Raw genomic sequence first — 142,339 nt, forward strand, 5'->3', positions numbered from 1 at the left:
TGATCAGTATATTTTCAGTATTTGTAATATAACGTAATGTGTATGTCTTGTCACATGTATATCTCTACTTTACTACGAAAACATTCTCCTCAAAAGTTAATTTGTCTTCGTTGTGTTGTTTGCGAATTTTGGAACTGAGTTTTGGCCATTGGACTGAAGTGCAGGAAGAACATCAATTTAATGGTGATGAGAAATGCGTCATTAAATAAATTGTTTATGTGCATAGAAGGCGACCACCACCATAAAACGAACACATCTTTTTCTACCTAACAAAGCCATGTCTGGCATGTCATGGTTTAATAATACTGCAATATTCGCGTACCGCTAAGTGGGCCTATGAATGAATTGTTTGGAGAGAAAGGAAGCTAATTTATGCATGTCCAATTGCATTTACTGCCCACTAAAACTCCGTTTTCGTTTGTATGCGGTTTTGCCACACCGAAAGCACATCGATCGATTCGCATGCTCGGCATTTGTTTAGCAACCAAACCTGATTTTCCGATGAGCTTCAAAGAAACAAAGAATTAGCATTAAAGTTTTCAAGACGGCTTCTGCGCATCGGCTCTGCTCATAACATTGGGGGACTCCATGATTTAGAAATTGCACAAATTTCGCATGTTTTGAATTTCTTTGAACATAAACTGTGTCTCTTATTCATTTTACACTAAAATAGTAATAAATATTCTGATGGATATTTTAAAGAGATATAACGATGAAACATTAAACACAACGTTTGTTTACCTTACCGACTGTAGTCTACCTTTTAGTTAAATGCCTTTACCGAACTCGATTCCCCTACTCTCTGTTACCATCAAACCGTGCAAGTCTAGAGAATCAATATTCCTCCATCGCGGCTAGCCCAACACTTGTTTATTGTATAACGATCATTTCAACTTTAATTATTTGTGGTATATATATATATCCTTTTATTCTCGATTACCAACCTTATAAGCCTTGGTGCTTGATCTTCCCTTAATAACCTCGCTTCAATATTGATCAGACTGAATATCAACGTGTATCAGGTTTAATACACATAATATACAGCCTGTCTCAAAAAATACGGCGTCACTTTAAACATGTCGTATTAGTCCAACGATTTAATTTTTATATAGCAGGAAAGAACAACAGAGTGTCTCAAAAAAAACTATTGAAATCACTCATTGTTAAAATTTGAATGACGTGTTAACGAATTTTAGCCCGTGGGGATTTAATGCAACTTATAAAATGCTAAATGCTTTGTGTTGCTAGAGAAAGGGGACATGTCGAAGGTCATGGTGATTGAGATGCACGTTTAAATACTGTTATCCACATTTTTAAATTGTAAATATTGTTAATAAATATCATTTTTGCTAATTTTACTTTGCAAATTTTACTGCATCATATGCGTGCATAAAAATGCTTATGGCAAACATTTACACACCTGTGGGTCCCAACAGAGTGCTTAGCCTTAGGCATTCAAACTCTAACAATTACATTATTATGCGTGATTTCAAAGGTTTTCGTTTTTTTTGAGACACCCTGTATTTTGCTTTCCAACATAATTTTTATGCCGTAATGATTAAAACACCTACGTAATCGTGTGGTATACAGTTGGTAAATTACTGAATAAATAATTAAGCCTCTGCATGTTGTTATTGCATGGCGCGAAAGAACGAAATGGCATAGAATGGTTATGTTAATAAATAATATTTGGCTTATTCAGAAATCTACCAATCCTGGGTACAAATATGCTTCGTGTTGCCTGCCTTGAAGGCTTTGAAGCTTAATTGTGGTTGTATATACATAGTCACACAGTATTGCCCTACGTTATAACAGCAGCGTAGCCAGCCTGTCGATTTGACCAGCTATGCTAATATTTAATGTTCACTGACTGTGAAAACAATAGATTTCATTAATAATTATAATAGCTCGAAATTTACATAACGGGACAAAATCGTCAGGCTGGCTGCGCCCTTGGTATAAAAGCATAAATATATGAATATACACTCCCCCCCTCCAATTAACGGTCAAGCTACGGCCCTGGGATGGGAGCCAAGCATGTTGGATGAACACATGCCATATGCCGATGGTTCCATAGCATGCGCTGTTGAGATAAATCTCTGAAACGTTTTAAATTGTTCAACCTTTTGAATATCTGTGCGGTATAGCTTGCCTGCAGTAACCAAACCTGAGAGTTTTACTATTGTATTTTTTCAGTATAAAAAAAGTTATTGTACATGCAGATAGCCCACAGATTCCGGCTAATAGTTATTTTTAATTCAATTTAGTTCATTAAATAGCTGTCTCATAACACTCTACCCTCTTTATGTCAGAGTCTGGTTTACTAATGACACCATTTTCCTTTTCCATCAATGATGTCATGGAAACCTCCATTCTATCTTTCAAACCTTGGTTCCCAGTCTCGGGGAGGAGAAGAGTAAAAAATCCGTTCATCAAACACAGAACAGATAAAATAGTATAAGGCACAAAAGGAGATGTATGTATTCCCTGGAAACAAAAATAAAATAAATCAAGTCGAATCTGCTTCAGTGAACCCAAATACAACTGTTTTTACATTCAATATATTGTTATGCATGGATACAATCTCTTGCTGATGTACAACGATTGGAAGTCAGTGGCGTATAGCCATCCTGACAATTTAGTCATGCTATGCTAATATTTTGGTGTTTATTGACTGTGAAAACGATGAAATTCTATAGAATTTAATAAGTCCATAGCATGTCCAAATTGTCGGCCTGGCTACGCCACAGTTGGATGTCAAGCACTTCCAATCGAAGCTCACAAAAACTATATACTGTAGCTTCAGGGAAATGTGCGTGGGCTTTTTTATCATCAGTCTAGATATCGATATATCACCATGCAGTCTGCTCTGGCTGCACAAACATACCAGCGTGGAAAATAACACTTACAAGAAAGAAAATTTGTGGAGCAGCCATTCCTCCTAATCTTGTCCAAAATGTATTCATCCCCAATCCTACATTTCTGTTAAATTGACACCAAGAAATGGATGCGTAAGCTTTTTTCATAACTTTTATGGTCTCAACATAGTTTCCACAAACGTAATCCTGAGGAAGATTGGACAAGGACGATAGGGATCGATCATGCATGCATGCATATAGAGTGGGTTGGGCTGAAGAAAAGTGAAAGACGGGGTAATGAAAAATTAACAATATAAATCTTTATGATCAAAATCTAAAATCAAACATCAACTGTACAATCTATTAAGTTAAAATGCATCAAGTCTATAGCATTAGGTGAGTCCACAGTTTCCAATTATATTATAATATACATGTCATAAAAGTGTTAACCATCGATGTGATGGATTTTCGGATCTAACTACACACAAATGCATGCAACGATATGTATTGTATTAGACTTGTTTCAGACGTCAAACTTTTCACGTGCCGAACCTTATGTTAATGAGCTAAAGCCTTCATTTTTTTATTTTACTCTATATAACACTCATGCATGTTCATATAATAAAACTTATTACCTTACTACAGTTGGATAGATTTCGGATGCGTATATATAACCAATAGCTATACTGGATGCGATCGAAGCTTTCCCAATTATCGCCATAGCTGTTCCAACAAACTTAACGGAACCTGTTACTGAAGATGATATTGAATATTATAAATAAAACTTGTTTATATGAACTGTTAAGGGTGTTTCGCTCACACGGGTTTTGAAAAGCTTCCCATGATCAATCGTTATTTTTAATTTAAACCGTAATGTTCTAAAAATAAAGGTTTGATACATTTTTGGAAGCCTTTGACCGCCGAGACTCCCAGTTGGCGCCAGCTTGTCTAGTCATATTGGATTTTGGAATCATTTGCTAATTAGCTGAACACCATTTTAGCTAGATATGGCTAATTTTAGAAAAGGTTTAGAAAAGTAAAAAGCAAGAAGCGTCAAATTGGTTATGAGTTATTACCAGAATCGCGATACGCAGGAACCATGCATTTACAGTTGATTTCATAAAACTTTGGCCGCTCGCGAACTATGGGCGCTTTCCATGAAGCGGCCAAAATGGTCAGACCGGTCGTATTTTGAATTGAAATAGAGGATTTCGTTAAAAATATAGCGGGGAAACAGCATTTTTCCGGCTAATCAGATGTAAATAACATTAAATCTGAATGCAGATTTCTTAAGACACTCTGAAATACCAGCAATTTATTTGTCTGTACTGACAGAACCGGTCTGATCAGTAGTAGTGCATTGGCTTCAGTTGATTTGTTGATTGTTGCTCATATACATTACAATAAGACAACAGACTATAAAACATTCATCAGAATGAATTGGATCGTGTGAACAGACCTTAGCCCCGTTTACACTACACTCAATTTATTGGCACGGCACGGATAAAATTGGTTCCCTTACCCGTGTTCCTTACCCTTACCCTTATCAGTGTTCAGGCTACCAAAACAAAGGCCGACCACAAATAAAATGGCCACGGATACCCATTTTAGCCGTGCATGCCGTGCCAATAAATTGAGTATCGTGCAAACGGGGCTCTTAACACCGCCTTTAAGGAATGATAATATTCTGCTAGCAATAGGAAAAGTGAACTTACCAGATTCCAGAGACATGATGGAACATACAGCGTTTGCCACGGCGCTGACAAAGAAGAGTATAGTCATTGGACGACGACGACCATACCTAGAAAATACTAACAAGTGAATGACTTGACGCTTGTGCTCTTGTGTACTGCTTAATTCTGCACGATTTGCAAATTGCAATGTAAAACTGACGTTTCAGGATTATAGGACTTAAGCAAATAGCAAAGGTTAATCAGAATAAATTGATCAACTGGTCGCGGTGCAAATGCGAATTCCCTGACAGCTACAAAATCGTCAACAAAGGATCAACAACACTAGTCCAGGACCAGGGATTATTCTAAATTGGAGTTGCTACCACTTTTTGAAATTGTAAGAACATTTGTGGAGATATGGGTATAACTGTAGATATACAGTTATTACTAATTTCCTTCTCTAGAAATTTTTTTACAATTTCAAAAAGTGGTAGCAACTCCAGCTTTGAATAATCAATGAGGTAGTCTATAAAATTGTTGCCTTGTTAGTGCTTAGTAGTTCGTTACACTTGCGTCATTGTCAAATTCTGTCATGTGCACACGAGCGTCGTTTTTGGTGAGCGTTTTCAAATTCGTTTTTGTCTATTTTATCGCTTAGACGCCTGGTCCACACGATCCAAGGAAAATATGCTTAATATGTTAAATTAGCTTCAACTTCCATTGTAAATTGACGGTGTTTGAAACGTTTCGGAATGAAAACAAGTGTGACAACGCTCGTCAACGTGTGCACATAGCCTTACACACAGCCTTACACGATGAATAATCTATATGCGGATTAAGCGTTGTTTTATCGCGCATGGCTGTGCAGGTAAAGTATTTTTAGTTTGCGCTTGGTCACAAAAGCTATAACCAATGGTTGGTTACACTACGGCAGTCTTGTCTTCAATATCTTCCCATGTCGAGGTTACCTGGGTATAATCCAGAGCAAATTGCTTCCGATAATCGCATCCAAGATGGTGCTTAATGCAAAATTCAAATATTTGTCACCAAATAGGAAGGATATATGAAAAGCCAGACCATAATATCCGGCCGAAAACGTAAACCTAAATAAAAAGTATATTCATGACGCATTTATAACTGACCACACAGCACTATTAAAGGCGCTGTTTACTGTTTATATTGCCTGGGGTACCAGGGCACCCAGGAAATTCGCTACGTTCCGCTACGATGTGATTAAAGTGGAAACAGGCTTAAAATCTTTCGAAAGTATAGCTTGCCAGGCATCCAGACATGAGACATGAATCAATATAAACATCTAATAATAATTAACAATTTGATCTTTAATTAAAAATGTAGATCTACATTTGGCTGAATATTATGCAAAATTTAGATTGCCTAAAAATTATTATTATTATTTATTGAGGGCTTGCACAGTGTTATCCAATCTCGTTCCCCGAGCCCGCGATTCCTCTGGCGAGAAAACGAAGGCTCTGGGATAATCCAAACCAAAAGCCAGAAATCCTGGCTTGCGATTTGTAACGGTTTTTTGTATTTCAAAATTAAAACGGCGTGAACAACCAATCAGAATCATTTCTGGTTTGGATTATCCCAGAGCCTTCGTTTTCTCGCCAGAGGAATCGCGGGCTCGGGGAACGAGATTGAGTGTTATCAACCACTTCACTTACCACGCCAAAGAAAGTATTAAAGATATCTTCCGTAATTTCGGAGATTTAAAGACATCGATGACATTTCCCTTGGGCTTGTGTTGCACACATTTTTCGTTCAAATCATCACTCTTTATCTCTTCAAACAATTTACGAGGAAACGGTAGTTTGTTAAACGTTGCAGTTCGTTTGATGATAGCCTCGACTTTACCTAACTTCTTGTGCACAATATTCCATCGCAAAGACTCGGGGATATGCCTAAACACAACGATTTAAATCTCGTAGAGAACAAAAATTCAACAGCAGAGGCATTTGTCTAACCGCTTTAAAGAATAGGAAGAATTTCGTTTTAATATTTTTTTTAGGCCATTAAGCCAATCAGAATGTCAAGGCTAGATTTAATTAATACCTCTCATACCATATGGTAAATAATCTACCATTTAACCGGTAGTACTCACTACTCAATATTTAAGTATTCCAATTGAGTTATCGAAGTGTATAAACTCTTCATGCATGTATTTCTCGTGCATGGTGGCCAAAAATTACAATAAAGTTGCGCATGCGCATATGGATTACTCATTGCAACAAACTATACATTAATTAAACATTCATTTGGCTCCAAACAGAGTAGAACGTTCATAAATAAATATGATCAGTTACAAAATACCCTAACCTGTACCGCGCATGAACGCACAACTTGGTAATACGTGACGTAATTTTTTCTAGGTCTAGGGCCGGCTGAAAGCCGGATAGCGCTATCCACCGGATAGTGGTTTTTTCAATAGCTTTAAAATCGCCCGTTGTTGGGTACAACTTTGATTAAATCTTTGTATTCCTAAATTGAGGATCCTTTTCAACAATTGTTGGTTCCATTTATTGCTCTTCAAGCATTTTTAGAACGGTTGAAAAAATCACTATCCGATGGATAGCGCTATCCGGCTTTTATACAACCGGCCCTGGCTTCTGACGAGTTGTTGGACCTTGAAAAGGCAGTCCCAAAAAAGTGCTTGTTTTTGTTTTTCATCTGAATATTTAAAAGGTCTCTGAAGGTCTTCGTGAAAAGTAATCATATTCCTCAATAAAAGTAGCCAAAATTCACCATGAAGTCGAGAAAAACGTTTTTGTTTAGTTAAAAAGGTAGACAATGCTTAATTTGAATTATTTCTTGTATTCAAATCAGTCATTGCTGGATAATAATTCTATATGTAGAATCCACAAATATAATACTAACTTTTAATCCTAAACCTGACCCAAACCCTCACCCAAATACTTATAATAAAGGATTAAAATCAAATCAATCACGGATTATATTCTGGACATGAAATTATTACCCATTGTTGGCTGCTGCACACATGTGGAAAAAACTATCACATCAGCCACATTGCCGGAAACAGCTGAAACAAGGCTCATGAGACGACAGAAACATTTTTTTAAGTTGTAGGTAGAAACCCTCACCATATTGCCACGAGGTGCAGAAAGGGTAGCAATGATGTGGTTAGTTGGACATAACTCCAATCTTTTAAAACATATGCAAGAAAATCAAGGAATAACATGCCAATACCACCAGATAGAAGAAATATAATACCACCAGTACTTCGATACTTCATGGACAGTATTTCCAAGGCAAGGATAAAAGACGAGTTCTGTATACCCTATAAAGCAAATGGAACTGAAATACAAGAACATTCAGACAAAGTAATAGAACATGATACCCAGCTCTAATTTGTGGATGAATATGTTTCAGCAAGTGGTTGCATTGCCAACCAATATTTAACCCAAAGCTTGAAGGAAAACACATAAGTTGCTTACCTGCATAAAAAACCCCAAGAAGAACCTAAGCACAATATAGGCTGCATAATATCTCAACAAAAAAATTGCAACACCAACAATGCCAGATAGTAACAATGTCAAAATAACAATACGTTTTCGGCCATATTTATCGGCAAGCATCCCAAAGACTACTCCTCCGATCATCACACCAGCAAAATAGATTGTTGTTGTCAGATCACTTTTATAGGCGTCATCACAAACAAGGTCAAACTGTAATGTATAAATATATATAATGAAGAATTTTGATGATGGTTTTTGCACATGTAATTCAACCGTTATTGTTGGCAAAGTCATTTGACCTGTCAGCGACGAAGTTATTTTCGCCCCGGTGTTGTTTTGTTTTTGTTTTCTTTTATTTATTTATTATTTTTTTATTTTTTGTCGTCGCAAGTGTGTTTTGGTGCGAAATATACTAGTATTTGAATAATGTATGTGACCGTATTTATGAACGTCATAGCTTTGTCTCCCAAGAGTTGTGGTGCACACTGACAGCTTAAAATCTCCGACTAATTTTCCGATGCGCGATTCGATTTCGCTCGCATGATACGGCAATTCCTCCAAAACTGAGGAACTTTGAGTAAATTTGTGAAATTCATGAATAATTAATGAGTCTAACTTGCAATCATTGCGCAGTACGTATTTAGGTCACATGTATACATCTGTAATTCTCCATAAAGGTCTCATGAATTGTTAATTAAGAGGAGATTTTTTAGAATATCGAGTAATGAGCGCTCAAAAATACCGTCATGCCTTGCGCGAGATTGGCGGCGTGGTTGCATGCTTTCGGTGAATTACCAGGGTAATTTTCCAGTTGGGTGCATTACGATTTCAGAATAAACACAAGAAATGAATTGTCCGTAATAAGTTCAGTTTAGCCTGGGATATCTGCAAGCCTGACACCTTATTTTTGGAAGGAAACGACTGCGACTATTTTTGGAGAGAGCTAGAAGAGTGATGTTTGGCTATCGAACTTTTCCAGGTACGGCTAATTTTGCTGCTTTATTTTATATTTAATGCATTTATTGCGGGTAAAGTACCCCTGTGGTGACGATGTTTGACCCTTTTATGCAAATATTTTAAAATCAGATTGTCGTTGCATTTTAATGTCTCTTCAATTGTTCATTATTTCCCGAGAGTAGTTTATTTTGCTTTTTTTCCACGATTCGTTCTATTCCTTGTATATTTTGTGATATTTTTGACGCAATCGTTCGTAAACATCAAGACAAAGTATAGGCAGTCATAGCTGGATATTGTCAGTTTTTATTGACGTAATTTGTATTCCATAAAGCCATATTAAGTCAGATATTAAGTCAAGTTTTATTGACACAAATGTGTGAGACTAGCTCCATTTCTACAAATAGGTTGAAATGGTAAAAAATGTGAAAAAATATGATTTTCCACTTATCCATGTTTGGGACATTTGTATGCTTTTATGTATTAACTGTTGAGCTAGTGATATATAGTGAAATATGCATATTTTGAAGGAAATCGGAGCGGGAGGTCCTCGCAATAATTTTAATATTTTGACCTGAGGTCTGCCATTTTGTTGGCCTTGTATTACAAATAGTATGTCCTTTTATTTTAGTGTAAAGTTGCAAAATTCATTGTTTGCTTTTAAGAAACACAGTATAGTTATGATCTATATATTCTTGGAATACAAATTATTTGGAAAATTCAGGTCATTAAGCGTTTCATAAAAAAATACTGCAATTTCATTATGACACATTGAAATATATTAAAATATATTAACTTTGATACAACCAATCTTAATTAGTATTCATAACTTTGTTACACACATGCCACAATATGCATTAAGCTTAATTTATTCATTTCACAAGCACGTTAAAATACTCGCGGCCGATCTGTATGGGATTTACAATGGCTCGTGCTACGTACGCACTCGCCAGTGTAAATACCCATACAGATCGGCCGCTCGTATTCTTTTTAAAGTACGATGTGCTTCTGAATGTCGCGATCGAACAACATTTAGGTTCGCAAGGCATCTAAATTAAATGAGTATGAACTGTACTGTTTATGTTCAGAAGCTTTATATTAAAAACTGGCACCTGCACGGCACCTGGCGTCTTGTTACATATAAATATATTCAAATGTAAGCTGCTATGCTTTGTTTTGACTGACCCAAAATATAAATCGACAACTGTGAACTCTCATATCCTGAAGTTAAAATTCATCGTTACCTCAGATACTACAGTTTTTTCTCCCTCGGGCAAGTCATATGTCCATTCAGAGCATTCCGCTTTATCGCTGTTATTTCCAATGGATACATAACAAGCGTGAATGTGTTCACTTTTTGTTACGAGATGCCGTACACCAGAGCTGCCGTTGCCATTGATTTTACACCAATGGTCCGTCTTCGCGTTGAAAAACACGGATGCCATGTGATTCGTCATAACAATCCATAAATTTGCACACAGACATAAAAACGACAAGCTTTGGAGTTTGCCAGGTTTGCCTAAATTATCCAGTAGATCGTCAATATTGGACGATTTCATCTTCTTGCGATATTAAATTGTCATAATTATTTAGTATGTCCAGACAGGAAATAGCTTGTGTAATCTGATACAAAATAGACCTAATTTGATACAATGATTTTCCGAAAATTGAAAACATCAGTCACGGTGATCAGTCATCAGACTATGTTATTGTCACGCGACCGGAATCAGATGAGCCGGTTGTTGAACAGGTTATATAACCGATAGAATCCATAAATCCTGATTAACCAGTAACCTTCTACAATTTTAGCTCAGTGGAGGCGCCAGTGCAAGGGCTGTCGGGTAGGGTGGTGATGGGAAGTGAAGACATGCTTGAGTTAGAGCGAATTTTCTATATTGGACGTGAATTTTAAAGACAAAGAAATTTTAAAAAGAAAATACTACAAATTTAAAAATTTACCACAAAGCAATTTCTTCGGTTCCCAGTTTTCCTATTCAGCAAGAAACTCCCCTCGACGAGTAATTTAACCAAAAAGATATTATTTTTCAAAATATATTTTTTCAAAAACTTACAACGCAATATTCATGTTAGACAAACGCAGTGAGAGTCAATTTAGTATTCATCTCCTTCTTCCTCTCCTTCTGCCTCAACGCTGTCAACACCAACTTCTTCATAATCCTTTTCCAAGAGCTTCCGAGAATTCGCCTTCTTCCATGCCTTCACCAACGTACCAGTGGACGAACGCCCGCTTCGCGTACATCAGATCAAATTTGTGGTCGAGACGAGCCCATGCCTCAGCGATAGCGGTGGTGTTGCTCAACATGCAGACGGCGCGCTGGACCTTCGCCAGAAATCTACTAATCCTGGGTACAAGTATATGCTTCGTGTTGCCTGCCTTGAAGCTTAATTGTGGGTGTATACATATTCATATTGTCCCCATGTTATATAAGCATGTTGGAACCACCGTTCCACCCACCCAGAGCTACATAAATCGCTGAAACGTTTCAAATTGTTCAACCTTTTGAATATCTGTGTGGTATAGCTTGCCTGCAGTAACCAAAACCTGATAATTTTATTACCGTATGTTTTTTTGAAAAAATAAGTTATTGTACATGCAGATAGCCCGCAGATTCCCGCCAATAGTTATTTTTAATTCAATTTAGTTCATCAGATAGCTGTCTCATAACACTCTACCCTCTTTATGTCAGAGTCTGGTTTACTAATGACACCATTTTCCTTTTCCATCAATGATGTTTTGGAAACCTCCATTCTATCTTTCAAACCTTGGTTTTCAGTCTCGGGGAGGAGAAGAGTAAAAAATCCGTTCATCAAACACAGAATAGATAAAATAGTATAAGGAACAAAAGGAGATGTATGTTTTCCCTGGAAACAAAAATAAAATAAATCAAGTCGAATCTGCTTCGGTGAACCCAAATACAACTGTTTTTATATTCAGTATTGTTATGCATGGATACAATCTTTTGCTGATGTACGAATAACGATTGGAAGATTGGAAACATACCAGCGGAGGAAAATAACACTTACAAGAAAGAAAATTTGTGGAGCAGCCATTCCTCCTAATCTTGTCCAAAATGTATTCATCCCCAAACCTACATTTCTGTTAAATTGACACCAAGAAATAGATGCGTAAGCTTTTCTCATATAACTTTTATGGTTTCAACATAGTTTCCACAAAGGTAATGCCGAGGAAGATTGGACAAGGACGATAGGGACTGGTCATGCATGCATTATTTACAGGCCTAGTGGGTTGGGCTGACGAAAAGTGAAAGACGGGGTAATGAAAAATTGACAATATTAATCTTTATGATCAAAATCTAAAATCAAACATCAACTGTACAATCTATTAAGTTAATATGCATCAAGTCTATGGCATTAGGGGAGTCCACAGTTTCCAAATATTATATAATACATGTCATAAAAGTGTTAACCATCGATGTGATGGATTTTCGGATCTAACTACACACAAATGCATGCAACTATATGTATTGTATTTTATATAACTTATATTTCCTGACGTGTTATATAACTTATTATTACCTTACTACAGTTGGATAGATTTCGGATGTGTATATATAACCAATAGCTAGACTGGTTCCTATCGAAGCTTTCCCAATTATCGCAAAGGCTGTTCCAACAAACTTAACGGAACCTGTAAATCGTTAATATTATAAATAAAACGTGTTTATATGAACTGTCAAGGCCAAGGGTGTTTCGCTCACACGGCCACGGGTTTTGCCGATTTGAAAATCTGCTCATGCCGACTTAACGCGGGCATCAAAAACAAAACGTAATGAAGAAAGCAGATCAATCGTTATTTTTAATTCAAACCGTGATGTTCTTAGAATAGAGGTTTGATACATTTTTGGAAGCCTTTGACCGCCGAGACTCCCAGTTGGCGCCAGCTTGTCTAGTCATATTGGATTTTGGAATCATTCGCTAATTAGCCATTTCCCAATCGAACTTTGCGAACAATTTGACTAAATCGCTATAAAATGGCGACTTTAAAATACCACTAAAAAAGCAATTACAATAATATTTCTTTGCTGCATTGAAATTGCTTTGAAATTCCGAAGTTCGATTCGAACTTCGTTGCGAATTACTAAACAGAAGTGACAACTTCTCGCCTATTGACAGCTTCCAAACATAACTGGAGCGCCCAAAGTTTTATGAAATCAACTGTAACCTACCTTCGAAGAATCAAGGAATGTTGCATAGTTTAACACCGCCTTTAAGGAATGATAATATTCTGCTAGCAATACGAAAAGTGAACTTACCAGATTCCAGAGACATGATGGAACATACAGCGTTTGCCACGGCGCTGACAAAGAAGAGTATGGTCATTGGACGACGACGACCATACCTAGAAAATACTAACAAGTGAATAACTTGACACTTGTGCTTTTGTGTACTACTTAGTCTTATACTCGGCCTTACACGATGAATAATCTATACGGATTAAGCGTTGCTTTATCGTGCATGGCTGTGCAGGTAAAGTATTTTTAGTTTGCACTTGGTTACAAAAGCTATAAGCAATGGTTGGTGACAGTGGCGTAGCCAGCCTGACGATTTTGTCCCGCTATGTAAATTTCGAGTTATTATAATTACTCATGTCTTTAGAAATCTATTGTTTTCACAGTCAGTGAACACCAAAATATTAGCATAGCGGGACAAATCGGCAGGCTGGCTACGCTACTGGTTGGTGACACTACGGCAATCTTGTCTTCAAAATCTTCCCATGTCGAGTTTACCTGGGTATAATCCAGATCAAATTGCTTCCGATAATCACATCCATAATGCAGCTTAATGCAAAGTTCAAATATTTGTCACCAAATAGGAAGGATATATGAAAAGCCAGACCATAAAATCCGGCCGAAAACGTGAACCTAAATAAAACGTATATTTATGACGCATTTATAACTGACCACACAGCACTATTTGAAACTAAATGCGCTGTTTAGATGACCCAACCCATCCTCGTCCCCAGGGCCTAGCTCCATTGCTCTATGGACCCAACCTCGTACCAAGGGTCTTTCGTACTTTCGTAGGGGTACTTCCCTCGGGCACCAGGGACACCCAGGGATACCCAGGGAATTCGCTACGTCAGTTCGCTACGATATGATTGAAGGTGGAAAACAGGGCATTAGTCTTTCGAAAGTATAGCTTGCCTACCCAGACATTAACAGTGGTGTAGCCACTGACGATTTTGTCCCGCTATGTAAATTTCGAGTTACTATAATAATTCATTTCTTTAGAAATTTATTTGTTTTCACAGTCCATGAACACCAAAATATTAGCATAGCGGGACAAATCGTCAGGCTGGCTACGCTACTGGACATGAATCAACATAAACATCTAATAATAATTATTAATTTGATCTTGAAATATGTGAAGAATGTAGATGCGAAATTTAGATTGCCTTTTCTTAAGAGGAATTGCACAGTGTTATCAACGACTTCACTTACCACGCCAAAAAAAGTATTAAAGATATCTTCCGTAATTTCGGAGATTTAAAGACATCGATGACATTTCCCTTTGGCTTGTGTTGCACACATTCGTTCAAATCATCACTCTTTATCTCTTCGAACAATTTACCAGGAAACGGTAGTTTGTTAAACGCTGCATATCGTTTGATGATAGCCTCGACTTTACCAAACTTCTTGTGCACAATATTCCATCGCAAAGACTCGGGGATATGCCTAAACGATTTAAATTTCGTAGAGAACACAAATTCGACAGCAGAGGCATTTGTCAAACCGCTTTAAAGAATAGGAGGAATTTTGTTTTAATACAATTTTCAGGCCAAGCCAATCCGTGAGAATGCCTAGGCAAGATTCATTAATACCTCTCATACAAAATGGCAAATAAATAAAATAATCTCCCTTTAACCTTTTAACCGGTAGTACTCAATATTTGAGTATTCTAAATCAGTGTACTGCACTACCGAAGTGTATAAATTCTTTGTGCATGTATTTTTCGCGGTGGCCAAACATTTTTCGCCCGTATGGATTATTCGTTGCAACAAACTATACGTTAATTAAACATTCATTTGCTTCCAAAGGGAGTAGAACGTTCATAAATACGACCAGTTACAAAATACCCTAACCTGTAATGCGTATGCACGCAGCACGTGCCACTATACAGGGTGTCTCAAAAAAAACGCAACAACTTAAATATGCAAGACATTAATACAGCTCTAAAGCGCAATAGATAAGCACCTCTGGGAATTGAAAATGGCTCTTAATCCTTCATGTAAAATGCTAAAAGTCATTTTAGCTGAACTATGGTGCAAACCCGAACAATATTGCGTTTTTTTTGAGACACCCTGTATATGATTACACAAAAATATTTCCATTATAAACTGAGTAATTGTTTCCCATCTCCATGGAAATAAATTGACGTTAATTGGTAATACGTGACTATTTTTTTATGGGTCTGGCTTCTGACGAGATGCTTGACCTTAAAAGGGCAGTCACAAAAAAGTGCTTGTTTTTTATCTGAATACTTAATCTGTGAAGGTCTTCATGAAAAGTTATTAAACCGTCAATAAAAGTAGCCAAAATCCACCATGAAGTTGAGGAAAACGTTTTTGTTTTGTTAGAACTTTAGGTAAATAATGCTTAATTTGAATTATTTCTTTTATTCAAATCAGTCATTGTTGGATAATAATTCCATGTGCAGAATCCACAAATATCCCAAACCCTCACCCAAATACTTATACTAACGGATTAGAATCAAACATTATATTTGTGGCTTCTGGACATGAAATTATTGCCCGGCCATTGTTGGCTGCTGCATACATGTGGAAAAAAACGATCACATCAGCCACATTGCCAGAAACAGCTGAAACAAGGCTCATGAGACAAAGAAAAATTTTTTTAAACTGTAGGTAGAAACCCTCACCATATTGCCACAAGCTGCAGAAAGGGTAGCAATGATGTGGTTAGTTGGACATAACTCCAATCTTTTAAAACATATGCAAGGAAATCAAGGAATAACATGCCAACACCACCAGATAGAAGAATGATAACACCACCAGGAGTTCGATACTTCATTGACAGTATTTCCAAGGCAAGAATAAAAGACGAGTTCTGTATACCCTATAATTAAAGCAAATGTAACTGAAACACAAGGATATTCGGACAAAGTAATAGAACATGATACCCTGCTCTAATTTGTGGATGAATATGTTTAAGCAAGTGGACAACTCACATGTTCACATTGCCAACCAATATTTAACCCAAAGCTTGGAGGAAAACACATAAGTTGCTTACCTGCATAAAAAAACCCAAGAAGAACCTCAGCACAATATAGGCTGCATAATATCTCAACAAAAAAATTGCAACACCAACAATGCCAGATAGTAACAATGTCAAAATAAGAACACGTTTTCGGCCATATTTATCGGCAAGCATCCCAAAAACTACTCCTCCGATCATCACACCAGCAAAATAGATTGTTGTTGTCAGATCACTTTTATAGGCGTCATCACAAACAAGGTCAAACTGTAATGTATGAATATTTGAGATGAAGAATTTCGATGATAGTTTTTGCACATGTTATTCAACCGTTGTTTGCAAAGTCATTTGACTTGCTGAGAACACTCGCTGATTATAAACAAGATGTTTAGATAAGTTATATTTCATACAATGCCTTGTTCAAATGGAACCAACATTGGTGATCCAACACCATCCAACAATTTTCAAGTAATGTTTTATCCTGTCTCAATCCCAATTATATCATTTAATGTTGTGGCAACAATTGTGGCAACATTGTTGCATTTTTAAACCAGCCTTATAATTAATAATGAGGACTAGATTGGTCTTGGGCCCCAGGGTGCTGGAAACTCAGGATGGGTGTATATTCATATATTCATGTTTATATACTGTAGGAATAATAGCATGCAAAAGAAGTCAGTCTGGCATGGGATGAATATCTGAATATAAACTCACTCTCCCCCTCAATTAAGCTTCAAACTATGGTCCTGTCATCCTGATAATTATTATCTTTTGTGGACCTTTAACTTAAGTTTGAAATTGCTATATGTGCTAATTTCATCTTTTTGAATGTGTGCTTTACCAAAGTTCTCCCGCCATCACCTAGGCTGGCTGTAAAGCAGTCACTATATAACTTAGGGTAGACAGTAACCCACCATGCAACCCCTAACCCTCATCCATCAACCCTCACCGTTTTCAAAAAATGTTTAGGCCAGGAAGGTACACAGGTAAACAGTGGTGCCATGTACATAAGATGAGCTTGACTGCACAGAAATGCACGTTATATAAATATATTCAAATGCAGGCTGCTATGCTCTGTTTTAATTGACTGTGCATGACCCTAAATCCACAACTGTTATATCCTGAAGTTAAAATTCATCGTTACCTCAGATACTACAGTTTTTTCTCCCTCTGGCAAGTCATAGGTCCATTCAGAGCATTTCGCTTTATCGCTGTTATTTCCAATGGATACATAACAAGCGTGAATGTCTTCACTTTTTGTTACAAGATGCTCACCAAAGCTGCCGTTGCCATTGATTTTACACCAATGGTCCGTCTTCGCGTTGAAAAACACGGATGCCATGTGATTCATCATTACAATCCATATATTTGCACACAGGCATAAAAATGACAAGCTTTGAAGTTTGCCAGGTTTGCCTAAAATATTCAGCAGATCGTCAATATTGGACGATTTCATCTTCTTGCGATATTAAATTGTCATGAGTAGTCAGCCGGTAGGAAATACTAGACGTGACACAGTAGCTTGCGTAATTTGATACAAAATAGACGTAATATGATACAATAATTTAACGAAAATTGAAAACATCAGTCACGGTGATCAGAGATCACACTATGTTATTGTCACGCGATCGGAGTCAGATGACTGAGATTAGCCGGTTGTTGAACCGGTTATATAACCGATATAATCAATAAATCCTGATTAACCAGTAACCTTCTACAATTTTAGCTCAGTGGAGGCGCCAGTACGTGCAAGGGCAGTTGGGTAGGGTGGTGATGGGAAGTGAAGACATGCTTGAGTTAGAGCGAATTTTCTATATTGGACGTGAATTTTAAAAACAAAGAAATTTAAAAAGAAAATACTACGAAATTGAAAATTTACCACGAAAGCAATTTCTCCGATTCCCAGTTTTCCTATTCAGCAAGAAACTCCCCTCGACGAGTAATTTAACCAAAAAGATATTATTTTTCAAAATATATTTTTTCAAAAACTTACAACGCAATATTCATGTTAGACAAACGCAGTGAGAGTCAATTTAGTATTCATCTCCTTCTTCCTCTCCTTCTGCCTCAACGCTGTCAACACCAACTTCTTCATAATCCTTTTCCAAAGCGGCCAAATCTTCACGAGCTTCCGAGAATTCGCCTTCTTCCATGCCTTCACCAACGTACCAGTGGACGAACGCCCGCTTGGCGTACATCAGATCAAATTTGTGGTCGAGACGAGCCCATGCCTCAGCGATAGCGGTGGTGTTGCTCAACATGCAGACCGCGCGCTGGACCTTCGCCAGATCACCACCAGGTACAACAGTCGGCGGTTGGTAGTTGATGCCGACTTTGAAACCAGTTGGGCACCAGTCAACAAACTGGATGGTACGTTTGGTCTTGATGGTTGCAATTGCCGCGTTGACGTCTTTAGGCACCACATCGCCACGATAAAGCAGGCAACAGGCCATGTACTTTCCATGCCGAGGATCGCACTTCACCATCTGGTTAGCTGGTTCAAAGCAGGCGTTGGTGATCTCTGCGACACTTAACTGCTCGTGGTAGGCTTTCTCGGCAGAGATGACGGGTGCATAGGTAGCCAATGGGAAGTGGATACGGGGATATGGCACCAAGTTGGTTTGGAACTCGGTGAGATCGACATTCAAAGCACCGTCGAAACGAAGCGAAGCTGTTATGGATGACACAATCTGGCCGATCAAACGGTTAAGGTTGGTGTAGGTTGGTCGCTCGATGTCCAGGTTGCGACGGCAGATGTCATAGATGGCCTCGTTATCAACCATGAAACAACAGTCGGAGTGCTCCAATGTTGTGTGGGTGGTCAGGATGGAGTTGTATGGCTCCACGACAGCAGTCGAAATTTGAGGAGCAGGGTAAATGGCAAACTCCAACTTGGACTTCTTACCGTAATCGACAGAGAGACGCTCCATCAACAGGGAGGCGAACCCAGATCCTGTCCCACCACCGAAAGAGTGGAAGATTAGAAATCCTTGCAGGCCAGTGCACTGGTCAGCCAGTTTTCGGATACGGTCAAGGACCAGGTCGACAATCTCTTTGCCAATGGTGTAGTGGCCACGAGCATAGTTATTTGCAGCATCTTCTTTGCCGGTAATCAGTTGCTCAGGATGGAACAGTTGTCTGTATGTTCCAGTTCTGACCTCATCTGTACAAAAATTAAGGTACTTGTCAATTTTACGCCCTGCTACATTTATTTTGGTGTTAATTTCTCATCATCAACTTACAAAATATTCTATAAAAGCTATTATCTGAATATGCTTGTATTTTTATATGCTTTTTTCTTCGTGTCCGGTGTAACAACAAGATAAATGGGACCTCGAAGAAGCATAAAACTAAAAGCATTTAAAATGATGCAAATCTTACCGACAACAGTTGGCTCCAAGTCTAAAAAAACCGCCCGGGGAACGTGCTTTCCAGCTCCAGTCTCGCTGAAGAAGGTGTTGAAGGAGTCATCTCCACCGCCAATAGTCTTGTCGCTTGGCATTTGTCCATCGGGCTGTATGCCATGCTCCAAGCAGTACAACTCCCAGCAAGCGTTGCCAATTTGCACACCAGCTTGGCCGACATGAACAGAAATACACTCACGCTAGATATTTCAAAGAAACATTGTTACTAAAAACATTGTAAATTTTAAAAAAGGACTTCTTAAATATCATCCAATCTGGTCCAATGCGTTTAAAACCACCTTATACCAGCCTCACGACAATTTCCAGTTTTAAAAAAATTGGCTGGTAGTTTCGGATGTTATTCACCCTCCAAATAACTCGTGAAATTTGGACGAAATGTCTTTAAAAACGTCGCAAAAACATAGCAAAAGTCTTCCACTTACCATTCTTAACTACAAATCTTCTAAAATAGTGAGAAAAGTTCTAAAACTTTTAAATAAAACACAAAACGAGCAGCTACAAAGTAACGGCAACTTCTCGGTTTGCAAAGTGAAGTCAGTTGTTTGGGCGGGAAGTAGTTATTTGTCAGGAAATATGGCGTATTGTTATTCATCGCCATGGAAACTCCAATCAGATTTGAGAAAACTCCTCACGTGAGCACCACAAAGTAACGGTCGGGTGTCGTGATATGAAAACTAGATATTAATATTTAAAATTTGTAGACATGTACATCGCGTATATTATGTAAAAATATACATATTTATTTTTAATATATGTGGTGTTTAACAAGTTGTGAAATAAAATTAGCAATTTACCATGCAAAATTACAAGAATTTTATTAAAAATGCCACCCGTTTTTGTTATTTTTTTGCCTTTGCTCGCATCATCATTCCTGGGCCTGCAGCCGGCGTCCAGCGGATATCCCCCAAAAACAAATATGGCCAAATTTTTGATAAGTTGTCACTAAATTGTTTATTCGATCAAGTTAAAACTTCAAGATAAAATAACGATCAATCGATGAGGATATAAAAATGGATAGAGATTTTGATGTAATTGGAAAATATAAGGCTATAGGGAGTAAATTGAAGAGGTAATATGCTCATTTATTCTGATTGCTATACAGAAATAAATATATAAAAAGTGCAATTTTTAGGCTTTCAGCCTTTCACTGTATCTGTATGTATTCATTGTACTGTATGACATGTATTATTGTATTAAATTTCAATAAAAAAGGGACCATTTTTTGCTTTACAGACGATTTCTACGAAAACCAAATGTTGCAGAGGCCAGTCAACAGTTTGGTAAGAAAAATATTTTAACACACCCAACTCATGATGAATTAAGCAAATGTCAATCTAAGGAACCCAAACTTGTTCAATTAATTAACAATAGGCAGATTTAGACTGAAGATGGGAATGCTAAAGACGGTGTTGGAATAGTGAATAAATGGTATGACGTGTCTATAAACCAGACTGCAGAGTTGGGCAGCACCGCACCTGAGATATTTTTCAACAAATATTTTCACGCACCTAAGCAAATTTTGCACATGATATTTGGCAGTGATTGTGTGCCCAATTTTGAGCTAAAATCACTTGGGCCGCACTTGGGTGCGCACCTCAGCCTATTTCATGCACCCGCACTTGGGTTTGTCATTATTTTGCACCCGAGATCTCGTCGAAAACTGCCATACTCTGCAGTCTGGTCTATAAATGGGTGCATCACACCATCTTTTTACTATTCTCATGTTATCTTTGACAAATTCCACTCCTCAATCTATTAAAATCTGACTAATACTATCAATGAAAGTACATATTTGCTGATTTAAAGTTGCACTTACACTTTCAACAAATTTTCTCGCTATAACTGACCTATTTAAATGATTTATTCATTATTGAACATCTTGTAGAGTATCTTTCAAAAACTTTACAACAACAAGAATGCTTACAATATGCTGGATTCTGTTGCCTGGCCAAAGCAAGGTATGATAGCAAAATCATATTATGTAAAGAACACGTTTCCCATCCTATATATTATAAATATATGCATCTTGTCAATTGTTTGTGAATGCAGGTAAACCTAGCAGATGGTCTAATATTGACTGAGCTAGTTTTTACCAAATACAATATTTGTGAATTTGTTAGATGTGAAAACACACTTGCAAATCCAACTGGAGAGGTGGAAGCTCTGACCCAAGCAGGTGATGATTACATTTGATCATTAATTTCCTGGTTTCCATTGAATTGGTACAGTTTCTAATCAGGCTATAGTTTAATTATTAGCTTTATGTTTCAAATAATATTTCAACATTTAAATTGTCTGTTTTTGACAACCCTTTTGACAGACAATATGTTATTCCCATGATTTTGTTGTGTTGTATGACCAGTGAATAATTAAAATAATGTACGAAAACGTTTCTTCCTAATAGCGAGGCTATTTCTACATGCTGAACAAGAATCTATTCTTCTCAAATGTCCAATGTTTGAAGAGCATTTGACCGAAGCAATTCATTGCTTTAATCAGGCTATCAAGGTAATTTGGTCAAAGAAAGTTTCATTAAATAATAGGAAACTTCACTGTTAGAGCTAATGAAGAGGGAAAGCACTGCAGTGTATGAAGCATGGGCACTCCATGCCAACAATTTTTCAAAAACACAGCACTTTTATTAACGTTCAAATTACTTTTACCGTTTATGCGTATAGCTTCACTGTGTCCAAAGCAACCTTAATCTTGCTGCCTGTTTATGTCTGGAATTAGGAAATTCACTTAGTGTAAGTATACGGAAGTGTCTTAATGCTTGACAATTGAGACACAGTTACAGTGTACGTCAGTGGTGCTTCCTATATACATAAGCTTTGGCACAAGTAAATTTTTATGTGAGCTTAGGCTGTGATGTAATCAGGTTAATTCAATGTCACATTAACATGCCCTAGACTATGGCCATAATTTCCTTTTAGGAAATGAAACGTTACTCGGAGGCAGTTGGGTATTTTCAACAAGCATCTGAGCTACAACATAAGGTATTATACTGGTAATTTTACAAGTCCATCCATCCAGCAAGCAAATTAACGAACTGGGCTCAGTTTCACACAGAGTCCGATACAGTATGCTCTTATTACTGTCGCTGTTTATCACATGTATATTTTTTGTATAAAAATAGACACCATTGATTGCTTTGAACTCAATGGGGCTAGCAGTCAAATGCAAGTTAAATATGGGTTAGTAAATATTTCATGGTAAAAGAACCATTTCAAATAATCTTTTTTCCACAAGAAATTCCAAATATCAACAAGTTGTTGATTGCAGTTGAATGAGTTGATCACCAAACCGAGATCACAAACATGTCAACACGTTGTTTTGAAAACATCTGTTTTAAAAGGAGAACCTCAAATCTGCATTAGGACTGCATGCCACTGATAATCTAATATGTGAACAAATTCCTCCAGGTGATTATGACGGAGCTTTGGCATTACTGACAGAGATGGTTTATTTGATTCATGAGCGAGGTGATTACTAATGTGGTGATTGTTCTTTATGTGTTTGTGTGTGTGGGGGGGGGTCAATTCTTTTTTGTGGGGGGGAGAAGAGTGGTGTGAAGGATCACCATTTTCTTTCTTCTGTTCTTGATTGACAACTGACAAGGGGCTAAGGTAAAAGAATCCTTTTTCTCTGAAAAGAAATCCCTTAATTGGTATTTTTCTATTATTTTATTGCTTTACAAACCCACAGTTTTCTAAAATGCTATTCATGATTGTAATTGCTCACATAGGCAGAAATCTCCCCAGTGACAGTGCCTTGGGAAGTGATGAAGTGCATGGTAAGTTAAATGTAGTACCGCATGCAAGATATCCTTGGACATTTAAGTGTTTGTCAAGTTTTGTATAATTCATAGATACAGTTCAAAAATAACCAGAGAGCAGCTTAGCAAAGTATTAACTCCTCATAAAATGTGGTATAACAGTTGCCAAAATAGACAAAGAAACTTCTCATAGTTTCGACTTTGGAGTTGGTAGCTGTTGCAGTAACATTGTCATAGGGCAGTTAGTTAACTTATTCCCTGAAAAGGGCTTTTTCTGATAATATACTCCCCCCTCCCTGTTACTACAGCCAAAAAACGGAGTTGACAAGTATCCGTGATTTTTGTTTAGCTGGGTACGTCGATATTTTGGCCGAATGTGACGTTACTATTGTCTTGATTCTTCTTCTTTTACAGGTAAAACCTTACCACTGATATATATATATATATATATATATATATATATATATATTTATATATATATATATATATATATATATATATATATATATTATATTATATATATATATTATTATATATTATATTATATATATATATATATATTTTATATATTATATATATATATATATATATATATATATATATGTATGTAATGATATGCTGAATGGCGCACGCATATTAATCATTAATAAAGCGAGTCGTTTTTGAAACCAAAACGGTGAATTTTTGTGTTCATTTGACAAATTAATTAAGTATTCGTTACTTTTTACAGCCGACACCGCAGAAAATTCGTCCCGAACATGCGCAGATGCTGGAGAAATACGCGTGGGAATCTAACGGGACCAGCTCATCGGGTACGATCGACGCTTTCCAGCCAGTGTGAAACCTAGGTAGCCCTAGGCTTGTTCGTGTCCAGTTTTATACTGCAGTCCGTGACTCATACTAATTGACTCATAGTCATGCATGCTAATTGTAGTGTACTTTGATTAAAATATACACGTCCTCCACAAATCGCAATATGCGACTGGTCACGATTTTATATGGACTGCTAAAAAGTAAAAAGGCTCAGGACTTGTGCTTCATCTTACCAACATAGTTGTCAATTTGATAAAAACTGTTATGTGGGGTTCAGCACGACATTGTTAAGTCCTTCTTCGATCGACCAGAAACAATCATATCATCATCCGAACTAACTTTAGATTTAATGGCCATGTATCTTTTCTTCAATTTAGTCGATTATTTGAGTGAAGATCTTTTCCTCTTGTTGCAATCTGTCGTGGTAAGTACGAGTTCCTAAAGACTTCAAGTCTCCCTATCAAATGAACACCTTGGGCTTGGCAAAAAATTTTGGTAACCACGTGTGCCAAATATATTGACTCTTGTTTTTCAAACAGATGTCATGCCAGGCTAAAGACGGAACAGCGTTACAAGAACTTGAAAAAGATCTTTGGTAAGATTTCGTCTGGTTTCCATATTTTTACAAGCTCATCATCTGCTTGAATAGTTTTTATACTTTCGAGACTAGCCGAGTTCTCTTGCAGCAGGCCAACTGCTTTTTTATTGAATAGATCTACCATGTTATAATATGGCATTTTCTGCAACAAACAACATGTTTCAATATGCAAAAGTAAGTTTTCTGCTTAAATTTTTACAGGCCGTTTCTCAACGGAATTCAAAAAGAGTTGCTCTATAAATTGGTTGTGCAAATGACGAGTTGACATCAGCGAAGAGAATAACTCAATCTTCTTTGCTAAATCACGTGTCTACCATACGTTTATCAATTGGACTTCAAGATGTATCTTTGTAACCAGGTCCTTCTTCCCGCGAAGACCTAGACTGGAATGTCAATAATGTGAAACTGTCCCTTCCCCGAACCTGCGGGAAGGGAGAGAAATGCGATTGAATGCTTTTAAAATATGACAGTGATATCAATGAATTTGATATATATGAACTGAGTAAATGTCATGGGTTTTTTAATGGATTATATAGAGGTCAGTGATTCATTTAACTAATCTGATCACAGCACTGTATGGCGGCAATTTTTTTCAAGATTTGTCTGCTAATAACAATGCATGATCCAGGTTTTTAATTTGTATTTATATCGAAGAGTGGCTAGAAAAGACCCGGAACTTCCAACACTATTAATTGTATTTGTAATAATTTGTTGCACAAACAAGAGGAATGGGAAAGCATCCTCCTTGCTGAACGTTGTCAATGTTTATGTTTTTGCCATGAAAAGCCCAGTTCTGAAAACCTGTAGTGATTTTCTAGCCTTGTAGACGTGTAGTGAACGTATAGTAAGATAGATGTGTGTCTAAAAAATCCAAGATGGCGGACATTTCATTCTTTCGGACCAAAAAGCGGAAATGAGCGAAATAAAACCTTTAAAGGTGGTCATTTTTGAAACAACTTCAAAAGTATTTCAAGAACGCTTTTTAATTTTCCGAGCACTCTTGTAGAACTTAGAAGTGGGACAGATTTCAAACGATGGTTTTAGTTGATTAGTTGGGAACGAGGCTACATTTGGGAGGCAAGTCCAGGCTTTCCATACGGTCATTCGAAGCTTTCGAAGCTCTAAATATGTAAAAACACATTTTAAACGATGTTTTTTATTTATCAAAATTACAGGGCTCTGTTTTTGATCAAGCTCTCTTAAAACATTAGTCTAAAACATTTGCAGAGCGTCTTGAACAGAAAGCCCTCGCAACAAAGCCAATTTGTCCTGGTGAATTTTAAACCTAAAACAGTAAGCGGATGCCTAAATACATCTTTGCAGAAGTTACTATGCAGAAATTTTATGAAGTCCAATTTTATACATTTGTTAAATCATACTAGAAAAAACATAACAATCCATCAATGCAGGATCATTTACAAATTGTCAAATATCCTGTGTGAAAGAATCAAATTCGGTAAACAAATACTATTGTTCAAAATGTCTTCCATCACATTCCCAAGCCTTCTAAGTATTCAGCGATAACTGCAACTCCTTTATTTGTGTTTCCCTGTTGACAGCCCTCAATGGTATGGCCAATCACAATGGCGGTTTTGCTGGCTTGCATCGTAATAGCGCCATGATCTTTCTTCTTTCCAAAAACTATTTTGTCATCCTCTTGTCTTAAAAATTGGTATTTTACACCTTCCGCATGGATGCCACCCGCCTGGAATGCAGTGAAATCCTTGCTCTTAAGGCATTTTGCAATGTTGGGGCCTTCATTTCCTGTAAGCTAATAATGAAGAAACAAAATAGATATTTTTAAGGCATGTGATCAAAGGTGTGATAACACCAACACTAGGACAGACAATTACCAGCATTTGAAGGTTACATTAAAGACCATTGAAGATTTGTGCCTTGTTTGATAATTTAAATTGCTTTCCAAGTAGGCAAATTGGCTCATGGCCAATAAACAGGCCAACACTCGTTTTAAAAAAAGTTCTATTAATTAGGGAAATTACACACCTTATCCGCAAGTACGTGTTATTAATAAATAATGCCTCCCCAATTAAGTCAATGTTATTAATACAGGCCAGGATTAGTGTGAAATTTTGTACACTTTCAAGCAACTTGATATTCACATGCACAAACTATTAAAAGTTATTGTTTGGTAAATACACAGTACCAAAATATCTTTGCTGCTGCAGTGACTTTGTATCGATATTTAATTCTGCGACAAGCACTTCCTCGAGTTCCCCCCGTTGTTTCTCGAAGAGATTGGTGCTTTGTTTTTACATTAAAGACCATAGAAGATTTGTGCCTTTTTTGATTATTTAAATTACTAACAGTAATTTGATAATAGATACTTTGGAATGCACAATTTATGTAGATATACATGCATACGTCATTCCAACCAATGCATTTTTCATTAATTTTCTTTCTTGGGAGAGTTCAAATACTTGTTTATATTTTAAATAATTAAATCACTTCATTAAAATATCAGGAACGGAATGTTTAACACTGAACAGAATGTTTAGCCAGAGTTGTTCGGAAAAATAAGAAAAATACTACATTTTCAAAATTTTAAATAAAGTAGACTACCCATTCGTATGAGCAGAACTGTTGCATAAAAGCGACTACAACTATCTAACAATTTTGCTAACTACATATAGTTTATTACAAACCTTTAAAGCACTTGCGTGTCCTGCAGTAGTCCATGCTGCTCCTCCATCCAAGCCAATAATACATGCCCTATCTGCATGTGCTGCTCCAGCACCATCTTTGGTCTGGGCGATCAAGTTATCGATGTAGCTATCCCAACTCATTTTCTTCCTTGAAGAATTGCAAAAAGATCCTAAAAAAGTCATGCACACATGTGTCAGCCATTTTTGTAGTCAGGCGAGGCATGTGAAATGATTAAAAAAACGAGTATCATGCCAGTGATCTCTTGCATGCTTCTGTTTGCATTTTGAGGAAGTGAAAATGACTTTGAACACAGACAAAATCTTTTACCCATTGTTAATCAAAGACAATGCCACGGCAAATTGCACCAGCAGAATAAGGAAACTAATGTTGTCTTCAACATTATGACTTTGTAAATACCATTAAGACCAGCCCTTCCATGGAATGCAAAAGACCTGATGCTAACTCATTATTACATCTAATCTTAAACTGTGTGTCCAAGTCAAGCATTTGAACAAAGGCAGCAGCGCATTTTGCAACATTCTTGAAATACAGTTGGAGACAATAGTAATCATGCAAAATATTTCAACAGGAAGCTTATTTCACATTTAGAGGTTACCAACAAAAATTCCTCTTAATATCATCCCAAGACAAGCACCAAGACCTGCACCCATTTAACTGACCAGTAAAATCATACAGTGGTAGATGTTCTGAAGTTTGCTTTCCAAGTAGAAAAATCGGCTCATGGCCAATAAACTGGCCAACACTCGTTTTAAAAATGTTCTATTAATTAGGGAAATTACACACCTTATCCGCAAGTACGCGTTACCAATTAATAATGCCTCCCCAATTAAGTCAATATTATTAATACAGGCCAGGATTAGTGTGAAATTTTGTACACTTACAAACAACTTGATATCCCACATGTACAAACTATTAAAACCTCAAAAGTTATTGTTCGGTAAATACACAGTACTGAAATATCGCTGCTGCAGTGTCTTTGTATCGATATTTAATTCTGCGACAAGCACTTCCTTGAGTTCCCCCCGTTGTTTCTCGAAGAGATTGGTGCTTTGTCTCAGGAATTATCGACTTTCGACAAAGTTTTAGCATCGTACAAGACGAACGAAGCAGAGCGTATCATCTTACAAAACGACAGCAGAAATATTAACAGAGCAGGCGTGTAAGAGGTCTTGGTAAAAAGAGTCTGTTTGGTAGTTTGAGAGAGCGCGTGAAGCATTAAATTCACTCTGCACACAGATTTCGTGCGGCCATTGTTCTATAAAAATTAAGCCACGGCAATGAACCATTTGACACGAAAACGTCGCGATATAAAAGCATTTTGCATTTTGCTAGTAGATTTGGCCGAATAGGCGGTGAAAGTCTGCCCTTGACTAACAGGAAAAAGGTGGGACCGGCAAGTTTTAAGCATCCAACAACCTGTTGGTGAAGCCTAGCAATAGTTTGCGATGGGCAGCCGAAAGCTATCAAAATTTCTCAACTTTATTACTTCGTACCCCGCACATAAATCTTCCTGCTTTAAGCCCGTAAATCTGCCATATTTCGAAGGGTTTCGCTTGAAACAACGACAGGAAACGCTTGTAAATGAAAGCAAACTGATATTTCGCATCGGATTCGCGTGAACCGAAGCATACAGCTGGCAGCACACGATAGAAAAGTACTGTACTTCGGACTTTTTGAATTATCACTTTTCAAAAACTTCCCAAACGATTCAATTGTCGTGTTGCTAGACAATGTCCGCCTGCCAAAATGAAAGGCAAACCAAAACTGCCAATACAAATTGATATAGATAACTGCTGGAAAGCATAAAACGTCGACCCAGGAAGCAGAAATATCGCCTATTATATAAATTCCTACAGACATTGCCATACCAGTCACACAACGAAGCGATTCCTAGTTTAACAGAAGCATAATCTCGCACAGTTTAGCCCTTCTGCTTTAATATAATACATCGACAGTCGAGGAGCTACGCTCTAAATCACTGTGCCCTGTTTTAGCAAGACAAATTCTGTCATGTTCGAGTCAGACAAGAACTTCTACCCGGTGGCGAAACGCACTCGCGTTACAAAACATGCTTGCCGAAATTTCAGCCGCAAATAAAGCCTGAAATCGCTACGTACCTTTGTGAAGATTATTGTGAATCCGCGAGGAATAGAAGCGCTACGTTGACACTTCACACGGGTAAGACAATGCGAATTACAGCCGAAAACTTGACTGAATCAGTGGTTATGATGCCAGCTTGCCAGGAAAAGGAAACGCTTCAAATTGCCAACCAACGCCTATCCATGCTTTTTAAGGACACGTCAAAACCACCCGGGGTGGGGTGCCTAAGCCACAATGAATACCGGAGCTGTTTTTCTTTTAACAAAAAATTTTAAACTAAAAAACCCGGAAAAAGTATTAAGATTTCTATGTAATCTTTTTGTCGAGGTTTAGCGAAGAAAATTGCAAAAGAACAGCGATCTTTTAAGCATGGTATACATCGTGCACTTACCCCTCCCCGATAGAAAACCAGATAATTTTATGCATACGTCACGTGATTTCTAAGTAGCGCATGCGTAATAGGCGTGTTGGTACAAAACGGAATTTCGTAACCATTTCCGCCTACGTAATTGACGGAAAGAGCGATGAAATATACAAGCTTTTACGTATTTTAGTTTCAATTTAAGACTCAAAAAGAGGAATATCAAACAGGGAAGTGGTCGGGATTTGGGAAAATTTCAAATTATTTTCCTATAAGAGCGCGTGGCAGTAATAATTTCACAAAATTCCAATTAAATTAAATCAGATTGCGTCATCTATTGTTTGGTCAATAAACTGAAGTGGTTCCGTCAGCCGCATTTTGTTTAATTTAATAAACAGGAGAACTTTTCAACAGTGAAAATCAACAACAACGAGATACTCCAAAGGGAAATAATTAATATACATTAACTTAGTTATCAATATGAATTCATTTAATTACCTAATATTAAATGTAATATTTAAAATGCAGGCATTCCATCATATTTTTCCCCACAAATATTTTATATAAATATTTGGAGGCTATGAAATAGAATAAGTAATAAATGATATGCAGTATACGTTCAACTCTTGGTTAAATTGGGATTATGCTTGCAAATTTACAACCATTACAGTCATAACTCATAACCACGATTCTAATCTCAGCTGTAATCTGAAACTCGACTGTAATCCTAATATTTAATCCTAATATTTAATCCTAATATTTAATCCTAATATTTAATCCTCGTAGTGAGCCAGTGATGATTACAACCAGCGTTGCACGAATGTTTCGATTCGTGTTCGTTTTGTTGGACAAAAGTTCTATAAGAAAGTTTGTGCTTCATAGAACGAGGTTTTTAAATGAAATTTTGCCAAAATATCGCTTCTTTTCTCCCGTGGAAATTCGCGGGCTATCTTTCATAACCGAGGGTACCTTTAGTACCACTTAGTCTGTTGTTTTAAGCATTTTAAAGCCAGAGAAATCCGTGGGGAATACCACATAAGATTCGTCGAGGGACTTTCCCTGGGAAGTTTGCAACAATTTTACTGAAGTTTGCTCAATTTCCCCAACTGAATGTCATAAGATAATCTCAACTTTGAAGGCTAAAGATCTGAAAGATGTCTGGAGCAAGACGACACACTGGCGAAGGCAGTAAGTGTAGTGCTATTCACACTTCATTATGAATTAGTGTCAATTCGCCCCCAATTGCCTCATGCGGAAACCCATTTTTCCTGCAACCTGTCAAGATTTGCGTTTGAAATGAAACTTTGCACCCAAACTAACCGTAGTGTTTCATTTCACCGACATTTTGAATCGAAAACGATGTTTGCTCAGCTTGTACATTTTCATTTAATGGTAAATTTTCAGACACTTGTGATATTAAGCGTTGTTTACCATTATATTAAAACAGACAGTTCCACTATAGGCACTAAGGGTGGTTATTCAAAATGCGATAAACAAAACAGCCTCGGAATGATGCGATCTAGAATCAGATTGGCGAAATCTTTGAAATTCCCTTTCTATAACTTTGTAGAACCTTTTGTAGACTTTATTTCCATGTTTGGGTTATGAATTTAAGACCTTTTAAAACTTATCACTGCATACATTTCAGTGCAGTCATAGAGCCATGCGGCAGCATTGTACAGAAACTTCGTATCAAATGCGGTTAACAACTACCTAAAATAGTCAGAAATACTTCTCATAGTTGGTGTATCACTCTTATAGGAGTAAGAGAAGAAGTATTTCTGTCCATTTCAGCCAGTTTTTAAACCAGATATGATCTGCAATGTTAATTACATATATACATGTGAATGAACTGAAATACTTTTAAGTTGATGGTATCAAATGGAGTTTATATATATTGTGAAACACTGTCAAAAACAAAACAATAAAATGTATATTTAACTGTAGAGCAGGCCTTTAGACAACAAAGTTATATAGGTTTGAGGAAGTTAAATTGCATCGATTTGGGAATTCCCTTTTGGTTTGATGATAGAATGAGGTTTTCTTTTCTAATGATTCATGAAGAAGGAACATTAAACATGTTTCTCAAACTACTGACTACAGATCCACAAATTGTGGTTATTCTTGCATGTTGTTTGCTTATGCCATTAGCTAAAACTTGTAGTTGTTGGGTTTTCAATTACAACATTTACCAACAAACTCATACTCAAAAGCTCAATGACCATGAGTTTTGGCTGATGGTGTTTACAAGTAAAGAACATGCTGAAATGACAAATCTTGTACTCCTAGTCGTACTCGTAACCACTAGCTGCTAAAGCTACCTATTAATAGTATTTGAAGGCATCAATGGAGAGGACTTATACATACCTAGGCATGTTCTAAATGTCTGTGCAGTATATACCTTACGGAAAAAATGTTCACAATTTGCTAAGGCAAAAAAATATATATGTCAATTTCTTATTTATGTATTTTTATTTTTTTAGAAAAAAAGCCGAAAGGTCCACGACCAGGAAAGTTTGACTTTTCACAGAACCATCCTGCAAAGTCTGTATCACCAATGTGAGTCTACAGTAAATTATTTACAGTTAGGCCAATTAAGAGTACTCTTCAATATGTAGGATGAATTATTTTTCTAATATTGTTACAAAATTATAAACTATAGAGACAATATATAATGAAATGTTTTCTCTTTAGAACACCTCATAATTTGTCTGATAAAACAACCTTGACTATCAATGGAAAGGTAAAGTAATTTTTAATATAATCAGGGAGCATTGAGGTGTTTTGCACTTTTGCCCCCATACAAAACATGTGTTCTCCCCTATTTATTTTCATACTAACTCTCCTGACGAAGGCCCTTAGGTCGAAACGTCAAGAAATGTTTTTGTCTATTAATTTTAATGCTAAATTTTTAGTAAATATATATGATATAATATTTCTATGATTGCTATTGTGAATATTGTTATAGGGTTGAAGACTTGAAGTACATACTGTATATATTTTTTCTGGCATATGCACACTCATTTGAGTCACTAATTTTCAAAGAAGTTCTCTCTTGACTAATTCTTTTGAGAATTAGCTGGACATGACACAGGGATTTGGAATTCAGTTATCTGAGGAAATTAAAGTATTTTTTCAAATCACAAATGTTTATTCAATTTGTTAGGAGTTTGACTGCAAAGCAGAAGATTTAGAGGACCTTGGAGAGTTGGGTCATGGTGCATATGGTGTTGTACAAAAGATGAAATTGGAATCTACTGAAACAATGATGGCAGTTAAGGTGAGATACTACCAGTACTGTTGGGTTTGCAAGTTAGACTATTAATCTCATTTGGGATTAAAGAGTTTGGATTTTGTATTAAAGAGTTTAGATTAAGTTTTGGATTAGGAATTTGGATTAAAAATTGGTGATTAGGATTAATAGCTTAGAGTAGGATTCATTGCTGAGATTACTCTCTGGTTTAGTTTGGAATTAAGAATAAGGCTTTAAATTGGTTTAGGATTGAGAGTTTTGATTCATTGCAACTCATTCATGTTCATACCATTTAACTAGAGAATTAACCCTCTCCTTTTTCATAAATCCAGCGGATACCATATTCGTTTAATGATAAGGAACAAAAGAGGGCATTGATGGATCTTGATGTGTCAATGCGAGTCAGTGAGTGTGCCTTCACTGTGCAGTTCTATGGCGCGCTGTTCAGAGAGGTAATTATTAACTTTCAGATATATTGCTTTTACAGAGGACTGGAGGACAAGTACTGTATGTACATTATGCATTGTTTGTGTATCTTTAGGGTGATGTATGGATATGTATGGAATTGATGCATACATCGTTAGACAAGCTGTACAAATGTGTTTACAGTGTTCCAGACAGGAGAATACCGGAGAATGTGTTGGGAAAGCTAACCAGAGCTGTAAGTTATGAAGGATTAAATTGTCATTTCAATGGAAGTTTACAGTCATTAAAGAGAGTTTTAGTTTTTTTGAAATCTTGATCATTTTCTGAACAAATGGATTAAGATTACTACACTATACTACAGGACTTGAAACGACTATAATTTCTGTCAAATAAAACGTTTAGTTTAATCAATTTTCCTATATATGTATTTCCTTAAACCTAGGTTGTGGAAGCACTGGATCACCTACACACATTACAAATTATCCATCGAGGTATATGTATAGAAGAAACAGTTTTTGAGTTGGCTTTCCATCGAAATAAAAATTACAGTTTATAATATCTCGAGGGAAATAGTGAGTTTTGTTTTCCCAAGAGTCTGAATATTTCCCGAGACGAAGTCGAGAACATTGAGACTCGAGGGAAAACAAAACTCACTATTTCCCAAGGTAGTGTACATTAAGTGTTTTGTTATATAGGAATGAAATTAAGAAATAGAAAACATTTTCCGAGTTTCTATACAGTTATAGAAACACGCGTGGGAGTTTGGGAGAACGAGAAATAATCAGTGGGAAAACGAGCCCGTAGGGCGAGTTTTTCCACGTTATTTCGAGTTCTCCCAAACTCCCACAAGTGTTTCTATAACTGTATAGAAACACAGGTAAAACGTTTTCTATTTCTTTTATAATATAACTCAATAAAAAGATTTTTTACAAATATTATAATTCGATTCAATTACAAATTCTCATTACATTACTTCGCTTGTCAAGTTCGGCGGGAAAATTCCCGTGTTTCTATACAGTTATAGAAACACGCTTCTCGACCAATCAGCACGCGCGTACTATAAATGTTATGTTATAAACATACATGTTACACGACAATTTCATTTAAAAAAGAATCCACTTTACTTTGTTATGACAAGAAGCGGGCAACAATTTTTCACTTGTTTCCCTGGCGGGAAACATTGCATTTATTTAAAGACATGTGACTACGAATGAACCAATCACATTTAAAATACACAGCACCTATATAACAACTTGATTTGGTTTTTGTTTGTCTTTTCAGACGTGAAACCCTCAAATATACTCATCAATGACGCCGGGGAGTTTAAGTTATGCGACTTCGGTATTAGTGGTCAGCTGGTGAACTCGTTGGCAAAGACAATGGACGCAGGATGTAAACCCTATATGGCTGTGAGTATTTGGCACGTTCGGCACGATATCTCCGGTAGTCAACGTGACCGCCAACTTTATTTTAGGTCAGTCAATTTAAGCGCTTTTTGATCGGCAGTGATACACACAATATTTAAAGAACTTCTACCCAAACTTAAAGAACTACTACCAAATACTGTTAATTTCTCCCGAAACAAAATAATAAAGGTTTAAAAATATATTTTGAGTGGTACAATACAGTGGTAAGAGTGAATCTTTTGACGTTTGTACATTTTCCCGCCAAAATACGCGAAGTATAAAATAATCCTTTACATCAGTTAATTAATTCCCAATCCGTGTACCCGCCGTGTACTGGGTCTAGTCAGGAACCGCAAAACATGTATGGCGGGAAATACGTAGACCTAGTACTCTGCTCGATCAGGCTATTTACCCTCCCTATTTTGTATGAATACATGGTATGCCTCAAGGAGTTGTAACAGGCCCTCGTTCAGGCAGCCTGTTCGCAGGTTTGGTTGACCAGGTTCATGCCATGTGCAGGTTTGACAAAATTTTGTTGTCTTTATTTATTTCGACAGCCCGAAAGAATCAATCCATCAAAAGATGCGCCTGGTTATGATATCAGGTCAGACGTCTGGAGCTTAGGAATAACTGTGGTAAGATATTTTGTTAAAAAATGAAATATCTACATATTATATGTGTTACCCTAACTCCCTCGTCACCAAGATATTTGCTGAACTAAACTGAACGAAACTGAATTAAATTAAACTGAACTGAACTGAATGGACCTTTTCTGTAATTACGTCACAACATTATCGTTTTAAATTTATAACCACTTTAATTAAATGAGATGGATTTCAAGTTTTACTCTCACAAGCTATGTGCAAGGATGCAAAACATCCTTCTACAACACATGCATGAAAAAGAATTTTTCATTTTGACTGATAAGTATGGAAATAAGCCATAACGCGGGAACGAGGCTCGCGGTTTTGGCCCCTCAGCATCGTTCTGCTGTTATGGCTTATTTCCACATTTAGTGGTCAAAACGAAAAAATCTTTTTCATGCATGTGTTGAAGAAGGATGTTTTGCATCTTTGCACGTGGCTCGTGGAAGCAAAACTTGAAATCCATTTCATTTAAAGTGTGTTGTTAAAATGTTGTGACGTAATTATCGAAAAAGTCTATTGAGCTAAACTGGCTGAACTGAACTAAGCCGGGCTGAGCTGGACTGATGAAATTTACTGTTCACTGAACGTGACTTAAGTGCTCTAATTTGATCTCAGTTGATCACTTTTTCGTGCTAGATCGAGTTAGGCACCGGTAAGTTCCCGTACGGACAGTGGCGAACTCCATTTGAACAACTAAAGCAAGTCGTCCATGAGCCTGCACCAAAATTGGAGAAAGGTGGCTTGTTCTCCGACGAGTGCTGTGATTTAGTAAACAGTTGGTAGGTGATTCTATTTTGGCTCATGCTAGAACGTAAATACGCATGTCATACTGCAGAATGCCGATATATTCATCCGACGCGTTTCGACCAATCAGGAACGACTTTGAGTAATATATTATTATTCTTTACTTATTTCCAGCTTAGAAAAGGAGTATAAACAGCGACCAAATTATACACAATTAAAGGTTTGTTCATCCTTTTTTTAAAGAGGGCTACAGAGACTTTTGCGCATTGGTTAAATTGAAGGTAGTGTCGCAGCTTCTCGCAAGAATGATTTTCATTGGCTGAACTTTACAATACATTTCTGTTTCAACCAATAGCATAGCTTCGTTCTTTAGAAAGCATAGAAAAGCATTATCCAATTGGACGAAAGCTTCCGAGCACTGCGACATGTCCCTGAATTGAACTATATTTAACCGAAATAGTGGTAGATATTCTCACTGTTCCTGACATTACAAGAAATATATAGTGCTTCAAAATTTCAACAAAGCGTTTGTTTACATTGTTTACTCCATCTTTAAATAACATATCTTACGATCGTCTATATCCACTGTCCATTACTTTATGAATGATAATACATCGATTAATATTGTACTTATTGTAATAGGCACATGCGTTTATCAAGAAATACCAGACTGAAGTCGTTGACGTGGCAGAGTGGGCCCGACCTATCCTTGCGGAATTAGACAACCAACGGAAGACATAGTGGCTGGCCACTAAAAATATATTTGTAGGGTTTTTTTGTGAAAATTTTGTTTTATTTAATTTAATACTCTATTAGGTATAACGTTCACCTTTTTATAACCTTCGTGATACCACGCACAGACAAAAAGAAGGAATTTCTTTTTAGACCAATCAGCAATTATGTTACATTTTCAGTAGCCCAATCAGAATGCGTGTAGTAAAAAAGGACATGATTTATAACATTTATTTTCCTTTGAGGTAAAAAATGCGAAGCCATTCAAGGTGGCAAAAATGGAGAGTGCAGATTTTTTATTTTTTTAATCGGTCGTTCTGTAATGAGTGTGCCAAAATCTAACAGTTAGCCAGCGTGGCGATATAGTCTCCTTATGCAAAATTTGAGCAATTTTATATATGAATTTCTTCGGAAATTGATTGCTACCACAATCATTCGCCTGTATTCTAAAAGCTCACTCAGACTCAAACTCACTGAGTGGGAGATCTCAATCTTCTCATAACTTTTCCATGGCGGTATTTTCAGTCAAACAATTGCTTGATTTTCAATGTTTTACCTCAAATCTTTCCACTGATTAAGAGAAAGAACTTTTTCGTTGATCAGTAATAACAAAATTTCTGTGTCACACTCAGGAGAGAGTGTGAGTGTGAGTGAGCTTTTTAAATACAGACAATTGAGTGAAAGTCGTCAGGCTAGCTATACGCTACTGGGAATTAATGATTGCTTTGGCCAATTTGTTCCTAAAAACCTGGTTTCCATTTAGTCGTGGGTATCGTGAACATGTCAAGGTGGCTGATGTGATAGAATATTTCTATATGTGCACAGCCAAAGACTGATTTGAATACAGAAAAAAAGACCAATTGACACACGGACTATTTCTAATCGGTGAAAATGACTTGCTCACGACCATTACGATTAAATTAAAACCAGGCTGTAGTTCTATTCTTTACTTTTTGTGTTAGTTTTCAATTTTCTGAGTCATATGCTGAAGTAATTATTAGTAATGGTGGTCCAAGACTGATTTTACTGTTCGAATTCAATGTCCGCTTAGTCGTTTTTTTACCAACATTTTTCCTGGCAATTTTTGTGGCCTTATTTTTCATTAAGAAAATCCCAATACCGAGTTCTGTCCTGCATGGCAATTTATTTTGTGAGGCTGTGGTGAAATTTGTCCAATCTAGTGGTAGTTAAATATTATCGAATTTCTGTACCTTCGTACTTTGAAATGCTGTCGATGAAGTTGGCAACTCAAATGCGAAGAATTTAGGACGAGAGTTTATGTGCAAAATTCTAACAAACTTTTGTATTAACATAGAATTAATTTAGAAGTGATTATGAAGCGTTGTTTGCAAATAGGGAGAATAAAATATAGTGATTTATGGAATTGATCCTTTTCTTTATAAGAGTAACTGAAAGTATAGGCAAGCGCTGTTACACTACGCTAAGACTGAGTCAACTTCACGAAATCGGACAGCATCATGCTCAAGCAAACGTGATACGTGCACTATGTTTTGCTCAGGGTAGAAACTAGATGCGATAATTGAGGGGAGAGTACGTGCATATATATTCGATCTACCTGACATATCTCATTTGTTTGTATACATAATATATACAAATCACTCCCCCCCCCCAATTATGGAGCTAGTTTCCCCCTGGATGAGTAAATTTTTATATACAACATGCAGTCTGCTCGCGCAATATGAAGCTGGATACAAATACCTCGGAGCTACCTAGGGTATATTCTGCATACAAAATTTATAATGTGGGAAAACTGAAAGCACACTAACTTCATATACAATTCTGTTCCTAAACTAAAGCTAACCTTAATGGCTGACACGGAAACCAAAGTTACCAAACCATTCTTAACCCAAAGCATAATTCATTTATACAATCGAAAATCTTTTCGATTAAACTGGCTATGTCTTTCAGCGCAGTGCATAGCCTTGGTTACTAGATTTAGACCTTATATGGGCAACAATAACAAAATTTTCTTAGAAAATCGTACGTGATATATGAGCGATGCTAATTCTAATAAAATGCAGCGTGTATAAAGACGAGACAGGGTCAAAATTTGCTTTTAGCACAACACAAATATTTTAAACAATGTCAACAATGTTCATTTCGAACGGTGGGGTGTAATGTAGTTGATGCAATTTCCTTAAGAATGCTTTATATAATTCTGTTACTCAGCAGGACACCGGAAGCTTAGGTATGTGAATTGCAGCTCGAGATTGCTCGATTAGTGCAATGCCGAGTGGTTTAAAGCACTCGTTATATGGGCATAGTTTAGCCTTGTCTTGAGTATATTTGGACGCAACATGGGCTGCCTTGCATCCTGTTTTGGTCCTTCGTGTAGTGATGAGATTTGCCCAACAGCACTACGTCGTTTAAGGTCTAGCCGTGGTGCCTTCGCTCATGCGACAAGTCAACATCGGCTTGGACAAAATGTTGTCATTCCAAGATCAAATAAAGGAACAAGAAGCTGTTCAGACCAAGATAAAACACAACAAGAACAACAACGAAGACAACGAGAAAAACAAGAACAGGAATTACAGAGACAACAAGAACAACAGCGACGCCAAAGAGAACAACAACAACATCAAGAAGAATTACAGAGACAACAAGAACAACAACGGCAAATAGAAAAACTACGAAAACAACAAAAACAACAGAGAAAACAAGAACAACAACGACGAAAACAAGAACAACAACAACAGGAGCTACAGAGACAACAAGAACAACAACGCCAACAAGAACAACAACAACAGGAACTACAGAGACAACAAGAACAACAACGAAGGCAACGAGAACAACAACAACAACAACAGGAATTACAGAGACAACAAGAACAACAAAGACGAGAACAAAAAAAACGGGAAAAACAGAGACAACAAGAACAACAACAAAGACAACGAGAACAACAGGAATTACAGAGACAACAAGAACAACAAAGACGAGAACAACAACAACGGGAATTACAGAGACAACAAGAACAACAACGACGGCAACGAGAACAACAACAACAACAACAACAGGAATTACAGAGACAACAAGAACAACAAAGACGAGAACAGCAACAACGGGAATTACAGAGACAACAAGAACAACAAAGACGAGAACAGCAACAACGGGAATTACAGAGACAACAAGAACAACAAAGACGAGAACAACAACAACAGGAATTACAGAGACAACAAGAACAACAAAGACGAGAACAACAACAACAGGAATTACAGAGACAACAAGAACAACAACGACGAAAACAAGAGCAACTACAACAGGAATTACGGAGACAAAGAGAAGAACTACTAGAACAAGAACAACAACGACAAGCAAATCAAGTCAACCCAGCGGAAACACCTGTGACGTACTGCTTAAGAAATTTCACTTGTCAACTAAAAACTAAACCGCTCGATAAGGCTTTTATACCTGAAGATGATTTAGTAGCGTACCAAAATCAATGGATGTTATGCAGTGCTACAATCACGGACCAGTTTGGCAACAAGTTATCCAAATCTATGCCAAATATTAGCCTTAGTGGTACTCCCCATGTTGAATTTTGTGACAGCAAGGTAAATGGTAGTCGTCTTCAGTTCAGTATGAGATTCAGTGGAAGGGAGAATATTTCCATAACCATATCAATCAATGAATGTACAATAATCAAAGAGCTGCGCATAGCCTATGGTCCTTGCTCCAGTGCTTTGCCTGAGATGGTGCTGAAAGAAATCGATATACGTAACGCTGTTAAATACGAATGCTTATACCGCCTTGCTGTTGTCAATGTATTTGGTGAACGAATGCTTTCAGATTTGCCTGTCATCTGCGAGCTGGAGGCCTCCACACCAGATAAAAGCGAACTTGTTAACAAGCGAATGTGTTCCGAAGATGGTAAGAAATATTTCGACATCACTGTGCAGGGTGAAACACCTTGGTCGACAGACCTTGTCGTCCGTCTCAATGGAAAGCCAATCCCACCTGTTACGAAGTTTGAGGTCTCCAAGATAGAGCGAAATAAAATAGAGGATTATCTTGAGAAAAAGAAAAGTAAATTGTTAGAAAAAATTGAAGGTTTCGTTAAACACCTGGCCTCGGGTGTACTAACTTTACCAACAGAAGGCGACGAAGGAAAGTTTGTCCCTTACAATGAAAACAACTGTAAAATAATGGCACAAAATGGCTGCCAAATCGTCTGTCAAAGTACGCGGAAATATGATCTAATGGGACCCGACTATGCCCATATTAACAATATCAGACGAGTCCTTCAACTTAAAGATCGCGTTAAAATCGAAGAAATACATGGTGACGTCATCATTGACCTAAAGATTGTTCCGACTCAACTTCACCTAACTTGCAAAGAAGTTGTGCAGCATCTTCTTCGTGGCTTATATTACCGAAAGAAAGCATCACAAGTAGCCGGAGTTCGTATGCAATGGAAGAATAGGTTTATATTCCTAAAGAATGCATTAGGATGGGGTGGGGGTAGTAGCTTAAGCCTTTGCAAATTTTTCAAAGATTTCTTCGGCACCTTAATGAATAGATACAATCGCGAGGCCTGCGATGAACTGTTTATGTTTTTCAATTTTCAACGAGATATTAACGAAGTTGATCTTCACGGTTTACTTGTTGCTGACGAAGAAAGACTAGAACTTTTGCATTTGGAAATGTTAAGTTGGCGATTGAGTCATGAGACATTGAACAGCTTGTTTGATAAATGCAAAATGAATAGCTTCAAAGGTCAAGAAAAGGAAACTTTAAAGAAACAACTGTTGAAAGGCGAAGTGTGTAATGATGAAATTAATAATTTTATCCAAAGTAGCCGCGACTGTATTCAAGATAAATCTCTGTTAGAAAATTTTGAAAAAGATTTGTTACAGAGAAAAGATCGAAGCAAAGACGTTGCTGGGATTGTTGAGCAGTGGAGATCAGAAAGCGATGAAGCTATTCGGAAATTGAAAGAAAAATTGAAGGATTTCGATCTTCAAGGATCGAAAAAGATCCAGGCACCCTGGCTTGAAATTATCGTTGGAGCAGGTCATCACAGCAGAGTGAAAAATAAACAAAAGATCCGCCCAAAGGTGGAGGAATTTCTAAAGAAGAAAAATCTTGAGTTTTCTGCGGTCAACAAAGGATCGCTCGTTGTCACCTTTCAGCCTTATAGCGGTCCCCAGCCTTGCTTTGCAGAGTATTATTGTGATAATTGCGATCGATGCTGGAAAAGCAGCAAGAGTTTTGTCGGGAAGTACCAGAAATGCGCTCAATGTGGCATCGATTGTTGGCCTGTTAAACAACGGGAAAAAGAGAGATTGGAGGATTTTCGTCGGGAAGCTGGTGGGTCTGAGAAACGTCGGTCCGGACCCCACCAGGAAAGCCTTTGTCAGAAGTGCCAGGAGTTAGGTCATCTTTGTACAGAAGAGTGTGATGATAATGATGATGATGATGATGATTATGATGATGATTACGATGATGATAATGATGATTATGATGATGATGATGATGATGATGATGATGATGATGATGATGATGATGATGATGATGATGATGATGATGATGATGATGATGATGATGATGATGATGATGATGATGATGATGATGATGGTGATGATGTTGGTGATCGTGATTATAATGATGCTGATGATGACAATTATGATGATGATGGTTATGATGACGATGATTATGATGACGATGATTATGATGATGATGGTGATGGTGATAGTGATTATAATGATGATGATGATTATAATAATGATTATGATGATGATTATGATTATGATGATGATGATGATGATTATAATGATGGTTATGAACATTGTGAGGACGATGATGATCACAATAATGATAATAATAATGATGACAATCATTATGATAATAATGGTAATGATGATGATGATAACTATGATGATAATAACAATAATAATAATGATGATAATGGTAATGATGATAATGATGATGATGATGATGATATATATGTATTAGATTAATATAGATTCAGACAAATAAAAACGCTTTAAATTGCCGGATAGCTGTAACTTATACAGGTGAACTAATAAACCGAAATAAACGAGTCAACCGTTTTGATGTTTTCTGAAATTCTGTTTTGTTTTGCCTTAAATCAGGCAAGTTGGACTTAGATCACCAATTTTCACTTTCAAGTGTTGAAGTTATACGAAATCATAAAATGATAGTTTTGAACTCGGATGAGCTGTGTGAATGGATCCTAGAGTAAACAGCAAATACAATGCCGTAAATGCGTATACATTTTCATATTAATAAGTAAGCTTATTCACTTCTCTTATTACTGGGTCCAGGGGCATGATCCTTAGCATTCCTGATATTGGCAATCTGTGGATATATTGGACGATTTTGCAATGCCTTTTTCAATTTTCATGCCAAATAGACAACATATAAACTTGTCAACTAGAAAAATCATATAGGGCTAATTGTCGATACAAGGTGGAGATGTTGGCCTGTCGCAGGGGGGGTGAAGCAACTAGCTTAGAGGAGGTAAAAAAGGTCCGAGGATCAAAGTAATCGACCGCCAGAGAACAGTGCAAATGCGAAAATCGTTTTTCTTTCAGGAAATCATTGTATGTTCCGACAAGTTTACCAAAACCGCGTATTCACAGGTGAATACGTGCGAATATGAGTTCGAATATGGTCCATATTCACACGTATTCACAGATATTCACTGTGAATATCCTCGGAATATTGGGGGTATTCCGATGTGAATACCTGTGAATAAAACACACCGCGTATTCTGACCTAGAATACCTTCGAATACTCTGTGAATATTTTTCAAGACCTAGTATTCACACTTCGGCATAGAAAATGTGATTGTACGCATGAATACGGGATAATCAACGAGTTATATTGTGTAAATATTGCAGGAAATGCGTTTATATACCACGGAATAGGCAAAGGTTGTTTCAGTTCAATGCCGGTGTCAACTGTTATCCAGCATTTCTTCTCATCACGGTCACAAATTGAAATTGCGCTTGATTTGTTTAGGCGACAGACAATAAAGACAATAAATGTTACCAAACACACGATGATTTTTATTTTTTTTTTTGCTGCCGCAGGGATGTCGAGTATCGTATATCCTCAGTCGATGAGCGCTGAGTAGCCTCGTAAGTCGTAAAAAAGCTGTATAAGAAGAGAAATATCCATCAATTTCTTTAATTACCTGTGTAAAAGAAGTTATATATAAAAAAAAACTTTTATTTTTGCTTGGATACGTAAACACTTGGGTAGAAAGTTGATGATTCTGTATCGTCAAAAGCATCCGTAATATATACAGTTCAGTGTTGGGAAATCGTAGGAAATTTCCTTTGGGAAATTTCCTCTTCGACATGTTAGTGACAATTTTTGCGCCAAGGAATTGCGGCGAAATTGCGAATAAATGGCGAAATTCGGAGGTCGTATAACAATAACAAATAAATGTCTTTAAATGATTCCTCGCAAAAGTTGTCCAGTTCCCTTTGTTTACAAAACGATAACATGGCACAAATGTCAATTGGTTTCAACCAGGGCGCTTATATATAAATGCGTGGTTTCAACAGAAGTTCAAGCTGTTCAACTTTGAATTGTTAAAGATGTTCGCGATGCCCCAAAATAATTCTTGTGGCGGCGCTAAAAAAGCCTAAAATCAGGTAAGTTATTTAATAATAACAAGAGTTATGTCATACTATAGTCCTGAAACAACACAACACAACAATAGTGCGAGGCCAACGCTTTTACGGCTGGGCTCATCACTTTTTTTGTTTTTATTATAAATAGATTACGATTGTGTTTATTGTAGCTAATTTGTACACAGCTAACTGTACCTGCTTGTAAATAAATAAATTGTATGATGGTTTTCATCAATCCTACCTCCATCACACACTAATTATAGTAGGTACAAATGTTTGCCATTTCAAAGCCATACTCAATACAAACAAAATTTAAAAGTTTGCCAATACTGAAAAGGGACATTACTTTCTTACCTACCACAAATATTCAGAAAGCTGCTGTAATCATAACTTTAACATAACATAACCCTTAGATAGACGTTTCAAGATGCATTGAAATGAGGTGCATTGGTGCATTTCATGAGGGTTTTTTATATTTTAGGCAAAATTTATATATTATAGATATATATTGTTATATAATTGTCACAGAATAGCTAATGATTGATTGCCAAAAGATTGAAATCTTAACAATCAGCTGCCCAAAGACAGAAATCTTAACAGCTTAGAAATCAAAGCCACACTGTGTTTTTTAGTTATATATTACATATTTTTAACAAAATAATGGCTATATTTTTCCTTTTAGCATATATGAATTATATTACACTAATATTTACCACAGAATAGCTATTGAACTGGTTGCCAAAAGATAGGAATCTTAACAACCAGCTGCCCAAAGACAGAAATCTTAACAGCTTAGAAGTTCATGCTAGACTGTGTTTTTAAGTGAAGCCTTTTAACATTGCCCTCATCATAATTTATAACTGAGACTGTTTACTGATTTGTTTGCAATTACTTTTCCGTACATAAATTTAATCACAATACTTAAAGAATATACCATTAAAGTGTAGATGAGTTTACTACAGCTTCTCGATGTTTGCATACTAGGAGTAGCTATGTGTATATACAGCTTTAAGTTCATGGAAGAATTTGTTTCCATTTTTACCCTAATTGATTAGCTTTTAAATTATATGAATGGTGTGTACATTGTACATATACATTCTCCTAGGAATATTATAATTTCATTACACTGCATAAATTCTATGCACAACAATAAAAACAATGGCCATGCATGCAACATCAGCTTTTACCATTATCATTAACCTTTCGGATAATAATCTATTATAGCTTAAGAAAGTTTGCTATGTATTTTGTTCAATAATTGCTTTAAGGTGGTTTTAATTGTTTTTAGCCATCAGGGGTTGCAAGATTGAGAAAATTCCCAAAAGAGTTGGCCTTAACTTTGCTAAAGATGAAGAGGATTTTTCACCCAGTGAAAGAAGTTCCTGATTCATTATCTGCTCACCTATAGTTTTTAATATCTTACCAAGTGAAAAAACATTACTTGCTTTGCTCAACAATTTACTATTAAGTATAATTTCTGACATACTCCAGGAGCAATGTTTCATATATACTAAAACAACATTGCTTATAAATTAACAATCAGCTGATGAAAGATTGAAAATCATAACAGCTTAGTAGAAGTTCATGATAGGCTGTGTTTTTGCTACATATTTTTGAACAATTTGTGATGTTCCAATAATATTTTATAAAATGTGAAATGTTGTAACCCATCACATGTACATGATCTGTTAAGGACTGTATAAAATTTTAATTGACTGAAATCTTAGTATTGCATTTGATCAACCTTGATAAAACACATTAACTGTGGATAAACCTACCATTGCAATGTGTATGACTGCTATGCAAATTAACATGGCAACCTAATGATTATGCATGTTTGTTCATATTGATATTTTGCTTAATGGACAGACTTGAGGGACAATAAATGCCTAAACATTCGCACAGGCTGCGAATGCATAACCCATTAACCTCTTATCACCAGGTAATTTGTTAATAAAATGTTGAGATTACTCCCAACATGGTCATAGGGTATAGTCTATAGGCCGGCTATTGAATTCAACTGCACGATATTTAGTCACTCACCGAAGAGGTCCCTTACGCACAAACAGTATATGCGTTTTTGGTTTTGAACAATAAAAAATCCTTGAAATACGGTTAATATTCGTTATCATTTTACACGTATTAGCGAACATAAGGTGCTGTGGAAATCGCGCCATGCAATCTCATTTCTATTTCGCGCATTTTCTTCATCAGACTTCGTGGGAATCGTAGCATACAAATACTCGCCGGCATGCTCTTTAAGCCTGGTTTCCATATGACGCCGACGTCGGCAAAGTATTATTGTCGGTGATTACTGATGAGTGAAATCTTTTGTCTTTCTGAAATCATTTTCTCCTTGGATGATTACAGACAATGAGTCGGCGACAGGTCGGCGTCATATGGAAACCAGGCTTTAACTGCGACCAGAGTTTCCAGACTTTACCAAGCCCTTGGCATCCTTCACTCTCTTCCCTTATTTATAAGCGCCAAAAAGATTTCTTACAGCCACAAACGCACGATCTCCTCGTTCAATGTTTATTAAACTCGAAAGCGCGCTTTTTGGTTTTTGCGCCAAATTATTTATAAAATTCCACTTCAATTTTTCAGCATTCAAAATAAAGTTTAAAAATGTCAGCTGATGAATTTATTTTGTGGAAACACGGATTAAGTGAGAAGTGAGATATTCCAAGTGTGAATATTGTTCAGAATACGCGGCATATTCATGGCGTATTCACACTTAGAATACTGAAGAATACGATGCCGTATTCACACTAATATTCCATGTCGGAATACGCTTGCAATATGTGTTTTATTCACACCCGTATTCACATGTGAATACCTTAGAATACGGCGCTTTTCATGCAGTGGGACCGCTTTTGTACGAGAAGTAATTACGTAATCGTAAATTCGAGGAGCTGAGGAGCTCATTCATTGGCATGACAACATGGCCGGAGTGAACATGATTTTCAAAACTGAAAGTCCATTTATGTCTCATACAGTGTGCTCTCACGCTACGCGAGTGCTTTCTCTTATGAACAGACATCGACGAGAAAAGGAGAAGCTATGTGATGTAGTTTTAAGAGTCGCCGGTCGCGACATAACGACCCATCGCGCCGTTTTGGCGGCTTGCTCACCGTACTTCTACGCCATGTTTTCGGGCGAACTTGCCGAGAGTCGAGCAAGGGTTGTCGCAATGCAAGATATTCATCCCGATATCTTGGAGAACCTTGTCGAGTTCGCTTACACCGGTAGAATAAACATCAACGTTGAGAATGTTCAGGCTTTGCTAGCGACAAGCTCGCTGATACAATTTCACGAAGTCGGTGAATTGTGTTGTAAATTTCTAGAGACGCAGCTGGACCCGACGAACTGTTTGGGTATTCGCAAGTTTGTCGAGGCTCACGGCTGTACGAATTTTCTTGAATCCGTGGACCGCTTTGTTCTGCAAAAGTTCAAGGACGTGGTCAAGTCCGAAGAATATAATTTGCTGCCGGGAGAGCTCTTGTTAAAAGTGCTTTCAAGTGACGACCTGAACGTAAATTACGAAGAAGAAGTTTATGAATCGGTTTTAAAATGGGTCAGCTTCAATATCAGCGAACGGTCGAAGTTCTTGCCGCAGATTTTAGAAAATGTGAGGCTTCCCTTGATCTCAAAGGATTATCTCCTGTCGAAAATCGACAACGAGCCTTTGATACGGGTGAATATGGCGTGCCGAGATTTGTTGGACGAGGCAAAAAACTATTATTTGGTACCCGATCGAAGGGCACAAATGCGTAATCAGAGGATGAAGCCTCGAAAATCGACGGTAGGCTGGCTTTTCGCCGTCGGAGGGAAAGAGGCTGGCGAAACTATAGCGAACAGCGTTGAATGTTATCAGTAAGTTGCCCGTTTGTTTTTAATTGTAGGGCTCTGTGAGTTTATTTACGCACTTGTGTGGGTTTTGCAACAATACTCCTCCGCTATTGTCGCAATTATGCGGTTAATTTGTTCTAATGAGAAACTTTGTTACAATTAAATATCATGTGGAATTCTAATTAGTCTCCCTATGGACTGTAATTGTCGCATTTTTCGGCGCTTTCAAAAAGGAAATCTTTTGGAAGAGTAAGTAATAAATGTATGATATTCAGGAAACTTTTTTGGATATGAAACACCATCATCATTCATATTATTCATTCAGAATTGAAGTCTATTACACAAAGATTTATGAGGCTAAATTGCATGGCAAATGAGTGCCAGAGGGCTGATTTAGATATATTTTCTTTAATACCAGGCAATTTTACACCTCAGTGGGAGAGGTCCAACAGTCATTGAGTAACTAAATATCTATAAGATATTCCTAGTTTGTTAAAAATATTGTCTGCCTTGGCCGTTCTGTTGAAACAATTTCCAATGATAAACTTTAGTATTTTACTCCCGAAAATGGCAAAGTGCTAACTGGTCTGCTTATATCTTGTGATAGGTTTGTAGCATAAATATTTTTTGGCCTATGATAAAGTAAATTTTGAGGTGGGAAAGATGATTTTACAAGGTTTGTTGAATTGTTAACAATTAACAATGCAACCATTTGCAACCAATTTATGCAGGATTGCACTAAAAAAACGTTGCAGTCTGTGTAGTTTAAAATATTTTGAGATCAGTTAAATTACTAATTTATCACATTTAAGATCTATTTAAAATGTTGATAGCCCTCCAAGTATATCACTTTCGATATCACAGGCATTACCACATGGTTGGCAAGAAAAAACTTTCCTTCTAAAAGCTCATGCCAGCATATGGGCCATATCGCAATAACAAACAATATGCAATATTTTGGACAGACAGGATATCCAACAGAGTTTTGCAATGGATTTAGGAAGTTGCACTGTTATTCTTAGTTAATTTTGAAATGAAACTATTCACTATCCCTACTAATTCTGATAATCCCATTACTGCAAAGACATTGTTCTTCCCCTACACACTAAGTAAAAATACAGTATCCTCTTTATACTAAATTTAAATTCAACTTATTGTTTTTAAATCTATAATTCTTCCAGGTGATCTCGCGCTCATATTTCAGCCAATCAGCGCTCAGAAAGTTTGTGAAAATAGAAATCCATCTTGCAGTGTTTAATCGATTATATGTCTTGTTATTCTTGATGGAACCATTCGAAATTTTGTGATTATGTTTAGTTATAAGAACTATAGCTCTGATATAAATTTGGAACCTAAATAGAGTATATTTCACGAGATATTAAGTTGTTTCAACCGAGAAATGGATTTTTATTTGACAACTAGTCCTAGTCTTTTCCCGCCATTTCAGATCACCTGGTTTACAGAGCAATGGCTTGTTTTAGCAAGCTCCCCTCTCATAAAACGCTAAATTGAATCAATTTATCAATTAGTTTGGGGGGTACCCTTGCCCAGTAGTGTAGCCATCCTGTCTTTTGTCCTGCTATGATAATATTTTGGTGTTCATTGCCTGAGAAAACAATAGATTTCTAAAGACATGAATAATTATAATAACTCGAAATTTACATAGCGGGACAAAATCGTCAGCCTGGCTACGCCACTGCCCTTGCCCCCATATAGACATACCCACGTAAAAACCCACCTACTCATTTACATTTAGTATGTACTCCAATAAATGGCAAAGAGCGGCCCCCCTGAACTCTTCACGTCAGCAACTTGGGGTCGGAGTCATAAACGGCTCTCTCTATGCCGTCGGCGGCTCGGACGGTTACTCAAGACTGAACAGCGTGGAACGTTACGATCGTGAATTGGACAGATGGATATACACTAAGTCGTTGAACACCTCCAGGTCTGGTGTTGGCGTGGGTACACTTGGGGATGCGTTGTATGCCCTGGGGGGATATGACGGTCGGACGTGTCTGAAGACGGTGGAGCGTTATGATCCTCAAGTCGACTGTTGGAGCTGCGTTGCATCATTGAACGTAACACGAAGTTTTCCAGGTAATTAAGAATCAGGAGATCTCAGTAGACAGCAGACCTCACTAATCGCTTTTGTGAGGTTGTTTCCCGTGTATGCAAGTCTTCAATTGTCGAACTCGCTCAAGATATTTGCAAGTTCCAATTTGGCGGGAAACAGTCGCGCTCAGCTATGAGCAATGCATGTTTTAGTTTGGCGCCAAACAGTCGCACTCGACCTGTCAGCGGTGCATGATCCTTGCAAGTTTTAATTTCGCGCCAAACGTCGTTGTCAGTCATGATCATCGCAAGTTTTAATTTGGCGCCAAACAGTTGAACTCAGCCATGATTATCGCAAGTTTTGATTTGGTGCTGAGTACTAGTAAAGTTGTAAGTTTTAATTTGACGCCAAAAGTCGTTGTCAGTCATGATCATTGCAAATTTTAATTTGGCGCCAAACAGTCGAACTCAGCCATGATTATCGCAAGTTTTGATTTGGCGCCAAACAGTCGGACGTACTCGACCTGTCGGCGAAAATCATCGCAAATTTTAATTGGCGCCAAAAATCGTAGTCAGCCATGATCATCCAGTTCAAGTTTTAATTTGGCGCCAAACAGTTGAACTCAGCCTTGATTATCGCAAGCTGATTCACCATAGTTTAGCAAGATAATATAACCAGAAACTTGGAAATGCGCGTTACGATAATCACTAATATATGGGATTTCACTTGCTTCCTCCATTGCCCCAGTTAGGTTATCATTCCTGAGTGTACCTATTCTTATATCCGTAGGTGTGGCTGAGTTGGGCAACAGTCTGTTTGTGATTGGTGGAAATGACGGTACGTCGTTCTTGAATTCCTGTGAACGTTACGATCCACTGACGAACAAATGGTCATACGTTCCGCCAATGAGCAGACCTCGAGCGGGCATCGGTGCTGCTGTTGTTGATGGCATACTCTACGTCGCAGGTATATTATTTACACCACTGTTTTTTAATAGACCTACTGCACAAATCGAAAAAATAAACTTTTTACCTTTCCATTGTTGAAGGAGCATAAAAGTTAACTCGCGAAGTTTAGTGGTTGTATATTGGCCATCTAAAGTTTTACCTTTCTTGAAAAATATCAATTTCTCCGATAAAAACTGTTACAAAATTTGCTTACCATCCGCCCCCCAATTGAAAGAATTTTCCCCCAATTTACAATAATTCTCTTCAAAACTCTGCAACTTCCTGAACATTTTATCCTCTTGGTCATTCGGCCATTCGGATATGGGCATTCGTTGCGAATAGTCGTTTTGTTTGTATAATTAAAGGTGGCTTTGACGGGATTTCGAGATTAAGTTTAGTGGAGATGTTTGAGCCGCGTATGAACGCTTGGCAAGAGGTCGCGGCTATGAACTCCTGTCGGGACGGGGTGTGCATGGTAAATTACGGAAGCCAGCTCTACGCCATCGGAGGGATTGATGGCCCCTCTTACCTGAGCACGGTGGAGATCTTTGACCCCAAGAACAACACATGGGAGGAGGTATTACCGATGGAAACTTGCCGTGCGGCCGCGGGGGTTGCAGTCTTACCTGATGTCTATAAGATGTGATAAACCTTGCGTAGGTGGGTGTAGTAGACCCCCTCCCTATCCGAGCATGGTGGAAATGTTTGACCCCACGAACAGCACAGAGGTCTTGCCCGGAAACACACCGGTGCTGCTGCGGGAGTTGATGTCTACGATTTGATTTCCTGAAGGGGAATGGGAGAGGGCAGGTGTCCACTTTTACCCGAGAACTGGACGGTAATTGCTAAATCTTTGTTGTCAGCGGGCTGATTAATTTATATTCTAATATAATGGGTATTCACTACACCCAGAAATGTTATGCAGCAATAACCGATAATTATTTCATGAAAAATCGTGATTATATTAAGAGATACACATCACTCGAATTGTAAAAAATGTAAATTACTTCAACCAGAGCATTCGCAAGCAAATTTTGTACGTTTTAAATATAAACAATATAAATTATTATCCAACCATTTAGTATTTTATGTTTACGACTGAGTATTATATATAAATTAACATACATTTTGAAATTAACAGAAAGAAAAAACAACATAATAGTATATAAATAAAGAATATTTACGTACAATATAAATGTCACTATTTGTTAGTTATGAATACTGTAAATAAATTTTCGAAACATATGGCAACCCAGTACTTCCATGTAAACCATTATAATTATATGGTTTGAAATAATATGTATAGCTTTATATTTGGTTTAAAGATTTTTTTAAAGATATATTGCATGCTTTTCTCCTTCAAATGAAAAAATATCTTAACTAAATCTTATCTTATTTTGAAGTGAAACACTTTGATATCTTTGGAAATGATAGCTATTGCATGCTTTTCTCCTTCAAATGAACAGAAATCGTAACTCAATCTTATCTTATTTTAAAGCGAAATCTTCAACTTTGACACTTTGATATCTTTGGAAATGATAGCTATTGCATGAGGGACATTAACATAATTTGCATCGTTAATGGTGGCAACAGTCTAACAAGTGTGTTGTAGTTACAATGACGTATAGCTTTTGCGTTTTCTAAGTCAACTAAGTCTCCATTGCTTCAACTTTATTTCCGTGTTCCAAGCTGGACGAGAACATGATGGGTTGACATTCCAAAGTTCGTAGATTTAGCAACACACAGCAACCTGTTTCTGAAAAACTCGGAACCATCACAATTGTTACTTTACCGCCTTTAGTTCCTAAAAATATATATGATGAAGTATTCTGAGGAAATTTCGTTTTCAATCCGCAAATTTGTTTACATTTTCAGTTACCCAATCAGAATGCATTAATTTTAATAGGGCACACTTAGGAGAGCGCTGGGAACTCCGCTTATATCAGGGATAAATAGGGTTTTTATCACGGTGGTAAAGGGTGGTTCACTGACCTGTAACGATGTCATGGCCAAACTCTGGTTGATTTGCAACAAAATAAACGTGAGGACATTCTTTGATAATGAATGGGTCTTTATCGTAATACGGGTAACTTCCTGGAAATGTTGCAATCGTAGAAATGGTTAAAGCTATCTCCCTATATTGTTTTCCCGCCATTGTGGCATGTCAATCAAAACTATACGATGTTGGAAATTGTGCGGATATATGATAATTAACATAATGCATGCAAATGTCATAGGTATAATTAACACTGAATGAGAAACAATAATAAGTAAGGAATTCGGATGATTAAAGACAGATTGAAAGTGACGTTCAACTTGAGAGTATCAATTAGGGATTGCGATAGTGAATGTGAGGTGTTTTTACTTTACTCTTTATTGTTAAAAGTTAAACTATAATTGTGATTGTGTTGGTTCAACATAGCCTCTAACGGCATTCCCAACATAAGATTTAAATCAGTTGAGTGAGAATTGGACGTCTGCCTTTTGACATGATATAACAAAATTGTATTCAAAATTGTTTTCCTTTATACTGATGTCAATTCGCAAAAATGACATGCCCCATCTCTATTAGAGCGAATTCTTACCTAAGGTATCTGGTGCCGTAGGGGCAATGTGACCACCTTCCAAAGTTAACTTGAGAATATCCATCCTGCTGTTTTGACCGGTAAATCTGTAAATGTCATTGATATTTCGACCGTCTGTTCCGAGTATCCTGGAAAATACGGAAAGTGGTCAGCGTTAAACAAAGTAGAATTCCATCCAGTGGAAGCAAGTCCAAGATTCCAGTTACCTCACTCCAGCTACCATAGCGTCGTAAGGGTTTGGAACATTTTTGAATGTCGAGTAGACTTTAGCTCGTGAAAACATACACGAGTGCAGTGGTTGTTGTGGCCACACGTAGTTACAAGGATCAAACTCTCCAGGCATAATATCAACTGGCATACAAGCCTGAAATTTCAAATATTTACATTGTGATGAATTGCAAACTTGCAAATGAAGAGAGTCCTTCGACGTTAGGCGAAAGGTAAAGTGAAAATGATCTTCCTTTTAGTTTAAGTGTATGTATCCTTTACCAGCTGATAGTTTTAGCACATATAGAATTAAAGTAATTCCGAAAAATGAAAGCATGATACAAATTTTATTCTGTATATTTCGAATCAAGATCGATTCATCTTCAGCAGAATATTTTACGTTTACAAGAAGTGGTCAACACAATGTAAATCATTGCAAAGCAGTAAGTATGGAAAATTATGAAGCGTTTCTTGTTGTACTTACTGCTAACTGGGCCAAACAATCATCCAGGTTTTTCATCGCTTCAACACTCGCAGCCTGAGTGTTACGAGTTAGATATTTTGCCTATCAAAATAACCACATTTTTACGGAATCAGAATAACTGGATCATTCAACTATACTCATTAAAAGGCAGAATTAATGAACTCCCAAGGGAACCTGATAAAAACTGAAGCCCGAAACATTATAAATACACAGTTGCTCAAAAGACACATCCTGGTGCTCGCGTGAATCGGCGTGATGTATCATTTTTCTTTTAATTTTTGGCCGGACAACGTTTTTGATTGGTTGAGACTGTAGTTGCTGCATGTATTCAGTGTAATATAAGATCAGTGACCGGAGTTTTTCCCGCCAAAAACAAAGAAGATGGCCAGAACAGGTACCATCAAAATTTTCTCCTGCAAATAACATAAAATAACCTTTGATTCGTGTTCTTTGTTTCTCGTACAAGAACTGAGAGAGTTACCAGCAATTATAACTCGGACAACTTTGGCGTAATTGTTCTGATCCTTTATGAAGATGGAAAAAAAGATACTGAGTAATTCTGTGATTCAGAGATATATTTCAATAAATGAATTATTTTGGTAGAAACTAAGTACTTGACACTAGGTATACTGAGGCTAGTATTCGTAGCAACAATCAGCACACAATCGGAATACGGAAATTGTTGTGGCGGTGGTTAATTTGTACTCCTAATTTTTTTATACAGGTTGCAACTTGCAAGTGGTAAACACAATATAAATCATTGCAAAGCAGTAAGTACTAGACTAGTATTAGTGGCTACCAACAGTTAACAATCTGTCAAACTAGCAGTACTGCAATGATCAACTGAAATTAAGGAAGGTTAATTGAAAGTAAAACACTGAATAATTCACTGCAAAGCAGTAAGTACTAGATTAGTCAGGCTAGTACTAGTAGCAACAGTTACCCATCACTCAGTCAGACTAGCAGTACTGCAATGATCAACTGATATTTAGGACAGTTGAAAAGAAACACTGAATGATTCATTGCAAGGAGTAAAGTATTAGACTAGTCAGGTTAGTATTAGTAGCAACAGTCAACACTGGAACATTGGACACATTTGACAAAATGTTGTTTTTGCTGTATTTTGAGTCATATACCAGCTAATTCATACCTGAATGCTTCCAAGTTGACCAGTCAATAGATCAACAAACATTTGAAGTTGTAAACAATCTTGACTTTCTCCTCCAAAATTCAGGCCACTTACTAGTGCCACAAATCTATCCTCACCATCCATTAAGATTTGATCAAGCTTTATATCTTCCTGATAAGGCAATCCACTCAGACAGTAATCCTCAACGACAAACTTTCCGTCCTTGTCTTCATGACCAAGAACAGCAATGTTTATGCCTAGAAATTGTCATGGCAACAAACAGTTGCATTTACTCTTTTTTTTCCTACAAACTTTTCACAATTTAGCATATAACCTGTGGTTAGTTTTTCAAAGGGTATCTCTCCAATAAGTCTCACTCTTTGAGCTTCATCTTCCAAGATTAGTTCATCACTTTCATCAATATATTTTACCCTTGGAGGCTGAGGTATCAGATTGTTCTAGATGGAAGTTTAATGAACCCCAATTAGCCTTCATGGTTTGAGAATTCTCTAATCAACATATCACTTACCTCGACACTGAGTTCTTTTAGTATGACGGGTTTCAACTCCATCTTTTTAAACAGAGTTCCGATCATGATGCATTTTTCTCCAATCACTAGGTTGACAGTTCTCCTTATGTCCAATTTACCTAGTACCAGTCAAAGCATGATTACAACACTCTGAAAAAGAGACTTGCATAGGACCACAGGCAAAATTCAGGGCACAGCAGGGGCAGTTGCCCCCATCCCCCTGAAAGAAACTTAAATTTGTATTCTTTGTAACTACATCACATATAAATTAAACAATCAGTGCTGCACTGATTGTCTTTCACCTGGGCAAAAATTATTTCCCATAGCTCTGGATTTGCACCCTCTCCCCTCAGTCATTGCCCCCTCCCCCCAAATATGCACAGGTGATTGTACCATGTACCTTCCCTGCCATCACAGTGATCCCACTTCTGTCTCGCGGCAGCAGCAAGCATTTTTCTCATTTCCATTAATCGGACCGAATAAATTTGGGCATATTGCCTGTTAAAATTTCTTTCCTGTAACAAAAATCTTTCGGACTTGTCAATGTATGAGCAAGTGGCCCTCTCAATGGCGCTCTGGGTATCTTCTTCCTCTCCATTGGCAGGACACGACAGCAAATAATCCGCATTATTGTTTTGATTATCAATCATTTTTCTCTCTTTTCTGAACGTTTTTATTTCTTTATTGAGAAGATTGTAAAATTTATCCAAATATACAAACTTGAAACTTCTAATGATTTATACTTGGCGCCATGTGGGTGATGGAAAATTTGCGCGGGTGTTTCCACTTTTAAAGTCTATATTTGGAAATTGCAATCGCAAAATGTAAACAAAATATACACCTGCTGTTTACCTGCTGCCATTTAGCAGCCATTTTGGCCCCGTTTTCGAATTATCAGAAAGTGAGAGATGAGAAAATATGTAAATAACTAAATATGGCTTATCACTTTCGTTTTTTATTACAAAATACAAGCAATCTATTTGAAACATTTTCTCTCCTTTTGTATACTTAGGTTAGGGAATTTCTTTCCACATTATGAAAGCGATATCGAGCAAACCAGCTGATCTTTTTAATCGAATAATCTACCATTGCCAATTTAAAAATATTTTCGAAATTGTTTTTAAAAGTATTGAAAATTGCGCGTTCGTGACTTAAAATATCTCCTGCGATCCTCATATCATCCTCAATCTACCTTTCTTTTTATACATCTTTATTCCCAATCATTCCCATTTACCCCGATATTTCCCTGAACCATGCGGTCGGTGAATAATCGGGTCGCTGTTGTTTATGGCGGGAAGAATGGTCAATGAACTTAAAATTTTCACGCGTTTGTGAGCTAATTCTGGCGCAGAAAACCTGGAAATCGACGACATATAAGAAATTCAACTTCTCGAAGAGGCATTTGGCGTAATTTCATTAAAGATTTGAAGCTTTTTGTAGCGTAAATTATGTCCATGCTTACAACGTGTCAAGCGCGAAGTCCTCCTGCTGTCGAAAGCCCGCCAAGAAAGAAATTCAAATTTTCGCTAAAGTTAAAGGCGAAAAAGAAGCCTAAGCCAAAGAATCCGATGGAAAGCGACAGCGAGGGTGAAAGCATGAAAGAAAACGGGGATTCCACGATGAATTCTGAGAGCAAAAGGCCTGTAAGTTCGCCTGTGGAAAAGTCAACAAATGACTTGACAGAAGCGAATACTACATTTGGATTTCAAGTCGAAACTGTCACACCACCGTTGCCTTATACGGGCCTTACAAACCTCGGAAATACTTGCTACCTCAACGCTGTCTTGCAAGTTTTGAGGTTTTGTCCAGAATTTTTGACATCACTTGCAAATTTGGATGAAATATGCGCTCAAAATTGTGCAATGGATGCTAACGTGGTGAGTGTATAAATATAGTCAAAGAACTATTTGTCAAGTAACTTGTGCTTTTCATTGAGGAGTTCCGTTCTTTACGAGATGATTTAAGGGGTTTTTAATACTAGGGGTCACAGTATATTATTTTAAACTCGTGAACATAGGTGAGTGGATGTTTTGTACAATATGTACAAAGCAAAATAGGTGTAAAAGTGGTTTAAGATTAAGGTTTTGGTTGACATTTTTTTCAGTTTTGAGTTATTATAGCGATAATAAGTAAATATTGTCCTCTAGTGAATATAGCTTTGCAATTTGACCTTAGGTTCATGTACACCAGCAAAATTTAGTTATGAATGGTTTACCATGTTTTGGGCATACTTACCATGCATATCCAAGATTCCAAGTGGACTATGCGTGTAGAATAGTAAAATAAATACAATGGTTTATGTATATTGCTATAATTTTAATGCATATGTTATGCCAACAGTTAGTTTATACAAAAACTGTATCTGTTAGCAAGCATTATGACCAATCAGAACATGCTCCTGATGAATCGTGATGATGTTTTTGGCCTTGTTATAATCCCTTGCATTTAGTGTTAATTAATATCTTTAATTTAATATCTTAAATTAACTTTTTCCTTAGTATAATTATTATAGGCCTTTCTCATAATGACATCGAAGACAGAATGCAAATAATGCACAAAAAAACTAACAAGTCAATTGAACCTTGTGTTACATAGACTTTTGCTTCTTGCTCTCGTTATGAGAAAGAGCATAATGTTACTATTGAAATGTCATTTGCATATTGTCTTAATTTTAACATTCTTTTGTTACTTTTAGACAAGTGAAGGAGACAACTTATTGGGTGAGGATTTGTTACCTTCAAGTAGACCAAGCATTATCCACAGTATACATAAGGTCAGCAATTAAGTTAAAAATAATTTTTCTTTAATGGTTTTAGTTGCTCTGACCAACACAGTGATTAAGTTCCCAAGATTTCCTTTTTTCTTTCTTAGCTTACAAGTGCAATGAAAAAGGCTGAGGAAAACTATGGCAAGTTTGGTTTGGAAGCAAATGAAGTAAAGAACCGTTCAGGATGGACCACTCTTGCTGTTCGTCCTCAAGATTTTGTCAGGGATTTCAGGTTAGTCACATTATGGACTCAATAAACCATTTTAGAAATGCCATTTTTACCATTTCTCAAAAGCTAGGTGTTTATGGCATTGTGCTTGTTACTTGTCTACAATGTTTTTGTTTAAATGTCTCGAGGGCAGTTTTATGTGTGTTAGCTGTTCATTGATCAGGATGTCGAAACAAATTAGAGTAACTTTCTTTTTGGTTGAAAAGCAGAGGGTTTTGAAATTGGAGATATTATTTTAGATTATTCAAATCTTGCTAGCTGTATTTTCGTTTAAATAATGTCAAAAATGGTGAGAAATGCTTTGTGTGTTGGTTTACATTTCGAATTGCACTGTTTTGGATTTTGGAAGTTCTAAATGTATTTCTTTATCAATGTAATGTGACTCGATGTTTGGAAATTTATGGATTAGAACATTTTTAAATCAAAATATCCTTTGTTATGAGCGAAACTGATGTACAAAAGCCACTTTTTATTACTGAATGGTCAGAAGCTTACACGCAAGATGAAGAAAACCAAGTCTAAACAGGGTTTGATAATACAAACGTGTTTGAAAGTGTATTAAATGACACAGAAAATATCGCTTTTTTGATTTTGAATAGTAATCTTGAACGACTTTTTTTCAATCTAGATAGAACAAACGTGTTTGAAAGTATACTGATTAAATGACACAGAAAATATTGCTTTTTTGATTTTGAATAGTAATCTTGAACGACTTTTTTTCAATCTAGTGGTCTGTGTCCACTATTCAGTGGCTATCAACAGCACGACGCTCAGGAATTTTTACGGTCGTTTCTTGGTCTAGTTGAGGATGAATGTGTTGGTTTAGTAAAGGGTGAGCAACAAGGGATTGTGAAAGTTGGTACCAACCTAGCTAACAACAATGATTCCAAAGTCCGTGGAGGTTGTAAATATCCAAGTACCATCATTAATGGTGTTATAAAAACCGAGGAATTACCTACCATGGCCATGACTACTGATATATCGACCAGTTCACAACCTAACTGTGACGAAGGGTGGAACGATGGTTTAATCAAAACTAATCTTTACACAGCAACACCCAAGTCACTTGCAAATTGTAAACCAACCTCTTCGGAAAGTGTAAACCTTGTAAAGCGCTTATTTGAAGGAACCCTGTTGTTGCAAACATGCTGTTTAACATGCGAAGGAATTCGTCAACGTCACGAGAATTTTCAAGATATAAGTGTGCCAGTTCAGAACAAGAAGAAATCAAGCAGTGATTGGGAACATGGAAACAGCCTTTCTGATTCCGAAGACGAGTCCGATCGAGAGATAAACTTGTCCTGGGCGATATCAAAGTTTGCTTCAGTTGAACGATTAAACGGTGATAACAAGTACTTCTGTGATAATTGTGCAACTTTGACAGAAGCTGATATCAGTACGTATTTTGAGAAGCTTCCAAGAGTGCTTACAATTCATTTGAAACGGTTTCAAACTTCTTACGGGTAAGTCAGTTTATCAGTCATTGTTTATATAACTACTGTCCACCTCTACTACCTCTTCGTGCTGTTATTAGCGAGTTTCAGGTTTCTACTACTACTGCCACTACCACTACGATTGAGAAAACATGAATGGCATAAATCGATGAGCTTACCGACTAGTCATGAGCGCAACCGATACCAGGCTAGCACAAAAATGTTGGCGTAAATGCCGCGTTCTTCATGACATTTAACATGGTCATGTGATCTCTTCATTTAAATTGATTCATTTCCATGGATCCATCTTCTTTTTAGTAACCAAAATCTCTACACCAACAGCTGGGTGACCAAGGTTACGAGAAGCTTGCACACACCACAACAACTCTCTTTAAAGAAATGGTGCAGTGAAACTTGCTCAGAGAAGGATGCAGTCTACCGCTTGTTTGGTGTTGTCATGCACAATGGAATGTCCTCTTGCAGTGGCCATTATCTGAGCTATGTCAATGTTGATATTTTCAAGAAGAATGCTGACGGTAGGGGGAAGGTTAATGCGGAAGAATGTTCCGGTGCGGTACAATGTGAAGTAGTGAGAAATAGTGGCCATGCAATGGAAGTAGATGACAGTTGTTTATCCACAATCGACCAATGTTACAGCACTGAAGTTCCAAGTATGAATGGTCACAAATATCGCCGAAACCAAAGGGTTAAATGTGGATCAACTCAAAGCAGTGCTACCAAGGTTACAAACATTGATAGCAAGGCTAATGATGAGGTGAGCAAGAGCCACGCGTGCAAGGCACGAGATTGTGAAAGCAATTCTTCCGGGGGCATGTGCGATGAAAAAACTACTTTTGATGGCCAAAGTAACTTGAAGAATGGACGTGGGGAAAGCGAAGATTTGTGCTGTGAGAAACGTGTAGGGATGGAAGTTGATAACGAGGACACAAACCTAGAACCATTAAAAGATACTTCAAAACAGAATCAAATTCCAAGAAGAGCTAATATTAACGATGTTCTTGGGAAGGACGTTAAATTCAAAGGAAAAGGAATTCATAGCGGGCGGGACGCAAAGGACGGCGGAGGTTCGGGCAATTCCTCAGATGAGGAGGAAGCAGCCTCTGCTAGTTTTACTCGTATACCTTGTAGTATGGACATTACCAGATTTTTTAAACCAATACCGAAGTCGGGAAGTTGTAAAACCAAATCTCGCGTGAATGTAGAAATTTCTGATCAAAGCTGTACACCTGAAAGCAATCATGCACCTTTAGACACAAGATCGAGTCAGTCTTCTGGACAAGAAGGTGGAAATGATTCCCAACCGACAGATTCTGTCGACTGTTCAACATCCACCAGCTTTCAGATGTCTCACGATTCGGCCTTTGATACCATAAAGAAAAATGACTTGTCTCCAAAAGTTAGATCTTCGTGTGAACCGACAAGTTCATGCGGACAAACTTCAAATAATGACGACTTGCCTACGTGTGGTTCTGACTCAAAGTCTTTCACGAAGTCATCCGCCCAAATTGAACCATGTGATGAACTGTGTTCCAATGATAGCCCATCTGCAGATGAATTTGTAAAAGTAGACACAGGGGTGGCAACGTTGCAGGACCAAGCAATAACCAGCGCTGATATTAAACACTATTCCGTACCGAATAATGCTTATTCAAATGAAACAGCAAACGACAAAGGTACCTATAGAAATAATACTCAAAACTCGAGCAACTCGCAGCCTTCAAACTCACAGGGTTTTACCCCAGTCTCAGATGGCAAAAGCTTCCAATATGAAGATTGCTCCATCCAAAGTAACATTGATAGTTCTGAAAGGCCAATATCCACTTCGACCTGGTTGAAATTCGACGACGCTGAAGTTCAAGAGATCAGTGCTAAGGACATGGAAGAGATTTTGTCACAATCATCCTCATGCTATTCAACCCCGTATTTGCTATTTTATTACCAATGTTAATAATACTTTCGCTCATACGATAATATTTAAATTTGTATTCGTCGAGTTTTATATTAAAAGACCCCTTCTTATTTTTTTGTGTTCATGCGTGGATATCAACCTGCGCTCGTGAGGTGATAATTCATTTTTTCCCCACGAATTTTTCTGTAAGATATCTATAAAACGACATTTTCATATACAGCTCGTGACAGGTCGTACTCCGTACCTCGTACCCAATCCATCTACATGTTGTGCAGCAATATGATTATTCATGGCTAACTGTACTCTCAACCAATCAACTGGAGTGGGGGGATTTAATTCTTTTAAATATTTATTTATTTATTTATCTTCGCCTATAATTACACAATCAACAACACATACACACAACCATTTCTGTCCTGCCCCAAAACGTGTAAACGTCAGACATTTGTCGATGTCTCAGTGGTGAAAAACCAAAAAATATGCACTCTTGAACGCTGTCTTTGGACGGTTTAATTACAATTGATATTAATAACGTGAATTTTATGAGTTGAGAAATACGAAAAATTGCTCAGAACTTGACGTAAACCTTGTCAAACTTGTGGAATTCATCAGTATGACTAGCCTCCACGTTTTAAGGTTGGATAGAAAGGTGACAGTAACAAAAGGCGGGGACACCACAACAGCATAAAACCAATTACTATAGGCCCTTGTATACAGACAACACATAACATATCTGTATAATTAATACTGTACATCTATTAATAGCAACACTTTAATGGTTGCACAAGTTTGCGTGGTGTGTTGCATTTCAAGCACACATTTCTTGGGAAGAATATTCCTACGTTTTTTCGGGGAAAATATTTCAATTGAAAATATCATGTCTCTTGACTAAGCCTAAGGACCATTCTAGTTATAGTGAAACAAAACGAATAAACCCGCAATGAAATAACAGCGTTTTTTTAAATTGGAACCAATCAAGTATATCGCAAAGTAATTCGATCTTTGTAACTATGCTAACACCAATATTTTTTTTATTCAGTCAAAAATAATGATCTTTGCATAGTATACTGTTTATTAATATGCAAATGACGAAATGATTCTGCACGAATGTATTTCTACACTTTTATTGCATTGCATTTTATTGCAATTCTGTGCATTTTGTAACACTGTATATACTGTATTGCTTGAATATTCCGAGTTATTCACAAATACATCGTATAATATGATTTTGCAACCTTTTCTCGTTAATTTTGTTAAACACTTATGTTCAAGTAAGCGGTTAATGTATGACAAAGTCAATGTAGTGATGTGTATTGATGCACAAAATCAATTCGTTGTTCCTTTCGAACTCGTAAACAGTTTAGCGCGTTAGTTTCTATCAAGTTACTTACGAAAGACCGAGTCTGATATCGTAATCTTGCTTATAATGGCAGTCTCAGTTTTGAGTTTGTTGTTGTACATTTTCTCAGCAATCCTGGTTGGATGTCTTATGTTCGCTGTCTTTGCTGCGGCATATTTGTATTATGTTCACAAAATCAACGATCATTTGCCAGGGCCACCACGTTCGAGTTTCATCTTTGGTCATCTTCTTGATATTGAGAGATACAAAACCTCAACAGGCAGAACAATGAGCGAATTTCTGCTGAAAATACGACTTGAATACGGACCGATATTTGTCTTACATTTTCTACACTTGACTTTCGTGTTCTTGGCAGATGCGACGTATTTGCGACATGTTTTCATCGACAATTACAAGAGCCTGCATAGAAGTCCCTTCCTTTACAGTAAAGCTGGTTTTGTTTATGGCGAGAGAGGAGCTGGTTGTGGCTTATTGACCAGCACAAACGAAGAATCCTGGCGCAAACATCGGCAAATTATGAATCCAGCATTTCATCGTAAGAGCCTTAAAGAATTTGTCAGTAATTTCAATTATGTCTCTGATCTGTTTTCAACACGGATGGATACAATTGTCGATGGTGGCCAGCCGACCAGTATGGTACAAGAATTTGGCAAAGTAACTCTGGAAGTTACAAGTCAAGTGTCATTCAATTTTAATACGCATGCTCTTGAAGACTCAAATTCCCCCTTTCCAGCAGCAGTAAAGGATTACCTCAGTGGCGTGCAGGACAATTTCAACATCCCCGTCAGCCACACCCTTCTGGGAATATTCCAGTTCAAGCTTTTCCAGAATGCCATCAAAAGAAAGCAAATTGCTGCAGCTCGATTTCTCAGAATGTTTGCCTCGGATTGTATTAAAACTCGAATGAAAGACATTGCTAATGGGAAAGCTGTTCCAGACGACTTGTTGAGTATTTTAATAAAAGATGGCAGTTTGTCAATGGAGGATATAATTGACGAATTTGTAACCATTTTTCTCGCTGGACAAGAGACAACTGCTAATTCTTTGTCTTTTGCCTTGTACGAAATCATTAGCAATCCCCATGTTGAGGAGGAACTTTTGAACGAGCTGGACACTGTTCTTGCTGGACGTGATTATGTTGAGTTTGATGATTTAGCGAAATTGACGTATCTTGGTCAGGTTTTAGAGGAAAACTCACGAAAACACCCAATAACGGCACAATTGCCAGGAATGGTGTCGACAGAAGACGTCACCATTGGTGGTTATATTGTTCCAAAAGGGGATTTCATTCACACAAGTGGGATACTTTTTGGAATGAACCCTGAAATTTGGAAGGACCCTGAGGTCTTTGAGCCAGAGCGTTTCTCCAATACTGAGAACATTCCAAATTTCAGCACGACCCATTTCCCCTTTTCCTTTGGCCAGCATAGTTGCATCGGACAGATGTTTGCAAAGTTTGAGTCAAAAGTTATTCTTGCAAAATTATTGCGGAAGTTTCAATTCAAACTATTGCCAGGTCAGACTGACAGAATTTTGGAAAGACTGACAATTACTCCACGAGACGGTGTCATGTGTGAAGTCAGCAGACGTGAATAATGAATGCAAAACATTTGGTATGTTAACCTCTTGTAATAAACACTTCTTCTTTTGCACTCCACAAAGATTGGTTTATTGAATATTCCGCGTATTAAATCTATATAAATTAGTTATAGTGGTGTAACTCTCTAGAAAGACTTAGTTTAGGTTGGATGATAAAACAATGCAAATTTACTTATTGGACGTTGTGATTGAATCATCATAGACGGCGAAATCGTTAAATGTGTGATTAAGACCTAGGTTATACGTTGCATTTTGGTCGCGTCGAATGCAATTCTAACAATAGATAGAGATGGTATTAAGCTTATTAAGCTTCATTAATTAAGCTTCATTAAGCTTCATCAAGCTTATTAAGCTTCATTATCATCTCATTATCTATTGTTTAAATTACATTCAACGCGACCAAAATGCGACGTATAACCTATGCCTAATATTCATATATTCACTTTCAGCATTATTATTAGTTCCTAGTTTCTAATTGATTGTTTTTACGGTCAGCTAACATGTATCTATGTAATATTAGCTAGCCCCCCACTTTAACGATCTTCCGGTGTGAATGACTATGATATTATTAAATAAGGTCAGTTTGTAACCAGTTTTCATTAAAAGAACTTATTCACTTTTAAACTTTTAAATAAATCGTCAGACTTCAATAACATTATTGCTTTCGTATTCACTTTCGTGGGAGTTGTGAGCTGATATCTATATATAGTAGATATAAATTTTACTCAGCTTTTTGCTATTGATAATTTATTCTCACGAAAATTAATATTAATATTGAAAATTCAGCGAATAACGGCCTTTCGAAAACATGCAGGTGAACGAACAACGAAATCTGATATGTTTTCGTTGTGCGTGGAATCATTAGGGACCTTTAGGCTAATTTCCACTCCGGAAAACGAGCAGCGGATCGGATCGGAACGAAAGATAATCCGCGCGTGCGCCGTCTGTTGAAATTTTTGGCTTATATTGATCCGAAAGCGTCCGAGACAGGATAAAAAAAAGTTCAAATAGTTTTTAACTTTTTTTATCCGATCCGAAATCACTTCATGGATCGGACCAGCTCGGAAAAAAATCCGATCCGATCCGCTGCTCGTTTTCCGGAGTGGAAATTAGCCTTTAAGCATGTATAGGACGCGAATGCGACGACGACGGCTATCAATACAATGGCTCATTGAAAAGAAATGAATAATTAAAGACCCCATGATGGGTTTTAGACGTCGTCTTCGTTATGTTTAAAACGGGAAAACGTCGTTATTTACGTCGTGCCTAGAACGGTTGAATTTCACGACCCAGCGATCCCTACCTCGAATTAGGCTCTATAGAATTGTCCTTAAACATAAACACAATGTTTTTAACGCCTTATATCTCACTAAATCGGTACAAATAATAATATGCAACAACCACTTTGCTTAAGCATTTATTTAAAGGAGAATTTCAGCCGCGTCGTGGTCGTGTTTCCGTCCAATATGCTTAAGGTCCCTATTTATGTAGTCAGTACAACTCCTGTGTATTTTCTTCTTGTCCATCTTCAGAAGTGATGAGCTAAAAGGTTTTTCACTTTTCACACATTAATAAATGCCCGAACCAGACCCCATGCAAGGCCAACCGGGATGCGGGTCTGATTGACATTAGCACATAATGTACGCTTGGACATAGAAATCTCAATAAATATTTGAAAAAATTTAATTCGAGCCTTTACATTTTCTCACTCTGTTGCGCTGTGAATTCAGCGACGTCGTCATAAGTGGGTCTAAGGCTTGAGCTTCAGGATCAGTATGACGTCACTGAACTCAGAGCGTAACTGGAGTGAGGAATTAATTCTTGGGATTTCTACGCTTAGCCTTAGGCAAATACACTGGCGGTCAAAAAAAACCGCTCAAAACAAGTTAAAATGCTCTCAAATGAACGTAACTGTCCCTCTAACAATATATACGAGTAAATATAGACTAGATTACATGCTAAGCTATATGAAATATTGATATTTTGTTGACCCTCCTTTGGCCTTATAATTGATGACGGCCTTATACCGGCGTGGCATACTTTCTGTTAAGGTGGTAATCTTAAGTGGTCAAAAGAAATTCATCCTATGGACAGTCTTTACAGCAACACATAAATCATGGACGCTTTATGAGTTAATTTCTTTCTTGGACTATCCCATTGACATTGTCCCACAGATTTTCAATAGGGTTAAGGTCTTTTGACTGTCAGCCAATCCATTTCTGTCACTCCCTCTTCCCATGAAACCATTGTTTGACTATCTTGGAAGTGTGGCAGGTTGCATTACATTACTGAAATATTGCTTGGAATAAGAGAATTATCCAAAATGCCTATGAAGCTCTATCCTATATTCGCTTCTTCTTTATGAATTTGTATCTAAACAGTTTTTTTTTACCGCTAGTGTACAATAAAAGATTGATTGTTACAATTCCTGTTACATACGATAATAGCAACGTTTGAGCAGTTCTTTTTGACCGCCAGTGTATATTTCAATTGAAAATATTGCATGTCTTGTCTCTGAGAACAAGGATGGTCTTGATTAAGGACAAGTCTAAAGGATGTATAAAAAACTGCAAACATGCATATATATTCATATATGCGCGCTTCTATTCAATAACAAAAAACTGCAGGCCTCTGGGAATTATGTCGCGTTCTTTTTATACACCCTGTAAGGCTGTAGTCATAGTAAAATAAAACGAATGTACTCGTAATGAATGTACTCGTAATGAACTCGAATGTACTCGAATGTACTCGTATTCAATCCATTTCAACCAATCAAGTATATCGCCAAAGGCAATGACAATGTTATCTTTAAATAGGTCGTTCTTTGTAACTATGCTAAAACCAATATTTCTTTTATCAAGTCAAAAATAATGATAATAATTGCATAGTATACTAATTATTATTAATATGCAATTTGCGAAATGATTCTGCACGAATGTCCACAGTTTTAGTGCATTGCATTTTATTGCAATTCTGTGCATTTGTAATAACATGTATTGCTTGAATATTCCGAGTTATTCACCAACACATCGTATAATATGATTTTACAACCCTTTCTTGTTAATTTTTCTTAACACTTATGTTCAAGTAAGACAATTTATGATGATTGTCTTTGTTCAATGTATGACAAAGTCAATATAGTAATGTGTATTGATGCACAAAATCCATTCTCTGTTCCTTTCGAACACGTAAACAGTTTCGCGTGTTAGTTTCTATCAAGTCTCTTGCGAAAGACCGCGATACCGTAGTCCTATTTATAATGGCAGTCTCAGTTTTGAGTTTGTTATTGTACATTTTCTCTGCAATCCTGATTGCATGTCTTGGGTTCGCTGTCTTCTCTGTGGCATATTTGTATTATGTTCACAAAATCAACGATCATTTGCCAGGGCCACCACGTTCGAGTTTCATCTTTGGTCATCTTCTTGATATTGAGAGATACAAAACCTCAACAGGCAGAACAATGAGCGAATTTCTGCTGAAAATACGACTTGAATACGGACCGATATTTGTCTTACATTTTCTACATTTGCCTTTCGTGTTCTTGGCGGATGCGACGTATTTGCGACATGTTTTCATCGACAATTACAAGAGCCTGCATAGAAGTCCCTTCCTTTACAGTAAAGCTGGTTTTGTTTATGGCGAGAGAGGAGCTGGTTGTGGCTTATTGACCAGCACAAACGAAGAATTCTGGCGCAAACATCGGCAAATTATGAATCCCGCATTTTATCGTAAGAGCCTTAAAGAATTTGTCAGTAATTTCAATTATGTCTCTGATCTGTTTTCAACACGGATGGATACAATTGTCGATGGTGGCCAGCCGACCAGTATGGTACAAGAATTTGGCAAAGTAACTCTGGAAGTTATAAGTCAAGTGTCATTCAGTATTAATACCCATGCTCTTGAGGACACAAATTCCCCCTTTTCAGCAGCAGTAAAGGATTACCTCAGTGGCGTGCAAGACAATCTCGACAACCCTTTCAGCCCCACTCTTCTGGGAATATTCCAGTTCAAGCTTTTCCAGAATGCCACCAAAAGAAAGCAAATTGCTGCAGCTCGATTTCTCAGAATGTTTGCCTCGGATTGTATCAAAACTCGAATAAAAGACATTGGTGATGGGAAAGCTGTTCCAGATGACTTGTTAAGCATTTTAATAAAAGATGGCAGTTTGTCAATGGATGATATAATTGACGAATTTGTAACCATTTTTCTCGCTGGACAAGAGACAACTGCTAATTCATTGTCTTTTACCTTGTATGAAATCATCAATAATCCCCATGTTGAGGAGAAACTTTTGAACGAGCTGGACACTGTTCTTGCTGGGCGTGATTATGTTGAGTTTAGTGATTTGGCAAAGTTGACATATCTTGGGCAGGTTTTGGAGGAAAACTTGAGAAAACACCCTGTAACGGCACAAGTACCAGGAATGGTGTCGACAGAAGACATCACCATTGGTGGTTATATTGTTCCAAAAGGGGATTTTATTCACACAAGTGGGATACTTTTTGGAATGAACCCTGAAATTTGGAAGGACCCAAAAATCTTTTTTCCAATACTGAGAACATTCCAAATTTCAGCACGACCCATTTCCCCTTTTCCTTTGGCCAGCATAGTTGCCTCGGACAGATGTTTGCAAAGTTTGAGTCAAAAGTTTTTCTTGCAAAACTATTGCGGAAGTTTCAATTCAAACTATTGCCAGGTCAGACTGACAGAATGTTGGAAAGACTGACAATTACTCCACGAGACGGTGTGATGTGTGAAGTCAGCAGACGTGAATAATGGTGGAAAACAATGGGTATGTTAACCTCTTGTAATAAACACCTTTTCTTTCGCATTCCACAAAGATTGGTGTATTGAATATTCCACGTATTAAATCTATATAAATTAGTTATAGTGGCGTAAATTTCTAGAAAGACTAAAAAGTTTAGGTTGGATAATAAAACAATGCAAATTTACTTATTAGACTTTGTGATTGAACGAAAGTTCTTTAAATGGAGACTGATATTCATATATTCACTTTCAGCATTATTACTAGTTCCTAGTTTTCTATTTGATTGTTTTTACGATCAGTTAACATGTATCTATGGAATATTGGCTAATTGGCCGCCCACTTTAACGATCTTCCGCTGTGAATGATTATAATATTTTTAAATAAGGTCTTTGTAAGTTTTCAATAAAAGAACTTGTTCACTTTGAAAGTTTAAAGTAAATCTTCAGAATTCAATAACAATATTGCTTTTATTTTCACTTCCAATGCGAGTTGTGAGCTAATATCGAATAGTAGATATAAATTTTACTGAGCTTTTTTCTACTGATCATTTATTCTCACGAAAATTAATATTCATATTGAAAATTCAGCGAATAACGGCCTTCCCAAAACATGCAGGTGAGCAACAAAATCTGAATGGTGTCGTTGTGCGTGGAATCATTTATGTAGTCAGTACAACTCCCGTGTATTTTCTTCTTGTTGTCCTTCATCTTCAGAAGTGATGAGCTAAAAGGTTTTTTACTTTTAACACATTAATAAATGCCTGAACCATACCCAGACAATGCTATAGATGACATATCACAAAGTTGGTAGCCATGCAGATTAGCGTTGGTTGCAATGGTTGGCCAAACGTTTAGTAGAGTGCAATTTATAAGTTTGTGGGTATGTGGCAGACTGTATATCTTTAGCTGATCAAGATATACTATAGTATACTATAGTACAGGCTATAGCCTGTAGTCACTTTATATTGGTTTAATCTGCCTGATCTGGCAAGGGTTCAGGCAGGCTCTGATACAAAATAAGATATTTAACAACCACTGGAGTGGCTGTTAAAGCCTAATATTTTCTTAGACAAGATTTATCATGGTTTATATTCATACACAGGGAGAACACTGAACGAATTTCTGCTAAAAATACGACTTGAATACGGACCGATATTTGTATTACATTTTCTACACTTGCCTTTCGTGTTCTTGGCGGATGCGACTTATTTAAGAGGAAGTTTTCATCGACCATTACAAGAGCTTACGCAAAAACACCTTTCTTTTTAATTAATATATGGTTGGTTTTAATAAATATTTTATCCGGTTATCCGTTACCCTTGTTTTTTACCATGCATGTTAACTTCCTTTGATTAGCTCAATAAAAACAATAAAACATGATTGACAGTCGTGCATGAAATCTAACTGGATCAATCATGTTTTAATACTATTGGATAATATTAATCATTTATACTAATTGTGATGGATCAATATGCTAACTGAATGATTTAATGCTGTTACAAAACACATTTTCGGGTAACTATGGTTAAATGCCAAAATACAAATCTGCAGCGAGTGACTGACTATATATATCATCCTTGGAACACCAACGTTTCAAATGTACAAATCCAGTGTCATACTATCTCAATTAACATCCCAAACGACATTGCAAATTGAACATTGTTCGTTTGTAAATTTGCCCCGTACTCTTTCCTTACAATATTTAAACTGATTTCATCCGTAAGTCGTCCTTCCTTTACAGTCTTAATCTGCCAACCAAGAGCGTGCGACGGTTTTTGATTTACATTCTGAGGCCCAGCGTTTAACAGGAATATTTAGGCCCTGTTTATATGAGAGGCGAGACCGGACGTTTGCCGGGACGGGACGTTTTTCCATCTCGCGTTTACATGATTGTTTTATACGGGATGTTTTCTCGCGAGAATACCCGGGAAGTTTATGAAAATCATTGAAAATGGCCATATTGGAACTTTGTCTGTTTGGATGACGCGTGACAATAATCAAATAGTGCAATGTCAGCGTAATATTGTCCCGATCAAAGCGGGATGGAGCGTTTATATGACAAAAAACGTCCCGCTTAAAGCGGGATCCTGGTTGCTCAAAGCGGGATCCCGCCTAGGCGGGACGGGACAAAAAACGTCCCGCCTTCATATAAACACAGCAGGAAAAATATTATACAAACATATACATGGCGAGATCCCGGTCATCGTCCCGTCCCGGCAAACGTCCCGTCTCGCCTCTCATATAAACAGGGCCTTAGTAAGCGACATAAACAGAATGACCTGGTCATTCAAACCAATGCAGAATTAAAGCCAAAATCGAGTTTTTTTAGACTAAACCGAAGTCAAAATCTCTCTTTCTCCTCTTAATTGAGATCTAATTCAAATATTTTATCCATTTCTTCGTAAAGACCCCTAATATGTATAAAGATTGTTCAACTGATAACTTTGTCACTTTGAACTCTTTTTTACCATCGCATCGGATTGAATTACGTACTTATAAACACTTGACTGAACCCTAAGGGCAGAATCCACTTACAGCGAAATCGTTCGCTAGCGAAATATTTGCATATTTTCCTTTGAATTGAGAACAGTCAAGTCGCACTGTTTTATTTATGCTTTCAAAATTCAAAAGAAAATATGCAAATATTTCGCTAGTGAACGATTTCGCTGTAAGTGGAAATCAAACCGTAACATTCAAATGATTCAATATTGCACAATAGTGGCACAAAGGGTCACAGCTTCGTCGCTAACAATTCAAAAGAAGCACGCGAAATATTTCGCATTTTGCTTGAAAATTTAGCCCGTGGAATGCTTACGAATACATAGAATGGCTTTCTCTGTTTTGAGTTTATTATCGTACACGTTCGGCGCAGTCTTGGTTGGATGTCTCGGCTTCGTTCTCTTTTCTGTGGCATATTTGTATTACATTCACAAAATCAACGATCATTTGCCGGGGCCACCTCGTTCAAGCTTCATATTTGGTCATCTTCCTGATATTCAGAGATACCAAACTGCAACAGGCCGAACACAAAACGAATTCCTGGTGAAAATAGGACTTGAATACGGACCGATATTTGTCTTACATTTTCTACACATGCCTATTGTCTTCTTGGCGGATGCGACGTATTTGCGACATGTTTTCATAGACAATTACAACAGCCTACATAAGAGTCCCTTCTTGTACGACAAAATTGGTTTTGTTTATGGCGAGAGAGGAGTTGGTTATGGTTTAGTAAGCAACACAAACAAAGAATCCTGGCGCAAACATCGGCAAATTATGAATCCCGCATTTCATCGCAAGTGCCTTAAAGAGTTCATCAGTAATTTCAATGATGTCTCTGATATGTTTATGATCCGGATGGATTCAGTTGTCGATGGTGGCCAGCCGACGAGTATGGTGGAGGAATTTGCGAAAGTAACCTTGGACACTATAAGTCTAGTATCTTTTAACATCAAAACCAATGCTATTGAAGACTCAAATTCCCCCTTTCCAGCAGCAGTAAGGGACTACTTCAGTGGTATGCAGGATATTTACAAAATCCCTCTCAGTTCAACCCTTCTTGGAATATTTCAATTCAAGCCTTTCCAGAATGCCACCAAAAAAAAGGAAATTGCTGCAGCTCGATTTCTCAGAATGTTTGCCTCGGATTGTATCAAAACTCGAATGAAAGACATTTCTGATGGGAAATCTGTTCCAGATGACTTGTTGAGCATTTTAATAAAAGATGGCAGTTTGTCAATGGATGATATGATTGATGAGTTTGTGACCGTTTTTCTCGCCGGACAGGAAACAACTGCGAGTTCTCTGGGATTTGCCTTGTATGAAATCATCGCAAATCCTCATGTTCAGGAGAAACTTTTGAATGAGCTGGACCAGGTGCTTGGGGAACGTGATTATGTTGAGTTTAACGATTTGACAAAATTGAAATATCTTGGTCACGTTTTAGAGGAAAGCCTAAGAAAACACCCCATACCGATTCAATCACCAGCAATGGTGTCGACGGAGGACATCACAGTTGGCGGTTATATCATTCCAAAAGGAAATTCAATTCACACTTCTGCGCTGTTTTTTGGAATGAACGCTGCAATTTGGAAGGATCCTGAGGTCTTTGAGCCAGAGCGTTTTTGCGATACTGAGAATATTCTAAATTTCAGCACGACCCATTTTCCCTTTTCCTTTGGCCCGCGTAGTTGCATCGGACAGATGTTTGCAAAGTTTGAGTTAAAAGTTATTCTTGCAAAATTATTGCGGAAGTTTCAATTCAAACTATTGCCAGGTCAGACTGACAGAATGTTGGAAAGACTGACAATTACTCCACGAGACGGGGTGATGTGTGAAGTCAGTAGACGTGAATAATGAATGCAAAACATTTGGTATGTTATGTATAACATTTGGTTGGTTGTAATAAACACTTCTTCTTTTGCATTCCACGAAGATTCTTGTATTGAATATTTCACGTGATGTAACTCTTTTTGTTAATTTGGATGGTAAAACAATTTAAATTTAGTTATTAGACTGTATTATTGAATCTAACTATGACAATAAATAAGTTATTTTTCACCTTTGAATCAAGTGTAGAGTTGCTTGTGTATTTGTTTAAAGGTGGGATACAGTCCGGAATATAAACAAACGCCTTGCATAATTAGTGAGCCTGCGGTGGTTAACAAGCGGTATTCATTTGAATATATTTATGTATTTAATTGATGTATTTTTGAATGTTGCTATTAAATAAGGTTTTTCATTCGTTAATACTGTGTTTACTATTCTTCAAATGTATAATAAAACAATTATTAAATTCGGTTTTTGTGATATGCAGAGTTATCACGGTCGAGGTAAGCGTTATCAGCCGAGCCGAAGGCTCGACCTTGATAACTCTGCCTATCACAAAAACCTCATCCAATAATTGTTTATAAGCTTGAGTTTTTTGTTTAGAAATTAGAAAAGTAATAAACGTGCTTTCAAGTAGTCTACCCATTGTTATGAGCATGCAGAACCGATACGCAGAGGCCACTGTATAAACCCACCTGGATACTGGGGCTGATTGTATAAAACTCTTTAACCAGGGGCGTAGCCAGCATCGATAACTGGGGGGGGGGCATATTTGTATATTCATGTTAACAGACTGTAAAGACAATTGATTTGAAAAATAAGAAATTAATCCTGATTATCGTGCTGGCTAGGCCACTGTCTTTAAGTACACTTTGCATAGTCAACTCCTAGTTAACTCAGAAATACACAACTCTGATAGGCCAATTCTGTCCTTAACTACAGTTAAAAGTTAACTAGTCTTACACAACTTCACCCTGTAGCCTACTTTTAATTTTTTATCTTCACAATGAATTCATTAAAACTAGCCTTGATTTTTCGTCTCCGCGAATATTAGTTGGTAAAAATCCCATTTTAGACTTGTAGTGCCACTAAATAAGGCCTTAAATAGTGTAAACCAGGTTTTATTTGCAAAATTTAATTTACTTGCTTTGGCTGTGCAATTCAATATGGAATATGTTAACATATCTTGTTTTGCGAACCTGAATCGATTTTTAAGTTTATAATCGTACATATACACTTTGTATTATATTCACAAAATCAACGAGAATAGTCCATCGTGTTTTTTTGACCACAAAGAAGTCGAAAACTCTTCGAAAACGCTGCTTTCAGGTCCAATTCAACCTGGGAACGAGGTAGTCTTGACTAAGGACAAGTCTACAGGATGCTAAAAAACCATCAAACACTTAAATATTCATATATGTTCGCTTCTATTCAATAACAAAAGAATGCAGGCATCTGGCTCTGGGAATTATACAGGGTGAGTCAAAAAAAAAGGACACCTTTGAAATTCAAACAAGACGCCGTTCTGGCGTTAACTCCGGCGCACGTGCCAGTCTTCAATATAGAGCTTCTGGACATAAACAATACAGTTCGCGTATTGTTTCGCATACATATTCGCATTTAGATGCCTTACGAACCTAAATGTTCGATCGCGAAATTCAGAAGCACATCGCAGTATAGAAGTTCAATTGTTCAAAAATGTAAATAAACCGCATGATACATTCGCTTCGTCTTACACTTTGCCTTTGGAATTCGCGCTTATATAGTTGTATTAAATCTTCGATCCTGTGCAAACTACGCGACGTGTCAACGCGCCCATACACGACCACATCATCTTGTTAAACGGCGAAATAGCAGCGATATTATTAAAATAGGACCGGGTCTACATGTATTAAATATATTCTTACCCCAATTCAATCTAAACTTAATCGAACAGCATGAAAAGAACGGTTTATTTGTTCCTCTTGGAGGAATTGCCGTATCATGCGAGCGAAATCGAATCGCGCATTGGAAAATTAGCCAAAGCTGTGCACCACAACTCTTGGGAGATAAGACTGGGACGTAGATAAATACGGTCACATACACGTTTTTAATACTAGTATATTTCGCGCCATTACAGACTTGCGACGACGAAAAATAAAAAAAAAAAAAAACAAAAAAACAAAAAAACAAAAAAACAAAACAAAACCGGGGCGAATTTTCAACTCCGTCGCTGACGCCGGAGTAATTAGCTGCGAACTTATGGCTGGAATATGACAATTTCCATGTACAATCAGCAAAAACGATTTGATAATACTGTTCTTTTGTATTTACAGAGCTTAGAATGCATTTTAACTCCCAAAGGGAACAAACTTTATGTCTTAGGTTAATTAATATGATATGCCTCGTATACTTATGAAATATTTTAAGCAACTTCTGTCACATTACAGCTACAGCCGCTATGCGACTAATTTGAATTTCAAAGTGTCCGTTTTTTTTTACTCACCCTGTATAACGTTTTTTTATACACCCTGTAAGGCTGTAGGCATAGCAAAACAAAACGAATGTACCCGCAATGAAATAGCAGCATTATTCAATCCATTTGATCATGAACTAAATAAGTATATCGCCAATGGCAATGACGATATTATCGTTGAATAAGTCGATCTTTGTAACTATGCTAACAAATATTTCTTTTATTCAGTCAAAAATAATGATAATATTTGCATAGTATACTAATTATTATTAATATGCAAATTGCGAAATAACTCTGCACGAATGTCTACAGTTTTAGTGCATTGCATTCTATTGCAATTCTGTGCATTTGTAAGAAATATATTGCTTGAATATTCCGAGTTATTCACATCGTATAATATGATTTTACAACCTTTTCTCGTTCATTTTTCTCAACACTTATGTTCAAGTACGCGGTTAATGTATGACAAAGTCAATGTAGTGATGTTTATTGATGCACAAAATTAATCTGTTCGCTGTTTCTCTCCAACACGTAAACAGTTTCGCGCGTTTGTTCCTATCAAGTCAATTGCGAAAGACCGAGTCTGATATCGTATATTATGTATATACCTATATCAAGTTACATGATGACGTAAATACCACACTTGTTTATAATGACAGTCTCAGTTTTGAGTTTGTTATTGTACATTTTCTCTGCAATCCTGGTTGGATGTCTTGGGTTCGCTGTCTTCTTTGTGGCATATTTGTATTATGTTCACAAAATCAACGATCACTTGCCGGGTCCACCTCGCTCGAGTTTCATATTTGGTCATCTTCCTGATACTTGGAAATACGAAACCGAGATCGGTAGAACACTGGACGAATTCCTGTTGGACACACGACTCAAATACGGACCGATATTTGTTTTACATTTCTTGCACATTCCTGTAGTTTTCCTGGCGGATGCGACGTATTTGCGACATGTTTTCATCGACAATTACAAGAGCCTGCATAGAAGTCCCTTTCTTTACGACAAAGTTGGTTTTATTTATGGCGAGAGAGGAGTTGGTTATGGCTTGGTGACAAACACAAACGAAGAATCCTGGCGTAAACATCGGCAAATTATGAATCCCGCATTTCATCGTAAGAGCCTTAAAGAGTTCATCAGTAATTTCAATGATGTCTCTGATCTCTTTTTAACACGGATGGATACAGTTGTCGATGGTGGCCAGCCGACCAGTATGGTACAAGAATTTGGCAAAGTAACTCTGGAAGTTATAAGTCAAGTGTCATTCAATATTAATACGCATGCTCTTGAAGACCCAAATTCCCCCTTTCCAGCAGCAGTAAAGGATTACCTCATTGGCGTGCAGGACAATTTCGACATCCCTCTCAGTCCCACCCTTTTGGGAATATTCCAGTTCAAGCTTTTCCAGAATGCTACCAAAAGAAAGCAAATTGCTGCAGTTCGATTTCTCAGAATTTTTGCCTCAGATTGTATTAAAACTCGAATGAAAGACATTGCTAATGGGAAAGCTGTTCCAGATGACTTGTTGAGCATTTTAATAAAAAATGGCAGTTTGTCAATGGATGATATAATTGACGAATTTTTGACCATTTTTCTCGCTGGACAAGAGACAACTGCTAATTCCTTGTCTTTTACCTTGTATGAAATCATCAATAATCCCCATGTTGAGGAGAAACTTTTGAACGAGCTGGACACTGTTCTTGCTGGGCGTGATTATGTTGAGTTTGATGATTTGGCAAAATTGACGTATCTTGGTAACGTATTTGAGGAATCTTTGAGGAAACACCCAATAGCACAAGCCCCTGCAATGACGTTGAAAAAAAATATCACCGTTGGAGGATTCCTTATCCCCAAAGGAACTGGAGTTCACAGCAGGTCGCTTCTTTTTGGCATGAACCCAGAAATTTGGAAGGACCCAGAAGTCTTTGACCCTGACCGTTTCTCTGAAACTGAGAAAATTCCTAATTTTAGCATGACCCATATCCCTTTTTCCATTGGCCCACACAATTGCATTGGACTGACTTTTGCCAAGTATGAAACAAAGATTATTCTTGCAAAATTATTGCACAAATTTCGATTCAAACTATTGCCAGGACAGACCGATAGAATGATGGCAAAGTTGACAATTTCTCCACGAGACGGTGTGATGTGTAAAGTCAGCAGACGTGAATAATCAAAGCAACGAATTGGAACACCTTTTGACTATATATCCCACAAAGTTGGTAAATATATATGACTATGGTATCAGGAATATTTGTAACTTTTTGTGGATTAAAATTTTTGAAAATCATGGAGTTTAGATTTGGCTGTGTATTTGTCAATTTTTTCTGTCTATACTTTACACAATGAATCTATTGGGAATAACCTATTATAAAAAAACATGCATGTAACGCGTGTTCTGATTGGTCGAAGCTCGTGTTTGGATCAGGCCACCCAAACACGGAAAATTAAAATGTTAAAGAATTTAAATTTAAATTCAGGCCTTGTCAATGTTATTTTATAAAACAATGATGTGTTTCGCGCGCTTTTCCCGTGCTTCGCGCGCTTTTCCCGTGCTTCGCGCGCTTTTCTTAACTCTCGCAACATCCCCGCGCCAAACACGGAAACCATTAAGTAATTGTACAGTACAATCTTAGCTGTAAAATAGCATAAATTAAGTGTAGTGTAGAGTGGTTTCTCTTTAGTCGTAAGTCATTTTCGCAGATGAGAAATAGCCGGATGTAAATTTGTTTTTATCTTGGTATGCAAATCTGTTACGACTATGTTTATTTCGAGTTTATTTGAAATAGCCTCGTTTTTAACAACACGGACGTCACGCGTACATTATTTAACAGTGGATTATTGCGTCGGCGTCTGCGTCTGTGACTTGAGATCTAGAACGGCAGTGGACAGGATTTCACGTTTTCCATTTCAAACAAGAACGGCTGTCGTCATCTAAAACGGCTCAATTTACTTCCGGTCGGTGTTCTTGATTTTTTTTACCACACGGAAGTCAAGACCACACTTCCCCACTTAAATGAGATCTAGGTCCTAATATCTATAAAACTCCTAATATCCATTAATATTGTTTTTACTCCCTTGACCTCTTTTATCATGACGTCATCGCTTCGATTGAATTACTCATAAGCACGTGAGTGAACATTTGATAGGCACGTGAGTGAACAGTCATATAAACAATCTCTTAAACGTTGTACAAATCGACTTTTATCAAAATATATAGAATGGCAGTTTTGAGTTTATCATCGTACATATTCGCCACAATCTTGGTTGGATGTTTTGGCTTCGTTCTCTTTTCTGTTGCATATTTGTATTACATTCACAAAATCAACGATCATTTGCCGGGGCCACCTCGTTCGAGTTTCATATTTGGTCATCTTCCTGATATAGAGAGATACCAAGCCACAACAGGCAGAACACTGGACGAATTTCTGCTGGAAATACGACTTGAATACGGACCGATATTTGTCTTACATTTTCTACACTTGCCTATTGTGTTTCTGGCCGATGCGACGTATTTGCGACATGTTTTCATAGACAATTACAAGAGCCTACATAAGAGTCCCTTCTTGTACGACAAAATCGGTTTTATTTATGGCGAGAGGGGGTTGGGTTATGGCTTGTCCAACAATACAAACGAAGAATCCTGGCGCAAACGTCGGCAAATTATGAATCCCGCATTTCATCGCAAGTGCCTTAAAGAGTTCATCAATAATTTCAATGATGTCTCTGATCTCTTTTTAACCCGGATGGATACACTTGTCGATGGTGGCCAGCCAACCAGTATGTTACAGGAATTTGGTAAAGTAACTCTCGAAGCTATAAGCCAAGTATCGTTTAATATTAATACCAATGTTATTGAAGACTCGAATTCCCCCTTTCCAGCAGCAATAAGAGACTACGTGAGCGGCGTGCAGGACAATTTCGACAACCCTCTTAGCGCCACCCTACTGGGAATATTCCAGTTCAAGCTTTTCCAGAACGCTACCAAAAGAAAGCAAATTGCTGCAGCTCGATTTCTCAGAATGTTTGCCTCAGATTGTATTAAAACTCGAATGAAAGACATTGCTGATGGGAAAGCTGTTCCAGATGACTTGTTGAGCATTTTAATAAAAAATGGAAGTTTGTCAATGGAGGACATAATTGACGAATTTTTGACCGTTTTTCTCGCCGGACAAGAGACAACTGCTAATTCCTTGTCTTTTACCTTGTATGAAATCATTAGTAATCCCCATGTCGAGGAGAAACTTTTGAACGAACTGGACACTGTTCTTGCTGGACGTGATTATGTTGAGTTTGATGATTTGGCAAAATTGACGTATCTTGGTCACGTAATTGAGGAAACCTCCAGAAAACATCCTGTAGCAACACAAATACCAGCAATGGTGGCGACAGAAGAGATCAAAATCGGGGGCTATATCGTTCCAAAAGGAGATTCGATCCACTCTACACCACTACTTTTTGGAATGAACCCTAAAATTTGGAAGGATCCTGAGGTCTTTGAGCCAGAGCGTTTCTCCAATACCGAGAACATCCCAAATTTCAGCATGACCCATTTCCCCTTTTCCTTTGGCCCGCATAATTGCATCGGACAGATGTTTGCAAAGTTTGAGTCAAAAGTTATTCTTGCAAAACTATTGCGGAAGTTTCAATTCAAACTATTGCCAGGTCAGACTGACAGAATGTTGGAAAGACTGATCAATACTCCACGAGACGGTGTGATGTGTGAAGTCAGTAGACGTGAATAATGAGAGCAGAACATTCAGGGTGTTTTCACCTCTTGTAATAAACACTTCTTCTTTTGCATTCCACGAAGATTCTTGTATTGAATGTTAAACGTATAGATTTTCTCTTCAATACGAGAAATAAATCCATATTTCCAAGCAACCATGTAATATTCTGTTTTTTATATGAACAAATTATTTCACAAATTCAAAAACTGGAACGTTTTACAACAGATTTTTTGATTGGTCGAACATATATTTCCTAAGCGGTTATTGATTGGCTTGCGAAAATGATATTTTTTACACGTAAAAATATCGTATTTTTACGTGTGTTTTAATACGATTTTTCTCGGTGGCGTAAAACTCTATATAACACCCATGTTCATATAATGAATATAAATTAGTTATAATCGTGTAATCTCTGGAAAGACTTAGTTTAGGTTGGATAATAAAACACCGGCTCTAAATTTACTTATTAGACTGTGTGATTGAATCAACAAAGACGGCGCTAGGTCGTTAAGTGGGAGCTAATAATTATAATAATAAAAAAAGTTTTGTAAATTTTAATTAAAATAACTGATTAACTTTGAAACTTTTAAATATATCTTCAATGACAATATTGCTTTTATATTCATTTTGAATGTGAGGTGTCAGTGTGAGTGAAATCTCTGTGTATTGAAAAGATTTATAACAATATAACCTTGTCAGGGGCAAGCAGAAAGTTTGTTGTTGAAAGCAACTATAATGTTTTGCTATAAAGTACACGCGTATGCAAATATACACAATTAAACGAGGTAGAATACACGAAGTTGTTTTCATCCATGGTGTCAAATTTTCTTCTTGCTTCTATCAAAATTTGTTTGCAGCTGGATATCTGAAATTATTTATTTGTTCATTCAATCGTTAACTCGTCATTAATTATTTAAATCATTCAAAAATATACACAGCAACCCACGAAGTGCTTTTGATCAAAATTTAGCCTGTCTAATCTAGATCTGGAGTTCTCCATTATTAAAGCGCAGGTAAATAAATGAAGTGGTTTTGTAAGGGAGTTTTAACTCTTGTGTAATTTAATCCCCATGCTGTGCAATAATGCAATGTTTACCCATGCAGTCAGGCGTGAGTTTGCCATATTAAATTGCGCAATTTGTAGTATATAGACATCAGTGTATAACAATGGCTGTCTCGGTTTTGAGTTTATTATCGTACATATTCGCCGCAATCTTGGTTGGATGTCTCGGCTTCGTTCTCTTTTATGTGGCATATTTGTATTATGTTCACAAAATCAACGATCATTTGCCGGGGCCACCTCGTTCAAGCTTCATATTTGGTCATCTTCCTGATATTCAGAGATACCAAACCACAACAGGCCGAACACTGGACGAATTTCTGCTGAAAATACGACTTGAATACGGACCGATATTTGTCTTACATTTTCTACACTTGCCTATTGTGTTCTTGGCAGATGCGACGTACTTGAGACATGTTTTTATAACCAATTACAAGAGCCTACATAAGAGTCCCTTCTTTTACGACAAAATTGGTTTTGTTTATGGCGAGAGGGGATTGGGTTATGGTTTAGTGACCAACACAAACGAAGAATCCTGGCGCAAACATCGGCAAATTATGAATCCCGCATTTCATCGCAAGTGCCTTAAAGAGTTCATCAGTAATTTCAATGATGTCTCTGATATGTTTATGATCCGGATGGATTCAGTTGTCGATGGTGGCCAGCCGACGAGTATGGTGCAGGAGTTTGGTAAAGTAACTCTGGAAGCTATAAGCCAAGTGTCATTCAATATTAATACCCATGCTATTGAAGACCCAAATTCCCCCTTTCCAGCAGCAGTAAGGGACTACATGATTGGCGTGCAGGACAATTTCGACAACCCTCTCAGTCCCACCCTTTTGGGAATATTTCAATTCAAGCTGTTCCAGAACGCTACCAAAAGAAAGCAAATTGCTGCAGCTCGATTTCTCAGAATGTTTGCCTCAGATTGTATTAAAACTCGAATGAAAGACATTTCTGATGGGAAAGCTGTTCCAAATGACTTGTTGAGCATTTTAATAAAAAATGGCAGTTTGTCAATGGATGATATGATTGATGAGTTTGTTACAATTTTTCTCGCTGGACAAGAGACAACTGCTAATTCCTTGTCTTTTGCTTTGTATGAAATTATTAGTAATCCCCATGTTGAGGAGAAACTTTTGAACGAACTGGACACTGTTCTAGCTGGACGTGATTATGTTGAGTTTGATGATTTGGCAAAAATGACGTATCTTGGTCAGGTTTTAGAGGAAAACTTAAGAAAACATCCTATAGCATCAGAAATACCGGCAATGGTGTCGACAAAAGACATCACAATCGGGGATTGTATCATTCCAAAAGGAGATTCAATCCACTCTACACCACTAATTTTTGGAATGAACCCTGAAATTTGGAAGGACCCTGAGATCTTTGAGCCAGAGCGTTTCTCCAATACCGAGAACATCCCAAATTTCAGCATGACCCATTTCCCGTTTTCCATTGGCCCACATAATTGCATCGGACAGATGTTTGCAAAGTTTGAGTCAAAAGTTATTCTTGCAAAATTATTGCGGAAGTTTCAATTCAAACTATTGCCAGGTCAGACTGACAGAAAGTTGGAAAGACTGACAATTACTCCACGAGATGGTGTGATGTGTGAAGTCAGTAGACGTGAATAATGAATGCAAAACATTGGGTGTTTTCACCTGTTGTAATAAACACCTCCTCTTTCGCAATCCGCGAAGATTTGTTTATTATATAATCCATGCATGCATTCAATTGTGAGCGGTGAAGGGAACTGCTACGGTCGAATTCTCACCATTGAAAAGAAAATCGAGCGAAAAATTTCGTTCGATCGAAAAATCTCGCCTACTGGAAAACCGGCTTTAGGCCCCAGTTTCACGATAGCGGATTATATATAGTAGCATAGCGCGGATTACTTTCTATATCAGATAGGCGCCACACGAGAATGTAGCAATGCGGTACGCTCCGTGGAGTGAAAATCACTCCGCTCTGGAGGTGACATGAAAAATGATCCTGTACATTTCTGTTTCCGTGCAACTCCATGATATTAAACCCCTCTTATCCGGGGTATAATATGTTTGGCGGGAAAAATAAATGAACATCAAACGCTTGCAAAGGTTACCGACTCCACTGCCTGTCCACGGTTTGTATTTTGAATCAATCCGGTATCGTGTAATCAAAACAAATCCGATACCATATGTATATCAGATCAACGAAGATTATCCGATACGAAAACTAATCCGGTATCGTGTAATCAAGACAAATCCGATACCATATGTATATCGAATCAGCGTAGATTATCCGATACGAAAACTAATCCGGTATCGTGTTACTGGTGCCTAGTTTAGGTTGGATAATAAAGCAATGCAAATTTAGTTATTAGACTTCGTGATTGAATCATCATAGACGGCAGAATATCGTTAAGTGGGGGGCTAATATAATAATAAGGTCTTTGTAATTTTTCATTAAAAGAACTGATTAATGTTTAAACTTTTAAGTATATCTTCATTCTTCAACGACAATATTGCTTTTATATTCACATTGTGAATGTGAGGTGTCAGGTGTGAGTGAAAACTCTGGGTATTGAGAATATTTATAATCAGCCTTGTCAGGGGTAAAGCAGAAAGTTTTTTGTTGCATTTTCGCCTGATTTTTTTTTATTTAGGGGCTGTTCACATGAGCGCGGTTACCCGAGATTTAACGAAGCGTGAGATGATTTTGAGGTATTGAAATGAGCAGATAACATCATCCTGGCAATCACCATGCACAACAATAGCATGTCCTTGTTTGGTGTCGTAAAGACTTATTTCAATGCCTCAAAGTCCTCTCACGCTTCGTTGAATTTCGACCGTACCGAATTCCCTTGACAAGCCACAGTTGAAAAGAAAATCAAGCAAAAAATTTCGTTCGATCAAAAAATTCGACCTAGTGGAAAGCATATTCTGCCATATCACAGATTTTTTGCTCGCCTTGAACAATATAAATTTACGGCCACATTATTTAGGTTTCAAACGTTGTGCTTCTCATGAGCCGAACGCATTTTAAACAATAGTTAATCAACTGAGTTGCATCATTATCAGATGTACAGGGTGTCCCAAAAAAAAAGCAACCACTTAAATATGCAGAACATTAATACAGCTCTAAAGCGCAATAGATAAGCACCTCTGGGATTGAAAATGGCTCTTAATCCTTCATTTACAATGCTAAAAGTCATTTTAGCTGAATTATGGTGCAAACCCGAACAATATTAATATTCTTGCATATTTAAGTGGTTGCGTTTTTTTTTGGGACACCCTGTACAACGTTTGGAACAGGCCCTGGTGCCGTTTAAAATAAAAGAAAACAAAATGCCAGGGACTAAGGGACAATTAATGAGAATGCAAATTCATTAATAATTCAGAAATTACCAACTTTAAACTTGAACAGTTTGCTGTCTTATTCAAATCTATTTGCCTCGTTGACAAACACACGGCTGAGGTTAAGAACTGTTTTGACGAGATTTATAACTTTAATGCTTCCAATCGTAAAAGCTTTGAAACAAAATGATGTTCGCTGCATGGAATATAGCTTCCTCTGGAAGAAAGCAAATGTATTCGAGATTTGGAAGGCTTTCCTTCACTAATCAAATGTCAATATGAATAAGACCGTTCAAGCATTCACGGGGCTTCGACTGGAAAAGCATATAAAGGTATGTGTTTAGAAACAATTTTCATGATCTTCCATGGTTGTATAACGTCGTAGTGGTATAGAAACTAAATGTAGCTTGTTTAACTTTAACAGCATAATTATAGAAGTCTGCATATTTACGGCACCAAATAATTTAGCCGATTGTATAGTTGGGACAATTTGGTTGTAAATATTGAAGTGGAACTTGTGGGGTTTACGTTAAAATGGGATTTACTGAAGCTTACTGTTAGCGGTCTGCCGTGAACGTCAATCTTAAGGTCTTTAATACTTAAGGATTATTTGAAGTTGATATGAGTTCATGGCAAACAGGTGTATAATCTATTGCATCATCGCTATTCTGCCTCTGGTTTTAAATAATGAAACTAATCAGCGCCTAAAGATTGCATTCACGACCCAATGTTTCGATGACACTCGTAGTCCTGGCAAATTTTTAACTTAATAGCATGATTTGTATAATGTATAGGATAGATATAGTATTACCCCTTTTCGGGCTGTTTTCGGTCTTTTTCCAAGTATTTTGTCAATTACTTTGGCTACCCGATATCATCAACAAGGAGACAGTGTGAACGTAGCATACATTACCTAGACTTGTCCTAGACCAGGTCCAGAAGTGTAAACGCGGCTTTAGATAACCTCGTTCCAAGGCCCACGCTGTAGTAAAAAGACCCTGGGTACGAGGTTGGGCTTTAGAGTCATGTTCAGCCTCCACGAAGAAAATCAATAATCAAAACCGCTAAGTATTAAAACATACGTTTCGCGCATCGTGCAAAAAAACCAAGTCATATATAGGTGTTACGCAAGGCTTCATTGTGTTTAGAGATACGCATATAAAAATAGCCGTAAAAATAGGAATATCAATAGCATGACAGGGATTAGTGATTAAGTTTTGCCACAAGATGCCTAAGTAAATATAATTTTCGGCCATTCGCAACCATTAATCGCCTTTCCCTTTCATGTATGACATATCGTGGGATTAAATAAGTAATAAGGTGAAAATAAATATAATCCTCTCAGAATTAATACCTGGATAAACATTCGTAAGTCGTCACTTATCTTAATGGTCGCATTCTTTAAAAAAAGTGTGCGCGCTGTAGGCCATTCAAGTTCATATGTCAATCAATTGTGTTAAAAATGTTGCTCGGTCAAGCATGTAATAGATTACGTCATCACAAGTTCAATTCGATAAAATAAGAGTGAAAATAGTTTAAGTTAAAAGATATTGTTCACAGACGTATTGTTGGTATATTTTACTAGTTGTTGATGATGAATATTTTAAGTTGTGAACATTTTTAAGTATTGATCGATTGAGCAGAAGACCAACTCGACTAGTGCGACAACGCCTTAAATAAACAAGATATGAGAGCTGGAACGAGCTTCTAAGACCAACCCACTGGTTACATGTACAACGCTGATTGGCTGGATAAGGATCAGCCCACTATGGTTGATGACGTATGCAAGAGTCACTGAACCCTCATTATAAAAGGGCGTGCACAGCACCTGAACCTTCAGTGGACTAGCGGAGTAAAGATTAACTTATGAAACGTTAAGAAGCTCAACCTACAGGACAGACGACCAAAGACAAGAACGCAAAACGACGAAGATAGAGAAGTAGAGAAGAGAAGAACGGAGAAAGAAGAGAACATTAGCGAACTTTAGTTAAAACTATTGTAAAGATCTCGTACCTCGCGTATCAAATAAAGAACATTATAACAACTTGGTGGAGGAACGGCCTTATGAACTAGCGGAGTGAACTAGCGGAGTGGACTAGCGAAGCCAAAAAGTATATGAAACGTTAGAAAAGTCATATAACAATTTGGTGGAGGATCGGCGGTTTCACAAACTCAATCAGTCCGCCAAATATTCAGAAGAATTTAGAACAATCGTCATTTCGAACATTGGTTAGAAACGAGTGCTTAAACAGCGAGATGACTTGGCCGAACGAAACGCTATTCTTCTATTCATCAATACTTCTACTGACGGCAATGCTAGAGCTTGTCTCATATTTTAGTTGCTGGCCTAAAACAAATGGTCACAACCCAGTGTACAGCTCCTTTGAACAAGGATTGGAAACATGGTCCACCTCTCATCAGTCGAAAGCAGACGAATACGACCGTGCCTACCCGCTCCTTAATGTTATGAATCAGGCTGATATCCAGCGAAAGACGCACCAGTGGAAGCCTCCGTGGTTATGCAACGGCTACTGAGACGCGGCAGAAAAATCTCAGAGTTCCCCGGATCCTTCCTGATGGTTAGAACGCTTGTACATGGACATGAAATTGGACGAATTTTAAGATTTGTATAATATAAGTTTTTGTCATTCTCATGTTACACGTATATGTTATCATTTGTTTGTTTATGTGCGATAATATTAAACACGAGAGTATATAGCTGTTCAACTAAAATTCCTTAGGTACACTCAGCATGCTGATTAAACATGTTGCCGTAGGATAGCGCATGCATGTTTTTAATTGGGTCAGTATATAAATTTAATTCTGACGCTTTTGATTATGCGTCATTCGTTGATAATATATTTTTCTCTTCCCCCGGGACAGTCAAGGGTCTCCCAAACTTGTTGTAATGGATTACAATTCTTTTTCAAGCCAAAAGCTTAAATATTAGGCACATTCTTGTTTTCTCTATGTAGACTCGGTATTTATATTGTCGATGAAAACCTACATTTTGGAGTTTGGTTTGCCGTGCATGACGTTTAAAAAAGTAAAATGAGTTTCAGTTATATTAAGAAGTATACGTATAAAATTTGTTTGCATAAGTTGAAATATTTTGAAGAATTATTAAGACGTATATATAGGTTTAGGTTATTATTATGGAGAGATGTTTTGTCGGAAGAGCTTTATAATAATTTCCTGTTATGTGAGTTGATCAACCAAGAATCTGAATACAATTTTCGCTGTTGCAATGATAAGATATTTTATGAAATTTGAATAATTTTTGGTACACTTTCTGACTGCATCTACAAAATTTATAATTTCGCTTAAGTCCCTGGTACATACATTCAGGAAAACAGGAAATTTTCACCCCTTGTTTTCACACTAATTTTGGTTTAATATTGCTATATTCTGACGTGTTTAATATAATTATATGACATTATTATAGTTAGATTACCCCTGAGGTGCATGTAGGCATAAGTCAATTATATTTAGATCAGTTGTATCTTGTATAATCGATTATGTAGTGTTGTCGTAGAATTACAACACGTACTATTCTGTATAGTCTCAGTTATTAGGCATTTGGTAATATGCCCGTGATAGCCACGCCGAGCTCAAAAAATAGTGCGAATTTGTAGACATATATAAGTTCGTTATAGCTCACACGAAGCTGGGGACAGCTTATTCTAGGTGAGGAGGATTGTTACGCAAGGCTTCATTGTGTTTAGAGATACGCATATAAAAATAGCCGTAAAAATAGGAATATCAATAGCATGACAGGGATTAGTGATTAAGTTTTACCACAAGATGCCTAAGTAAATATAATTTTCGGCCATTCGCAACCATTAATCGCCTTTCCCTTTCATGTATGACATATCGTGGGATTAAATAAGTAATAAGGTGAAAATAAATATAATCCTCTCAGAATTAATACCTGGATAAACATTCGTAAGTCGTCACTTATCTTAATGGTCGCATTCTTTAAAGAAAGTGTGCGCGCTGTAGGCCATTCAAGTTCATATGTCAATCAATTGTGTTAAAAATGTTGCTCGGTCAAGCATGTAATAGATTACGTCATCACAAGTTCAATTCGATAAAATAAGAGTGAAAATAGTTTAAGTTAAAAGATATTGTTCACAGACGTATTGTTGGTATATTTTACTAGTTGTTGATGATGAATATTTTAAGTTGTGAACATTTTTAAGTATTGATCGATTGAGCAGAAGACCAACTCGACTAGTGCGACAACGCCTTAAATAAACAAGATATGAGAGCTGGAACGAGCTTCTAAGACCAACCCACTGGTTACATGTACAACGCTGATTGGCTGGATAAGGATCAGCCCACTATGGTTGATGACGTATGCAAGAGTCACTGAACCCTCATTATAAAAGGGCGTGCACAGCACCTGAACCTTCAGTGGACTAGCGGAGTAAAGATTAACTTATGAAACGTTAAGAAGCTCAACCTACAGGACAGACGACCAAAGACAAGAACGCAAAACGACGAAGATAGAGAAGTAGAGAAGAGAAGAACGGAGAAAGAAGAGAACATTAGCGAACTTTAGTTAAAACTATTGTAAAGATCTCGTACCTCGCGTATCAAATAAAGAATCTTATAACATAGGGAAGAAAAGCGTTTTTTCCTGCAGGGAAAAACATTCATATTCTTCTTACAATAATAACAAAGTGAATATTATGGTATATCGTGTTTAAGCAACTGTTCAGTTCCGCTATTCTCCATTTGAAATATCTTACTGTATTGTCGAGCATTAGCCTCCGTTAAGTTATCGTTTAGTCCTCGACAAGTCTCAAATTCACGCAATTATTTCGAATAAGTTTTATAAAATATATTAATTAACAAATAAGAATGAAATAAAATACTAAAATCGTCACCCAAAGTTAACGTTTGTATAGCGATATCTCGTCTCTCGAGTCACAGATCGTTTGTTCCGTTGGCACACTATGACACTCTATCAAGTTCACTCAGTTCACTCATTTACATGTTTGGGGCTCGAACTAGACGAAAATCTTACCTGGAGTCCACATATTCAGGCGATTTGCAAAAAAGTTGGTGCAGGTTTGGGCACATTGAGACGTATTAAACCAATCGCACCAAAAACCTCTCTCCAAACAATTTATCGGGCTCTGATTCAGCCGTACTTTGATTATTGTTCTCCTATTTGGGGTGTCTGTGATCAAAACTTAAGAGATAAACTCCAAAAATTTCAAAACCGTGCAGCCCGAATCATAACCGGTGCGAGTTACGACATTAGATCTGCTGATGTTCTTCGATCTCTTGATTGGGACAACTTAGAGACAAGACGACGTACTAGTAAATCAATACTAATGTACAAAGTCTTGAACAACTACGTAGGCCCCACGTTGAAAGAAACCTTGATTAGACGCAATCAAATGCAAACTAACTATGAACTTAGAAATAGTCATACAGATCTGGCTCTTCCTAAGCCAAAAAGAGAATTTTTAAAAAAGAGCTTTAAATATAGTGGAGCTAAGTTATGGAATAGTCTCCCTATCAACACCAGACTGGCTGAGTCCATTCATGCATTCAAAAGCCAGCTGAAACGTAACTCCAACGTAACCAATATATCCTAACTATAATATCCGGGGTCACACTAACTTGTACATAGTCATTATATATTTTCCTACATTTTTGTAATTTTTAATCTTGTAGACACCCCCCGTGGAAATCAACTTATTGTTGTCGGGGCTAGTGTCTTTAAATAAAGTTTTACATACATACATACATACATACATCAACTAACTAGTTTTGTACAGATCCCTTAATTTACCCATGCATATTTTGCTTCATATTTCTGTGCACTGCGTGTCTTCACCTATTATTTCAAGCGCCCCGTCGTCGCTCAGTCCCGACAGTATTAGTCGTCAGAATTTCGTTGTTTTTCAATGGTCATATTATACCCATTACATGCAGGACAATTCATTATTACAGTTGAAGAAAAGTGACTTCCCTTTTACCAACTAAAGCAACTGTACCATTTGGATGAGAAACTAGCCCGGTATAATTTAACGATTCTCTGGTTCCCAAACATAAATTGTCTATGAGCTCTCCAGTTTCTGAGAACCTTAACAGTTTGTTGCTGTAAAACATTTTAACAAGAATACGTCTTGTGACATAATTTACTGCAACTGAAACAAACTGATCCAAGCCAAAGTAGGATACCCTCGGTATCCGCAATTCGCGTTCAAACTCTCCGTTGTCCGCATATAAATAAACTCTTCCGCCAAACACATTTACAGTGATTACTTTGGCATGGAAAAACAAAACACGCCAAATTTCAATTGCGTCTCCTTCTTCGTGTAAGCGAAAACTTTTCTCAACATTGAACTCGCCACATAAATTTCCAATATAAAGAATATTGGTAAAACGATCTAAAATAGCAATCTTCCCGTCCGTGTTTATTGCACTTGGTATATTACTCGTCTTGTTTGAAAGGAAAGGCAAAGGACACTCGAGTATTTTCGCTCCATTCTTGTCAAAGACAAGCAGTTTAATATAACTCTGTATCTCTTTTGACCTTTGTTTAAAACTAGCGATGACGTAAAGGTTATCTTTGGCGTCGATAAACATCTCAGCAACCACCCATTTCGCATTCTTGTCTTGGGGTAAAACACAAGAGGTACGGCTTTCTCCAGAGTGTTTAAAAATTTCTATACTTCCTCTTCGATTCTTTGCGATAATCTCTCCTCTGCTGTTCATGAACGAGCATCTTGGCCTAATATCCTCGCCAAATTTGAAATCTGGATCCAATGACATAATTCTCACACCAAATCTCTCCAGTTGATTTATAGGATGAATTTCTCCAAACACCGGATGGCAAACTCCTTTGCTAAACGATATCTCTGGCCAGTCCAATATTGAACGCAAATTCGTGAACTTCCGAGCAAAATCAAACAAAAGTTGATTCATTAGAATAACAGACGAAGCAATGTCAAGTCGCTTCGCTTTATTTCGCCACGACGCTATTCCACCTTTCATCAAAACAGAAAATGTTCCTTGAATCGCACCGATATCATGAAGCTGCTTCAGGTATTGCAAACAATCGCTGACGCTTGCATCAGGGTCTTCCAAATCCTCTAAAATCCTCGCCATTATTCGAACCTGCGACGCTTGAATCCGGTCCTCGATTGACAAGGCTTCGTTGGCGAATGCTCTGGTAGCATCTTCATAGGCGAGTTTGAACTTTTCACAGGCAGATATAAACCGTGCGTTTGAATGTATTTTCAATGACTTGATGGCATTTATCAAAGCAATGGCATCTTTCATAGGACTAAAATCAGAACGAGTGTCTCTGGGTGACTTAGCTCGAACTAAGGAGTTTGCTGGTTCAACTTCCGTAGATTCTGATATATCATTCTCGGATGATTGAAACTGGATGATGGCTTGATACATTCCGTTGACTCCATCCTGAAGAAAAAGAAGGCTGCTCTGTAAATCCTTTCTCACCAATCCATCCAACTTCGTCTTAATATCATCGAGTTCTCTCACAATAAAGCGTCGACACTCTTCGTTCGTGACGTCGCCATCGTTTAAACATTCAACAATCTTACTACGAGCCTTGTTCGCCAAGAATCCAAACGCCAGTTTCAAAACTCCGCTTATGACATCCGTCATCTTGAAATATATACCACGCGGTTACTAAAACAGAAGTTATATATAATAAGCTGAAACATGCATGTGCTTGTCGACGTACAGGCGATGAGAATAAACTACAATTAGCGGTTTAATTTCAGATTGTATACAGGGTGTCTCCCAACAATACTACTCTTTGAAATTCAAATTTAGCACTATTATTTCGATTTCAATAGTTAATGGCAGGAATTGAAAGACATGCTATTTCTGGAGACACGCTGCGCAGGGTGCCTGCTAAATAAAACTTAGCTTACCATATTGATTGGGAAGACTGACATTGAAGGTCAAAGTACTTGATCAATATAAAATTCATCAGTATGATATGTAAGTAATAAAATTGTTTACGTCGATGCGGGAAATCAAAAAATTTTTAAGTGTTTGACCGAAACTCGGCATTCAAGTTGTTTGAAATGTTATTGCTATCTCCCATGCAGTTAGTGGTAAATTCGAAAAATTTCGTGTGAAGTTCCCGATAGGTCAGGTGAACGGACAAAGCCATCAATGCTATTAAGCTGCTTCGCTAATTGACGCCACTCACCAATCAAATCAGAAAATGTTCCCCGAATGGTGCCAAAATAACGACGCTGCTCCAAGTAATCTCGAAATAATCGAACGGCTGCGTTAGGGTTCCAAACTCTCTAAGATTTCTGCGATCATTCGAACTTGGTTGCTTGGATTTGGTCCTCGATGAATAAGGTTTCGTTGGAGAACGTCTTTCAGTGTGGCATCATGAACACTAACATAAAGTAAATATTGACCGGGTGCCCACGCGGATGTCGGGGGCATCGAAGGTCAAGGCCCTTGATTACAATGATAAAATACTCGATATATTTTAAATAAATTATCTCTAACTTCTATCCCAAATTGATGGTGTTTGCAACTGTTTTGGCGTGAAAACGATTGATTACGCATATCCCCTCGTTCACATCACTCAAAGAAAGAAAATCACGTCTAACCGGGTATTCTTGGGAAAATTTTCGTACCCCTTAGTACTCCTATTAGTAAATATACAACGATTCCACTAGTATGGAAATTAAATGTAATTTCTCACACGCTTCGTTCTGTTATGAAAGATTTTAATTTAGCATTGCAAGTGGATTGTTTTTGTGCTGCGAATACAAAATCTTTAACACCGATGCCTCGAGTCCCGAAACTTTCGCGCAAACATTTATAATTGTATTTTATGAATTTTGCACAGCCTGCATTTTGGCCATATGCGGGCATTAAAAGCAAAATATACAACATATACTTCTGTAGAGCAAACTAAAACAACAGTACCATTTGAATGCGAAGCTATCTTTGCATCTCCAACCCATTCAAAATCAAACGAAAGTTGATTCATCAGGTGGATGGACGAAGCATTAACTGATTTATTATCAATATACTTAGACTGACATTGACGGTGCGCCCAAATCCGAATACGAATTTTGGGGACATCGAGGGTCAAAGCTCATTATGAAAAATCCTCAATATATTGAATTAGCTCTAACGGGTGGTATTTCATGGCCCTTATCAACCAGAACAAAAAAATCCCGCACCATTAGCCTGCACACACTCGACGCGTCTTTCTTCCCCTTGAAATTAAGAGGAAGGTAATAATTTCATGTCCATAATATAACCCTTGATTCTGATCCTTTAGTATAAGTAGCTGAGGTTTGGTTCACGTTTAGGATTAAAAGTTAGGATTATATTCGCCGGTGGATTAGCTCTGGATATAAAATTATTACCAAGAGGAAGCGCTAACTTTGTGATCTTTGACAGATTAGATCACACGCAGATGTACTGACGCTAGATAATTGGCTGGCTTTACTTAAAACAAACCTACGTAAACCTGCACCCACCGCCAGGGACCAAGACACTTTGCACAATGTTGAAAAAGAGTTTTTGGACCAGGAACTGGTCCCTAACCGCTGCTAATCTTGTTTTGTTGGACCAGGAACTGGTCCCTAACCGCTGCTAATCTTGTTGTTGTTGTTGTTGTTGTTGTTAGGGGGCGACGCTCTTTAAAAAAACCCTAAGGCTCTTTCATTACTTGTTTGATCGGAATGAAACTTGGCACAATTATTCTAAGCATTATTCCGCATCGATTGACGGAGTTCGAATTTTTACTTTTGACCTTTGAAGCAAGTTACAAGCAATTCTTGATATATTTGCAGCAAATAATATATACATATCATTAATATTCAGCCTATATACAGGGTGTCCCAAAAAAACCGAAAACTATTGAAATCCCCTAAAACAATGTAATTGAATGCCTAAGCACTCTGTTGGGACCCACAAGTGTGTAAATGTTTTCCATAAGCATTTTTATGCATGCATATGATGCAGTAAAATTTTCTCGTACGCAAAAATGATATTTATCAACAATACTGAAATGTGCATCTCAATCACCATGACCTTCGATATGTCCCCTTTCTCTAGCAAGACAAAGCATTTAGCATTTTTCTGAGTTGCATTAAATCCCCATCGGCTAAAATTCGTGCACACAGCATTCAAATTTTAACAATGAGTGATTTCAATAGTTTTCGTTTTTTTTGGGACACCCTGTATATAAGTAAACGGAAACGATTAGAAATACATTGTCCTCTCCATTGTTATAAATACAATGCAGTTCAGAAATTAAACTCGGTTACGCAGTTCCTGGTCCCTATAGTACGATCGTACTTGTTCCTTACGATCATAACAAAGTCAATAGTTATTTTGGTATATCGTGTTTAAGAAACTGCATGCTCAGTTTCTCTGTTTACCACTTTAAGTTCCATTAATAAACATCTTTTTAGTTTCTACAACTTTAAACGTCTATAAAAAAGCATGCTTCGAATAATAACAGCTTGTAAACTTAAGATATGAGCTATATAGACAACAAGACTTTTTGATAATGGTTTTCTAAACGTCTATTGTACAGGAAATTACTTCAAACTTATTCATTGCATATATATATATAGTTATGAAACATTGTGCATACAATTTAAATTTGCATTACGTTAAGTTTTAGTTTGTTACTGAATTGGTAGTCAAGGTTTTTAATTAATTGTCAAGTTTTGCATTCGTAAACATTTCAGCTAAGTTATGCACCCAACATCGTTGTTTCAAATGTCCGAAGTAAACGGCGAAAAACTTCACGACTTTTTAAGTAAAAGAGCAGTTGTCAGAAAGGTTAGTTTTTTGTCTTTCAGGTTGTTAGGCAGTCGAGGAGCCGATTGTGCTGTGAACAGACTTGTTGACTGAGCAACCTGAATGTCTGAGTAGTTCATTATTACATTTGAAGAAAAACGGCTTGTGAGTCTTCAACTAAAGCAACTGCACCATTTGAACAAGAAACAAGCTCGAACTCTCCGCTTTGATTGATACGTAGACTGTCGATGTGCTCTCCAGTTTCTGAGAACCTGAAAATTCTGCTAGATACTGATGATTTAACAAGAATACGTTTTGTGGCGTAATTTATTGTAACCGAAAAAATAGGAACAATGCGCAATAACAGATCTATTTCCGGTATCTTAAATTCTCGTTTTAACATTCCATTGTCTGCGTATGTATAAACAGTCTTCTCAAACGAACTTGCAACGATTATTTCAGTGTCTAAAAACCAGAAATTCGTAACTAGACCTGATATCCCGTTCAGAAGGAAAGTTTTATCGATACTGAACTTATTAGCACATACGCTTACAATGTATACGATACTGCTCTCACTATCGTAGATAGCAACCTTCCCGCTCGGGTTTATTGACATATATAAAAACGCCGAATTTTCTGGGGAAAAAAACGATTTCTTTGGAACGAAAGGTAAAGGATCCTCGACTATTTTAGTTCCATTTTTGTCATAGACAAACAATTTATAACTCCATTTTTCATTCGATTTTTTTGTAAAACCGACGATAAGGTAAAGGCTATCTTTGGCGTCGATATCCATCGCCATAATTCGCAATCCTAACGCATCCTTGTCTTGCAAATAGGGAACTTCACAAACTGTACGGCTTTCTCCTGAGGATTTAAAAGTTCTAATAGTTCCCGGGTTTGATTGACATACTGCAATAATCTCTCTTTTTCTGTTCACGAGAGACAAACATGGAAGAATCTTCTCACCAAATGTGATATCTGGATCCAATGACATAATTCTTACACCAGATTCCATCAATTGGCGAACATGACGTGTTTCTCCGAGCACTGGATGGTAGACTTCTTTGCCAAACATAATCGCTGGCCAGTCAAATATCGCTGGAGGTGAATTCATGAACGTCCGAGCAAAATCAAACAATAGCTGATTCGTTAGAAAAACAGACGAAGTAATTTGAAGTCGCTTCGCTTTATTTCGCCACGACGCAATTCCACCTTTGATCAGAACAGAAAATGTTCCTTGAATGGCACCGATATCATGAAGCTGTTTCAGGTATTGCAAACAATCGCTGACGCTTGCATCAGGGTCTTCCAAATCTCCTAAAATCCTCGCCATCATTCGAACCTGCGATGCTTGAATTCGGTCCTCGATTGACAAGGCTTCGTTGGCGAATGCTCTGGTGGCATCTTCATGGGCGAGTTTGAACTTTTCACAGGCAGATATAAACCGAGTGTTTGAATGTATTTTCAATGACTTGATGGCATTTATCAAAGCAATGGCATCTTTCATAGGACTAAAATTAGAATCAGTGTCTCTGGGTGACTTGGCTTGAACTAAGGAGTTTGCTGGTTCAACTTCCGTAGATTCTGATGTATTATTCTCGGATGATTGAAACTGAATGATAGCTTGATACATCCCGTTGACTCCATCCTGAAGAAAAAGAAGGCTGCTCTGTAAATCCTTTCTCGCCAATCCATCCAACTTCGTCTTAATATCATGGAGTTCTCTCACGATCAAGCGTCGACATTCTTCGTGCGTGACGTCGCCATCGTTTAAACGTTCTGAAATCTTACTGCGAGCCTTGTTCGCTAAGAATCCAAACGCCAGCTTCAAAACTCCGCTTATAATATCCGTCATCTTGAAATATATACCGCGCGGTTACTAAAACATAAGTTATATAATAAGCTGAAACGTGTCGACGTTCAGGTAATGAGAATAAGCTACGAATAGTTTAAATTCAGATTCTATAGGGTGTCAAAATACTCTTTGAAATTCAAATTAAGCACTATTATTTCGATTTGAATAGTTTATCGGCCGAGTTGAAAGACATGCTATTTCTGGAGAAGCCCTGCGCAGGGTGCCTGCTTACCATAGCAACTTAGCTTACCATATTGATTGGAAAGACTGACATTGAAGGTCAAAGTACTTGATCAATATAAAATTCATCAATATGATATGTAAGTAATAAAATTGTTTACGTCGATGCGGGAAATCGTCAGGCTGGCACAGATTGGTAAAGACACATGCCAGGAAGACTAACTGCGACACGCAAGGAGATTTCCTTTTGATTTTAAGTATTTATATTCTGAAAATCACAAATTTACAAAGATTACATGTGGCACATTCCAATCATATTTTACAAGTACAATGGTTATACGCGATAATAAAGTTCACTTAAATCAACTATAAATCTGCTAATAAAACGAATAATATACGAGAAGTTCACGGACTTATAAACTATAGCGTTGGTATACCTGATGGGTGAATCTCCTCACGCTCGAACCAATTTCTTTCAAATATTCAGTCTCTCAAGAGGCGCGTCTACCTCAGCCTAACTTTCTCCTTTTTTTCTCTCAAGTTACAAAATGACGCGCGGTTACTATGGGCAACTATTAGTTAATTTTTACTAACACAACAATGATAATTATTTAAATGTTCATATTAATTAATCGATATAGTGATAAACGTCAAATGTTCAAAACACAGATAACTGCGTCATTGGTTTCGCTGTCAATTGGTATATCCAGTATACTAGCAGTAATCACAGATTAGTGATCCAAATGTGTTGATTTCGGTTAACGATAATTAACAAAAATGTTAACATTAAACGTCACAGGTTCACAGCGTATGTGATTCAAAACGTTACCCGCAAAATGATTAATTTAACAACAATGATGGCTCATATGATTTAATTGACAACAAAATGTCAAAATAGAGCGAGCGCATGGTCTCCAGTTGCTATGGCGACACATCAGTACGAGGCAAATCTGACATCGCAAATCTCGATATGACACGGCTAGGAAGCGTTCTCCTTCGTCGAACGCAATTATCAGATCAGTGGATCACGCGCACCTTGATGGCTTGAACGACTTGGAAACTAAATAGCTTAAAATGAGAACTTGGAAGTTAATCAGTAATATCAGGTTGAGAAAAGCGGAAATATAGGAAATTTACTTCATGTTAAACTTGATTACGTACAAACACGTCAGGGTGTTAACACTGACCAGTGTGAGTTACAGAGATAAAATTTTTAAAACCAAATTTTGTAATATATATCACATGTGTGTATTCTATTTGGCTATTTTTGTTACACTTTCTTCAAAGCACATCCGGCGCTTTGCCAAGTTTATTGCTACAGATCTGGTTAAAGTTATAATTCGGACACATTGTATAATTAAAAAATTCGGGCGATTTTTTTTGCCCCCCAAACGAAGTTGCGCCCGTACGACTATGGATGTGAAGTTATAGCAATGTCATCTTGCTGTCTCCTGATTTCAATATTTTTATTACTATGGTTAATCTGTTAATTCCGGAAGTATATTTCTCGCGTTTGCAACATTACGAATCTTTACAAGAATAATAAATTGTTGCAATATCAAAGAAATACACTAGGCATGGTATATTGCATTTTAATTCATAGTTCCACACGACTTCCGGAAAGATGAAAATCGGGCATTCATTCGAATGAAAGAATTTTCATTCTTTTATTGAGATGAACTCTCGCAGCATGCAGTTTTTTATTACCCAACATGCATTGCATACAGTTTATATTTAATAACATGACTCCACTTCCTGCTTTATTTATTCTGGCTAGCTTGGTGGTATACCGTTCACAGTGATCTTTCAGTGAGGAATTTTTTCCTAATGGATACGTTACAAACGTGAGTATATGTTAAATAAACAGCTCTGATGGCCCCGTGTTTTAGTATACTGTACATGTGCTTAAAACTGTTCAGAGGCAGTAGAAGCATTCGTATATTATCAGTCGCACCCAGTATTCGTATCGTTGGAAGCTGTTGAAATTTCTGCGTTGCCTATATCATGTGAAAAGCATGTTAATGTACAAAGATACGTTCATAGTTTTTGTTAGTGTGCAAGGTTGTTAGCAGAGCATATATTCAGATGCAATATCTTTCAAGTTTTTACTATCCCACTCAAAAGCTCATGCTGAGGCAATCGTCATAGAACAGGTTAATTGTTTATGAGGAATTTGCAGGCCTACATGCCAAATTTTAAAGCAAAATTCTTCTCGATAGGAACACATTACGAAATGTACTAAATCTTACACGAAGCTTGAAGCTCGGCCTTTACCTCCTTGTATTGTAGCTATGTTAATCGAGCAAAACCGAAAGCAAAAGCTTGTTGGCGTTTCCGGTCTTTCGACATTTCAACTGACAGATATTTGAAAGCATTGCCGACTGAGAATCAATATTTAACTCGTTCTCAGAAAAGAAATCTTGGTAACGAAACTATTTCTGCATCTGACGATAAAACTAATGTTGAAACCATCTCGCATTTCAACATTGTTATGACCTCTAGTAATAATCGATAAAATAGTCGATGAAATTTGAATAATTTAGTTTCGAAAACAGTGTCATAGGCGGTGTATGGGTTGCTGGTTGCTACTTAGTGCTGCTGTTGTTCATAATAATACAAACACCCACTTGATCTTCAAGTACTGTGTTATTCAAGCAAGTCAATTAACTTTTGAAATATCCCCTAGTCAATGTATATACAGTTTATCATCAAAATCCTTATCAGTCGATCTCTTTCGGAAAAATAGACTGTTCAAATTCTTGGAATCGGAAAACGCTTCGGTCTTTATAGATCTCTACACAATCGGCTAAATTCTACATCATTGTTGAAACTACAAAATGCGTTTATACCCGTAGTGAACCTAAATGGTGTTGGACAGCACATCGTATTTTAAAAGATATAGAAGTTCGAAAATGTAAACAACAGGGACAAGAAAATTCACCTTAAAAATCCCCCATTTCCTTTTAAAAATTACTATTTCTATTTAGAACTGTTATGCATTTATGAGAAACATACATGCAGATTTTATTGCGAGAGTTTTGAGGCCATATCGCGGTGTTCTTGAAAAATGCCAATGGCAATTGACCACTCCTATTAAGATAAGGCGGGAACTCGACTGTACTTGAAAGGAAAACGCGTAAAGAGAGGGGTGCATTTGGTAGCTGTAACGATATGTGTTGGGCTGGGAGGGTGTGCGCATTTTGCAACAGTTCTTGAAATTGCTTCCTACCAGTGTATCTGGAGGACTCGGTTTGTTGGATCAACTTTTATGGGTATTGCTTGTGGCCTTGTGCTACATTACTGGGGTTTTTTTAAAGAAAGTAAAGATTGTTATTGTGTAGCATTGACTATTGAAACGATTTGCCGTTTCCAATACTTACATAAGTGCGGTGTATGTTACAAAAATACTGTTGAAATGAGAACGACTAAACCAGCCCAAGCGTGCATTTCATAACGTCTTTCCATTTACTTTACTTAAGAATTTCGGTGGACACGAAACGAACAATTTCGGTATTTTCTATGCTGAAGGACATTCCGTTAGGACATTCATTGCAAGGGAATTTAACGGTCGATGTTAAACCACTCAGTGGAGATCGCAATATATGCAAGCCCGGAGCTGGAATTCAAACAAGCATTGGTGGTATCGATGTCTCGGTTCAAGTGGAAAATTTGGACTCAGAACTCAGCAAAATGGTTACTATTGGACGAAAGCTCGGTCCAAATTTTCGTATCGAATTACAAAATTTTTTCCATTTAACATTCGTTTCAACGGTAACTCAAACAATACCGTGGAATGCTGAAATTTCTAAAGGAATAATGCTGAGTCAACCGGAAACTCTAATAGAAGATCCAGATTTTCAACAAGCCGGTCATATCGTAGGTCTGTGTATTCCCTATGGCTTTGCCATGAAGCTCACTAGCTCTTTGGAAGTGACGTCTGAAGACAAAGATTGCAACAATGAAAGCCCCAGGAGGGCTGCTAAAATGACAAAAACACTGGAGTGGTCGTTAAGACCTAGGTTTTCTAAGCTAAGCACTATTAAGCAACCAATACGAGAACTAGTCTACAATATTCAACGGATTCCAGCTTACTGTCCATCATATGTACCACCATCGAATATTATTTGTCGGACAGGCCAAAAAGTCAAACAACTCTTGTCAGAAGTCAAACATTTCTTGCCAGGCTCTCAAGTCGTTGGCGTCTTATTAACTACGGCTTTGCCTATAGCTGTGGAATTATATGCGTTGCCATTGTTTGTACCGGTTATGACTCCGTACTTATGCGCCATACATGCCTCGGGATGTCTAACATTTTTGGGGAGGGTTTTCACCGCGAGGTGATTATTAAATATGCTCACTTATCTTTTTTATCAACAATCAACGAAGACAAACATTGAATGACTTGACATGTTCACTTATCTTCTTTATCAACAAAGACAAACATTGAATGGCCTTTTCTAAGACTAAGCCGCTTGTTCGTGCCCTTTAAGATTTCAAACAATAAACTTGAAGTCGAAGGGGACCTTTAATCGTAGATTCTCAAATTAACGATGTTCTCTACATTCGGAGTAGTCTTAAATCTCACCGAATAATAGGTTTTTTTCTAAAAACAGGGTTTTTTCAGATGTGTAAGGATAAATTTCTAGTACTAAAATATTACAATATTTTCAAATCATTGGCAAACAGAAAGTAAGGTCGAATTATAGCAGGAGTTTCCAGTTTTTCGTTCATACCTTCCAACAAGTTCGCGTAAAATTTGTAACGGAAGAAAATGGGAATCCTCGGTAATAATTCGTGAATTCAATCATTATTCTGATCCAGGTTTAGGATTTAAGCTAAGATTATATTCTGGATATGCAATTAATTTATATTTTCGGTCGACTTGGGTAAATGGTGTATATGAAATACTACAAAATATTAATCGTCAGGGGGGGGGGATGTAGTTAAATTTTGTGTGTATGTGATACCGGTGTTAAGCCCTGGTTCAAACTAGCTCCTAAGAATCGGGGATCCATTGTATTACTTTCCGATAGACAAAGCATTTTGCGCACCAGCGTCCTCGGACAAAGGGAATCCCAGATTCTTAGGACAAGTGTGAACCAGGCTTTCTCTCGAAGATTGTTTGTTTGTTTTCTCTTTTTTGGGTGTATCGGCGCTATTAACGGACTGTATACATGGTTCCGCTTAGGCGAGATTCAACGAAGCGTAATAAAATGACGTTAATGTATTGAAATGAGTGTATAACAGTCATAATCCTGGCACTGGTGTAGTCATCCTGACAATAACATGCGTTATTTTTGTTTCAAAAAGACTTATTTCAATACCTGAAAATCATCTCACGCTTCGTTGAATTCATGGAAACAGCTCCCAAGTGTCGCATGTTGCCTTGATATTAAAACGTAGCAAAAACATTTAATTATATAGTTTGACTAGTATATATATTGTGACGTTGTAACAGTCGTACTATATATAGTTTTAAATATTGTACAATTATAGATCGAATAAAAATATCCTCATACGATTCGGCATAGCCACGTTCACCATGAGGGCCCTCGCCGAAGGAGTGCTTCAAAAACAAAACCTTTTTAAATCAAAATTAAAAAAGATGCCTCCTCGGGTCCTGGCATCACTGTCCCGCGAGCTGAGTCGCGTGTAAATTACGTAATCACTTTAAATATTGATCTAAATTAAAGACTAAAGAGAACCGTTGTTTGTTTGGTTTAGACTGTAGCAAAGACTAAAGGCCTTAGTTTAATTCCAGCACACAGAATTACAGGAAATTGCAATCGTTTCTTTAACTTTCTAAAATAGTTGTGCTGTTGTTATTTGAAGATCGGGCTGTCTCGTTGCAACCTAATCGTTCGACATTTCGTTATTACAGTTGAAGAAAAGCCACTTTTCCTGCACCGACTAAAGCAACAGCGCCATTTGGATGAGAAACTAGCTTGGCATATTTCACCCATTCTCTGGTTCCCAAACATAAACTGTCTAACGGCTCTCCAGTTTTTGAGAACCTGAACAGTCTGTTGTCGTAAAATATTTTAACAAGAATGCGTTTTGTGACATAATTTTTTGCAACCGAGACAGAATCAAAGCCGAAGCGGGATACTTCCGGTATCTGGAACTTGCGTTCAAACTCTCCGTTGTCCGCGTATAAATAAATTCTTCCCCTGCGCTCATCTACAGCGATTATTTTGGTATCAAAATACCGGATACGCGAAATTTTGTTTCGTGTGTTCTTCAGAGGAAAACATTTGTCGACATTAAACTTACCACGTAAATTTCCAATGTAAAGAGTATCGTTGAAACAATCTAAAATAGCAATCTTCCCGTCCGTGTTTATTGCACTGGGTAAGCCCGACCTCCTTTGGTTTGAAAGGAAAGATAAAGGATACTCGAGTATTTTCTCTCCATTCTTGTCAAAGACAAACAATTCATAACTCCATTCATCTTTTGAACATTTATCAAAACGAGTGATGACGTAAAGGTTATCTTTGGCGTCGATAAACATCTCGACAGCAAACCTTTCTGACCCATCCTCGTCATGGGGTAAATCACAAAAGGTACGACTTTCACCAGAGGGTTGAAAAATTCTGATAGTTCCTTTTCGATTCTCCGCGATGATCTCTCTTCTGCTGTTTATGACCGACCTAATCAATCTTTGCCCAATATCCTCGCTAAATGTGAAATGTGGATCCAATGACATAATTCTCACACCAAATTTCTCCAGTTGATTTATAGGGTGAATTTCTCCAAACACCGGATGGCAAACTCCTTTGCTAAACGAAATCTCTGGCCATTCCAATATTGAACGCAATTTCGTGAACTTCCGAGCAAAATCAAACAACAGCTGATTCATTAGAATAACAGACGAAGCAATGTCAAGTCGCTTCGCTTTATTACGCCACGACGCGATTCCACCTTTTATCAGAACAGAAAATGTTCCTTGAATCGCACCGATATCATGAAGCTGCTTCAGGTATTGTAAACCATCACTGACGCTTGCATCAGGGTCTTCCAAATCGCCTAAAATCCTCGCCATCATTCGAACCTGCGACGCTTGAATTCGGTCTTCGATTGACAAGGCTTCGTTGGCGAATGCTCTGGTGGCATCTTCATAGGCAAGCTTGAACTTTTCACAGGCAGATATAAACCGTGTGCTTGAATGTATTTTCAATGACTTGACGGCATTTATCAAAGCAATAGCATCTTTGATAGGTCTGGGATCTGAAGTAGTAGTATCTCTGGGTAACTCGACTTTGGTAGATTCTGATGTATTATTCTCGGATGATTGAAACTGAATGATAGTTTGATACATCCCGTTGACTCCATCCTGAAGAAAAAGAAGGCTGCTCTGTAAATCCTTTCTCGCCAATCCATCCAACTTCGTTTTAATATCATCGAGTTCTCTCACGATCAAGCGTCGACATTCTTCGTTCGTGACGTCGCCATCGTTTAAACATTCAACAATCTTACTACGAGCCTTGTTCACTATGAATCCAAATGTCAGCTTCAAAACTCCGCTAACGATCTCAGTCATCTTGAAATATACGAGAAATTTACCAAAAAATTCTTCGGATATATTATTTTAAGCTGTCGCTCTGTTGACGTCAGGGCATCTTTATACAAAGACAAAGCTATCATACTTCAATAGCATAAGTGGTCGCCCGCCGTCAAATTACATAAGGCAAATGAAGCCTTCGATTCCAACGCCATTTTCTCGGCGTACATTTTGTGTTTTCCGGTGAAAAATACATCATTCAAAAGCTCATAACGTTGGCTACCGAGTAGAGAAAATTATTTCCAATTTAAAGACAATTTTGCGACGAAAAATTGCATAAATTATATTGAAACCCTTGAGATTATTTTCAAGTGTTGCCTAGTTACGGCTAAACAATGTGAATTCTCAAAGTATTGTTTCGATGAAAAGTTACTTTGTTATATTGGGTTTATTTCTGCAAAGTTTCAGGGTAATTGATAAAAAGCATATATATTTTTATACTTTTTGAATTTTATACCTCAGAAATGCTAAAATCTGGTTATGGGACAAATTTGCATAGGTTCAATTTTGAAACTATGCTACAGTCATATATTTATGTATATATTAAATAGTGGGGGTAATATTTAACTTTCAGAATTTAACTTTTCCCACTTATTTCTGCAATTCACCGCCTGTTTATACTTTGCAAAATAGAGGTTCGAAACTAACCAAGCCCAACTTTGGCAAATCAGCTACTAAAGCAGAAACCAATATGTCACTGCCCACATTTTTATATATAACTGGTATTTTTGTGCTCTGCAAGTTGAAAGAAAAGTTTTTAAACTCCTGCAGAAGCTTGCAATCTCGCAAGCAGGCACTCATACCCACAGCACAAGATTGTAGATGAAGCAAAGCATTCATAGTTCAAATAATAGACAGACTTTGTACACAGAGTAAAAAAACCCTTATTGGAAATAAAATGCATGTATTTATCTCAAACCGAGAGTTCATCACAAATGACAAAAGCATATGTTTCAAAATCAAATGTGTAGCCATTTGAGCTATCTACTAAGACCCAAAGCTTCCCCCCCCCTTGGTTGGCTTGTTCTTCGTCTACTGCCTAATCCCTGACCTAGCTTTGGACTTCACCATTCGCTCATCTACTGCAATATTCTGGTAAAGTTGGTACAATAGATGGCGTCTTTCCTTGAATGATGCAAGGAACTCATCAACCTTGTGCAGTTTCTCACCAGGGGCCTCATTAGCAGGGTCTACCACATGCAGAAATGCCATAAGGGCTTTATAATGGTCACGTGTAAATATCTTCTTTGCACAATGTGTTGAAAAAACATTCATATTTTTCTTACAATCATAACAAAGTGAATATTATGATATATCATGTTTAGAAAACTGCTCAGTTCCGCTATTCTTCAACGTTAAACGTCCATAATACGGCGGATTATTTAATCACATCATCAGATCATCTATAAGCAGTGTTAGTGATGCAACTCTCTTTGCAACTTGCAATGAAATTCTACTTCTGAGGCATCTAAAGTTGTCAAATACGAACATTTCTCACTCTCCGCTAACGTTTTCTTAGCATTTCGAAAACTTTTTACAATTCAACATCCCTCAAAATTATAATTGCATTGCAAGTTGCAAGGAAAATGCATAGTGTAACAGTTTTTTGCAGCTATTTAATTACTAATGACATCTGTTGCGATTTAATTACTAATCATATTTATAATAGCTATGAAATATTGTGCATACATTTTAAAACGATACGTATTCGGCTTTATCATTACTGCATTAGCTGTCAGAATTTCGTTGTTTTTTAATTGTCATATTACACCCATTACATGCAGGACAATTCATTTTTTTTGTGACAATTCATTATTACAGTTGAAGAAAAGCGACTTCACTTCCACGAACTAAGGCAACTGCGCCATTTTGATGAGAAACTAGCTTGGCATATTTTAACCATTCTCTGTCTCCCAACCAGAAATCGTCTATGAGCTCCCCAGTTTCTGAGAACCTAAACACTGTATCAAAACGTTTAACAAGAATACGTTTTGTGACATAATTTATTGCAACTGAAGCAGAGTCAAAGGTAAAGTAGGATGATACTCCCGGTATCCGTAATTCGCGTTCAAACTCTCCGTTTTCCGCGTATAAATAAATTCTTCGCTTACCTACAGTGATTATTTTAGTATCGAAATACACAATACGCAAAATTGGCTTCTTTAGAGGAAAACTTTTTTCGACATTGAACTCATCATATAAGTTTCCGATGTAAAGAATATTGCTTAAACAATCTAAAATAGCAATCATCCCGTCCGTGTTTATTGCACTGGGTATATAATATCGCTTTTCGTTTGAAAGGAAAGATAAAAGGCACTCGAGTATTTTCGCTCCATCTTTGTCAAAGACAAACAATTCATAACTCCATTCATCTTTTGACCTTTTTCTAAAACAAGTGATGACGTGAAGGTTATCTTTGGCATCGATAAAAATCTCAACAGCAAACCTTTCTGAACCATCCTCGACTTGGGGTAATTCACAAAAGGTACGACCTTCTCCAGAGGGTTTTAAGATTCTGATAGTTTCATCTCGATTCTCTGCGATAATCTCTTTTTTGCTATTCATGGCCGATCTTCGCGTAATCACCTCACCAAATGTGAAATCTGGATCCAATGAAATACTTCTCAAACCAAATTTCGCCATTTTATTAAAAGGGAAAAATTCTCCGAACACCGGATGGCAAACTCCTTTGCTAAACGAAATTTCTGGCCATTCCAAAATTGGACGCAAATTCGTGAACTTCCGAACAAAATCAAACAAAAACGCTTTATTTCGCCACGACGCGGTTCCACCTTTCATCAGAACAGAAAATGTTTCTTGAATCGCACCGATATCATGAAGCTGCTTCAGGAATTGCAAACAATCGCTGACGCTTGCATCAGGGTCTTCCAAATCTCCTAAAATCCTCGCCATCATTCGAACCTGCGACGCTTGAATTCGGTCTTCGATTGATAAGGCTTCATTGGCGAATGCTCTGGTGGCATCTTCATAGGCAAGCTTGAACTTTTTACAGGCAGATATAAACCGTGTGTTTGAATGTATTTTCAATGACTTGGTGGCATTTATCAAAGCAATGGCATCTTTCATAGGATTAAAATCAGAACCAGTGTCTCTGGGTGACTTAGCTCGAACTAAGGAGTTTGCTGGTTCAACTTCCGTAGATTCTGATGTACTATTCTCGGATGATTGAAACTGAATGATAGCTTGATACATCCCGTTGACTCCATCCTGAAGAAAAAGAAGGCTGCTCTGTAAATCCCTTCTCGCCAATCCATCCAACTTCGTCTTAATATCATCGAGTTCTCTCACAATAAAGCGTCGACACTCTTCGTTCGTGACGTCGCCATCGTTTAAACATTCAACAATCTTACTACGAGCCTTGTTCGCTAAGAATCCAAACGCCAGCTTCAAAACTCCGCTTATAACATCCGTCATCTTGAAATATATACCACGTGGTTACTAAAACAGAAGTTATATATAATAAGCTGAAACATGTGCTTGTCGACGTACAGGCGATGAGAATAAACTACAATTAGCGGTTTAATTTCAGATTGTATACAGGGTGTTTCCCAACAATACTACTCTTTGAAATTCAAATTTAGCACTATTATTTCGATTTGAATAGTTTATGGCAGGAATTAAAAGACATGCTATTTCTGGAGACACGCTGCGCGGGGTGCCTGCTAAAAAACTGAGCTTACCGTATTGATTGGAAAGACTGACGTTGAAGGTCAAGCACTTGATCAATATAAAATTCATCAATATGATATGTAAGTAATAAAATTGTTTACGTCGATGCGGGAAATCAAAAACTTTTTAAGTGTTTGACCGAAACTCGGCATTCAAGTTGTTTGAAATGTTATTGCTATCTCCCATGCAGTTAGTGGTAAATTCAAACGAAAAATTTCGTGTGAAATTCCCGATAGGTCAGGTGAACGGAGAAAGCCATTGAATGCTATTAAGCTGCTTCGCTATTTGACGCCACTCACCAATCAAATGAGAAAATGTTCCCCGAATGGTGCCAATATCATGAAGCTGCTCCAAGTATAGCCTCGACATAATCGCACAGCTACGTTAGGGTCTTCCAAACTCTCTAAGATTTCTGCGATCATTCGAACCTGGTTGCTTGGATTTGGTCCTCGATGAATAAGGTTTCGTTGGAGAACGTTTTTCAGTGTGGAATCATGAACACTAACATAAAGTAAATATTGACCGGGTGCCCACGCGGATGTCGGGGGCATGGAAGGTCAAGGCCCTTGATTACAATGATAAAATACTCAATATATTAATTAAATTATCTCTAACTTCTGTCCTAAATTGATGGTGTTTGCAACTGTTTTGGCGTGAAAACGATTGATTACGCATATCCCCTCGTTCACATCACTCAAAGAAAGAAAATCACGTCCAAAAATTATATTCTTGGGAAAACTTTTGTACCCCTTAGTACTCCTATTAGTAAATATACAATGATTCCACTAGTATGGAAATTTAATGTAATTTCCCACACGCCTCGTTCCGTTATGAAATATTCTAATGTAGCATTGCAAGTGGATTGTTTTTGTGCTGCGAATACAAAAACTTTAACACCGATGCCTCGAGTCCCGAAACTTTCACGCAAACATTTATAATTGTATTTTATGAATTTTGCAAAGCCTACATTTTGGCCATATGCGGGCATTAAGAGCAAAATATACAACATATACTTCTGTAGAGCAAACTAAAACAACAGTACCATTTGGATGCGAAGCTATCTTTGCATCTCTAAACCATTCAAAATCAAACAAAAGCTGATTCATCAGGTGGATGGACGAAGCATTATCTGCTGTATTATGAATACACTTAGACTGACATTGACGGGGCGCCCAAATCCCAATACGAATTTTGGGGACATCGAGGGTCAAGGCTTATAATGAAAAATATTCAATATATTAAATTAGCTCTAACGGGTATTTCATGGCAAATATTATAATCCCTTATCAACCAGAACAAAAAAATATTGCACCATTAAATGCCTGCACACAGCCGACGCGTCTTTCTTCCCCTTGAAATTAAGAGGAAGGTAATAATTTCATGTCCATAATATAACCCTTGATTCTAATCCTTTAGTATAAGTAGCTGAGGTTTGGTTCACGTTTAGGATTAAAAGTTAGGATTATATTTGTGGATTAGCTCTGGATATGAAATTATTACCAAGAGGAAGCGCTAATGATCTTTGACAGATTAGATCACACGCAGATGTACTGACGCTAGGCAATTGGCCAGCTTTACTTAAAACAAACCTACGTAAACCTGCACCCACCACCGCCAGGGACCAAGACACTTTGCACAATGTGTTGAAAAATATTTTTTTCTTACAATCATAACAAAGTCAATAATGGTATATCGTGTTTAAGAAACTGCATGCATGCTCAGTTCCTCTGTTTACCACTTAAAGTTTCCATTAAACATTTTTTTAGTTTCTACAACTTTAAACGTCTATAAAAAAGCATGCTCCGAATAATAACATTTTGTAAACTCAAGATATGAGCTACATAGACAACAAGACTTTCTGATAATGGTTTTTTAAACGTCTATTGTACAGGAAATCACTTCAAACTTATTCATTGCATATATATAGCTATGAAACATTGTGCATATACGATTTAAATTTGCATTACGTTTAGTTTTAATTTGTTATTGAATTGGTAGTCAAGGTTTTTAATTAATTGTCAAGTTTTGCATTCGTAAACATTTCAGTTACGTTATGCACCCAACATCGCTTTTTCAAATGTCCGAAGTAAACGGCGAAAAGCCTCACGACTTTTTAAGCAAAATGCTGTCGTCAGAAAGGTTAGTTTTTTGTCTTTCAGGTTGTTAGGCAGTCGAGGTGCTGATTGTGCTGTTGTATTTGTTGACTGAGCAACCTGAATGTCTGAGTAGTTCATTATTACAGTTGAAGAAAAATGGCTTGTGAGTCTCCAACTAAAGCAACTGCGCCATTTGAACAAGAAACAAGCTCAAACTCTCCGTTTTGATTGATAAATAAGCCGTCGATGTGCTCTCCAGTTTCTGAGAACCTGAAAATTCTGCTAGATTCTGATAATCTAACAAGAATACGTTTTGTGATGTAATTTATTGCCACCGAATCAAAGTGATCAATGGGATATAAAACTATTTCTGGTAGCTTAAATTTTCGTTTTAACTTTCCATTGTCTGCGTATGTATAAACAGTCTTTTCAAACGTACTTGCAACGACTATTTCAGTGTCTAAAAACCAGAATTTCGTACTTAGACCTGATATCTCCTTCAGAAGGAAAGTTTTATCAATACTGAACTTACTAGCACATACGCTTACAATGTATAGGATTCTGCTCCCACTATCGCAGATAGCAACCTTCCCGCTCGGGTTTATTGACATATATAAAGACGCCGAATTTTCTGAAAAAAACCCCGATTTCTTTGGAACGAAAGGTAAAGGATCCTCAACTTTTTTAGTTCCATTTTTGTCATATACAAACAATTTATAACTCCATTCTTCATTCCACCTTTTTGTAAAACCGACGATAAGGTAAAGGTTATCTTTGGAGTCGATATCCATCGCAATAATTCCCGATCCTAACGCATCCTCGTCTTGCAAATGGGGAAGTTCACAAATTGTACGGCTTTCTCCTGAGGATTTAAAAGTTCTAATAGTTCCCGGGTTTGATTGACATACTGCAATAATCTCTCTTTTTCTGTTCACGAGAGACAAACGTGGAAGAATCTTTTCACCAAATGTGATATCCGGATCCAATGACATAATTCGCACACCAGATTTCATCAATTCGAAAACATGACGTGTTTCTCCGAGCACTGGATGGTAGACTTCTTTACCAAACATAATCACTGGCCAGTCAAATATCGCTGGAGGTAAATTCATGAACTTTCGAGCAAAATCAAACAAAAGCTGATTCGTTAAAATAACAGACGAAGCAATGTCAAGTCGCTTCGCTTTATTACGCCACGACGCAATTCCACCTTTGATCAGAACAGAAAATGTTCCTTGAATCGCACCGATATCATGAAGCTGCTTCAGGAATTGCAAACAATCACTGACGCTTGCATCAGGGTCTTCCAAATTCTCTAAAATCCTCGCCATCATTCGAACCTGCGACGCTTGAATTCGGTCTTCGATTGACAAGGCTTCGTTGGCGAATGCTCTGGTGGCATCTTCATAGGCGAGTTTTAACTTTTCACAGGAAGATATATACCGTGCGTTTGAATGTATCTTCAATGACTTGGTGGCATTTATCAAAGCAATGGCATCTTTCATAGGTCTAAAATCAGAATCAGTGTCTCTGGGTGACTTGGTTCGAACTAAGGAGTTTGCTGGTTCAACTTTGGTAGATTCTGATGTATTATTCTCGGATGATTGAAACTGGATGATAGCTTGATACATCCTGTTGACTCCATCCTGAAGAAAAAGAAGGCTGCTCTGTAAATCCTTTCTCGCCAATCCATCCAACTTCGTCTTAATATCATCGAGTTCTCTCACAATCAAGCGTCGACATTCTTCGTGCGTGACGTCGCCATCGTTTAAACATTCAACAATCTTCCTACGAGCCTTGTTCGCTAAGAATCCAAACGCCAGCTTCAAAACTCCGCTTATAACATCCGTCATCTTGAAATATATACCACGCGGTTACTAAACGCAGTTACTAAACAGAAGTTATATAATAAGCTGAAACGTGTGTTTGTCGACGTTCAGGTAATGAGAATAAACTGCGAATAGTTTAAATTCAGATTCTACAGGGTGTCAAAATACTCTTTGAAATTCAAATTAAGCACAATTATTTCGATTTGAATAGTTTATGGGCCGAATTCAAAGACATGCCATTTCTGGAGAAACCCTGCGCATGGTGTCTGCTAAAAAAACTTAGCTTACCATATTGATTGGAAAGGCTGACGTTGAAGGTCAAAGCACTTGATCAATATAAAATTCATCAACATGATATGTAAGTAATAAAATTGTTTACGTCGATGCGGGAAATCAGGTTGACACAGATAACTGCGTCATTGGTTTCGTTGTCAATTGGTATATCCAGTATACTAGCAGTAATCACAGATTAGTGATGTGCGTTCCGAATGTGTTAATTTCGGTTAACGATAATTAACAAAAATGTTAACATTATAACGTCACAGGTTTGCAGCGTACGTGATTCAAAAGGTTACCCGCGAAATGATTAATTTAACAACACTGATGGCTCATGTGCTTTAATTAACAACAAAATGTCAAAATAGAGCAAGCACATGGTCTCCAGTTACTATGACGACACATCAGAACGAGGCAAATCTCGGACATCGCAAATCTCGATATGACACGGCTAGGAAGCGTTCTCCTTCGTCGAACGCAATTATCAGATCAGTGGATTACCCGCATCTCGAAGGTTTGAACGACTTGGAAACTAAATAGTTTAAAATGAGAACTTGGAAATTTTAAAAATTAATATCAGGTTGAGAAAAGCGGAAATATCGGATATTTGCTTCACTTCATGTTAAACTTGATTATGTACAAACACGTCAGGGTATTAACACTGACCAGTGTGAGTTACAGAGATAAAATTTTTAAAACCAAATTTTGTAATATATATCACATGTGTGTATTCTATTTGGCTATTTTTGTTACACTTTCTTCAAAGCACATCCGGCGCTTTGCCAAAGTTTATTGTTACAAATCTGGTAAAAGTTATAATTCGGGCCCATTGTATAATTCAAAAATTCGGGCGATATTTTTTGCCCGTACGACTATGGATGTGAAGTTATAGCAATGTCATCTTGCTGTTTCCTGATTTCAATATTATTATTATTAATTTTATTATTATGGTTAATCTGTTAATTCCTGAAGTATATTTCTCGCGTTTGCAACACTACGAATCTTTACAAGAATAATAAATTGTTACAATATCAAAGAAATACAAGCATGGTATATTGCATTTTAATTGATAGTTCCACACGACTTCCGGAAAGATGAAAATCGGGCATTCATTCGAATGAAAGAATTTTCATTCTTTTATTGGGATGAACTCGCAGCATGCAGTTTTTTATTACCCAACATGCATTGCACACAGTCTATATTTAATAACATGACTGTACTTCCTGCTTTATTTATTCTGGATAGCTTGGTGGTAAACCGTTCACAGTGATCTTTCATGATGATTCCTTTCTTAATGGATACGTTACAAACGTGAGTATATGTTAAATAAACAACTCTGACGGTCCCGTGTTTTAGTATACTGAACAAGTGCTTTAAAACTGTTCAGAGGCAGCAGAAGCATTCGTATATTATCAGTTGCACCCAGTATTTGTATCGTTGGAAGCTGTTGAAATTTCTGCGTTGACTGTGTGATGTGCATGAAAAGCATGTTAATGTACAAAGATACGTTCATAGTTTTTGTGAGTGTGCAAGGTTGTTAGCAGAGCATATATTCAGATGCAATATCTTTCAAGTTTTTACTATCCCACTCAAAAGCTCATGCTGAGGCAATCGTCATAGAACAGGTTAATTGTTTATGAGGAATTTGCAGGCCTACATGCCAAATTTTAAAGCAAAATTCTTCTCGATAGGAACACTTTACGAAATGTACTAAATCTTACACGAAGCTTGAAGCTCGGCTTTTACTTCCTTGTATTGTAGCTATGTTAATCGATCAAAACCGAAAGCAAAAGCTTGTTGCCGTTTCCGGTCTTTCGACATTTCGACTGACAGATATTTGAAAGCATTGCCGACTGAGAATCAATATTTAACTCGTTCTCAGAAAAGAAATCTTGATAACGAAACTATTTCTGCATCGGACGATAAAACTAATGCTTGTATAGTCGTAATATTGAATACTGAGAAACTAGACAATTTTTAGCGGGTAGAAACCAAAGAAAGGAACAATAATAACTCGAGAACGGCCGAATCCTCATATATACAATCAATACATTTAATAAGTTGTGTTCAGCAGAGCAGTAAAGCCCCGTTTACACTACACTCGATTTATTGGCACGGCACGGCTAAAATGAGTACCCGTGCCCATTTCATTCGTGCCCGGCCTTTGTTTTGGTAGCCTGAACACTATTAAAATTGAGCACGGGTACCAATTTTAGCCGTGCCGTGCCAATAAATTCAGTGTAGTGTAAACGGGGCTTTAATCTCCCTGCGAGACTATGTACGTATAGTGCAGCGAGTGTGATAAAAAACTATTATTTCAAACGGTTCAGGTAATTTACAAATTAGCCATAACTAAGTGCCGAAGCCATGGAGTTTCTTTGTTTTGAATTCAGCAGACACAAAGTTGAAACCATCTCTGATTTCAACATTGTTAAGCCAACCTTAAGCCCCGTTTACACTACACTCAATTTATCGGCACGGCACGGCTAAAATAGGTACCCGTGCCCAATTTTAATAGTGTTCAGAGCCCCGTTTACACTACACTCGATTTATTGGCACGGCACGGCTAAAATGGATACCCGTGCCTATTTCATCCGTGCTCGGCCTTTGTTTTGGTAGGCTGAACACTAATAAAATTGGGTACGGGTACCAATTTTAGCCGTGCCGTGCCGATAAATTAAGTGTAGTGTAAACGGGGCTCAGGCTACCAAAACAAAGGCCGGGCACGGATGAAATGGGCACGGGTACTCATTTTAGCCGTGCCGTGCCAATAAATCGAGTGCAGTGTAAACGGGGCTTTAATGAGTAATAATTGATGAAATAGTCGATAAATTTTGAATCACTTGGTTTTGAAAACAATCTCATGGGTTGCTACTTTGCGCTGCTGCTGTTGATAATAATACAAAACACTCACTTGATCTTTATGTATGTTGTTATTTAGAGAAGTCAATTAACTTTTGAAATATCCCCCAGTCACATATTTTTTAATAAATATCATTATCAGTCGATCTCTTTCGGAAAAATAAACTGTTAAAATTCTTGGAATCTTGACGTTCGGAAAACGCTTCGGTCTTTATAGATTTCTACAAAACCGGCTAAATTCTACTTCAGTGTTGCCACTACAAAATTTATAAGCATATTGAACTTAAATGGTGTTGGACAGCACATCGTATTTTAAAAAAGTATCAGTAGAAGTTCGAAAATGTAAACAACAGGGATAACAAATTTCACCTGAAAAATCAGTTACTACAGTTAATATAATATACATGGTTTGGAGACTAAGGCCCTGTTCATATGAGCCGGGCTAGCTCGCTTTGCTGGGCTAGTTCATTTTCTTATTCACATGGAACGGGCTAGCCCGGTAGCGTTACATAATTCGCTGATGCTACAAAAATCGAAAAATGTTGCTTGCGTTGATTACAGCGGTTTTGGGACGATATTTTTCGTTAATTTTTGAAATGTATTGTGTTCTTTTGGTTTGCAAATGAATATAAAATGGAGAAATGATGCTGTGAAGGTATATAATTGTAGAGAAAGAACCAGCGACTGAACCAGCCCACACGTGTCTTTCATAACATCTTTCCATTTATTTTATTTAAGAATTTCAGCGTACATGAAAGGAACAGTTTCGGTCTTTTCTATTGTGAAGGACATTCCGTTTCCATTGCAAGATCTCGCTTTACGCATGCACGGAGCTGGAATTCAAGCCACTATTGATGATGTTGATTTTTCAGTTCAAGTCGAAAATAATAAGCCAGTATTAAGCTACATGGTCAAGCTGTTCGGGGGATCTTACACCTTTGAAAATGGAGGAAAGCTCGATCTGAATTGTAGTGTTGGATTACAAAATTTTTCCCATCTGACAATCGTTTCGACGGTAACTAAAACAACACCGTTTAATGCTGCAAACATTGACAAGAAATATTCCGACGAAACTTCTAAACAAATATCGCTGAGTACGAGTTTTCCGAGAACATCAACTCTAATCGAGGATCCAGATTTTGAAGTAGCTGGTAATATCTTATTTCTGGGTATACCCTTTGGTTTGGCCCAAAAGCTCACTTTTTCTTCCGAATTGACATTTGAGGACAAGGATTGCAATAATGAAAGCACAATAAGGCCTGCTACAATGACACAAACACTGGAGTGGTCGGTAAGACCTAGGGCAGTACGGATGCCAGTCCGTCAATTCCGAGAAATCAAACAAGCCCTGCCAGACAAAAAAGTCAAACAACCCTTGCCAAACCAAAAAGTCAAACAACCCTTGCCAAACCAAAAAGTCAAACAAGCCCTGCCAGACCAAAAAGCCAATCAAGCCTTGCCAGACCAAAAAGTCAAACAAGCCTTGCCAGACAAAAAAGTCAAACAAGCCTCGACAGACCAAAAAGTCAAACAACCCTTGCCAGACCAAAAAGTCAAACAAGCCTTGCCAGACCAAAAAGTCAAACAAGCCTTGACAGACCAAAAAGTCAAACAAGCCTTGACAAACCAAAAAGTCAAACAAGCCCTGCCAGACCAAAAAGTAAAACAACCCTTGCCAGACCAAAAAGTCAAACAAGCCTTGCCAGACCAAAAAGTCAAACAAGCCTTGACAGACCAAAAAGTCAAACAAGCCTTGACAGACCAAAAAGTCAAACAACCCCTGCCCGACCAAAAAGTCAAACAAATCTCGACAGACCAAAAAGTCAAACAAGCCTTGACAGACCAAAATGTCAAACAAGCCTCGACAGACCAAAAAGTCAAACAAGCCTTGCCAGACCAAAAAGTCAAACAACCCTTGCCAGACCAAAAAGTCAAACAAGCCTTGCCAGACCAAAAAGTCAAACAACCCTTGCCAGACCAAAAAGTCAAACAAGCCTCGACAGACCAAAAAGTCAAACAAGCCTTGACAGACCAAAAAGTCAAACAAGCCTCGACAGACCAAAAAGTCAAACAAGCCTTGCCAGACAAAAAAGTCAAACAAGCCTTGCCAGACCAAAAAGTCAAACAAGCCTCGACAGACCAAAAAGTCAAAAAAGCCTTGCCAGACAAAAAAGTCAAACAAGCCTTGCCAGACCAAAAAGTCAAACAAGCCTTGCCAGACCAAAAAGTCAAACAAGCCTTGCCAGACCAAAAAGTCAAACAACCCCTGCCCGACCAAAAAGTCAAACAAGCCTCGACAGACCAAAAAGTCAAACAAGCCTCGACAGACCAAAAAATCAAACAAGCCTCGACAGACCAAAAAGTCAAACAAGCCTCGACAGACCAAAAAGTCAAACAAGCCTTGCCAGACAAAAAAGTCAAACAAGCCTCGACAGACCAAAAAGTCAAACAAGCCTCGACAGACCAAAAAGTCAAAAAAGCCTTGCCAGACCAAAAAGTCAAACAACCCCTGCCCGACCAAAAAGTCAAACAACCCCTGCCCGACCAAAAAGTCAAACAAGCCTCGACAGACCAAAAAGTCAAACAAGCCTTGACAGACCAAAAAGTCAAACAAGCCTCGACAGACCAAAAAGTCAAACAAGCCTTGCCAGACCAAAAAGTCAAACAAGCCTTGCCAGACCAAAAAGTCAAACAAGTCTCGACAGACCAAAAAGTCAAACAAGCCTTGCCAGACCAAAAAGTCAAACAACCCTTGCCAGACCAAAAAGTCAAAGAAGCCTTGCCAGACAAAAAAGACAGACCAGAAAGTCAAACAAACTCTGGCATGGATGATATCGGGTTATTATTAGCTATAGCTATAGGTATGCCAGTAATGTTAGAACCGGTAGTAATATTAGCACCGACAGTAAAGTTAGCACAGACTATGACTCCGCTCTTATGTTCCTTAACCCTCTCAGGATACCAACAACTTTTGAGGCTACTTTGAAGTGTTTATTAAGGGGCTGTTTATATGGGAGCCGGGCTGGCTCGGTCATGGAGACAGCCCGGTAAACGACGGGACTGTGTTTATATGACGCCTTTATTGGCTTTGCGTTTAAAATTCATATCGAATTAGTATCAGCATCTATGTTCAAATATGTTCATCAGCAAGTATGTTAATTTCCACCTTTTGTTCGTTTTTAATCATGTAGTTTTCTAAACTATAGAAAGAAACGTTGAGAAAGATTAAAAAATATAAAAAAATGGTTTTTATAAGCCCGCTTGGAGTGTTTATATGAAAATATTTTTATTGCGCTAAGCGAGATCTCGTGCCTTTTAAGATTTCAAACAATAAACTTGAAGTCGAAGTGGACTTTCAATTGTAGATTCTCAAATTCACGATGTTTTCTACATTCGAAGTACTCTTAAATCTCACCAAATATAATAGTTTTTTTTCCCAAACGTGTAAGGATACATTTACAATGTATCCAAATTATTAGCAAGCAAAAAGTAAAGTCGAATTAAAGCAGGAGTTTGTGTTTCAAAAAGACTTATCTCAGTACCTCAAAATCATCTCACGCTTCGTTGAATCTCAGGTTTCATGGAAACTGCTCCCAAGTGTCGCATGTTGCCTTGATATTAAACGTAGGAAAAAAAATTAATAAATACGTAGTTTCGCTAGTATATGTTTTGATATATATATTGTGGTGACGTTGTACCGTCATATTATATATAGTTTTAGACTCCTGATCATAAATTTCGTAGAATTTATCAGTATTTTGATATGACCTATATTGTTATTAATTGCTATAGTCAGGCTTGTAAAATAGTAACTATAATGCTTAAGTTAGCTAGCTATCATCTTGTAATAGTTCACTGAAAAGCCCCTTATCGGGTGGATCCAGCACTAGTGCACTAATTTGCATTACAAAACAAAATGGCTATTTTGAGCAGTTTTCTTGTGTCATGCAAATTAGTGCACTAGTGCTGCATTCACCCCTGATGGGGAGTGGCTAGTAAATACTATTACTACTATAGAAATTAAATATTGTACAATTTTAGAATGGAATGGAATAAAAATATCCTGATACGATTCGGTATAGCCACGTTCATCCTAAAGGCTTTCGCCGAAGGAGTTCTCCAAAAACAAAACGTACCTTTCTAAATCAAAATTAAAAGAGGCGCCTCCTCGTGTCCTGGCATTTCTGTCCCGCGAGCTGAGTCCCGTGTAAATTACGTAATCACTTTAAATATTGTTCTAAATTAAAGACTAAAGAGAACCGTTGTTTGTTTGGTTTAGACTGTAGCAAAGACTAAAGGCCTCAGTTTAATTCCAGCACACGGAATTACAGGCAATTGCAATCGTTTCTTTAACTATCTAAAATAGTTGTGCTGTTGTTATTTGAAGATCGGGCGGTCTCGTTGCAACCTAATCGTTCGACATTTCGGTATTACAGTTGAAGAAAAGCCACTTTTCCTGCACCGACTAAAGCAACAGCGCCATTTGGATGAGAAACTAGCTTGGCATATTTCACCCATTCTCTGGTTCCCAAATATAAACTGTCTAACGGCTCTCCAGTTTTTGAGAACCTGAACAGTCTGTTGTCGTAAAATATTTTAACAAGAATACGTTTCGTGATATAATTTTTTGCAACCGAGACAGAATCAAAACCGAAGCGGGACACCTCCGGCATCTGGAACTTGCGTTCAAACTCTCCGTTGTCCGCGTATAAATAAATTCTTCCCCTGCGCTCATCTACAGCGATTATTTTGGCATCAAAATACCGGATACGCGAAATTTTGTTTCGTGTGTTCTTCAGAGAAAAACATTTGTCGACATTAAACTTACCACGTAAATTTCCAATGTAAAGAGTATCGTCAAAACAATCTAAAATAGCAATCTTCCCGTCCGTGTTTATTGCACTGGGTAAACCTGACCTCCTTTGGTTTGAAAGGAAAGATAAAGGATACTCGAGTATTTTCTCTCCATTCTTGTCAAAGACAAACAATTCATAACTCCATTCATCTTTTGAACATTTATCAAAACGAGTGATGACGTAAAGGTTATCTTTGGCGTCGATGAACATCTCAACAGCAAACCTTTCTGAGCCATCCTCGTCTTGGGGTAAATCACAAAAGGTACGACTTTCACCAGAGGGTTGAAAAATTCTGATAGTTCCTTTTCGATTCTCCGCGATAATCTCTCTTCTGCTGTTTATGACCGACCTAATCAATCTTTGCCCAATATCCTCACTAAATGTGAAATGTGGATCCAATGACATAAATCTCACACCAAATTTCTCCAGTTGATTTATAGGGTGAATTTCTCCAAACACTGGATGGCAAACTCCTTTGCTAAACGAAATCTCTGGCCATTCCAATATTGAACGCAAATTCGTGAACTTCCGGGCAAGATCAAACAGCAGCTGATTCATTAGAATAACGGACGAAGCAATGTCAAGTCGCTTCGCTTCATTACGCCACGACGCGATTCCACCTTTCATCAGAACAGAAAATGTTCCTTGAATGGCACCGATATCATGAAGCTGCTTCAGGTATTGCAAACAATCGCTGAGGCTTGCATCAGGGTCTTCCAAATTCTCTAAAATCCTCGCCATCATTCGAACCTGCGACGCTTGAATTCGGTCCTTGATTGACAAGGCTTCGTTGGCGAATGCTCTGGTGGCATCTTCATAGGCGAGTTTGAGCTTTTCACAGGCAGACATAAACCGCGTGTTTGAATGTATTTTCAATGCCTTGGCGCCATTTATCAAAGCAATAGCATCTTTGATAGGTCTGGAATCTGAAGTAGTAGTATCTCTGGGTAACTCAACTTTGGTAGATTCTGATGTATTATTCTCGGAAGATTGAAACTGGATGATAGCTTGATACATCCCGTTGATTCCATCGTGAAAAAAAAGAAGGCTGCTCAGTAAATCCTTTCTCGCCAATCCATCCAACTTCGTCTTAATATCATCGAGTTCTCTCACGATCAACTGTCGACATTCTTCGTGCGTGACGTCGCCATCGTTTAAACGTTCTGAAATCTTAGCCCGTGCCTTGTTCGCAAAAAATCCAAACGTCAGCTTCAAAACTCCGCTCACGAGCTCAGTCATTTTTAAATAAACAAGGAGTGCACCAAAACATTCGTCGGATATATTATTTTAAGCAGTCGCTCTGTTGACGTCAGGGCATCTTTATACAAAGAAAAAACTATCATACTTCAATGGCATAAGTGGTATATTAGATGCATTCATAAATATGTCCTTGCATTGAGGTCTTTGTGATCTTGCTAGTTTATTTGGTAATAACCCCTGCAATTAATTGTTGGCATTTACAATACGCAACGAATATTAGGACATTGTTTTGATAACACTGTAAAGAATTAACACATCACGAGAATCGCAATTAGCGTCTTTCGACCAGGGTTGGTAAATAGCTGCATGTTTGAGGAGAAACAACATCACACAAGTTCTTTGTTTTCTTTGTCTTCTCCTTTTCTCTCTTTGTTTTCTTGACAGCACTAATGACAATTTGGCTGCAATATTTGCATATCTACCAACTCTCTGGGCCTTCCTAAGTATAAACTATGAAAATCTTTGGTTCGGGTTCATTCTCCTTCTCTCGTATAACAAGTTTTCCTGTTTTCACTTCGTACATGAATACTGTGTCCAATCATTCGCGTTTTTTGAACTCATCTCGTATCAAAACTATGTTAATTTCATGTCCGTTTTTTATAGACATCCTGTGTATCAATGCTTTCGTTTTAATTAACATCACGACCTTGGCATTTAGGCCTTGTTAACCCACGTTCGGGTTGTTTTCCTGCATGTGTATCTAAAGCAAATGTAAGGATAATGCTGATATAAAGTAAATATTGACGGGGTGCCCACATGGGATGTCAGGGGGCATCGAAGGTCAAGGCTCTTAATTAAAATGATAAAATTCTCAATATTATATTAAATAATCTCTAACTTCTATCCTAAATTAACGGTGTTTGCAGCTGTTTTGGCGTGAAAACGATTAATTACGCATATCCCCTCACATCACTCAAAGGAAGAAAATCACGTCTAAAATCACAGTTGACCGGCTTTACTAGTAATTGAAACCATTAAGTATTAAAACCTACATTTTCCGCTTCGTATACAAAAAACAAAGTCATATATAGCGAAGAAAAGCCTTTTTTCCGCAGAGACAAATACACTTTGTGTTGAAAAAACACCCATAATTTTCTTACAATCATGACAAAGTGAATAATATGATATATCATGTTTAAGAAACTGCTCAGTTCCGCTATTCTTAACTTTAAATATCCATGAAACATTTGCTTTTGCTTCAACGTTAAACGTCCATTATACAGCGGATTATTTAATTATAATCACATCATCTATAAGCAGTGTTACACTAGCAACTCTCTTTGCAACTTGCAATGAAATTCTACTTCTGAGTTATCTAAAATTGTCAAATACGAACATTTCTCACGCTCTGCCAACGTTTTCTTAGCATTTCGAAAACTTTTTACAATTCAACATCCCTCAAAATTATAATTGCATTGCAAGTTGCAAGGAAAATGCATAGTGTAACAGTTTCTTGCAGCTATTTAATTACTAATCACATCTGTTGTGATTTAATTACTAATCATATTTATAATAGCTATGAAATATTGTGCATGCATTTTAATTAAAACGATACATATTCGGCTTTATTATTACTGTATTAGCTGTCAGAATTTCGTTGTTTTTTAATTGTCATATTACACCCATTACATGCAGGACAATTCATTCTTTTGTGACAATTCATTATTACAGTTGAAGAAAAGCGACTTCACTTCCACGAACTAAGGCAACTGCGCCATTTTGATGAGAAACTAGCTTGGCATATTTTAACCATTCTCTGTCTCCCAACCAGAAATCGTCTATGAGCTCCCCAGTTTCTGAGAGCCTGAACACTGTATCAATATATTTAACAAGAATACGTTTTGTGACATAATTTATTGCAACTGAAACAGAGTCAAAGGTAAAGTAGGATGATATTCCCGGTATCCGTAATTCGCGTTCAAACTCTCCGTTTTCCGCGTATGAATAAATTCTCTGCTCACCTACAGTGATTATTTTAGTATCGAAATACACAATACGCAAAATTGGCTCCTTCAGAGGAAAAATTTTTTCGACATTGAACTCATCATATAAGTTTCCGATGTAAAGAATATTGCTTAAACAATCTAAAATAGCAATCATCCCGTCCGTGTTTATTGCACTGGGTATATAATTTCGCTTTTCGTTTGAAAGGAAAGATAAAAGGCACTCGAGTATTTTCGCTCCATCTTTGTCAAAGACAAACAATTCATAACTCCATTCATCTTTTGACCTTTTAAAACAAGTGATGACGTAAAGGTTATCTTTGGCATCGATAAACATCTCAACAGCAAACCTTTCTAAACCATCCTCGACTTGGGGTAATTCACAAAAGGTACGAACTTCTCCAGAGGGTTTTAAAATTCTGATAGTTTCATCTCGATTCTCTGCGATAATTTCTTTTTTGCTATTCATGGCCGATCTTCGCGTAATCACCTCACCAAATGTGAAATCTGGATCCAATGAAATACTTCTCAAACCAAATTTCGCCATTTTATTAAAAGGGAAAATTTCTCCGAACACCGGATGGCAAACTCCTTTGCTAAACGAAATCTCTGGCCATTCCAAAATTGGACGCAAATTCGTGAACTTCCGAACAAAATCAAACAAAAGCTGATTCATTAGAATAACAGACGAAGCAATGTCAAGTCGCTTCGCTTTATTTCGCCACGACGCGATTCCACCTTTCATCAGAACAGAAAATGTTCCTTGAATCGCACCGATATCATGAAGCTGCTTCAGGTATTGCAAACAATCGCTGACGCTTGCATCAGGGTCTTCCAAATCTTCTAAAATCCTCGCCATCATTCGAACCTGCGACGCTTGAATTCGGTCCTCGATTGACAAGGCTTCGTTGGCGAATGCTTCGGTGGCTTTTTCATAGGCGAGTTTAAACTTTTCACAGGCAGATATAAACCGCGTGTTTGACTGTATTTTCAATGACTTGACGGCATTTATCAAAGCAATGGCATCTTTGATTGGACTGGAATCTGAACTAGTGTCTCTGGATGACTCAGGTCGAACTAAGGAATTTGTTGGAGGATCAACTTCGGTAGATTCTGATGTATTATCCTCGGATGATTGAAACTGAATGATAGCTTGATGCATCCCGTTGATTCCATCGTGAAGAAAAAGAATGCTGCTCAGTAAATCCTTTCTCGCCAATCCATGCAACTTCGTCTTAATATCATCGAGTTCTCTCACGATCAACTGTCGACATTCTTCGTACGTGACGTCGCCATCGTTTAAACGTTCTGAAATTTTAGCCCGTGCCTTGTTCGCTAAAAATCCAAACGTCAGCTTCAAAACTCCGCTTACGAGCTCAGTCATCTTCAAATAAACAAGGAGCGCACCAAAACATTCATCGGATATATTATTTTAAGCAGTCGCTCTGTTGACGTCAAGCCATCTTTACACAAAGAAAAAACTATCATACTTCAATGGCATAAGTGGTATATTAGTTGCATTCATAAATATGTCCTTGCATTGAGGTCTTTGTGATCTTGCTAGTTTACTTGGTAATAACCCCTGCTATATGAATTGTTGGCATTTACAATACGCAACGAAAATTGGGACATTGTTTTGATAACACTGTAAAGAATTAACACATCACGAGAACCGCTATTAGCGTCTTTTGGGCAGTGTTGGTAAATAGCTGCATGTTTGAGGAAAAACAACATCACACCATTTCTTTGTTTTCTTTGTCTTCTTTTTTCTCTTTGTTTTCTTGACAGCACTAATATGACAATTTGGCTGCAACATTTGCATATCTACCAACTCTCTGGGCCTTCCTAAGTATAAACTATGAAAATTTCTGGTTCGGGTTCATTCTCCTTCTCAAATCTCATTTCTCAACCCGCGCCTGCCCGACTCCCACCCGTCTGCCCGCAACTAATTTTAATACAAAGCCTCTGTGAAGAAGAGTGCATGATCCAGGCTTCCGTTCCCGTCCGTTTTTTATTAAATTTTGGAAATTACCCAAGTTTCGCATGCACTGAATTTGTTTGAACATAAACTCAATCTCATTTTGAAATATAGTGCACTGAAATGGTGGTAATAAATATTCTGACAGGGTAGGATATTTTAAGAGATATAGCGATGCAATATGCCAAACAAAGCATTTGTTTACATTACGTATACTGACTGTAAGGCGCCTTTAATGGCAACGACACGAAATTTTAGCACAATTGTTTGTGGTTGCTTTATAAAGAGAATTTGAAATGTCTTTATATCTTCCTTTATAGAATTTTAGCAACTTTTTTTTTACCCAAGATGTTCGATTCTGTTTCATATGCAAATATGCTCTATTACGATTAAGTCACTTAAGTGTAACATCTTAATTTTTCCTGTTTTCACTTCGTGTATGAATACTGTGTCCAATCATTCGCGTTTTTTTTTAACTCAGCTCGTATCAAAACTATGTTAATTTCATGTCCTTTTTTTAAAGACATCCTGTGTGTCAATGCTTTCGTTTTAATTAACATCATGACCTTGGCATTTAGGTCTTGACACGTGTGTCGCAATCCGTTCTTTACGAGCCGATACGTTCCACTTTCCACGCAAATAAAACATGATTGCGTCATTAGCGTGAAAACAAACATGCAGTCATATTATCGGCTTTTGTATCGGTTTCTTTCAAATTAATCGTTTGATAAACATATAATTATAATCCTGCCCGAACCTAAGACACTTTGTTTGACAAGAACAAAGTTTTTTTTTATTCAGGATATGTTTTAAAAATAACTGAACTTTTTCAAGCCATATCGATCGCATTTAATTTGGTTTACATTAACACAGAAAATATGGGAATCAGTCTTGCTGACAATTTTGCGTGTTAAAATTGGAAAGATAATAATAGTTTTAAATGTATTTAACAGGCGAGAAATACTTAACTGATACATTCCCGCGCAACGGTTTTTTATGTGCCTTTTTTTAAGCTTATTGCCGGGATCTGGAAATGGCTGTGTTGCAAATGTTCACACAGAGCTTTGGCAAAGAGTCTTACTTGACGATTTTCGTTCAATTGTGAATCCACGCGGCTTGACAACTGAAATTTTGCCGTGTTGATGGTGTTTTGCAGCCCAATGTTTTAAACGTATAGAGGTGTGTTTTTACATGACCTATTCCGCGCGATAAATCATTTCAAATATTTCCTCATTTCATTTAGTGTCACAATGCGCATTTTGAATATTGAAGACAAGTGATTCTAGATGACGTAATTGTTTCGAGAAGAACCAGCTTTCGATTGTTTTGCTCTTTCGGAATGATATTTCTTTGTTGTTGAAGGTCGGAAGGGGGAACAGCGGCGCTACGGAAATTCCGCACGGATCCACGATCGAAACAATTCGATGACGTAAGTTTTTGGCTTTGATCGGTACCGATTTAAGGACTCACCCAAAAACGATACGGCGACGGGTAGACTGGAACGCTAGCATCGTGTCGGTTAGCGGGAGGAAAATGGAAAAAATACGGTTATTACTAGGAATACGAGAGTGTGTAATTCCTAAATAGCTGAGGGGAGCCCCGCAAACGCATTTATTACTCCGGCGTGAGCGACGGAGTTGAAAATTCGCCTTGTTTTTTTTTTGTCTTTTATTTTTCGTCGTCGTAAGTGTGTTTCGGCGCGAAATATACTAGACTAAGTATTTGAAATGTGTATGTTACCGTATTTATCTACGTCCCAGTTTTGTCTCCCAAGAGTTGTGGTGCACAGCTTTGGCTAATTTTCCGATGCGCGATTCGATTTCGCTCGCATGATACGGCAATTCCTCCAAGAGGAACAAATACGGCTCTTTTGATGCTGTTCGATTAAGTTTAGATTTAATTGCATGGGGTAAGAATATATTTAATACATGTAGATTCTGGTCCTATTTTCATAATATTGCTGCTATTTCGCCTTTTAACAAGATGTGGTCGTGTATGGGCGCGCTGACACGTCGCAGTTTGCACAGGATTGAAGATTTAATCGCGAATTCCAAAAGCAAAGTGTAAGACAAGGTGAACGTATCATGCCGTTTATTTACATACTTTTTAAAGTACGATGTGCTTCTGAATTTCGCGATCGAACAACATTTAGGTTCGCAAGGCATCTAAATGAATATGAACTGTATTGTTTATGTTCAGAAGCTTCATATTGAAGACTGGCACGTGCGCGGCACACCGGAGTTAACGCCAGAACAGGCGTCTAGCTTCTTTGCATTTGATTGTTTTGACAGTACAGCGGTTATAGTGTCACGCGAGCGAATGAATATTTAAGTTTGATAAACATAGGCCTGCTTACCAGTTTGATCGACTAAAACGGCGTTTTTTTCATGGAAGCAAGCTTCGAATAGAACCTTTTTTAAATATCAAGATAACTGAGTTTTTATCATTTTTTTTCAACCGGGTAACTAATCATATGCAGGCCCTGGCAGGGATTCACACAGTGAGATCGTTGCTAAGTAAAATATCACCGCGCCAAAGGAATTGCGTAGCAAAAATATTGGTTTTAAATGCGTTTGACGTCACGTTTCCTGTAAATATTTTTGCATGATTCGTTCATTTAGTTACGCGGGGTACTGATTTTGATAAGGTTTAATGTTTTGAAAATGGTTGTAAAATCTGCTGTTATGTTAAGTATTTTATATTCCCGAAAGAACTGATAAAAACGCGGGCTTATAATATGAGTAATTTCAATAATTTGTACAGGAACAATTCTGGGAACTCAGTAAATCCTGTTCTCTCACTAAAATATGCCTTCCAGCGTTTGGATTGTCAAAATACTGTTGTCTTATTGCCTTTATTGGGGCTTAAAAAACGCGTACACAAAGTCTTGTAGCCAATGAATAGTATATTAAATAGATTACAAGTGATAAATATTAGGATAATTTACATATTTACGAGTTAATATATATATTAATTTTGTACCTTATATATTTTTTATGAGTTACTATATATGACTATATACTTGATAAATATTATTAAATGTTATAAATATATAATTTATTATTGTATACTTGATAAATATTATTAAATGTTATAGATATATAATTTATTATTATATACTTGATAAATATTATTAAATGTTATAAATATATAATTTATTATATACTTGATGAATATTATTAAATGTTATAAACAGTCACGATATAGTTCTATTGCATAGTTCTACTGTATTATTTGGGTCTATAAATGTCAATAAACGATCGAGTATATTATATATTACAGTTGAAGAAAGGTTGCTTCTGTTTTACCAATTAAGGCCACTACGCCATTTGGATGTGAAGTCAAAACAGCATCATGAATCCACTCGTTGCTTCCCAAACATAAACTGTCTATGAACTGTCCAGTTTCCGAGAAACGGTAAACTTGTTCTTTGTTAGACACTTTAACAAGAATACGTCCCGTGACGTAATTGATTGCGATCGAATCGATGACCGCGTCGCGTGCTGGTATCTTAAACTTGTGTTCCACTCGTCCGTCTTCTGCGCAGATGTAAAGAGTTCTGGAAACACTTGCGAGGATTATCTTATTGTTCAAATACCGCACCTGCAGCAGTCTAGGTGGTGTTTTGTTCCGACGAAAAATTGACACTTTGTTCACTTGAAAACTTGTATTCACGTTAAAGTTGCTAAACTCGTCACAGCAGTTTCCAATATATGTAGTTCCACTATTCTGATCTAAGATAGCAACCTTTCCTTCTCTGCTTACCGAAATAGATGCATGCGGCCAATAAGTGTTTTGAAGAAAGGGTAAGACATATTCGAGTCTTTTGGCTCCATTCTTGTCGAATATAAACAATTTAAAGCTGAAAGGTTGATAATATCCTTCGTGAAATCCGACAACGAGGAAAAGATTATCGTCGGCGTCGATATCCAACGCGATAACCCGACATTCTGAGGCTCCTTCTTGTTCGGGAACTTTGCATGTGCAAAATTTTCGACTTTCTCCCGAGCGATGGAAAATTGTGAGGGTTTCACCGTTCGTTGGGTGCTGCCTCTGCGCTACAATCTCTGTTTTGCTGTTCACCACAGAACGTGCTTGGTCAATTGTAGCATGAAAAGTAAAATCTGGTTCCAAAGAAATGTCTGCCACACCGAACCGTTCAAGATTCGTATGAAATCGAACTTCTCCGAACAAAGGATGGTAGACTTTGTTGCCAAACAAAATCGTGGGCCAGTCAAACATTACCAGACGCAAATTCGTGAAGTTTTGGGCGAAATTGAACAACAGACGATTGCTTAAGTGAACACACGAAGCAATTTTGAATCGTCGATTTTTTTGGATCAACGACATGATTCCACCGTCAATGAGAACACAGAATGTCTCTCGAATGATACCGATGGTATAAAGTTGTCTCAAAAAGTCGAGACATGATCTCAACGCTGCGTCTGGGTTTTCCAATTTCTCTAAAATTGTGGCCATAATTCGAACCTGCGACGCTTGAATTCGGTCTTCGATAGCTAGCGTATCGTTTGAGAATGCTTTTGTGGCATTCTCGTACGCGAGTTTGAACTTTTCCGTGGCGCTTTTAAACTTCTTCTTCGAATGCATTTTCAACGAATTGACGGCGTTTATCAAAGCAAAGGCGTCGTTTATTTGAGATTCGGGAGCAGTGTCTATGGATGACCCAATGGTTAGTATAGAACTCGCTTGTCTCACACTGTTCGATTCCATTGCATCAATCTCAAAAGATTGACAGTAAAGGATGGATTGATACAGCTCGTTGATGCCGTCTTGCAGAAAGAGAAGGCTGCAGAGTAAATCCTTTCTCGCCAATCCACCCAACTTTGATTTGATATCGTCAAGTTCTCCTGTAATCATGCTTCGACATTCTTCGTACGACACATCGCCGTCTTTTAAACGATCCGAAATTCTACTACGTGCTCTGTTTGCCAAAAATCCGAATGTAAGATTTAGAACTCCGTTTACGATCTCAGTCATTTTGAAATTAATATGGCATTGGTCAAAACAAACCTTTTATAATATATTGATCAGCACGTGCAGCTGCCCACGTCATTATAATAACGAGGAAGTTGTTCGGCGCGAAGATGTTTGACTCTAGAAAGACGTAATTTGATTGTTTTTCTATTTTCAGAAAGACACTTTAATGTGGTCACCTTGGTCGGAGGAAAAGCGGCGCTATTGAATATCCACAATTCTGCGAAGTTGTTTCAATGACGTAAATCCGTTCCGCACGTTCCGTTTTCCACGCAGGGATGACGCAGCGATATTGGCACATTGGAAAGGGCAAGCATCGTGATCTTTACAGTCGGAAGGAAATGAAAAACGGTCATTATTAAAAAAAAAGAAATAATCAGTCCGATATAATCGAGGGGAAACCCCATATATTATTAGCTTTTGAAATTGATCGCTTTGACGGTCACGCGAGCAGTTGAATATATATCAGTCTTTGATAAACATACTTAGCAATTTATTTGATTAAACGGCGTTCCATCTAAAGCCGCAAAGATCCTCTTTGAAAGAGGATTTTTTTATACAATCATACTTAGGCAGACATCCATACATATGCATACATACATATATACATACATAGACATCAATATACAAAAGATAACTGATGTTTTTACCGTTTATTTTTTCAAAATATTGATTGATAGATTGTAGGATTCAATTTGACAGGTCAGACAATAGAGAGTTTTAGTTTGACGTTTTTTCTTCAACCGCGAACCGTAAACCGCGGCTTGACGTTGAAATTTTGCCGTTTGACGTTTGCGGTGTGTGTTTCAGCGTGTTTCAACCACTGGAAGTGTATTTTAACGTAGCTCATTTACCTCAGCGAATTGTCATTGCAAATAATGTCTCGTTTCACTTATAAACACTCCTAAGAGAAATTTTGGTAATTTTCTAGCCTGTTTTCAATGAGTTTACCGATTTTCTTTGAGAAAGCGGCTGCCACTATTCAATAACACGGTTGGCAATATGGCGGATTTCGTAGTTCGATTACTTCGATAGTCGCTTATTATAGAATGGAGGTTCTTTTCAACCCAGGTCTAAAAGACATTTGATTTAAAAAACCATTGAAGCAGTAGAAATAGCTAAAAGCAAATTAACAGCAAAACTGTCATGCCAATTGTTAATCGTTCTAACACAAGGCAACAACGGCAACGACAAATCGCTAACGTGGGATTGCGGATTCTGGTTTGCCGTAAATCGCCAGATGTAAATTATCACCGCGGAAAAAAATTCGTGGCAAAAATAATGGTTTTCAATGGGTTGATACAGAAATATTCAACGGCGTAGCCAGCCTGGCGATTTTGTCCCGCTATGTAAATTTCGAGTTGATATGATAATTCATTTCTTTAGAAATTCATTGTTTTCACAGTCAATGCACCAAATATTAGCATAGCGGGACAATTTGTACTGGAAATATTATATACGTTGGTACACTCAATGTTTGAGTTGTCTTCAACTAATTCATTGAAATAGCAGTGTACGTAATGTATTCATGATCTGAACTCTCAAAATGCGTTGGATAATTCACGGTGTTTATATAGAATTTACCGCTGATCTTGCAAGCCTAGACTAACGACACGCTTATTCTCATACCATCGAATCAACGCCAAATTATCGCCAACTTTTGAACATAAGTGTGAAAGAATTGCATGATACTCTGACGTGTGTTAAGATATTATTTATTAAGGCAAACTAACTATAATAGTCGAGTATTCGCCGAAGCAACTTGCAGTTTCAAGTCCGTTTGTAAACAAATCGTTTGTTTACATTTTGAACTTCATACACATTTAAGATACGATAAGATGTATCTGAATATCTAACACTGTTTAGTTTCGCTATGCTTTTAAATTAATATGAACTCGCGTTATGCTCGCAAAGATTCAAAACATGCAAAATTTGGGCAATTTTTACCTCAAAGGGTCCTTGCATTGCATGTTATGAGCAGAACCGATACGCAGAACGGTCTTGACTTCCATGCACTTTAAATTTTAATTTGCATTTACAGTCGAAGTTTACATTTGCCGCATAAATTTTATATTTCGATCTCTACCACAGCTCGTATAGATATTCCGGGTTAGGTTTCAGTATTAGTTCCTCAAATTCTTGGAATTGCGACAAGTTTGATAATTGTCTAATGTTTAAAAACAGGGGAACAATGCTAGGGGTTAAATATATCATACTCGCTCATCAAAATATGCATTCCAGCGCTTGAAGTGACAAAAAATATTTGTATTTTCCTTATTATTGCCAAATTACGGCCTCTTAAAACAGATACACAAATTCTTGTATCAAATATGTAGTAAATATTTCAGGATTACGAGAAACCATAATTGAAAATCTCATAATCATTTACAAGCTTTACGAGTTATATAAACGCTGTGACTCAAGTATATATGTATAATTAAATAGATTACGAGAAACCATGATTGAAAATCTTAGAATTATTCACAAGCTTTACGAGTTATATGAACGCTGTGACTAATTATATAATAGCTAAATAGATTACGAGAAACCATATGATGAGGTTGACAGAGGTCAACAGAAACCATATGATGACTGACAATTCAGTTGCGCTGCTTATTATGAGAAACAATCAAGTTTGTTACAGTTGAAGAAATGCTGCTTCTGTTTTACCAATTAAAGCGACTGCGCCATTTGGATGTGAAGTCAAGACAGCATCATGAATCCATTCGCCGCTTCCCAAACATAAATTTTCTATGAATTGTCCAGTTTCTGAGAAACGGTATAGCTGTTCTTTGTCAGACACTTTTACGAGAATGTGGTCTGTAGCGTAGTTGATTGCGATCGAATCAATGGCCGCGTTGCAACCTGGTATCTTAAACTTGCGTTCCAATCGTCCGTCTTCTGTACAGATATAAACAGTTTTGGAAACACTTGCGAGGACTATCTTATTGTTTAAATACCGTACGTGCACCATTCTGGTGGCTGTCTTCTTCGGAAGAAAATCTGAAACTTTATATATTTTGAAGCTCGTATCGACACTAAAGTTCTTTCCAATATACAAGGTTCCGCTATCTGGATCTAAGATAGCAATCTTTCCGTCGCGGCTTACTGAAATAGACACACGTGGCCAATAAGTATATTGAAGAAACGGTAGCGCATGCTCGGATGTTTTGTGCCCATTCTTGTCGAAGATAAACAATCTAAAATTGAATGGTTGATAATATCCTTCGTGGAGCCCTACGACGAAATAAAGGTTATCTTCGGCGTCGATATCCATCGTAATAACCCGACGTTCTGACGCATCTCGCCGTTCAGAGACTTCGCATAGTTTACGACTTTCTCCTGAGAGTTTATAAATGGTGATAGCTTTGCCCTTCGTAGGTTGTTCGCTTTCCACAATAACCTCTGTTTTGCTGTTCACGACAGAACGAGCTGGGTCAATCGCATCATCAAATGTAAAATTTGGTTCCAAAGAAATGTCTGTCACACCATATTTGCCAAGTTTCTTAGGAAGACGAATTTCTCCAAATACAGGGTGGTGAGCTCTACCACCGAGCAAAATCATAGGCCAGTCAAACATCACAGGATGCGAATGCGTGTATTTCTGTGCAAAACGAAACAACAGCTGATTACTCAAGTGTACAGCCAAAGCAATTTTGAGTCGCCGAGTTTTATAGAGACGCGACGTGAGTCCACCGTCAATCAGAACAGAGAACGTTTCTCGAATGGCACCGATTGAATACAGCTGCTTCAAATACTCCTGACAAGATCTCAAGGCCGCGTCCGGGTTTTCCAACTTCTCCAAAATTGTTGCCATCATTCGAACCTGCAAAGCTTGAACTCGGTCCTCAATTTCTATCGTTTGAGAATGCTTTTGTGGCATTCTCGTATGCGAGTTTGAACTTTTCGATGGCGCTTTTAAACTCTTCGTTCGAATGTACTTTCAACGACTTGACGGCTCTTAGCAAAATAATAGCATCGTTGATGCGAGCGTCAGGACCCTCGTCTTTGAGTGACCCAAGCGAAGCTGAGGAGTTTGATTGTTTCATACCGCTGGATTCTACTGCACCGTTCTCTGATTGATGAGAGATGGATTGATACAGCTCGTTGATGGCGTCTTGTAGGAAGAGAATGCTGCTAACCAGGTCCTTTCTCGCTAAACCATCCAACTTTGTTTTGATATCGTCAAGTTCTCTCGTAATCAAGCGTCGACATTCTTCGTGCGTGACGTCGCCATCGGCCAAATGCTCTGTGATTTCATTTCGAGCCCTATCAGCCAAAAGCCCGAATGTGAAGTTAAGAACTTTGCTTATGATCTCAGTCATCGTGAAATGATTGCAGCTTGAATGCAAACCGGGGTTATATAATGTACCGACTAGGTTCATTTTTCGAATTTTTTAAAATAATTTTGATGCATTGTATTCCGGTTAGAGACAATCCTATATTTTTAATTGCGGGTACAATGGACCAGTTTACTACTAAAAATACCACAAATTTCCATACAATTTTTATACAAGGCAGTACTGTAGGTAGAGCTCGATAATTACAGGGAAGACAACAATCATGCACGTATCATATTCGCTTTCTTTCTTCAATTTTATTGACTTTTTCTATATTGACCTTTGATAAACATGCATATATCTCTCCAAAAAAAGATTTGTTTTTTCGAAACAAGTTTTCAAATATATCAAAAGTTTTAAGGTATTTTAAAACTTTGTAATACATTTTGTTGTTGAAAAATTTTATTTTGATCATGGATTTAATAGTCTTTAAAGTTACCAGACATTACGTTTAATCGGGAATTGCAAATCAATTCTCTTTTGTTTAATTCGCACGAAATCCCCGATTTGACGTCACGTTCGGTAACTTTAAAGGCTTATTAAATCTATCCAGATAAAATTTTTGAATAACAAAATGAATTGCAAACTTTTTTAAAATACCTAAAACTTTTGAAATATTCAAAATCCGCAATGTATAGGTACTTTAAATAAATGGTTCAACATGCACCAGAATTATTCTCTTGAAATATTTCCGCGAGATTCGAGATTTGCAGGAATTGTTTTTAGACTTAGTTATTGAAATAGCTGTGCACCAAATGTCAACAGGAGTTTAATTTATTCAAAGTCTGTTCGTTTGCGTTTGGTCAAAATATTTATTTATCTATTATCGTCAGTCGTCGTTGCTTACGTCCGAAAAAGCGACGTTCTGCGCTGTCTCTATAAGTAAATTTTGCTTAACAATTTCGGACCTTGCATAACATGTATGTACTCAGTAGATTAAGTTTCATTTGTAGACATGCATGTCCAAATATTGTGGTTTCTCAGGAAAACAATACGTATACAGGAGCTATTGGGCTCGTAAGCTTGTCCGATTTGCTTGATAACATAAAAGATACAGTCAATAATAAAATGAAGAAGGCTAGTATAAATTTAGACACCCACTTAATGTCCAGACAGAGCTCGATAATTACAACAAAGACAACAAATCCAACAATCGTATCATATTCGCTTTCTGCATTTTTAATTTTCTCCGAGATTGCCGTTTGATAAACAAACACGCAGATATATTTCAAAACCTAAGAAAAGTTGCAAAGTTTCTTGATCTTCTATATTTTTATACAGAATTAGATTTTTATAAACAAAATTTCAATGGACAACTTCAGTGATAAAAACACTTCAAATTATTATATATTTGTTCATGACTCAGTCGAATATATAGATTTAATCTGGAAGGCGGCACTGATGGTAGAGCTCGATAATTACAGGAAAGACGCACAATCGTATCATATTCGCTTTCTGCAATTCTGTTGACCTCTTTCTTTTAAATTGACATTTGATAAACATGCATATATTTCAAAACCTAAGACAAATTGCATAGTTTCTTCTATACGAGATTCGTTTTTTCGGAAACATGGTTTCAATGGAAGAGTTAAGTAATTAGAAAACCTGAAATTTTTATACATTTTCTCATTCGTGACTCGGTCGAATATAGATTGCATCTGGAAGGTCAGTTCTTGTTGAAATGTGCAGACGGCATGTCCGTAGTATATAAGTCTCTTAATTGATATATTTCCGCGAGAAGTTAGCAAATTTTGTATCCAATTTTAGTACTGATTTAAGGATTCTCTTTATTTCCAGCTGTACTAATGAGAAGTCCTGTAGTTTTAAATTTAGTTTAATAGGAGGAGAATGGTCCATTGATTGTCAATAAATTGTGTAAGTTTATATTCGAATTCCATTCATGTTTGGGCATAACATGTTGAGTAAACCTAGGAAAATTTAGGATTGGCATTTACAGCTATCGTCAAACTGCTATAAGCAACGTATACTCGTTCCAAATATAGCATTTTTGCAACAAATCTTACACAAATTTCGCATGGAAAATATCATTTTTCCATTAAAATACTTGTAACGCAAACTAACCACCCAGTAACATATTTGTCAAAACAGGAAATTGGGAGTATTTGTACCAATAAAGCTCTACAGGGATCTTAATTAAAACATTCATGAGTAAATATTGTCTGATGTCTGATATTTTAAAACAACTGGTTTAAAAGTCGAATAGCTGGTTTGTTTACTAATGTGGTTTAATGTTTTAAAACAGCCATAAATAGATTATATACAATCATATTATTTGATGAATACCTATATTATTCGATAGCTATTGAAACGACCTGACAATTCATTGTATTGCATGCGTACATACAAGAGAGAAATTTTTGGGTAAAATCTTAGAATCATTCACAAGCTTTACGAGTTCCATGAACGCTGTGACTTCTATATAACTAAATAGATTACGAGAAACCATATGATGTGGTATTATTAAATTTTACATTAGTCACTACCTGATAACTCAGTTGTGCTGCTTATTATGCGAAACAGTCAAGTATGTTACAGTTGAAGAAATGCTGCTTCTGTTTTGCCAATTAAAGCAACTGCGCCATTTGGGTGTGAAGTCAAAACAGCATCATGAATCCACTCGTTGCTTCCCAAACATAAACTGTCTATGAAATGTCCAGTTTCTGAGAAACGGTAAAGTTGTTCTTTGTCAGACACTTTTACGAGAATGTGGCCGGTAGCGTAGTTGATTGCGATCGAATCAATGACCGCGTTGCGTGCTGGTATCTTAAACTTGTGTTCCAATCGTCCGTCTTCAGTGCAGATGTAAAGAGTTCTGGAAGCACTTGCGAGGACTATCCTATTGTTTAAATACCGTACGTGCATCAGTCTGGTGGCTGTCTTGTTTGGGTGGAAATTTGACACCTTGTAGATTTCGAAGCTCCTACGGACACTAAAGTTCTTTGCAATATACAAGGTCCCGCTATCTGGATCTAAGATAGCAATCTTTCCGTCGCGGCTTACTGAAATAGACACACGTGGCCAATAAGTATATTGAAGAAACGGTAGCGCATGCTCGAATGTTTTGTGTCCATTTTTGTCAAAGATAAACAATCTAAAATTGAATGGTTGATAATAGACTTCATGACGTCCTGCGACAAAGTAAAGATTATCATCGGCGTCGATATCCATCGTGATAACCCGACATTCTGAAGCATCTCGCCGTTCGGAGACTTTACATAATGTACGGGTTTCTCCTGAGAGTTTGTGAATGGTAATAGCTTTGCCGTTAATGGACTGTTCGGTTTGCACAATAACCTCGGTTTTGCTGTTCACGACAGTACGAACTGGGTCAATCGTATCGTCAAATGAGAGATTTGGTTCCAAAGAAATGTCTGTCACACCACACTTGTCAAGTTTCTTCGGAAGGGGAATTTCTCCAAATACAGGATGGTGAGCTCTACCACCGAGCAAAATCATGGGCCAGTCAAACATCACAGGATGCGAATGCGTGTATTTCTGTGCAAAACGAAACAACAGCTGATTACTCAAGTGTACAGCCGAAGCAATTTTGAGTCGCCGAGTTTTACAGAGCCGCGACGTGATTCCACCGTCAATCAGAACGGAGAATGTTTCTCGAATGGCACCGATTGAATACAGCTGCTTCAAATACTCGAGACAAGATCTCAACGCCGCGTCTGGGTTTTCCAACTTCTCCAAAATTGTTGCCATCATTCGGACCTGCAAAGCTTGAATTCGGTCCTCGATATCTAGTGTATCGTTTGAGAATGCTTTTGTGGCATTCTCGTATGCGAGTTTGAACATCTCCTTGGCATTTTTAAGCTCTTCGTTCGAATGTACTTTCAACGACTTGACGGCTCTTAGCAAAATAATAGCGTCGTTGATGCGAGCGTCAGGACCCTCGTCTTTGAGTGACCCAAGCGAAGCTGAGGAGTTTGATTGTTTCATACCGCTGGATTCTACTGCATCATGTTCTAAAGATTGACACTGAAAGATGGATTGATACAGCTCGTTGATGCCGTCTTGCAGGAAGAAAATGCTGCTAACCAGGTCCTTTCTCGCTAATCCATCCAACTTTGTTTTGATATTGTCGAGTTCTCTCGTAATCAAGCGTCGACATTCTTCGTGTGTGACATCGCCATCGGCCAAATGCTCTGTAATTTCATTGCGAGCCCTATCAGCCAAAAGCCCGAATGTGAAGTTTAAAACTTTGCTTATGATCTCAGTCATCGTGAAATGATTGCAGTTTGAATGCAAGCCGGTGTTATATAATGTACCGACAGGGTTCATATTTTGACGTCAGGAATTGTTTCTTTAATAATCTTGATGCTATTCCGGTTGGAGACAATTCACTGAATGTTGTCATTGCTTACCTATTCTGGGGAGCTGTTCCGTCAATCGTCGCTGCTTACGTCAGAAAATAGCGGCGTTTTTAAAATTCCGGGCCATCTTAGGCAGTTTTTTTGCGGGTACAGCAATTTCGGAGCCGGCATGACTTTGCATGTAGATGTGATTTCGTTCGTATACATGTATGCCAAACATTCTGCTTTCTCGTGATTACCACACAGCAAGCACGAGCCTCGCACGCTAGCATTGTGTTGTCAGATAAAGGAAACAGAAAAGTTTCAGTCAATAATAAAATAGAGAGGGTTACTAAATTAAGACATACACTTAAATTCAGACAGAGTTCGGGATCGATAATTACAAGAAAGACAGCAATCGCATCACATTCGCGTTCTGCATTTATAAATTTCTCCTAAATTAACGCTTGATAAACATGCATGCATATATCTTTAAAAACCTAGGACAAGTCGCAAAGTTTTTAGAACTTCTATATATATATATACAGGATTTGTTTTGCAGAAATAAGATTTCAATGGGCAACTTCAGTAAAAAAAAACCTTGAAGTTTTTAATGACTCGGTCGAATATAGATTTAATCTGGAATGGCGGTTGTTGTCTTGATATGCTCAGTCGGCATTCAATCATATAATAACTTTTAAATTGACGCAGACAATATGTCAGTTGTGAAATATTAACGCGAAAAAAACGGCAATGAAATTAAATGCATTTAACATGCATCAGAATTATTCTCTTGAAATATTTCCGCGATATTTGTGATTTGCAAGAATTGTTTTTACACTTATTTATTGAATTAGCTGCATGTGCACCGAATGTCAACAGGAGTTTAATTTATTC

General features: G+C 37.4%; 17 protein-coding genes across 18 annotated transcripts; 11 read left to right on the top strand and 6 right to left on the bottom strand.

Moving 5' to 3' along the window:
* Positions 1 to 1,997: 1,997 nt before the first annotated feature.
* LOC114529109 (organic cation transporter protein-like) lies at positions 1,998 to 10,873 on the bottom strand. 2 transcript variants are annotated; one of them, XM_028550856.1, is made up of 9 exons: positions 10,224 to 10,873; positions 8,005 to 8,235; positions 7,651 to 7,847; positions 6,217 to 6,453; positions 5,500 to 5,634; positions 4,574 to 4,659; positions 3,494 to 3,611; positions 2,910 to 2,982; positions 1,998 to 2,487 (listed from the first exon to the last, which is right to left on the bottom strand). In XM_028550856.1, the coding sequence occupies exons 1-9, from the start codon at positions 10,536 to 10,538 to the stop codon at positions 2,272 to 2,274; spliced, it is 1,608 nt and encodes a 535-aa protein (XP_028406657.1). In that variant the 5' UTR covers positions 10,539 to 10,873; the 3' UTR covers positions 1,998 to 2,271. The 2 variants fall into 2 exon arrangements, with proteins under 2 accessions (XP_028406657.1, XP_028406658.1); XM_028550857.1 differs by lacking the exon at positions 5,500 to 5,634.
* A 440-nt stretch (positions 10,874 to 11,313) lies between these two features.
* LOC114529110 (organic cation transporter protein-like) lies at positions 11,314 to 17,852 on the bottom strand. The gene is made up of 9 exons (XM_028550858.1): positions 17,380 to 17,852; positions 16,272 to 16,502; positions 15,901 to 16,097; positions 14,463 to 14,696; positions 13,749 to 13,883; positions 13,275 to 13,360; positions 12,538 to 12,649; positions 12,025 to 12,097; positions 11,314 to 11,862 (listed from the first exon to the last, which is right to left on the bottom strand). The coding sequence occupies exons 1-9, from the start codon at positions 17,689 to 17,691 to the stop codon at positions 11,647 to 11,649; spliced, it is 1,596 nt and encodes a 531-aa protein (XP_028406659.1). The 5' UTR covers positions 17,692 to 17,852; the 3' UTR covers positions 11,314 to 11,646.
* A 318-nt stretch (positions 17,853 to 18,170) lies between these two features.
* Positions 18,171 to 19,752, bottom strand: LOC114529129 (tubulin alpha-1A chain-like). Its single transcript, XM_028550876.1, has 2 exons — positions 19,617 to 19,752; positions 18,171 to 19,398 (listed from the first exon to the last, which is right to left on the bottom strand). Exons 1-2 carry the CDS (start codon positions 19,735 to 19,737, stop codon positions 18,269 to 18,271), a joined length of 1,251 nt encoding a protein of 416 aa, XP_028406677.1. The 5' UTR covers positions 19,738 to 19,752; the 3' UTR covers positions 18,171 to 18,268.
* Positions 19,753 to 20,574: 822 nt separating this feature from the next.
* Positions 20,575 to 25,645, top strand: LOC114529023 (factor VIII intron 22 protein-like). The gene is made up of 15 exons (XM_028550749.1): positions 20,575 to 20,729; positions 20,894 to 20,940; positions 21,546 to 21,618; positions 21,781 to 21,836; positions 22,065 to 22,168; positions 22,339 to 22,407; positions 22,594 to 22,656; positions 22,797 to 22,854; positions 23,083 to 23,142; positions 23,406 to 23,453; positions 23,785 to 23,849; positions 24,166 to 24,247; positions 24,626 to 24,672; positions 24,788 to 24,843; positions 25,048 to 25,645. Exons 1-15 carry the CDS (start codon positions 20,671 to 20,673, stop codon positions 25,109 to 25,111), a joined length of 951 nt encoding a protein of 316 aa, XP_028406550.1. The 5' UTR covers positions 20,575 to 20,670; the 3' UTR covers positions 25,112 to 25,645.
* A 338-nt stretch (positions 25,646 to 25,983) lies between these two features.
* LOC114529024 (profilin-like) lies at positions 25,984 to 29,794 on the bottom strand. Its single transcript, XM_028550750.1, has 3 exons — positions 29,649 to 29,794; positions 27,510 to 27,679; positions 25,984 to 26,617 (listed from the first exon to the last, which is right to left on the bottom strand). Exons 2-3 carry the CDS (start codon positions 27,648 to 27,650, stop codon positions 26,336 to 26,338), a joined length of 423 nt encoding a protein of 140 aa, XP_028406551.1. The 5' UTR covers positions 27,651 to 27,679; positions 29,649 to 29,794; the 3' UTR covers positions 25,984 to 26,335.
* A 1,021-nt stretch (positions 29,795 to 30,815) lies between these two features.
* LOC114529031 lies at positions 30,816 to 44,316 on the top strand. Its single transcript, XM_028550757.1, has 14 exons — positions 30,816 to 31,180; positions 32,476 to 32,551; positions 32,687 to 32,735; positions 33,159 to 33,272; positions 33,578 to 33,697; positions 33,787 to 33,906; positions 34,114 to 34,162; positions 34,953 to 35,080; positions 35,635 to 35,712; positions 36,361 to 36,503; positions 36,643 to 36,688; positions 37,111 to 37,208; positions 39,557 to 42,661; positions 44,277 to 44,316. Exons 1-14 carry the CDS (start codon positions 31,147 to 31,149, stop codon positions 44,314 to 44,316), a joined length of 4,200 nt encoding a protein of 1,399 aa, XP_028406558.1. The 5' UTR covers positions 30,816 to 31,146.
* A 3,452-nt stretch (positions 44,317 to 47,768) lies between these two features.
* Positions 47,769 to 52,769, top strand: LOC114529019 (kelch-like protein 20). The gene is made up of 4 exons (XM_028550746.1): positions 47,769 to 48,701; positions 50,434 to 50,774; positions 51,520 to 51,696; positions 52,043 to 52,769. Exons 1-4 carry the CDS (start codon positions 47,770 to 47,772, stop codon positions 52,321 to 52,323), a joined length of 1,731 nt encoding a protein of 576 aa, XP_028406547.1. The 5' UTR covers position 47,769; the 3' UTR covers positions 52,324 to 52,769.
* Positions 52,770 to 52,843: 74 nt separating this feature from the next.
* LOC114529020 (DNA polymerase delta subunit 2-like) lies at positions 52,844 to 57,388 on the bottom strand. Its single transcript, XM_028550747.1, has 10 exons — positions 57,012 to 57,388; positions 56,612 to 56,730; positions 56,417 to 56,540; positions 56,104 to 56,339; positions 55,388 to 55,477; positions 54,954 to 55,034; positions 54,469 to 54,626; positions 54,263 to 54,390; positions 53,670 to 53,771; positions 52,844 to 53,481 (listed from the first exon to the last, which is right to left on the bottom strand). Exons 1-10 carry the CDS (start codon positions 57,259 to 57,261, stop codon positions 53,327 to 53,329), a joined length of 1,443 nt encoding a protein of 480 aa, XP_028406548.1. The 5' UTR covers positions 57,262 to 57,388; the 3' UTR covers positions 52,844 to 53,326.
* A 153-nt stretch (positions 57,389 to 57,541) lies between these two features.
* LOC114529018 lies at positions 57,542 to 64,193 on the top strand. The gene is made up of 5 exons (XM_028550745.1): positions 57,542 to 58,488; positions 59,307 to 59,384; positions 59,483 to 59,610; positions 60,336 to 61,070; positions 61,359 to 64,193. Exons 1-5 carry the CDS (start codon positions 58,060 to 58,062, stop codon positions 63,007 to 63,009), a joined length of 3,021 nt encoding a protein of 1,006 aa, XP_028406546.1. The 5' UTR covers positions 57,542 to 58,059; the 3' UTR covers positions 63,010 to 64,193.
* Positions 64,194 to 64,527: 334 nt separating this feature from the next.
* On the top strand, positions 64,528 to 66,216 carry LOC114529022 (cholesterol 24-hydroxylase-like). Its single transcript, XM_028550748.1, has one exon. It carries the CDS (start codon positions 64,598 to 64,600, stop codon positions 65,924 to 65,926), a length of 1,329 nt encoding a protein of 442 aa, XP_028406549.1. The 5' UTR covers positions 64,528 to 64,597; the 3' UTR covers positions 65,927 to 66,216.
* Positions 66,217 to 69,278: 3,062 nt separating this feature from the next.
* LOC114529033 (cholesterol 24-hydroxylase-like) lies at positions 69,279 to 70,705 on the top strand. The gene is made up of 2 exons (XM_028550758.1): positions 69,279 to 70,419; positions 70,626 to 70,705. Exons 1-2 carry the CDS (start codon positions 69,390 to 69,392, stop codon positions 70,703 to 70,705), a joined length of 1,110 nt encoding a protein of 369 aa, XP_028406559.1. The 5' UTR covers positions 69,279 to 69,389.
* Positions 70,706 to 73,426: 2,721 nt separating this feature from the next.
* LOC114529034 (cholesterol 24-hydroxylase-like) lies at positions 73,427 to 75,052 on the top strand. Its single transcript, XM_028550759.1, has one exon. The coding sequence runs from the start codon at positions 73,523 to 73,525 to the stop codon at positions 75,050 to 75,052; it is 1,530 nt and encodes a 509-aa protein (XP_028406560.1). The 5' UTR covers positions 73,427 to 73,522.
* Positions 75,053 to 78,016: 2,964 nt separating this feature from the next.
* Positions 78,017 to 79,750, top strand: LOC114529108 (cholesterol 24-hydroxylase-like). The gene has a single exon (XM_028550855.1). The coding sequence runs from the start codon at positions 78,133 to 78,135 to the stop codon at positions 79,657 to 79,659; it is 1,527 nt and encodes a 508-aa protein (XP_028406656.1). The 5' UTR covers positions 78,017 to 78,132; the 3' UTR covers positions 79,660 to 79,750.
* Positions 79,751 to 80,632: 882 nt separating this feature from the next.
* LOC114529138 (cholesterol 24-hydroxylase-like) lies at positions 80,633 to 82,738 on the top strand. Its single transcript, XM_028550887.1, has one exon. It carries the CDS (start codon positions 80,708 to 80,710, stop codon positions 82,229 to 82,231), a length of 1,524 nt encoding a protein of 507 aa, XP_028406688.1. The 5' UTR covers positions 80,633 to 80,707; the 3' UTR covers positions 82,232 to 82,738.
* A 636-nt stretch (positions 82,739 to 83,374) lies between these two features.
* LOC114529130 (cholesterol 24-hydroxylase-like) lies at positions 83,375 to 85,047 on the top strand. Its single transcript, XM_028550877.1, has one exon. The coding sequence runs from the start codon at positions 83,384 to 83,386 to the stop codon at positions 84,911 to 84,913; it is 1,530 nt and encodes a 509-aa protein (XP_028406678.1). The 5' UTR covers positions 83,375 to 83,383; the 3' UTR covers positions 84,914 to 85,047.
* A 12,529-nt stretch (positions 85,048 to 97,576) lies between these two features.
* LOC114529035 lies at positions 97,577 to 99,956 on the bottom strand. Its single transcript, XM_028550760.1, has 3 exons — positions 99,875 to 99,956; positions 97,953 to 99,281; positions 97,577 to 97,690 (listed from the first exon to the last, which is right to left on the bottom strand). The coding sequence occupies exons 2-3, from the start codon at positions 99,255 to 99,257 to the stop codon at positions 97,577 to 97,579; spliced, it is 1,419 nt and encodes a 472-aa protein (XP_028406561.1). The 5' UTR covers positions 99,258 to 99,281; positions 99,875 to 99,956.
* Positions 99,957 to 101,209: 1,253 nt separating this feature from the next.
* LOC114529107 lies at positions 101,210 to 105,135 on the top strand. The gene is made up of 2 exons (XM_028550854.1): positions 101,210 to 101,281; positions 102,917 to 105,135. Exons 1-2 carry the CDS (start codon positions 101,265 to 101,267, stop codon positions 103,776 to 103,778), a joined length of 879 nt encoding a protein of 292 aa, XP_028406655.1. The 5' UTR covers positions 101,210 to 101,264; the 3' UTR covers positions 103,779 to 105,135.
* The last annotated feature ends 37,204 nt before the right edge of the window (positions 105,136 to 142,339 follow it).

Source organism: Dendronephthya gigantea, unplaced genomic scaffold (genome assembly GCF_004324835.1).
Source record: "Dendronephthya gigantea isolate DGI-Jeju-01 unplaced genomic scaffold, DenGig_1.0 000053F, whole genome shotgun sequence".
Classification (NCBI taxonomy): domain Eukaryota; kingdom Metazoa; phylum Cnidaria; class Anthozoa; order Malacalcyonacea; family Nephtheidae; genus Dendronephthya; species Dendronephthya gigantea.

Excerpts from the sequence above, each read along its gene's own strand:
- LOC114529138 (XM_028550887.1), top strand. The coding sequence starts at position 80,708 with ATGGCAGTTTTGAGTTTATCATCGTACATATTCGCCACAATCTTGGTT.
- LOC114529129 (XM_028550876.1), bottom strand. The coding sequence starts at position 19,737 with ATGCCAAGCGACAAGACTATTGGCGGTGGAGATGACTCCTTCAACACC. Across the intron at positions 19,399-19,616 it reads CTTGGAGCCAACTGTTGTCG|ATGAGGTCAGAACTGGAACA; the intron begins GTAAGATTTGCA and ends ATTTTTGTACAG.
- LOC114529023 (XM_028550749.1), top strand. The coding sequence starts at position 20,671 with ATGGATAGAGATTTTGATGTAATTGGAAAATATAAGGCTATAGGGAGT. Across the intron at positions 22,855-23,082 it reads CAAATGCAAGTTAAATATGG|GTGATTATGACGGAGCTTTG; the intron begins GTTAGTAAATAT and ends AAATTCCTCCAG. Across the intron at positions 23,143-23,405 it reads TTATTTGATTCATGAGCGAG|GCAGAAATCTCCCCAGTGAC; the intron begins GTGATTACTAAT and ends TTGCTCACATAG.
- LOC114529109 (XM_028550856.1), bottom strand. The coding sequence starts at position 10,538 with ATGAAATCGTCCAATATTGACGATCTACTGGATAATTTAGGCAAACCT. Across the intron at positions 5,635-6,216 it reads TTAATACTTTCTTTGGCGTG|GTTTACGTTTTCGGCCGGAT; the intron begins GTAAGTGAAGTG and ends CTTTTTATTTAG. Across the intron at positions 2,488-2,909 it reads CTCCACAAATTTTCTTTCTT|GGAATACATACATCTCCTTT; the intron begins GTAAGTGTTATT and ends TTTTGTTTCCAG.
- LOC114529018 (XM_028550745.1), top strand. The coding sequence starts at position 58,060 with ATGTCCATGCTTACAACGTGTCAAGCGCGAAGTCCTCCTGCTGTCGAA. Across the intron at positions 59,385-59,482 it reads TTATCCACAGTATACATAAG|CTTACAAGTGCAATGAAAAA; the intron begins GTCAGCAATTAA and ends TTTCTTTCTTAG. Across the intron at positions 59,611-60,335 it reads GATTTTGTCAGGGATTTCAG|TGGTCTGTGTCCACTATTCA; the intron begins GTTAGTCACATT and ends TTTTCAATCTAG.
- LOC114529130 (XM_028550877.1), top strand. The coding sequence starts at position 83,384 with ATGGCTGTCTCGGTTTTGAGTTTATTATCGTACATATTCGCCGCAATC.
- LOC114529022 (XM_028550748.1), top strand. The coding sequence starts at position 64,598 with ATGAGCGAATTTCTGCTGAAAATACGACTTGAATACGGACCGATATTT.
- LOC114529033 (XM_028550758.1), top strand. The coding sequence starts at position 69,390 with ATGAGCGAATTTCTGCTGAAAATACGACTTGAATACGGACCGATATTT. Across the intron at positions 70,420-70,625 it reads AGGGGATTTTATTCACACAA|GTCAGACTGACAGAATGTTG; the intron begins GTGGGATACTTT and ends AACTATTGCCAG.
- LOC114529034 (XM_028550759.1), top strand. The coding sequence starts at position 73,523 with ATGGCTTTCTCTGTTTTGAGTTTATTATCGTACACGTTCGGCGCAGTC.
- LOC114529110 (XM_028550858.1), bottom strand. The coding sequence starts at position 17,691 with ATGAAATCGTCCAATATTGACGATCTGCTGAATATTTTAGGCAAACCT. Across the intron at positions 16,503-17,379 it reads AAAAAACTGTAGTATCTGAG|TTTGACCTTGTTTGTGATGA; the intron begins GTAACGATGAAT and ends CATACATTACAG. Across the intron at positions 13,361-13,748 it reads TTGATCTGGATTATACCCAG|GTATGGTCGTCGTCGTCCAA; the intron begins GTAAACTCGACA and ends AGTATTTTCTAG.
- LOC114529035 (XM_028550760.1), bottom strand. The coding sequence starts at position 99,257 with ATGACGGATATTATAAGCGGAGTTTTGAAGCTGGCGTTTGGATTCTTA. Across the intron at positions 97,691-97,952 it reads AGAGCAGTATCGTATACATT|TATCTAGCAGAATTTTCAGG; the intron begins GTAAGCGTATGT and ends TTAAATCATCAG.
- LOC114529031 (XM_028550757.1), top strand. The coding sequence starts at position 31,147 with ATGTCTGGAGCAAGACGACACACTGGCGAAGGCA. Across the intron at positions 31,181-32,475 it reads ACGACACACTGGCGAAGGCA|AAAAAAAGCCGAAAGGTCCA; the intron begins GTAAGTGTAGTG and ends TTATTTTTTTAG. Across the intron at positions 35,713-36,360 it reads GGAGCTTAGGAATAACTGTG|ATCGAGTTAGGCACCGGTAA; the intron begins GTAAGATATTTT and ends TTTTCGTGCTAG.
- LOC114529020 (XM_028550747.1), bottom strand. The coding sequence starts at position 57,261 with ATGATTGATAATCAAAACAATAATGCGGATTATTTGCTGTCGTGTCCT. Across the intron at positions 56,340-56,416 it reads CTTTGAAAAACTAACCACAG|GCATAAACATTGCTGTTCTT; the intron begins GTTATATGCTAA and ends GACAATTTCTAG. Across the intron at positions 54,391-54,468 it reads GCTATGGTAGCTGGAGTGAG|GATACTCGGAACAGACGGTC; the intron begins GTAACTGGAATC and ends CGTATTTTCCAG.
- LOC114529024 (XM_028550750.1), bottom strand. The coding sequence starts at position 27,650 with ATGAGTTGGGATAGCTACATCGATAACTTGATCGCCCAGACCAAAGAT. Across the intron at positions 26,618-27,509 it reads GACACGCAAGTGCTTTAAAG|CTTACAGGAAATGAAGGCCC; the intron begins GTTTGTAATAAA and ends CTTCATTATTAG.
- LOC114529108 (XM_028550855.1), top strand. The coding sequence starts at position 78,133 with ATGACAGTCTCAGTTTTGAGTTTGTTATTGTACATTTTCTCTGCAATC.
- LOC114529019 (XM_028550746.1), top strand. The coding sequence starts at position 47,770 with ATGGCCGGAGTGAACATGATTTTCAAAACTGAAAGTCCATTTATGTCT. Across the intron at positions 48,702-50,433 it reads AACAGCGTTGAATGTTATCA|TATGTACTCCAATAAATGGC; the intron begins GTAAGTTGCCCG and ends ATTTACATTTAG. Across the intron at positions 50,775-51,519 it reads CGTAACACGAAGTTTTCCAG|GTGTGGCTGAGTTGGGCAAC; the intron begins GTAATTAAGAAT and ends TTATATCCGTAG.